Raw genomic sequence first — 124167 nt, 5'->3', positions numbered from 1 at the left:
CAGCTGAGCAGGAAAATAAAAGAACAAAGAGCAGTTACCCGGAAAACAAAATTAAAAAAAGGTGAAAGCCAAGGTGAGGCAGGGAGACGTCAGTCCCATAGCAACGAGAGGTTTCAATTAATCACATGTAAATTGGGATGCAGCGTAATGCCAGAAATGCATTCTGCAGGGTGCTGGTGGCAAGTCCTGAGCTGCGTGCCCGGCTGAGAGGCTCCAGTTGGAGAGAAGTGGTGTGGGAGCTGTGCCCGGCTCTGCTCTCTCTGGCCATCAGCCCTGGGCTGCAGCGGGTCACGGGCCACCTTTTCAGCCCTGAAATATGTGGCTACATCAGGTGCTGCTTCTAGTTAGAGAGCAGAGCTGACCGGACAGGCTGTCCTTGCAGTGAAAGAGGCAACAGGGCACCTAAGCTCAGGAATACAAAAAAATACCTGCGGGATGCCATATCCTCGGGGATGAGGGTTGTTCTGAGGAAGAAGTACGTGGCTGCTGTCTGTGCCAGCACGTCCGCCCCAGCAGCTCCTGGATCCAGCAGCTGCTTTCACCCCTGCCTGGCAGAGCAGTGAGGTCCCAAAGATACCCAGTTCCTCAGTTCGTGCACCCGCTGAAGGAGGGGGAATTCACCTCTTGTCAGATGCTGGAGTCGCCAAGGCACAAGCCCTGGGGAACCCGTCCCTCAGCTGGAGCAGGACACGAGCATTTACCCCACAGCTACAACGGCGAAAGTGCCGAGCCCGAGCCATACCCTGGTGCCCCCAAACAGTGGAGAAACCCCAAAGCCGTGCAGCCGCGCTGGGAGATTTCCCCGCTGACCCCGGGGATGGGGCGCAGGGCCGGCTGGCGGGAGCCCAGCACGCTTTCCACGCAGGAGGAGGGAGCTCCTTTTACTGGTGCTGCATGGAAATCAAAGCAGGCCCCACTACCTCGGGGAAAAACGCCTTTCCCGTTCGTTCAGCATTCCCAGGGGAAGCCAGGGCTGTGCAGCAGGCAACAGAAGCGCTTGGCTCCCTTTTACCAAAGTCCCACGGCGCTTGGTTGTTTCCGAATGTGGCATCTCCACTTGCCGGGAGCCACGGGTCAGGCAGCGCATCTCCCTCCGGGCTATAAACCCCCCTGGCCTGCCTGCCTGCGAAGGTATCATAAAATATTGATTATTCTCAGCACACTCCTGTCCTCCAGACGCTTAGCAGCTCGCTCTTCCTGCAGTCAACAGCAAAACAGAGGCCCCTGCTCCTGAGCAAATCCTTGCTGGGTGAATGGAAGTGCAGGGACAGGTAGCTCGGTGAATGCAAGAACAGGAAGGCCTTTGAAACACATAGGCCTGCATGTTTTAATTTTAATGAGGAAAGAAATACAGCAGCCGAGAAGCTTGTAGGGGCACTGGACAGTTGATGTGTGTGGAGGGGGATGCAGTATCCACAGAGCAGCAAAGTACCTCGTCTGCTTGAAAGCAGGACTAGATGAAGTGCCGCCATCCTGGCTCATTAGTGTCCGCACGGTCTTTGCGGTAACGCTGCTTGCACCGATTGCTGAATCGCTGCTCTGTGTGCAAAGCGAGGGCTGCGCAGGGCCGGGCCACGGGTGCCGCAGGCTCTGACAGCCCCACGTTAGCCCCAGCTGCAAGGGGACTTCTTCAAGTTGCAGCAATGAACAGCGAGGGAAGGGGCCGCGCAGCCCTCGCGCGTCAGAGCCAGCCCTGAAGGAGAGCCCTGGGGTCACTGCTGATGCCCAGCGTACAAGGAGTTTCTTGGAGCTATGCTTCTGCAGCCTCTCTTACCACGTCGGGAGTGACCGTATCCCCTCCTCACAGGTTCCCCGGGCCATTCGACAGCCGCTTGTGTAGACAGGAGCGCTGAAAGGACTCGTCCCGGCCTGCCAGCCGCCAGCACAGAAAGTATCTCCTGGATCACGTCTCCTGCTCTAGCCCTTGGGCATTTCTACCTTCCCAGCTTTCCACAGATCCGCCCTCAGTCAGCATGTAAATCGGCTAGGAAGTCAGCCTAATCCTTTTGGAAGAGCCCAGCTTTGCTGGAAAACTTTGCTGGTGTGTAAAGCAACCACGCCTGAGCCGTTCTTTGCAGCCGGGTGCCTGAATCTCTCTGGCTCATGGGTCCTGATGCAGGCTCTTCTCCTCCACACCCTGCCGTCCCGCTCCTGGTGAACACCAACAGTATTTCCCTGGGGAATTTCAAAGCATCCCAGAGCGGGGAGGTGAAGGGAGAGGAGAACGAAAGTATTGCTGCAAAACAGGCTCAGGAAAAAAGAGGTCAAAGCACCTGCAAACGAGACAACACATGGCTTTGCTTCCTCTCTCAGCCCTGCAAACTGCTGTGTAAGAACTGCCGCCTTTGGAAATGCTACTGTAAAATGGGTCCCAATGGTGTTTTGAAAGCTCATGGCTTGGCTACAAGCAGGAGCATCAAGAGAGATTGCTGGGATTCCCAGATGGACAGAAAATGTGTTTATTTCTGCCAAGGCGTTTTCTACGTGCTCTCTGCATTAATCTTGTAGGAAGCGGCAGCGAGACAAGAGGAGAGCGCGTTCGGTGGGGGCCTGGCAAATCCGCAGCGTGGTGTTTCGTCCTGCTCCAGCCCTGCTCCTCTGCTCTGCAGCTTTTCATCTGCAAATTCTCTGATGCCGCTGCCAAAAGGGAAACCCAAAATTCATGTCCAAGAGGATGAGTTGCAGCGGCAGAGTTGTTCTGTATCTGACTGCAGCAAGCAGCTGTGCCAGGCTCTGGGCTTCTTCCCCCTGCTACATCCGAGGCTCGTACTTCTGTGCTGCCTGGAGGAGCCGGGAGAGTTGTCCCGGCAGAGGTGGAGAGGTGCTCAGCAGCCAGCCCTCTCCGGGCGTGCGCTGACAGCCAGTGCTGAAAGCAGGACCAGGGCATGCAGGCTGGACTAGAAGCACAGTCCAGGATGAGCGGGACGGGGCCGAGCAGGATGGGGGCAGCTCCCGGGAGGGGCACCAGCAGGAGCTTTTTCAAGCCCCTCTAGCAGCCACTTCAGCTGCTTACCAGCACCTCCCAGCTGTGGTTTTAGCAGCTGGTTCCACCTGGCTGGGCAGGACCACCCCCTGCACATCTGCTGCCGCTTGAAGCTCCTCTGGAAACATCCCCCTCAGGCGCTTTGGAGATTTAGCACACCGCTGGAAGGGAGAGAGAGGCTGCAAGCCAGCGATGGGGCAGGGACCAAACAGCAGCCCTTGATACAGGTTTTCAGCTGCCTGCAGCACTGCAGGCATGCTGCAGAAGGAGGATGGAGACGCAGAGCCTGCCCCAAAAGGCTCCCAGTCTAATCCTTAGACGCAATCATGACTAATAAATGATAAAGTGATGAAGAAAAGATGTTAAAAAAATGACGAAAGACCAAAGGAGACAGCAGTAACCCTGCCGGCTTGCTCGGCGCTGATGCAAGCTCCTTTTGACAATTCAATTATAATGCAATGCTAATTACTGAGTTGATGGTGTTGAGCGCCGAGGCAGAAGGGCGCTACAAGAAAGGGATATTGATAGGGTAAGGTGGCAGCAATAGCGCTTTCTCGCCCAGAGAGATGCCAAACTGCATCAAGGGAGCACGGACAAGCAGCCAGGATCTGGGGTGGTGTGTGGTGGGGAACAGTAACGCTGGATGACAGCTCAGAAAGGGAACGATAATGAACGTGGTAGTTGTCTGAAACAGAGGCTGATCTTGCACAGGCAGAAGGCAATTAACCAGGAGAGGGTTTCAGATCCGGGCTGGCGTAGATGCCTCTCTGCTGTCAGCCCTTTAAAAGCCTCCAGCTGGGCATTTGCACGTCTCCTCTCAAATCTGGTGCTCCCAAATGAGCGCAGTCACCACGCAGTGGTCAGGGACCAAACCCAGGCCTCTGACATGCCAGAAAAGAGCAGAGGGGCTCGTCCTTAATCAGATGAAAGCCACTGAAGGGTTAAAGTCACTCCACTGGGCCTCAAGTCCCATTGCTCACTGCAACATGCATAACAGCGTCTTCCCTGAAAACAGGGTCACCAACACGCTCACTCTCAGTAATTCCACATTTAAAACACGGCTTCTCAATCAAAGAGATGCTATTACCCACAAAGCAGCTTAAATTATCCCTTAGATTTAAATACAGCCTGTTGCATAAAACATCTTTTTATCAATTTCACTTAGGGCTGACAAGCGCTCCCCCGCGCACATCCTTTTAATAACATCAGTGCGCTTCGCAGAGCCCTTAAGTGCATTCCTCCGGGAAGCAAATACCCCTAAGGGCACCTTTTGTCATTGTTAGTTTTCTCCAGCTGCTGAAGAGGGGCTGCGCTGAGAAGTGCTGGGCTCCTGTTGCATCACCTTGCATTTCGAGAACGCGTTTCCAGGAGGTGGGCGGAGGCTAGAAGGAACAGCCTCAGCTGTTGTGCAGGGCATGAGAAGGGATATTTTGCTTCTACTCCAGCCCACCGTTGGCCAGGTGAGAAATCCACATTTGGTCTGTGTCTGGTATGAGCAAGCAGGCATTTAGAGCGCTGTCGTGGCGAGGACAAACCTTCCTCCCCAAGGATGCTCTCAGCACCAGCGAGCCTGACACGGGGACTAACCGCCACAGCCCCAGCTGCCCATTCTGGGCAAAGGAGCATCAAATCCCCCTACCCTGCGCTCCAGTCGCTGTGGCTCTGCTCGTGCTGTGTTACTTATCGGACATCAAGTGACATGCTCTTTCACAGAGCAAGAGGCACAAAGTTTTGAGGTAGGCTGGGGAATCATTTGGGTATCTGTTGAGTGTAGCACTCCAGCACTTCAAGAGGAATCCAAGGGAGAAATAAGACCAATTTTATCAAATTTTATAGAGAGAACAGGATGGAAGCAGTGTTACCTCGTGGTTAGCGCGCTGGTCTGGCATTTGGGGAACTTCGGTTTATTCTGGCTTCTGCAGATGGGCTCGATGGATGACAATTGGCCAAAACGTTGGTCCTCTGTGTTTTAGCTTCTCCATCTGCCAAATGAAGAGAACAAGACAAATGAACTGTTGAAGAGTGCTGCATAAGAGAGAGATTATGTGGTTAATTAACAATGGCAAGAGTTCAAGGTAGAGACTTTCATGACATTTTCTCTCAGGCCACAGCGCTCTCCTTGCCGCATGCTGGACGGCTGGGTCAGAGCAAGCCCAAAACCTCCCGCTGCCAGCAGCTCGGTGCTGGAGCTGCCTTCCCATGCAGATCACCCGTCCGTGCGCCGAGCCCAGCCTGGCTTTGCGAGCAGCCTTGATTACAGCATCACAGGCGCTGCCAGCGACCGAGGACCAGACAGAAAAGGCACTGACTACTCAGGCCGTTAAAAACTGCTCACTGCTGGCACTGCAAACTTGTACGGCACCTGGACATTGAGCTGGACTTCTCAGCAGCTGCTGTACATTAAGGTTGGAGACGGAAGGGATAGGAAATACAGGAGCCTTTTTTAAACTCAAATGAAAGGAGGGCTTTTTTAAAAAGACAAAAAACCAAACCAAAACAAACACAAAACCCACAAACCTTATTATTTTAAAAAATCCATCAGAAATGTACTGGAAAATCTGTATTGCCTGCTGTTTAGTTAACTGGCTCCCATCTTGTCATCAGCTGCTAGAACTTGGTTTATCAGAAGAACTGGGCATCTGTAGAACAATTGCTTTCCTATTAATGCCCACAGGCTCCCTGCCAAGGAGCTGTGCTTTCCATCAATTTTTGACCATCTGTGTCCCCTTTGATGCTTTGGGGTTTTTTTTCTCCCTTTCCTGAGCTTCAGGCTGACATTTGCTCTCTAGGATTAGGAGGTCGCCATCTTCATCACTCTAGGAGAAGGGTTTTCACCCCAGAGTCTCCAAGCCCAGCTGCCAAAGCATTAAAATTGCTTGTGAAGGGGTGCTGGGAGCTTTTAAGTCTCACTGCAGTTGATGGGATGTGCCAGGCAGAGACCAGACAACCAAGAACACTGCGAGACTCGGCTGCGGAGCCCACTTACCACGTACTCCAGCCTGTGTGCCAGGGGCTCCTTGAAACCATCCTGCTAACAGGCCAGCCGCTGATGCAAATGAAACGCGTTCGCAGCTCAAGTCCAGCAAGCAGTGTCACAGCCTTCTTTGGCATGGGGGCTGAGGCTTGGCAGGGCCAAACCTTTGAGAAATCAATTTTCTAGTCTTTTTTTCCTTTACGAATTTCAAGGTCTCCGTGCGTCTTCCTCTGCTTTCCGGCATAGCCAATGCCACCTGCCATCCTCCTCTTTAAATCAGCACCCCTGTTATCATTGCAGAGGTGCAGAGTCAACACAGCAGGAGCATAAACCAGACAGATTGGGGTTAGCACCAGCTACGGTGGCTAAGTGGACTGACGGATGCTTTTAATAACCACAAATGCTATTCTTGGTGCTGATGATTTAGCAGTTATCGTAAGATACAGAGGGAATTAAAATGAATCTAAGGAGAGTACTTCCTTTTCATCTATGCCCGCCCGCTGCCCGCTGGCTTGGCTCTGGCTCACGCTATTACTGCGGGGAGATATCACTGCCTTTCAGCAAAGAATCAAAATCCACAATCGCTTGGTTTAACAGCTGGAATATTGCAGTCTTCCTTCCGCACGTGGTCATTCAAGGTCACTGAAAAACATCGCAAGGTTTTTTGTGTTGATTTTTGTTTTGGCCTAGAATAAAACCTCCTCATCTCAGAAGCAAATGACACAAAACTCAGGCTGAGCTCAGCCTAAGTCATTAGTTATTTAGCTAAAATGCATTTTTTTAGTAACTCTATTTGAGTATGTGTGAATTTTTCAAACACACAGTGGGCTGCACTGTGTTTCTGCTTAGTCCAAGAGAGACTTTAAGGCCAATCATGAATGGTGGAGTAGCTCCTCTGCAGGTTTGGGTGACAAACGCAGGGATACAATCCCCTTCGGGCAAGCATGAACTGTCCCAGGGCCAGAGCCCCAGCTCCCCGACCACGATCCTAGCCTTCCTGGATTAAACTTGCTGCCCTCAGTGTTAGCAATTGGGGTCTTCATAAAGATCCTCTAAGGCAGCAGAAATCCTTGCACTGGAAGGTTTCAGAGAGCAGAGACATTGGGTCTTAGGAATCTATGGAATTTTAACTTTTTATTTTTTCCCAGCCGGTTTTGAACAGCATGGGTCCAGTAAATCTATTTCTACTCATGCTCTGAGCACTGCAGAAATATCTGTAAGGCCCTTGTCTAGGTGGCTAACAGTGCAGGTTTTTCAGCATGCATAGTACTACAGCAAAGACAACCCAAAAAAAATGAGGCAGGGGCCACAGAATCAAGAAATTAGGCAATTGCAAGAGAACAAATGTGAACTGCAGGATCAAAACAAGCACAGCTCTGAAGGCAGAAATAGTCCGTGTTACAGGACAAGCGCAGCCAGAATAGGACAAATGTTGCATCTCTGCTATTAAGACCCCCAAGCGTGCAGGATGCTGGCTCGCAGCTGATCACATCTCAGCGGCTCAGTACATCCGCCAGCTGATGCCCAGCAGCGGTGCCACAGTAGCTGCCGGAGCGCACGTGGACCCGTTGGCCAGGTAACGCCCCCGGCTGCGGCCAGCAAAGACCAAGCCATCGCTCAGCGGAACCCGCCTGCCGTCGGTCCGGGCGGCGTGGCTGGCAGACGGCACCACACGACCAGTTAAACACCAGTGCCTTCAGGTGTGTGCTGGTAGCCTGCAGATGGGACTACCTGAGAGCAGGCAAGCCAAGACTTGGCTACAACTGATTATTCCTTCAGATGCACCAGTACTGGCTACATGCACTAAAACTCCAAGTTCCTGGGGCAAGTCAGGCAACAAAAGGTTCATTAAAATAAAGTGGGTTAAAAGGTCACCTTTTTGCTTTGCAGAGATGACTGAAAGGGGCAGGGAGAACCCAGCTTCCAGGCCTTTGCTATTGTATTTTTCATTGCTCTCCAATAATTTGAATTTTTGCATTCATTAAATCAGCATTATCAATTCTCAACATTACTGCTTGCCTCATTTCCTCTCTCATACAGGATCTCAATTTATTCCATTCAAACCCTCAGAGACAGCTTCCTGCGTCCCTATTCTAACCCTCTTTAATGTTTAACCCTTCTCCTGGCATACCCCAAGCCTCCCAAGGAGCAGGGGTCACAAGACTTGCTGCCCTCTGGGTCCCCAGCCCTTATATCCCTGGATGGGGAACGAGCAGCCTACTCCCCGCGTCTCCAGCCTGCGCTTTGCTTTGCCTCCGGGGCTGCCTGCTCCACCTGCAGCCCCCGTCCCCTTCCCCAGGGCTTGGGCATGAAGTCGATCTCTCAGCCGTAATACAGGGGAGTCAAGTGTTGCACAGCCTGCGGACACGGCCCCGTCTCCCCTCCACCGGGATATTTTGCCATTGTCTGTTTTGAAAGAGAAGGGAAATTGTGTTTGGAACATTGAAAGCATCTTAAAAATGAGGTGACATTGTCGCTGCTGGTGCTTCCATGGCAACCTGCATTTGTTTCTCAGAGCTGTTTCATAATAATTAATACACCACTTCCATTCACGTGGCCCGTGTTCAGAGTGCACGGCACAGCCCCCACTGGGACCTTCCTGGGTCGCACGAAGTATTTATACCAAAGCATCAGAAGAACGAACTTTTCTGGTGTGTTCTGGCCGCTGGGACAAAGCAGCGACGCACAGGCAGCCGATCGCCCCTTTGCTGGCCCAGCCGGCGGGAGCACGTTTGCTGACAGGAGCTGGGCAGAGCCCCTAATGACATCCCTCCCACGCGATGACAGGGCAGCCAGAGAAGCCCCGCTTCCATCCACCCCAGGATGGAACAAGGCAGGGCTTGTTACACAGTCACAGCAACGAGTCCAGGACTCTCCTCTTCATGCGCTGGCAAACGCAAGCTGCCCTACCTCGCCACGCTGACGTGTCTAGACGTGGCCAAAAGCGAGAGGATTCGAGGAACTGCACCAGCAAAATCCTTAGGCACAGAGAACTTGCACATCTTGCACTCCCTCCCTGCTGCAGGCTCCTGGGGGAGCGTTCAGCTGAACGCGGGAGGGCGTGGGGGAGAAGTGGATCAAAGATGCGGTCGCCTGCCGTAGCAGTAATAAAGACAAAGCCGCGAGCGGAGCCCCCGTACTGCCTCTGGGCTGTGATCCTGCCAGATCCCATGCGCGAGGGAGCAGGCTCTCAGCTGGCAGAACCTGGACAGGGATTGCCAAAGAAAATCCAGGTGCTGCAAGCTGTGGCTAGGAAAGACTTGGTAGATGCTACTACATAGTCTTAGGTCCAGCAGGAAGCCGAGGGGGGTTCCTGCTCCAGCGACTCCGGCCTTTCAAGGGATACACAAAACCGAGCGGTTGGACGCAATATAGCTATCAAATACCCAATGGCACTCTCACAGCAGGAGGAGGGTGAGCCTCAGGGGCCTGGCTGAACTCCAATTTAGATAATTACGTTCTGCCAGCCTTCATTCTTTCTGCAGCTTCAACTGGATACGGAATTTGGAGGCTTTTCTCAGCCGAGATGTATTTCTGGCCCTTTTTCCTGCTGACTAGACTCTTAAAAATAACAAACCAAACCCCAGCAACCCTTCATGTGCAGCCTGGCCCGTACCCCACCAGCATCGGTCTGGGAAGAAATCGGTCATCTTCATGGGCTCTGAAATGCGCTTCATGAAGGCTGTCACATACGAAGTCTGGGTCCCTCTCTGTCACTTGCTGCCCACATCCTTCCATAAACAAGAGGCTCTGCCACAGACAGCTTACAAACACTGACCTACTCCACGGCTAATACCGACATCCTTCACCAGACACTGTAGAGATCCACAAGTGTCGGGCACCTCCTAAAGAGCGTGGCATCGCAGATGTGCGAGCCAAGAACTCTGCTCTCCCTTGTTGACCTTTCTTCGGCTGAGCGAAATGCTCGAATGGAGGACATTAAGTGATCAACAACAAGTGTAAATTAGGGTAGCAAAAGGGAGAGACCTCTTGCTGGAGCTGTGCCTTGGTATCATTTAAACGGGTCTGAGAGGCTTAATTGCAGGCTCTGGCAGAGCACAGACAGGCTGCTTCACCCCACGCTTGCGTAGTCACAGCTACGAGCAGGAGCTGCCCTGGCTCCCAGAGCCACCCGGTCATTCACTGCCCAGCAGTGCTGCTGTAACTGAAACATTCCCATGTCCCTGTGAATTACAGTGAAAAGAGGGCTGATAAATCTCAATTGGCGGAATACACAAAACCCCTGAAGTCCCAGACAAGTGTGTGTTTGTTTTCTCGCTGCTGTGGCTCCTGTTGTCAGGATCTGTCAGGGGATTTCTCTCTGTATTTCACTATGATGGGAGCACGTGCAGTTTGGATTCTGCTCAGTCCCCTTTTATCGGCTTAATTTGAAGCTGCAAAGCAAGGGGCCAAAATCCCAGGAGGCAGCAGCTGTTCCTTTGAGCCTGCCTATGAACGTCTAAGAGGTTAATGAAGAGATCCCCCAAAGCTGCAACAATTGCAGACAGTCCATGAACTGCAAGAGCTTTCCTACATCATAAGGTCAGAACTATTTCAGTTCTCTCCCACCTGACGATCTCTCACGATTCTTCATCGGTCTGACAGGGCTCCTCCTGGTGCTACGTGTCACCGGGGTCATCTCCGAAGTCCTCATCCTCTTCCTCCCGGGGAACAGTGCTTTCATAGCAGAGACTTCCAAGGCCCTTGTCAGTTCTGAAAGATAAAGCAGCAGCTTTCATTTCTTCATGTCAGCAACCACCCTTCCTGACTCGGCTTTTACGTACCGCCTTGTTTGCTATAAAGAAAGTTCTTAGATTGTGTTGCTTGTTCACTTGAGGTGTAGCTGCACCAAAGAGCATTTACTCTCTTACTACATTTCCTTTTGCAAAACAGACTAGCTTCATCCCTCCGATGAAGCAATGAGCTAGGGAGTGTCTTCAGGGACTCGCAACATTATTAATGCTTAAACCCCAGCAGCTACATGCAATGCTTTACTCAGAGGGTTTTGTTTTGTTTTAAATTGTGAAGTTAAACATCCGTTCTCCTAACAACTACAGACCTTGGCAGCACGGTGGCGACGCCCTTCCTACAAGGCTCTCGATGGTTTTTCTCAAGGTTGCATGTTATCATCTTTATTTTAAATAGGAAAAAAGGTTGAAAGCACAGACAGGTTAAATGCTTTGTCCAAAACCACAGAGAAAGTGAGTGCCAGGGTTGGGAAAAACCGAGGGCTCTTCCCGCCCTTAGTACTACCAACCATCATTTCAGGAAAATCAAAATGTTAAGGCAGATTCTTGATGTCCTTTCCAATTAACTTTCAGTAGAGGAGAACAGTCAAAGCACAGGATTCAGTATTGAAAACACTGTCACAGGCTCTGGCTAGCCTGCAGTTAACTTGCCCCTCCGAGATCGGATCAGAAAGGCTCAGCAGCATGCCTCAGACCTAAAATTTATAGAGAAGATTGTTCTTCAGCTGGAGCAAGGGGATGCCCATCTTTTTTGGTGAAGATACCTGCTGGTGCCATTCAATTCAATGACGCCTGAAGAGCGTGTATGGGCACCTGCACACAGAGGTTTCAGGGTGACACCCTCCCCCCCAGCCACACAGCGGGCCGAGTTTTTGCAGCAGAGATTATGGCTAGGCGCTTCTGATCGCACGTCATTTCAGCACAGATTACGGGCATAAACACATAGCATCCGCTCGTTTCCTTTGCACGTCTGCCACAGGTTAACTGAGCTCTCAGGAAGCTGTGCAGCGCAGCCGTGGGCTGCAAAACCCTACAAACCACCCTCAGCCTGGGGCTCATTTTCGGGTAGGGATACAGCATGAGGTGCCCATGCCTCATTTGAGGAAGCACAGTAACAAATCTAATTGCTCCCACTTAATTACAAAGGGGTGACCTTTTGGGTTGCAGCTGCCCTATGGCACAACAGCTCTTCCTCCAAGCTCACTGTTTCCGAGGATCAGGCAGAGCGCAGCAGAGAGCACCAGGGCATATCATGAAGAGAAGGTAATTGTGCTTTCACCTGTTATTACAGAGACAGGTTTTCTACTCAGGCTTGCAGATGACCTTCTCCAATCAAACATTAACTTTGCAGCAAACAATCATTAGGGAGCATTTGCAGGCTTTAATAATTAACGCCTTTATTAATCCACTGACTCCACTTCAAGCAACAGGTGTCTCCAAAATTAATTCTGTTGCCATTTAGAGGAGAAAGAAATGAATACCATTTCAGGGCAGAGAAGGAAGAAGGTATTTAGATTCCACTGCACTTTCTAAAGGTACTGGATCTGCTCCTAGAACTGTAATTATGCAACTTATTAACTGAACTGCCAAACATAAAGCTAAGTAATTTTCAAAGCCTGGGCTTTGAGAAATGGTATTACTGGCAGCCATGCAATCCAAAATCCAATCAAGAAAGACCACAAACTTTCAACAGGCTGAAACTCCATCAGCTCCTTATTGGCTGCAAAAAGCAAGGGAGATGAAGAAAGAGGTCCAGCTAAGCAAGTTCCCTCCTTTAGAATAAGAGACTCGCTTCCCTAAAGAGCCCAGCAACGGGTGGAGGGAGATGCGCATCTTCAGAGCCGGACTGCGCAGAAAGCCCGGCTGGGAGGGAGTAACTCCTACCTGTCAAGCAAGATAGCTCAGCTCAGCGACTGCTTTGGCTTGCGGGACTTCGCAGTAGTGCTGAGAGCCCCAGGAATTTTAAAGGTCAAAAAAAAAAGCAACAGGGACCCCAAAGCATGCTGTTGCTCAGTTGCCAGTGATGATTTTGAATCCCTGTCCAATAGCTCTTTTAAGTGCTATCACAGAACAAATAAAGTTGCTGTTTCACAAGCTCACTAGAGAGTCAATCAGATCAGATAGGCAAGCTGGGAAGAACTCAATGGTGTTTCTTACCCTTACTTTTTTTGCCTCCGTGGATCACCATCTGTTGAAGAGCAGGGCAGGCACACGGCCGGCGCAACTGAAATACAAAGAAATTGCAAAGCAACCTCAGCTAAGGGCAGAGGGAAATCAGTACGTGTTGGTTAACAGAACTACTATTAAACATGCAATGCTGAAAACAATAAGGAGGAAGTGCTGAGAAAGTTCTCCTGTTCAATCCTTCTCCCTCCTGTTTCTCTCCAGATCAGTTTCTATGGGGCCAGAAGCTGCCTTACCCTTTTTCAGTTAAAACCCCCCTTTTTGCAGCAAGTCGCAGCGACAGGGCCGGGAGCAGAACCGACTCTTGCGCGGGGCTTTGCAGAGCTCTGCTCGAGCCACCAGATAATGCTCCCTTTTGAGTGGTTTGGTACATGTGGGATAATTGAACAGGCTCCCTCTGCAGCGAATAACTCTTGCCTTTGTGTTTGAATACTTGAGGAGCGTTTTGACTTTCTAAGTATTGCTGCCATTTAGAAACACAGCATGAGAATCAGACTGTTAATGCATTACTTCATGCCATAATATGTAGTAAAACTCATGGTTTCAATTCCTCCAGCGTCTCCCCTGTCAATGCCTAAGTGGGGGTCCTGCTGCTCTTCATCGCGTTACTACATTTCCTTCCTTTTTTCCTTTAGCTATGGTAAATCAGAAACAAATTAAAAAGAGAGGGACCAGAAGATACCAGACTCTTTTGTTAGAAATACGCATATATTCAAGTTTTCCTTTTATTGTTACCAAAGTTGTGCAGCTGTGGGCAAGATAAGACATAGGAGGAAGCGAAATATTTTACAAAATATCTGCCAGAGAAATTCCTACCTGTAAACTATTACGTGCAGCCTCTGCGCTGCTGCGTGTCTGAGCCCAGTGAAGTCCCCCTCAGAAATACCAAATGTTTTAATAATGCCCTAAACATTTAAAGCAGCAATAAATATGGAGCGAGCTTTAAAATATTTCCCTGAGAGGCCAAGAAACAAAAATCCCATTTTACAGATGGGTAAGCAAGTAGAGAGAAGTTAAACGATTTCCTCCAGGAGTCTCGTCATGAGGAAGACAGTATTAAGGACGATGGTATTAAAGTCACCATGATCCTGATTTCTTGCCATCATTCAAAATTGGCCGTGACCCTCTAAAGCCCAATATACAAAATAAAGTTTTTGTAGCAAATCGGAGCAGATTAGATGGTTCAAAAGCAAAGCACGAATGCCAAGACTACTGTCTGAGAAGGAGTAAAGTTAATTTGTTGTCAGCCAAGCCTTTTTGTTTTGACAAGTACAACTTGGTTTGTTTTAAATAAGCTTTAACACCAAGCAGCTGCACAAACGCACTAACCTGCAGTCCCTGCCGTCCTGCGGGTACGGGCCTCCTGATTAACCACAAAGCCCGAGCAGACTCGGCCTCCACGCAGAGCTCTTCCCGCAGCAGCTCATGCTCTCCCCCTCCTCTGCTCAACTGCCTGTTTTCTCAGAAGTTGCAGGAGCTTGTATATCCTTAGCATTAATGATTTGCTGCCAATTTAAACTGAAATTAGCAAACTGATTTTAAAACCAAGCTGAAGCAGACAGACACCCAGGCATATGGAAATACTTATATTTCCATTTGAAGACCAGGTAAAAGAGAGTAGGAAAGATACTTCCACGTTTCTATATTAGAACCAGAAAATTAAGAGTATCAGGCTTTATCAATCCACACCTGTAAGGTACGGTTACCGGCACTCAGAAATATATGTTAAAAAGATTACCTATAACGTATAGACTTTTTTTTTTAATGTAGTGACAAAAAATAGGTGAACGATACTCAACCAAATTCAGCAAATTCAAACAGGCACCTGGAAAAATGTGTCCTTGTGAAACATCGAAGGGATCATTTGTACCTGGTAAGCCAGCTGCCCACTGATGGAAAGAGCCTTAAGGTCGCACTTTGCCGCAAGTAGGTTTGGAAAGTTGTGCTAACGATATGTAAAAATGGCATTATGAAAGGGCAGGTCCATTTTTATACTCTGCACTCGCATTGATATACTGACTCCTCGGAGCAGCGGACATGAATCTTTAGATGTAGCAGCAGTTTAAGCCTGAATTGCTTATTCCAGTCGCCAGCTCTGCCAAGGGCTCGAACCTGCCGAATTTCACACAGCAAGGCGAGCTTTGCAAGGCGCTCGGCTTCCATCTGGGCACCAGAACACGCACTGAGCTCCTCCGCAAGCCTGGAGCCCCGGCAGAGCGGTCCTGGAGGCGGCGGAGGAGGAGGGGAAGCAAACCCAGCATACTCGCACCTTGCTAGCCAAGTTGTAAAACGGGAATGCTGCTGTGCTGCTTGTTTGATTGATTTCTCCCTCCTCTTCTGCAAGTCCACTCAGGCTCTGAGCACTTCAGGGCAAAAAGCCCCCTCGATGTCTGTATACTTCTAACACAAGGCACAAATGCTCCCAGTTTGGTCCAGACTTGTCAGCACTACTTATAGATTGCTAATGGAAGTAATAAAAAAGGAGTTAAAAATAACTAAAGGGAAAGCAAATTCATTCTGTAATCCTCCTCATCTTCTTAAAAGAATAACCTCCCACCCACGGGCCCGCTCAGTCCCGTGGTACGGCCACGCGGCAACACGCGCTGTACACACCGGACAAGAGACACGGCACGACGCTTAAAGGAGCCAGCGTGGAGAACTGCATTTAAATTAGGAAGCCAAAGGAATGAGCTAATGAAGGTCAACTCCACAACAACAGGGTGTTAACAGGACATCTTCCAGCACTGGCGTGGTTTCTCCCTGCCCCATGTTAAAATTTGGTATAAAGTGTTAATCTGCCTACGGTTACAAAAGAGTACTTGTAAACACAGAGTATTTTTAATCTAGTGACTTTTGATGCTGGGCATCTTTTACTATAAATTGAACTTTAACGAGAAGAATTATTCTCAACAGAAATCTGAACCAGCTCCTCCATACAAGCCAAGATCCACGCTGTACCCCTTTGCAAATAGGGGAGAGTGTTGGCAATTTGGTTTGAGCCCTAAGAAGGCAGATACTGGATCATAAACTAGACTTTGGTCCAGGACTAAGCAGTTTTCACTTGCATTTCTAAATAATACCTTTCTTTTACGGGAGGTGGCAATTCTACACTTTTGGATAGCAAAGACAAAATGGCTTGTAAGATGTCATGAATAGCCATGGATCTTTGAAAAGGTATTTAAGCTGTAATATTAGTGTTCCTGAGGGAAAAGAGTTACTGGCAAGCTGCGGCTGAAGCAGGCAGGCGCCCAGTAAAGGCCGTTCAGCAGGTAAGCACCACCACCACCGCGGGCAGAAGACGGCTGAAATACTGTAGGTGTGTACGCTGTGGAAAGTTTCCTGTATTTGCATCAAACTCCAACCAAGGATCTATATTGCTTCGGTTTCTGCAACAGAAAGGCTTCTGGATATGGAGAATAAAGCAAAGCCGCCTTTCTTCCCTTTCTGTGAATCTCTATATCGTCTCACATAGAGAGAATGTTTGCATATTGATTATATTTTTATTATCGCAGAAATCCATGTATTTCTGAGCTCTCTGGGCTTCCCGAGATGAATTTGCTATTCTTTCACATAATGGAAAGACTATGAAATAACATTCAGATGCCTGTTTAAAAAGAAATGGAATTTTTTCCCGTGTGTTGGTGACGGAGGGACGTTGACGGTTGCTCCCCAGGCAGGGCCAGGCTCGCTGCGGGCATCCTGGGCCCTCTCCTGGCTGCTCTGGAGGGGACACGGAGCCCTTCTCCTTTCCCTAAGTTCTCACTGTCAGAGCTCCGAGGCGGGTTCTCTTCGGGCCCTCCAGATCCCAAATATTTTCATTGAAAACGGCTATGAGCCACAACATTTACTTTCAGATCCAAATTTACTTGGGATTCAGGGGGTATTTGTTTGTTTGTTTTCTTCAAGCTAATCGCCAATAAAAGACGACGTCACTTCTAATCTTTTTTCCCAACAAAACAGTTCAATATTTTAAAACTTAAGTCTCTAGGGACAGCATATGATTCGGTTCCTTTACAGGTGCGGGGCCCTGCTGCCCTCCAAAGAGCCCCAGGCCGTTGCAGACAAACGCGTTCCCCCGGGGAATGGATGCAGCCTACATAATCGCTTCGGTTTGCTTTTTGATACCTGGGACTAAAAGCAGACGAAGCATACATCTTCTCATGATAAAAAACTGCTTTCAATTATCTTATATGGCAGTTAATTCATAGAGAGGCCTAAGGAAAAAAAAACCTAAGCCTAATAAAAAAATAGAAATTACAGATAAACAGATGGTTTTAAGTGACAATACACCTGAAGAGGTTACAAAAAATGGAGAGACTGCCTAAAAAGATCATCAACAGAGCAAACTGTTTAGCCAAGGTTAATGAAAGTTAGGATATAGTGGCAAACGCACGAGGAAACAGATCGGATTAAGTGAGCAATTACGGAGATAAGGATTGTAAAATGCTGGTTATTTCAATCTTGTAAGAATCCCTTGGTTTTAGCACCGTCTTAAATTGTCTTTAAAATGCTTGTCATGCATTTTGCATACGGAATGTTTCAATCAGGCTTTGAATGGAACGGCTTGAAAGCAAAGGGTAAGAAAATTCACCTGGAGCTGACACTTGGTTTGCGATCAGGGTCCTGCATCACTGCGGCGTTTGTCAGGAAAAGGCAGCGTTAAGCTAACGCTTCGGGTAGAGCGGGGAAAAGCTGCACTGCCCCACAAAAACTGTGCTGCTCCTGGAGCGCTGCCAGAAACGTGAAGAGAGCAGGCCACCTTTCACTAACCGCCACCATTCTTTTATTATAATCAAACCATTATTGTTCATACCAGCTAAATTTTGATGGGAAATAATTTCTTGTTAATGATGTAAGACATATAGTTTAAAGATTTTCATTGTAAGCAGTAAAACCCAGTATTTTCTGAACCTGACAACACGCTCTAGAACAGCATAATCACCACTCGGAGAAATTATAGGTGAATGAGCCACTTTAAACTTGATTGAAATGGATTCTTGCCTTTTTTCTGCCTATTCTCCTTTATTAGGAATGCTTTAGTCAAATGGTTGTGTATTATTTTAGTGCATCATAGAAGCTGATTCAATTAAGATACTGTGGCATCTCAGATTTCATTTTTATAACCTATTATGTATTAACTTGCTGAAGGTCCATTTCTGACCTTGACTTCCAAATGGCAATACAAGAAAAGGAAGCATCCAGTAGTAAAGAAGCACATCCCCCACTGCACACTAACTCCTAAGTGAGTATTTAATAACCATTGAGCTTAGGGCTAGAACTTGTAAGTTTAAAAAAAAAAAACAAACCCAAACCCCAAAAAAAACTCAGCAACTTACTGCTGCAGATGATCCAGCTGCTGCGCTACAGTGGTGCTCATGCCAGTAGTGCACAAACCTGTTAGGCTGAGGTCAAACGCAGGCTTTGGGTTAGGCTCCCTCTCCACTCTCAGATGCTAATCTTGGGAGCAGTCTTATTCTCGACAGCAGGCACTATTGGCAAAGGAAAAGGGTTAAACTTCTCAACAGAGCATTTTCTGTCAAGTGCTATTGGAAGGAGTCTGATTTTTATTGTGAAGTGCAAAAAATGCATCTGTTGCAGACACGTCATCAATAGCAACGTATTCGGAGCAGCCAGCCCCGGACGCAGGAACAGCCGATCGGGAAACGCTGAAAGGCAGGTCGCGTTTGGTCTGAAACTGTCTTGGAGCCAGTTACTCCAGCGTGCAATTCCAGTGTGCTTAAGGCAACGCTGGGGTAAGCAAACAACTTCCAAATCTGATTTAACAATTAAGAAAGAAAAAGGAAAACCAAACTACACACATTTGTTCTGCTTAAACACTCCAGAGGAAACAGCTGCTTTAAGGCAGGTGGAAGTTCACCCGCGTTCCCGCGCCGACGCTGCTATCTCCAGCCGCGTTTCCAGCTGGGCAGAGAGGACAGCCCAGTCACAGCAGCAGCTTTTCACTTTCTGGAAGTTATTTGATGAAGCAAGACCAAGTTCAGTACGTGCATTTAAGCCCTCCCTTCCCCATCACCATGAAATATGCTAAGGGGAGCTAGTTCATCTCAGCACAGTTATAGAATGGATTCTATGAATAAAGGAGCTTTTCGTTAAATATTAAAAATAAAATTACATACTGCTTTCCGCTCTACTTAAAATTTTAGTGAGGATAAACCCCGAGGTGCTCAAAGCCATTACACAGAAGTTCTGTCTTCCCATTACCTTTTCTTCCTAGACTTATGCTGGCTGGAAAAAGTTCTGGATACTTCAGTTTTTCTTTGGCAGATCTCTCTAGAGTATTTATTCCGCAGTAACATTTCAAAATTGACTGTAGAAAAAACAAAATAGCCTAGGTGACCCTTCTGCAGTCTTACGATCTTAAATTCCCCATATATTAATCTTGCAAGTACAATTTATGATGAGTCATTAAGATATTTTCCATTTCAGACATTTAAATATTTAAAGATCCAGAGGTTGGCTGGTATAACATTCGAGTGCTTAAATTATCTCCTTCCACTCGCTCCACTTATCCTGCATAGCAGACTGGTGCCTGCAAATACCTTCGCCTTTCCTGAAGGAACATTTCCATTTGAACTGAGGAGGGTGCTAGAGAATGCAACTTCTGCTGCGCTGCAGCGCGATCTGTTAAAATTGCAAACTTATCTATAATGTATTTTGATTAGGAAATGATCTATGTGTATGTCAGACTGGTGGCGGTTTGAGAAGGAGAAAAAAAAAAAAAAAGAAAAACAAAAAAAAAGGTGTCCTCAAGGAACTGGGAGGTTCTGGCAGTGCTTGCAGCAGAAGCACAGAAGAGCTGAGGCTGGAATTTCTTGGTACCTGAAAAAGTTTACCTGGAGGTCTAATGCAGCCGGAGAAGAACACCCACGTCAGGGGCAGCTACGGCAGCAGCCAAAGCAAAGATGCGAAGGACAGCTCATTTACCCTGAATGCCACTGCAGGATTCCCCATAAAAAAATTTAAAGCAGGAACAGTGGCTGCTAAGAGAATTAAGCAGACATCCTGAAAACCAGGGACAGGTCGGTCTGTCTAGACAGGGACGAGGCTTAAACCTCCAAATCGTCCATCTCGGCTTTGCTTTTGCGGTAAGGAGAATGGCTGGAGAGGAACCTGAGGAACAACGGCTCAGACAGACATACTTTTGCAATTCTCAAGATATTTACCTCGAGATATTTTCTGAGAGCCCACAGACAGGGCAACTTGCTAAGTTTAGACATCGAATACAAAAACCATCTGTTCTTTCTGTTTCACAGAAGCGAAGCTCTGTTGCAAGAGAGACTTACCTGGAGTAAGAGAGTGCTCTTTAAACAAAATGTATTCTTTATACCAGGCTAAATCAGGTCGGTTAAAAAGGCAAAAAATATTTTTTTTTTTATCTGCAAGAAGACGTTTATTCTTTGTAAACCCCACAGAAAAAAAGAATGCAGCCAAGACCAAGTATTGAACGAAAACTGTGCCGAAGTAGGCAGCCAAATGGGGGAACCTCAACACAAAAAGTCAGTGACAATATTTCATGTTTTGCACAAAGATGAAAAACCTATGACATTTCTGAGTAACACTTTTATGGTGACAATTACACAAGATGATTCAAAAATGCAAATGACAGCAACATGCACACCTGGCTAAAGCTAGAAGTTTTATCCCAAAAGAATGTCTGTGATTAAACTGATGAAACTTTAATACTTCTGTTGACTTGCGTGTCCTACTTCATTTTTTTTTAATGAGGCATACATGCCAATTAACATGAAACTTTGTAAAAAAATCCTTTTCTTTTAAGAAGAACTTTGTCCTTCCAGAGTCCACTGCATGTTTGCAAAATCATAATGTTGGGTTTGTAATCCTGCTAGTTTCCAACACAATTTTGCTTCCCACCCCTCCAATCCCCACCCTCAAAAAAATCTGAAACACTTCAGAAGTTGCCAGTGCAAACGCTTTCTATCAATGTATAATATACATTTTAACTTAAACCTTTGTGCAATTTATGAGTTTCCTTTAAAACTCCTTAAAAACTCCTTGGCACAACAGCTGAAAAATATTCAGCTCCTTTAAATTGTCAAACACAAGGTGATATAAAGTGTAAATCACAGTTGAATAAAATAAAAAAAAACAGAACTGCAGCTTTTATTAGCCAGCTTTACAGTCTCTTGTATACAGTACATTGCACAGTTCCGCCTTCACAATAACGCTTCCTCTATTAATATTGTGCCTTCCACGATGCAGTATAATCAAGGCAAGTTACAGAACACTGCTGAGTTTATATCAAAATAAACAGAAGATGTAACCTTGGTTTATAATGAACATCCAAATTACCATGTACAATTTGCAGTAGACTCTGTAATGAGCTTGATATATAAGCTAGATGACAGTGAAGGGGGAAAAAATAGTTTGAACTATCAAGTTTCCTCTTGAAATGTCTTTTCCCAAGGCACTGTGAACAAGACTGTTAGCAATTCTCAATGACTAAAAACACCAATGGGAATATAAATATTTCACACAACAACCACCGTCACATCATCGTCTATTCTCTTACTCTTTCCCTTAAACAACGCCCCTGAATTTTGTTTGGTCCTTTGAGGGGTAATCAAATTATCTTCTGCAACATCACATATTTGTATTTAATACATCTATAAATCAAAGCTTTGTTAGATTATTTAACCCTTTCACTGTAAAAACTAAAGGTTTTTCCTCACTATTTCTGAATGAATCTGCAAATTCAACTTGATTATTAAAAAAAAAAAAAAAGAAAGGGTTCAAAATCAAGCAAAGCCCTGTATTTTTCAAGAGGAAACCATGCAAAAGTACATAAAAAGGCAAAATTGGCTACTTGAAAACCAAGAATTGTTTTTAATGCATTGGCCAAGGAAAATAAATTGCAAAGTTCTGTGAGGTTTTCTAAAAATTTACAAGAAAAACTGATGGGCAGTTCTAGTCAATCCAGATGTTCTTTTATCCTGTTTTAAATGACAACGAATACAGTCTCACACAATACAATTTCATCTTGACTGCAAGAGACACTCCTGTGTGATGCCTTCAGCATGACAAAATTACTGGGCAAAAAGAAAATTGGCATTCATTTCTTCAAGGGCTGATAAACAGAGGCATTGGGATCAAGTCCAGAAGGGCTGGTCTCCACAAATTTGGAAGAGTAATGTGGGGAAACAGGACTCAGAGTGCTGGTGGCTGCAGTGTATGTTATGCTGGGCATTACTGCCATAACTTCTGCAATCTTCTGTTTTAGGTCCTTGATTTCCTGATCTTTTTGAATGATTTGCCCTGAAAACAGCAAATAACATCACTTAGAACCAGCAGCATGTTTCCCCCCTCCACCAACTGTTCAATGATACGAGCTGTTGAAGCGAAACACCCAGCAGCCATTCAGCGCTCTAACACGACATCGGCAAAAGCACAACTCGGGTGACTCCTGGCTTGTGTTGAGGAACTGTGTTTGACTGCCTCTAGTTACCACGCAACACAACTAGACGTAGCACTTCCCTTCGGTTTTGCATGGTTTGGACTCACAGCTGCACCATACCAAAAAATTATTTCTATGGCTCAACTTTTTTCTGCACTTTTCCATTCACATTTTACCTCACGGGAGCACAAGTGTTTGCTTATTAAACGTATTATTTACTTTATTTTCGAAGCTGTCCTCTATTCTCACCATTTTTCTAAACCCGCTTCGTGCACCCTCACAACATCGCTACAGCAATTTATGAAACTACGGAAAGAGAAACACCAATGAGACGAAACAAAAAAAAATTCTCACTCTAATCAAATTTTCCTGCAACCAAGCAAACTTCTGCAAGGCAATTAAACAGGAACTAAATCAAAAGGTTATTTCATTTTGCTCCATGGTTTGCACACCTGAGCAAAGGAGTCTGGGCAGGGTTTTGTACTGGCTTTGTGCTCCCTCTGGTGGCTCCAACACCAGCAGCCACGCTCACCCCACCAGCACGAAGTTTAAAACAGGGTGGGTTATTCCCACCCCCCCATTTTGGTTGTATTTACTTCAGGAGTATCAAAATATTATTAGGATTCAAGGACAGGGGCTTAGTAGATGGCAACTATTATTTTATCTTCTAGCTCTTTAAGAGAAGTTCTCCAGCTTTAAGGCAATGGTTTATAAAAATGTAGAAAATCATCATAAACAAACGCCCATCTTGATGTTTATTGTCGTCAGTGTAATAGCTTGGGGAAATCAGGGCAGCCGATCAGCTGGATGGCGTAGGCTCACATTCACAAAGCTGTAAACGACAGCCGACGTGCTGCGTGGGGACTGCAGCCCGCCCCTGAACAAACAGGTAGGATATTCCTCCTGTCTTTCGCCGTTTCAGTCGGGACTACGTGTTGAATGAAACTACCCCATATTACCTTGGGCAATCTCGAGCTGCCGTTTTGCATCTCCTAATGCAGAGAACAGATCCAGCTTGATCCTTGTCTCTGCACTCAGGCTGTTCTCTAAGTGCTGTGTTTTATCCTGCATGGCTGAAAGCGCTGACATTAACACCTCCGTATCCTTCTCGTTTTCCTTGTACTTCCGCAGTTCCTGTAGGAGTAATTAGGACAAATGTTACGCTCACCGCCTTTACACGTGAGATACACTGAGAAGTCTTTCTCTTCCCCACAGCACACTGCTGGGCCTGGTATTAATACTGTAAAATTAAAATGATGGTTAATTAAGGACACTGTAATATTACCTCCAGTAATTATACATGACCATCATACAAGTGATTAAAGCCATATTGTACAATGCATAATTAGAGTGCGGTGAGCAAATACCATTTACTCTGCTTCTCAGCCCTCTATCATCCGTATCGAGACCCTCCACCCAGGAATCCTCCTCAGCACTGCCATGCGCCAGCTAAGCAGCCGCTCGGTGCTCCTAGCCACGCTGTGGAATAGGAAAACGCTTCCCACAAGCAAAATGGCTAGAATGGGGACTGAGCTCTTGCAAGACAGTTTGAAGAGATACTAAATAAGCATTTTAAGCTATTTCAATTGGCTGATGAGAGGGGTTTCTTCACCTCAGAATACTTCCCACATTGAACCTAACTGTGCTGCAAACCCAGAAATTTAGAAAAGAGAACAGGAGGGAGCAAGTATTCTGCACGTAAGAGACGGGCGCCTTGTGGCGGGGAAGGATGCATTAACGTTCCGACCAAGAAAAACTATACACAAAAAAAATTCTATACTTTTAAATGAAGAAACAATAATACAATGGGGAAACATTAATGCCTGTAATAAAAAGCTTCTCTAAACAGTTTGACGATGGTAATAAAATTAAAAAGCTTGATTAGAGCTGGTTTTAATTATTTGAAAGCCATGCTCGTATTCTCCATGGATAAACCACACTTGTTTTCAAGGGTTTGGTGAAACCAGGAACAACAGGCTGCATATGTTACTTGAGAACAAGTTCACAATAACACCAGGTGGATTTTGAAGAGCGTCTGAAAAACCACAAGGCATTAAATATACATATTCATGCAAATTGTCAGTTGACAGTCCGAGTACATCTTTAGGAACAGACATTTGCAAGGAATAAGATCCACTTCAACTCACACATTTGAGCTCTTAAGCTCTAACATGCCAGACAACGTGTCTGCTACAAGTCTACCACAATGTACTTTCAATATTCAAGCACTTTCACAAAAAAAAAAAAAAAAAAAAGTTATGTCTGGCCAGTGATTAAGACTGCATTGAGTAAGCAATCTTACTCGCTAGCAGTGAAATTTATAACGATACAAACTGGCAACAAGCTCCGCACATTAGACAAAAAAATGTTGTTGAGGGGATTATGTTCTCAGTCTACCCAGACCACTGGCTTGGGGAAAAAAATTCTAATAATTTCAACAATCGAGTGGTGCGGAGCTGAGACTATTAACCTTCCTCACACCCACGTTCTTACAAACCCTGATGCAAGACAGACATCTGAAGAGCATAATTCTTGAAGGTGCTGATTGCCTCTTATGTAGATCCACCCATTTCAGAGGACTGAAAGCACTCGTCGTGATGCTGATCTAAGCCCCTGGTGCTTTCTCATTACCTGAACTTTCATTTCTAGTTCTCGTATCTGATCTTCTTTCAGCTTTATGTCAATTGTTAGCTTCTTGCACTCTGTCTCCAGCTCTCGGATACGATTTCGTAAAGTTTCCGTACATTCTCCTCTGCAGAAAACACATTAAAACAGACGGTGGTAAAATGAGAATGAGGCTGTCAATCCTGAACTGTTTATAACATGAAAATTAATATAAGTATTGAAGGATAAAAAAGAGGAAGCTAACTTTGTTCTTTTCAGCAAGAGAATTTCCCTTATGGCAACAATGCAAAAAGCTGCAAAAAATTACCCAATGTTATGCCTCAAGCATTACGAAATTTGGAATATTTATGAAATATGGAGAACAGGAAAGCAGAAATAATTCTTTTTAGACATTTGGAGCACTGCAGATTAAAGTCATCCACACTGGTGCCATACTTTCATCTTGAAAAACTTCCCATCTATACACCTGTGTTACTACTGAAACACCACCGTGTTGAGCACTGGTAGCCATCGGCTAGAGCAGCGTACTTTCAAGATGTGAGATCAAGACAGTATTTTGGCCAACGTCGTTGCACGAATCCTTGATTCGCAGTCCCCACATGAAAGGGGACGTCCCTTTTTCTAAAGCAGGCTGACCCGTGCAGGGTACAACTCTCCGTTAGCACAATCAGGATACAGCAGATAATTTGGAGCATGTTCACCCCCGAGAGCCTGTAAATGTAATGTGTATGAGTACCGAGACTCAGCTTCATGGAAGGAGATCTCGCAGTCCTCCCACTGCCTAAACACAAATAAACCTCTTAACACAAACACAGCTTTTTTTTAAAAATCAAATACGGGCTACACCCTTACAGAAGGGTGAAAAATGCCTCCCCAGATCCCCCCAAAACCCATTTCAGTAATTTTCTGGAGCCAAGCTTGCTTCTGGGGTAGAACAAAGTACCTTGTAGCAGCAGCAAATGCGACAGCACGTGCAGCAGTTGCTTCTTCCAACTTCTTTCTTTTCTTTTCTTCCATTAATTGTTTTTCTACAAAGGCTCGTGCCTCCTGCTCTGCCTTTAGTTTCTTCTCCAACTGGCTGATCATTTGTTTGTCTTTTTGCTTCATTTGTACAGCATTATGTAATCTGGAAGGTAACAGGTATGGGATTTAATGGAGGATTTTACTTATTAAAAATAAATTGCTGTCAACGGTCCCACATGAGACTTGCTGGACTTGCAGACAAGTGCCTCAAATTTTGCAGTCTTAACATCGTACTTCCCCTTCAGCAGACTATAGCCACCAGCAACTAATTTACACAGCTGGGTAGAAACACATACTTGTTCTGAAGCAGTTCATTTTCCTGCCGGAGCTGTCCGATTTCAGATCGAATTCCCCGCTCTGTGTTAGTCAGAGAACTGATCTGACTGCGTAGCTCCTGCTCGATCTGCCTGCTTGCTTGCAGGTCAGCCTTTAACTTTTTAATATCTTGTTCCAACCTAAGAAAGACAATTTTAAAAGACAATTTCAACTTTATTTCCCAGATACCCAAAGGTTCAAGCACATTATATAAAAATAAGCAGAGTAAACATCATACCATCTGCCAACCCCCCAAAGCCTTGATCCTCAAAATAAACTCTCAGAATTATGTCTATCCTTGCTAAATAATAATAATGTTTTATGTAACTGTACATATATAGCTCTATGTATAGCTATACACACACTTCATAACCTCCCACAGGAATCTTGTTTTCCTCCATGCACTGCAGAGTTGTAAAACAAATCCTTTGGAATTGTATTTTCCCTCTTCAGGCAGCAGTGAAATGGATAAGTCTGAGAAGCCAGAAACAAGGACAGGTGCGCGTATGAACAAATTTTACTTTTCTCAACAAATTATGAGTTTCATTTGTTTGTTAGAGCTGAGCTATGGAGTATACTGCGGAATTCTCACCTAAACATTTTCTGTTGCTTTGTTTTTTTTTTTTTTTCCTTGAAGTACATCCTGTGCGTGTTGAATAAAGAGTACGTGGTAAGGCATCCACAGTTCAGGAGTCAGTAAATGTAGTTTTAATTGCTCCTGAACACAGACCATCTGCTATACACTTAATTGTAGCTTTAGACAGTTCTTGAAGACTCATGCAAGCTTATTAATTAAAATATTTTCAACCAAAATTGGTTAAATAAACCACAAATTTCTAGAGAGGCCCCCAGCTCACCTTAATTTTTTCCCTCATTTTCAAAATAAGATTATTGATTCTTAGCATAAAAGCACAGCACAGGTGAATAATCAACCTTTTTTTATGAGCACTGTTACATACTTATTTAAAGCAAATATGCCTCTCAGTCATTCACACATAACCCTCATTTGCTCCATCAGCTATCGATTTAAGTTTTTTAATGTTCATAAAGAAGATAAAGATATTTTTATTTCCTAAAGTTTCATACAGAATTAGTGGTAGTCAAACATTAAGACTTGGGGAAAATAGTCACAAAAGCCCAAAGGAACTGCCCTTACTGCCAGCCACTAGCCCAGATGAACGGTTACAGCCTTGTGTCCTCGTAATGAAAACACTTCCCTCTTTTGGGCTTCAGTGCAGGAAAATCTCAACCTAAAATGCCAGTGAGAGATGTAACCATGTGAGGGATAGGCACATCCTCTGGGAATGAATCAAGAGGTTGAATGTGGAATCATCAAACTTATGGAAATTCATAAAAGTACGAGTGTAATAGGCTAAAACTGCACCGAAGAGGTCTACTGGGTAAACGAACAGCCAGAAACAGCCTATAAAGGAGCATGGTCTGTAACACGCTCATAACACTCAAACGCTCAGATCCCACTTCCTACAGCTGTACTAAGCTGCCTTTCTAGTTATACTTGAACTGCCCTACTGCTAAGATGACTTCCTTTTAATATAGTATAAATTGTGGTCAAACTTACCTTTAAAAAGAAAAAAAAAAACCCACAACTTATACTTAGTAGGCAAATAGTAATAGTACAAAGCAAATACACGTTTCATATTGAAGACCACAAATCATTTCAACACCTTTTACTCCGTTGTAGGAGGGAAAGAATTTGCAAGCCTAACCAAATATTCATTCAACCATAGCACACAAACCAAAAATGGAAAACCCATCAGCAGATGTCATTAGGTATGTATTTTCACCGTGTTCAGTATGTTCAGTGATAGGGCTGGACAGTCGTTGGGCAATGATGTAACGGTTCAATTTAATCTTCCAATAAGCAGCAACTAAGTGTTTTAGAAAGAGCAAACTTATTAATTGAAGAGAGTCGGATGCTGTAGGAAGCATTAACAGACTGTTGTCTGCCAACAGCTGAGAGGTTCTACTATAGGTTTTCATAAATATGTGAAAAAACGGTTGGTAGGACAATGTAAAGGAATGCACATAAATCACACACACTTTACATTGACAAGTATCCATAAATAATTTCAACATACATCTCTACAATAACTGAAAATAAGACCTGTAAATAGCCTTTTCCCCATAATAAAACTATGTCAAACTTGCTCAAATAAGATACACCAGGATTTATTTTGGGTATTTAGTATTCCAGGAAAAGAAGCACTGATCAGGTAAAGCCCGATAAATCAGAGGTGCTAGCACAGGACAAGCTGAATTTGTATTTTTGGCAACAGAGTATTGACATTAGTTCAAACTTCTCAGGCCATCTGGTTCATGGCATTCCTGCCGGTTTCCGTGAGGGCTCTGTACCTGCCGCGCTCGTGGGGCTGGCCCAGCCTGCGCTGTAAGGAAAGACGAAAGCCGCGTGATCTGCAGAGTGCACGCAAACGTGACCAGAAAGGACGCCTGCTTTCCAAACCGGGAGGAAATATAGGAAGCCACAAGCCACAGCCTTCCTTGTTACTCAGCATAGGTAAAAGCATCCAACCAGAACTGCATACATCAGATTTGTGAGAACTGGGATCAGGAAGCGTTCCACACTCACGATACATCACTGAAACCCTGCCTGAACGCAGAGCCAAAGCCTCATGGATGTCCTTTCTGCCTTAACTTTTCAAGCATGCTCCAAGCGTCAAATATTCATCCTTTTACTCTGAAGGACCACGGGGGGCTTCGGGTAACTTTTACAGGGCAATGAGTTCATTGTGACTTTCACTGTAAATCACAAAGAAGCCAGGATTAAACTCAACAAGAATTGCTCAGACTCTGGGTGCTTTGGCTGTTTATGAAAAACGAGCAGCCGCACCACGACAACACGTCCAGACAGACCAGGCACCGACAGCGGCACCAACAGCAGCTGGCGCTGCTCGCCTGCAACCCTCGTTCACTAAATGCTGCAGAGGAGTTTCTTTTTCTCAGAAAATGCCCGCAGGTGTAAAGCGGGAGCTATATACCTTGTGCGTCCGTTAAAACACACAGACTCCCCAATTTACTAGCCACCACAAATGAGCTCACGATAGGCTCAGGAACGAAAGAGTGACAACGTCACCGGTTGGACTTACTCCAATCAAAGGATCCCAGTACTCCTGTACATCTGAATTTTTCAAGCCACCATGCAGTTACGAGTTTTTATTCTGTTGTGAGACAGTCGCTCCTACCAGTACAGATGACCTAACTTAAAGAGTTGAAAGACAGAATAACATACGTTCAACATGCTCAGTCTACACACAGTGAGCAACCAGCTATTGTAGTGCAATTCCAAAGGGGCAGAAGAGAATTAACACAGAGAAAACTCATCTCTTTCAAGTCAATGGACCATTGGAAATTTATCTGTCGATGGACTTGCTTAGAAATAAGTTTTAAAGTAAGGTTTTACTGGATTTTAATTACTCCTTTTCATTATGCTGTAGTTTTTGCTAGAGCTTTAAATACCAGAGCAGACATTTTCCGCAATTTATAGAGGAAATAAATGCTCCTTACTATCTAAAATTAGTTAGGAAGCTAATAATCCATCGTAATGCAAGGACCAAATGTTTCCCATACGGTTTCTCTCCCAGACCTGTCACAATTAGCTAGAGATACAACTTAATTAAAAAAAAAAAAAAAAAAAAGACATGAAGTTAGTTTTCCCTCAAAACCACACGTATTCTCTGGTGCGTAACTGTGTTCTTACCCATCCTATGAAGTCCAGTCAAACATTTTCCGCCTAAAAGTTTCCTCCTGCGGAACAGCAAGGCAAAGTTCTACTCTGTATACAGACAGAGAGGTCGTCCGTCATTTCCACAGAAATACAGGGAGATTAAACACACCCCTTCTGTTGCCTTTTCTAAAATGAAAGCACCTCATCAAGGTAAACCAACACAACGTCATGAAAGCAAGCCTCACCGCTATCAGCACAGACTAGCGCGTGGTTTTCCCTTCTCCCCTCCCTAGCAGTCTGTGCTACTGTTACAATGATAAATGACCCAATAAGACAGCACTTTATTATTATTATTATTATTATTCTTTCTACCATTTCATTTTCTGCTTAAGTCTCATTTCCAGGCTTACTGGAAAAGTTATTTACAAGGGCGGGGGGGGGGGGACACGGGACACGACAGGGACGGGGACCTGAGTTCTAGAAGATACTTTTCTCTATTGCTGCACAAACTGCAAGTCATTTTGACACGCAACTATTTTTAAATTGTGCTGTTTATACAACTAAAGCCAATTTCTTTTGCTTTATCATTACTATAAATGCAGAATGTACCCATTTTCTTTTCTCAGCACTACCTCATACAAGTCCTGATCCCACTGATGAAGAGTAAGAGCAGTAATCACCTCCAAGACTGAGTGTTTTTCCAAATGCTTCAGGGAAGATTGATGGATCAACTCAAAGACAATTCAATTCAGCTTAATCCTTCTAAGTATTAATAACCGGTGAATAACATATCCTTGTCGCTTAATTTACTCAGTTAACACAATTCCATACTCACCTGGCAATTGCACACAAACACAATTTATGTAAAAATTAAAGTTTTAAAAGACCCAGAAGGCACTCAGATGCTTCTCTAAGAGACCCATTTTTCCCTTTGCTCTGTTCCGGCCCGATCTGTTGGCATCAGCATCCCCCGCAGTGAAAACTACTTCTTTGACGCAGCCAATGCGATCCCGCGGCACCGCAGTTCTCCTGCTGTAACTAATATGCTGTTACTAGCAGTTCCTCAGAGCATTTTTCATTACCAAAAAGACAGTAATCCACAGAGAGAAAGCGGAGTGAGTTAGTTTTCTCCTACACAGAATTGATCTGAGTAACTGGCATTTCAAAAGGTTATTCTCTTTCTGAACAGTCCAAGCACTATGTTGACAGTGGCTTGACAATGCTCTGCCAGAAGGATCATCTCCCAGATTTCTAATTTACATTCCCAATTCTTTTGCTTTTCCATTCTATGCCTTCCTTCACTCCCATCGTATTGCACGAAACACTGACTATCTCCCCACTGCAGCTAACAGCAGAAAGCCTTCTGGTGCGCTAACGCCGTTTCGGGCAGGGGGGTAAGGAAGAAGCAGCAATCGCTCTCAGGACACCAATGGTGCCGCAGAAGAGGTACAATAATCACCATCCAACGGGCAGAAATTCACATTAAAGCCTTCAAGTCTGTCTCTGCAGGTAACATCACATTTTAGGAAAGCAAAATAAGATGTGGTAGGCCAGCCCTTGCTTCACAAATATTTTTCTTACTCCAATTACCAGAAGATGTCATCGTTATCTCTGAGAATAATTAGTACATAAGACAGCTTGTTTCAACACCTCATGTGCCAAAGGCAAGACCTCTATGGATACAAACAGTTTTGCCAAGTTGCACTGCCAGGTTTTTGTGTGTGTATTTTTCTTTTTTTAAGGGGGCAAACAGCTAGAGGCAGGACATGATTATTACTATGTAATATACAATTAAAAAAAAAAAATCTGCAGCAATTACAGCTTGGACTTGTTCCATACATCAAGCCCCTAAAACATGAACAAAGCCTGCTGCACCTCAGAAGTGACAGTGAAACAATAACAAGAAGCCAGCTTCTCGTACCTCCTGAGACACAATATTAAGTGTAAAGGGCTGCCAAGTTTATCCCTCCACTGGCCACCGAACGTCCCCCTCCACTGGCCCAGTTACCATAGCGTTGGGAAATAAGCAGCTCAGATCAGAGACTCAATTAAGCGCTTGACAAACAAACAGCAGATTTCAGCATGCACCAGAAGCAGACATTCATTTCAATTGTAGGAACAAAAAAAACCTATGGCAGAGATTACTTTCAAGGCTGACCAGCAGGGACAGAGCCTCTCGAATCCCCCTGCTCTAGCTGTCGAGATGACAACAACATTACATTCACTGAAATACCTACAGATGGGGATCAGTAACCTCCTCTCCAAAAAACTAAACGCATATGCACTAACCATTTACCAGACAGAACAAAAATAAAAACCTACTGTTTCAAAGAAGAGCAATGTTGTATATACAAAATATAAACTTAATTACCAGTAGCCTTTGAGACACAAATGCCATATCAAGTATTTAAAAGAAAAAATTAACAAGCACGCAAGACTGTCTTGTTCTCAAACCCCCCAATCTTTACTGTCTCAAATAACCCCTGTTAATCCCGAGTCCCTAGCAGTCATAAGGCATACTTTACATTTAATACCGGTTAGTCAGCTCAGGGAAATAATTTGTGAACACAAAAGGAAAGCAGCTTGGTTTCGACATCCTGCTGTGAGTCTGCTGGACAAGAAGTTATAAAAAGCATCTTTATTTGGAAGCTGAGCAGATCTGATCTGAAAGTCAGACGCAAACGGAGGACTTCACACAGCCCTTTTCAGGGTACAGCACTGATGCAGACTAAAAAGCTTAATAACGGCAACGAGTAACACTACTGTAAGTGGAAAAGATGAACAAATGCCTTACGCTCCAGGGACAGGATAACTGACAAGTTAAAAAAAATAAACATGATTTTTTAAATTTAAGTGCATTCCATCCCATCCAGGATTGTCAGGTAAGTTTATGCTTCTATCGGTGTAGGAGTTACATACTCAATCTGAACTGGAACAAGATTTCATGAATGACTTCAGTCATCTACATTTGTAAGAAACTGCGAGCAGCGACACACGGGAAGCTGGTGTTTTAAGCGCCCTTCGTTTGCCTGCGCGGGGAAATCAGCGCACAATGAGCAGCTACGTGAATTTGTAGCACAACAGCCACGCCACATCGCATCCACGCACCACACAGAAACACTCAACAAACAAAAGGCTGAAGTAGCTTAATTCACTTTCAGGGCAGAGTAAGGCTACGTTACACAAAGGCACTTTCAGAGTACACTAATTGCGTACTCCGTCCCTGCCCAGTGAATTAGAGGAGCTGGAGTTGTGCAAGGGCACGGCCTAGTTAATTGCATACTCACTTCTGCATTAGAAAACCCGCTTTGGACACTTACAATGACCCCCTAGTCTAAGCTCACATCACGGCATATAAAAATTTCAATGTGTAATTTAAAACTTAAAACATACGAGGTTTAAATCTCGTTCCTTGTCATAGCTACATGGGACAAAAATGGGTCTGGCAGGTCATTCTACAGAGCGCTTCCCTTCTCTTTTCTCAGGACTTATAAACCACATTTTGAACGGCAGCAAAGCTGAGCTGACCTGCTCTCTTCTTCAGTGAGCAAAGCAGCCATGTAAAGAGGACAGAGATGCCCGTCTGACACTGGTAACATACAAACACAGCAGTCGCATACGTGTTCATTTAGATGCAGCTTTGCTGAAGACAGAGCCATCTGCATCCCATTAATCTTGGCTGAATTTGATTCAGATTAGATTGATTAGCTGGTTTCTTATTCGCTTCATACAAGTTCTCTACAGACATTAGGTATCAATTAGTCTGGATATGTAATTGGCAGAGGTACGCCAATCAGTGGCAGAGTGATTATCAGAGGAGAAAACAATATTTTCATTGAAGTAATTGTATTCACGTAGCACAAACCCTCAGAGACAGACCAGAATCAAAAGTCCAATTATCAAAAGGTACCTGCAGGGAAAGCGAACCCGACCTGCCAATGAAGTTAGCTAACGAGGATTTGTTGGCCAAAGAGCGTTCAGCACATGAGCAAAGGAAAAAGAGAGACAAAAGCCAGGAATGGTAGGAAAGTGCAAACTCTGCAACGCTGTTGTTCCAGCCATATCTCTATCCCCATTTTGAACAGTTACACATTACCTTTCTTGCAAGTACTGGGTTTGGTAACGTATGACAACACCCTGTGTCTCAGGACTTACATGCTGTAAGCGCTTAGCTGCCTTTCATAAATACATCTTTATTTAAACTTCAGATAAGCATGTGTGAAGATGTGACTTTTTCAATCTCCATAGTTTACAAGGCAGCTAAATTAAATCCCTGTGACCTGTACTTAAACCAAGGCGGCGGCAGCAGGTATCTGAACTGATCACTTTATCAGCTGCTGCATAACTCCTTACTTTGGATCCATACTTGTCAATTGAAGATTAAAACAAAAGCCAAACATTTCAAGGGGAAAAAAAAACAAACCAAAACAAAAAATTAAGACAAAACGCCTGTTCAAGCACCATCGAACCCCACTGAACTCCCTGGAGATGTAAAGGTCCCCCCACGGAAGATCTGTCACGAACACATCCACTGAGCTCTGCAATGATGCTCATGTGGACATTTCTCCCATGCCTCTATCACATGATTGTCAAAGCTATTTATTAAGCCTCACAACACCCCTGTGAGGTAGGTAAGTAAGTATCGCATACTGAGGTAGAAAGGAAGAAATTCGCTCAAGGTTGCATAGCAAACCAGAGGCAAAAATCAGGAACAGAACGCAAAAGGCTCCTAGTTATCTTACTGCATTACTAGACAATTCTGTCGGCTTTATGGGATCATAAATTACATTTTCCTAAGGAAAAAAAAAAAAAAAAAAGAGGTCTGCTGTACTGGAACGAAGGGAGGATAAGAGAGGCTGTTACACAATGCTCAGATCAAACTTACCTTACCAGTGCATCTGGTTTGCTTAGCTGGTTATTAGGAATACAATTTTCCATTAAGTCCTTATGTGTGCTGGGGCTCTTGCTAGCACACTTCTGTTTTTTCTCATTTTTAGCAGATGAGGAAGGGATGCTCCCGTTGGTTGCACTGTGACTGCGAGGCGAGGAGTTCACAACTCCGCTGACATTTTTGTAATTTTTGGACGAGGCAGTGCATGAGTCCTCTTTTAAGAGGTTTTCTGTACTTCCTACAAGATCATTATTTAATCTTTTACTATTGATATGGTTTTCCATATATTCAATTTCTTGTATTTTAGAGTCTACAGGTTGCAAAATATTGTTATTTATTCCAAGGTTGTGTTTCTTAGCATCCTTGTCCTTTTCTTTCCCTTTTTCTCTATATTCTAGCTCTGGCAACGTTGCAGATAATTTTTTATTGGCTGGAATGCCTCCATTGTGCTGCAAAAGTATTGAGGAATCCATATCAGATAATCCTTTGGCTGCTGCAATACCAAAAAAAACCAAACAACAACCTTAGTTCATTAAATCAATCAATACTGTGACATATGAAGAAAAACCATTAAGTACACATCAATCATTTCTGCAGAAAATCATCATTATGAGAGTCTATTTAGAAAAGACAATCAGAAGTCACATGGTATTTTAAGACTTTTTCCACATTACAGGCAGGAAACAGTAACCAAGGGATTTAGCAATAAATACTGGTGCTCCACAGAGCACCGACTGACGAGGTTGATGCAGTTGCTAATAAAGAACTAAACAGAGAGTACATAATTCATTTCTACTCTCATACTAATCACTGCCAGAATAATTTTATTTCTGGCTCCTCTGTTTCTAAGTTCACTATACTTTCATCAAAACAACATGAAGAATATGGACTAAAGAAGCTCTTCCTTAGCGGGCTTTTTTTTTTTTTTTTTTAAATAGCAGATAATAGCAAACACAGTAAACAATAAGTATAACTTGCCTTCCTCTGCCTCCCTCTCTTGCCTTTGTAGCATCTGCTGCTCTGGGGGCAGAGCTTGCTGGAGAAGCTGCATGTAGAACTCATTCTCTTTCTGCACTTCTTTTTGTTTTCTTAAACGCATTTTGTAGCTGACGTAACTTTTAAAGCCAAAGCCCAAAGTCACAACAGGGTAGCCAATACTAAGAAAAAAAAAGCAATGGTATTATTCAAAATGTAACCATAATAGCAAATTAATAAATTGTAATAAATTATATAGCTGTCAATACATCTGGATTACAACTTTTCATAGAAAATTATATATAAAACGTTTTTTGCTGCATTACAATAGAGCCACAGTTCAAAAACGTAGGCACTTCTTTATCAAGATAAAATTACAGTTCATTACAGACATCAATTAACTGTAGCCTAGATTAAAGGATTACGACAATGCAATTGCACTACGCATAGCAAAGACAGCCTTTAGACAAGCACCAGACCAGGAATTATGCATCTTTAAGGAGATAACAGCCAAATACAGCAGAAGTTCCCAAGTTCTGTTCCTAAAGGGCCACGCAATATATAAGATGTTAAACTGGGAGACGTGTTAACAACATTCATCCAGAACAGCGAAAGGAGAAACTGATCCTCAGCCCTATCCTTTCGCACTCAGAAATTAAGAGCAGACCCCTTTTCCACCACTCTTTAAAGCTGAGACAAAACAACGGTTCTCCAAAATACCGCCTCTGCAACAGGCCCTGCGATACCTTCTCACTGCAGCGCAGGCTGAGAAACAAGAGCTGGAGAAGCCGCTGGAACACAGAGCTTTGGGGCTACTGCATTCCTGGGGGCCACCAAGGCTGGGAGCCAAAGTGCCGTCACCCACAGCCGGTACAGCCAGAGGTGACCCTGGAGGTAAAGCCTCCGTAACCATCTGCCTCTGCTGAGCATGGCCGCAATTAAGGCATCTTTTGTGGGCAACAAACGGCCTTTGGAAATTCCTCCTTTAGAAGGCTGACCTTGAAGCTGTAAGCCAAAAACATCTAATCTCCAAACTTAGTTCTTCCACTTATCTTACTGACAGATAAGATATGAAGAATTTCAATTCCAGCCAAACTCTGCTGTTCCATTTGTCGAGAGGGATGACAGAGGCGTAACAGAACTTCGGAATTATTTTTCAGCATATCAGCTTCATCACGGAGAATTTAAGTATTCTTACTAGCTTGTGACAACTGCACCAATACAGAATGCTAGCAAACCATGCTAGTGTATTTATTAACAAGGATACTCCATCAATGAGCAACCATTCCTGTGTAAAAATAAATATATCTTTGACAAGTATTTTAACAAAGCACAGTGAAGTTGCATTTTAAACACTGAAGGTGTCCTAGATCAGGGGAAAACTCAGATGCAGATGACTATTAACCCTTAAAATCTTCTCATTCTTTGCTCAGTAATAGCACTGTGAAAATTGCATTTCTAAGTAAGCTGGCAGAATGCAAGAATCATTTGCATATGCATCTGACATTATCTCTGCCAATGCTTCTTTTGTAACACTGTGTAAAGCCAGCTGCAGCTTACAGTTCTAAAACTCTGATGACAAGCTGAAATGTTTGCATGCAATTCAGCAGCAGAAAGACCTTTCTTCACAGCTCCTAAAGTGCTTTTGTAACCTATTACAGAATTTAATTAGTGTTTAAGGGATTTATTGCATGATGTAGACAATATAAATTAAAATGAGAGATGTCTAACTTATTGGAGACTGTATCACAGGGAACTGGACCAAATGACTCCAGGAAAAACAGGACACATTTTAAATGTAGCGTGATCAATGCATACTACACCAAAAACTCGCAGAATAAAAGTGCATTTCTTCCAGATATGGATACTCAGCAGTTAAGTCTTTTGCCTGAAGTTACTCTTATCGCTTCCCAAGAAGTAGTGTAGTAAGTAGTGTTTGGTTTTTATTTTCTGTCACAATTTTCAACCCGAAGTTTATTTGCTTCCTCTGGTGACTTATGAAATCAGACGCTCATGAGAACCCTTCGCATTGGAGGGGAAAGAGAGGAGTGCTTTGTTACAGGAGAAAAAAGAAAATTTTCATAACAGGATACATAAGTTCTCAGGGAAAATACCTTTTTTTCCTACTTTTACCATCTATTCATTATGTAAATACAAAATTTGTAAATTGATGACAAGAACTTCCAAGATCCGTCAGGAATATCCATGCTACAAGTTCCCGACAGCTCACAAGCAGCGTTATCTTCAGAAAGGTGGCACTTGGCTGATGTTTAGCATACATTTCTCGTGGAATATTTAAGGACAGATGTGTGAGGGGAGAACTGAACAGACAAACCCTGAACCAAAATAAAATATTAATTAACCCTGAATATTAATTTCCCTGGTGAAATAAAGGTTAATAAGAAAAGCAGAAAAAACCACTTACCAGTGTGCTGCAAATGGACGACAAAGGTCTACATGGAAGTTTTTTAAATCTTTAAATCTAATGGCTGCTTCAATATAAACGAAAAGTATCCACAGTGATACTGTTGGTAAGCACACACCCCTCTCTATTGAGGGAAGAGAAAAAGAGAGAAACACCATAGTAATGTATTACAAGCAGCAAATATTTCAATATTCTTTTTAAAACATTCCAAAAGTCAAGGGAAATTTTCAGACATGTAGGGAATTGTAAGAGGGTTTTTTCAGAATCAAGTATCTAGGATGTCTTTATTTTAAACCAACTCTAAACTTTTGCCTCCTTATCTTGCTTTTTTACTTTTACAAGGCATCAGTGAAAAATAACAGATGCACAGCTAATGAAATAGCTTGGCACAAAACCCTACACAGAAAAGGAACACAAATGGAAGAAACTGCAGAAGATGAGGTAATGTTACAGCTTATGATCTTTGAGTCAGAAGTGGTAAGCTTGGACTACTTTTTCACTCCAAGTTAGGTATATCTTAGTAGCAGCAGCGAGCAAATCAGCTGAGAAAACAGGAGTGAGTAAGCACAGCACTGGTTACTCCATATACAGTAATGCAGACAACAGTCTGCGGCTCACACCCCTACATCGGGGGAACGTTTAGGATGCTGTATCGATTTCTCTCTCCAGCACTACTGGTGAGAATGTAAAATAGTAGCCAAGCAAAACTAAGGTCTTAATCCTCTTGGTCAATGGAAAACGCCGCTGCTGCATGCAATATAGCCACTGTAAATTTCCATGAATCAATTCCAGTTAGGTGCCACAAGCTTCATAGAAAGAAACAAAGTTCTTGATTACATACTGACATCAACATACTGGGTGCTGATTTGGAAACAGGTCTTAAATTCAAAACTAAAAAGAGCATTACTCTGAGCCCTGATGTTATTTAGTGTGGTCTCTGCTTCGGTCTCTCTTGAATAGCTGCACTCTGCATAAATGAGAAACCTACAGCAGAAACTGTCAGCTTAAAGGGACTCAACATTTCAGCTAGGTACACATACCACCTAAAAAGATCAGAACTTCCTTAAAGAAAAAAAGAAAAAAGCAAATTCCCATCAACTTAGATGAGCATTTAAAAAGAAGAATCCCTAACGTTGCAGTAAATTAAAATATTAAACAAGCTCAATCGCTACACTGAAAACTGGCCCATCAGGTTCTTCCTTTAGGGTTTCTAAACATCAACTCCAAGAACAACTTCAGATAACACTTCAACATCTTAATACAATCCTAAAAATAACTCCAGACTTTTTACGTATGTTAAATTGGGCAGCAACTGGTTCACAGTATCTTCCATTAGCTCCCACATCATCATTATTATAAATGACTAACTCATCAGAAAGGTGACTGCTTTCACCAGTAAGCTGAGAAACGATCCATGCTATCCTGCAAATTCTTGTGATCTGATGGCAAGTCTAACATGAAATATTACCAAAGCCCCAAATCCCAAGGACTTGGGTAGGGAAAAGTTACCTCAAAAAAACCAACCAACCAACCAAACAAAAAACCAAACAAAACAAACCACACAAATCAAGTTTTATTCCTAGATTTTTTCATTGAGGGAAAGACAGACATGTAAACCATATCAAGTATTAGTGCTCATGCAAACCAAACCACCTGCCCCCAATTCAACTGCTGCCCCAAAACCCCAGAACCCAAGGATTCATTAAAAAACCCCCAAACAATTAAGGATAAAAAAAAGGCGGGGGGGAGAAGATTTCTGCATACATGTTTCAAACTGTCAGGGCAGCCACTGACATTACCAGCCTTTTTGCTCAGAAACGGAACGCAGCTGACACAAAGATCCGACTAATATGAATTTGAACTATGATAATATCCAAAATTAACAGCGCGCTAATTGAGTAGTAGGAAGAATGTAACACTGTTTCACAAACTTTTCCTATGTGCTCTGTATTTGTTGAACTGCTGCAGAAGCATTTTGAAGTCAGGAAAATATTTTTTTTACTGCTCTGGAGTTCCTGTTTAAACACCTTCAGTTCCACCGGGCAAGCTTCAATGATTGCTACAAGACCCACCCAGACACGGATCAAGTGCAAATCAGCATACTGAGGAAAGCAAAAGAACATTTTTCAACCATAACAAAAATGTATTAAAACAAATGTGCTAACAAATAGAAGAGGGCTTCTGCATGCTCCTAAAAGCTGTAAGAGATATATTCGAATCAGGAAGTTGTAGATAAGAAGTAATGACCTACCTGTGTGCCAGACATACTGTACCCAAACATACGTGCTGGCGGCAAAAAACAGCCATTGTATTGGTATGAAGAGCAGACATATTATATTTGATGTAAATGCTACGCAAACAAAAAATACTGAAAAGGCCTAAAAGAAAGGAGGGGTGGGGGAAAGAAGAGTGTTTTGGTTTATTCCAGCAAATATTACCAGTTTCTTTATTAATAGTGACACCACAATGATTTCAACATAGAAACACTAGTGTCGTTTATAATCAGGGCAAAGAAATGGAGCAGTCTAGCCAATGGAAGTAGAAACTTCGCCAATTAAGAGAGAACAGGTACAACTTGAGAATTTGTGCCCATCCACTCTTCCAGTAAGTCTCAGCTATATTTATTGCTTATTATTTTGTTTGAAGGCTTTCATTTACACTGTTGATATAGTATTATCATTACTATATTCTCCTTCTAGGGAAAACAAACAAACAACCAACCAGCAGCATCATTTATTCTCTGAAAGAGTAGTAAATATCTAAACAGGCACAGGCTTTATTTTAAGGAAAACCCTGTTATATAGGGATCTAAACTAATGCACCGATCTCAGGAATTCAAACAATACTTTCCTATGGTGAAAATTTGATAGCTATATATTTCACTTCCACTTGCCACAGATAAAGCAGGCAGTCGGAGAAGAGAGACACGAGTCCAGGTCCCCTAGTCACTTGAAAATTCCTCCTCTCGTGAAAACGATCAACAGCACCATTAAGTTAGTTGCAGAACATGGAACGTGCCCTGAAACACTGCAGGATTTCCCTACAAAGGGACGGTAATTTTGTGTTATACTTACCAAACCCTGGTATCTGAAGGAATCGTAAACACTCCTGATGAAGAGCCAGAATGGCCACAGATACTCAAATCTGAACTCCAGGACAAAATCTGCCAACAGTACTAGGGCCCACACTACCAGGAACTTCAGGTACAGAAAAGTACTGTAAAAAAAAAAAAAAAAAAAAAGAAAGGTAATTTCAGGTCAGTATTTCCAACAGAGAGACTTTTTTTTTTTTTTTTTAAATTAAAAGTTTAGGAATAAAAACTGTAGACAACTATAATACTTCATCCAAAATAATTCTATGAAATAGGTAGTTTTATTATTACATTAAAATCAGGCCTGGTCTAATGAAGTTAATTGTATTCAACTGCATTTCTTTTTAAAGTAGCAAAGAAACAGAAGGCTCGCTGCTCTTACAAGACATTCAGCGACAATCTCCCTTCAGCTTTGCAGCGCACTTTTACCAAGTGAGGTCTTGCCACCAGGTACCCTGCCACAGCTGCAATGCTTCTCTTCTAGTCTGCACTCTTGTACTTTTGTACTTGGAGCTCAGATTTCTGTGTTCCCTCTCCTCAACAGACTGCAGATGTTCACTCATTTTCCACATTTAACACAGACAAACTGCAACACCAATAAACTGAGATGTATTTTAAGCCTATAACTATAGCAATTAGGAAGAGCGTTTTGATACCAAGTTGTCAGTTATATTTGAAAACATCCACATTAAAGTAAATGTATCCATTTAAAAAAAAAAAAACCAAAACACAACAGAAAAATGGAGGCATATGAGACTTGAGACCAGCCAGTCTAACTTCTATTTTTTTTTTTTAATTATTTCAAAGCCACATTCTCTTATTCTTCGTCCTGCACTTTGAACCATTGATGATCCTTCTTGGCTACAGAGCTCAAAATATTTTGAGATCATACTTAGCTAACACAGGAGCCCTTGAGGCATCAGCCCAATCCGTTCTGCTAGAAAGGAGGAAGCCAAAACCCCTTTCCCCCCAGCCCAGCACCCGGAGATCGAGTATGGTACTCCAGTACCCCAAAACGCAACTACCTTGGGGCACTGTATTGGGTTATGACAAAGGTGGGGTTTTTTAAATGTGTTTTTATTTTTTAAATCAAGGGCAGTTTTTCCTTTTAGTAACTTATTTTTCCTCCTCTGCCGTACTGCCAACACAACCAGCAGAACTTTGCCCTGCAACATTTACTGATAAGTGGCCAAGAGTTTGCCTGCGCGGTGCCAGGTAGGGTCAAGTTTCTGCAGTGTCCGAGGACACGTGGCTGTTTTAGGAAGTTCTTCAGAGAAGACACAAAATAGAAAACTTCCGTGAAAAGCGTTACCTACCAGCAGAGGTTCAGAAGCAACTGAACCACTCATGCAATTATCACGCCTGTTCCTTGGCATGCAAGGTCAGCTTCCAAACCGCACGACTGGGAAAACACTTTGATTTCTTGTGAATCAAAGATTAATTGCATGAGCCTGCAAGCGACCCGTATCGACTGTCCCGGCCCTACAGCTTCCCCCAACGGAAGCGTTTTGCTTAGCTTTCTCACTTACCGTACGTTACCAGGCTCTCCCCCCAAAGCCCAATGCCACGGTTTTCACTGTGACTAGCCCCCTGAAAGGAATTGCTTCAGTGGAACTCCTTGCATAAATGCTCTCCAATGTACTAACACGAGCACATGCTTTAAATCAGCACAAACTAGACAAAGACTTCATAGAAAATACATTTTTGAAGTCTGAGACAAATAAGCAACTATTCCTACATTTAACCCACCTCGGCCTCCCCCCGCACACCTTTTTGAATATTCTGTATCTGGAGTTTAACCTAACGGGACTAAAAAAATGCAAATAAAGAGGCTACAGGAAGCACTTTAATTTAACTGAAACAAAATTAATGACGCACACAGTTGGAAAAGTTAAGGTACTGCTTTCTTCAATTTTTACAGAACCACCCCCAGCCACTTAGTCAAAAATTACTCTTGGAAAAGAATGAAACTACAGCATAAGTATGTAAAGAAAAAACAAAACAAAACCCACAACAAAACCCAACCAAACAAAACCCACCAAAAAAACCTTAAATGGACACATTTGCCCTGGCAGATTCTGTTTGCATATGCTGCTCTTCTCTGTTTATTTAAAGTTTAAATCTTCAACAGAAATCTGTAAAAAGCAGCTGTATTCAGAGCATACTCAGACATAACAGGTGACAGACGTTTGGGTATGCAGTCACCACTGTGTTCGTTTTGACCGTGCTGTTGAATTGTATATGTGCAGCTCTTAAGATTTGAGAAAATACATAAAGGCATCCCACCTAGGCGGTCATTGTTCTGTCTGTTCAGCCGGCAAAGCAGTTGTGTTGCGTAGGCACTTCTTTCCTGGGTTAAAGTTATGGCTATTGTTTATTTTTCTGCCACTGAAATCCATAAAGAGACTACATTTTTCCTAGCAAATTAGGGTTATCAGAACTAATGCTTTTCAACTGTTAAGTGCCACGCTAAGTTAAAGCATTTGCTGAATAAGAGTTCTGTAATACAGCCACCGAAGCGATTTCTAATATTAAATTCGTATCAATCCAAAAGCCATGGTGACATTTACCACCTTTTAAAGTGGAATTGTAACAATACAACATTTGTAGTAAGGTTTTCCCAACAATATTAAAGAGCCTACTACTCAGTCATCTGAAGGACTCAAAAGCAATTAAGAATTTAATGAGTACAAGACTAAGACACAAGAAAGTTATTTTATAAAAGACTTCATCCACTTATGTTGGCCTCAGCAACAAAGTTCACTGTTGTGTAATATATGGTGCATATGTATTCAACTGCATGAGTCCACATGCATCCGTGCACCTAAAGAAAACATTTAAAGGTATTATACTACTTTTTTTTTTTTTTTAATCAGGACTCCCTGCCCCCCCAGTTAAAGCATGCAGGACTGCAGAGCCAGGGACTGCAGTCCATAACTCAACACTCCACCCCAGCTTTAAAAAAATCAATGTTGGTAGCAGCCTGAAGACATCAGCTCCCTCCTGGAAATGGGCCGGTGTTACAAACCACGCTGAGCGTCCACGCTGCCACAGTCGCACACACAGCTGGGTTACAACCAGCTCGGGTGTCTTTGCAGCACGCTGCAGTCTGCAGATGGCAATGAGCCTTTGTAGGCAGAAGAAAGGAACACACATCTCGGCTTCCCTTCTTCCACAGAGGTATGCTGCACACCAAGATTTGCTGTTCCGGGCAAGCACACAGTTCATCGGTTAATTTACAGTGCTTAGTGAAGAGACACCTCTTCAGTGAACACTTCAATTAGCGATAGCTGAAAAACGTCCATCAAGAATTAAACCCCAAAGAAAAAAGGGCTAACGGACCTCTCGTTTGGCCAGGCTAATCACTCTTCTGCTGCTTTGTTTCATACGACAGACCTTTCAAATAAGATCACATGAACGAAATGACTAACAAAATTCAGCAACAGCCCTCCTCCCTTTCCCTGCTTTGTACTAGCCACCTTTACTTCATCTTTGCTCTTCAATCCCTTGATTCCTTCCAGACACCGCTCTTCCCTTCGGCGGGTTTCTATTGTTACCTAGTCTCTGTCCCCTCCAACACGCGCATCCCGCAGCCGAGACAGCCGGCGCTCCTTCGGAATCCAGCACCAGCCATTTGGTGCCTGTGAACCTCTGACAGTCATTGATCTTTCTGGGCACATCCACACATTTCTCCGATTTTGATAGCTGCTGCGTCAGTATCCTCACTTACAGATAATATTCACTAGGCAGAAGTGCTTTCTAACCTCTGTAACCCTTATATTAGAAAGGCTCCAAATATATTCCATGATGCCAATTATAATTCCGAGTTTGTTCTCAATACAGGGGAAGATTGTTGCGGGTAAATACCTAAAACCTGGGTTATCCAATTTTCTGACACACATCAAAAAATCTGACTTCAGTGATCTGACAGAGGTTAAGGAGGCCAGGGCTTTCCCTATAAAACTAGCATATGGTATCTGATCTTGTAGGGTAGTAAGGGGGGGGGATGGAGGGGATGGACACACTCATAAGAAGAGCAGGGTACCGAACGGGAGGGAACAGTGATTACAGTGCTGCAAATTCTGTGAAAGGTCAATTGATTGCTAATGGGTTATGAATAAATCTTTATATTCAGTATACAACAGTGGCTGTGCTCCCCCTTTGAATTTTCAAACAAATAATTTTCCTCCTTATTCTTCCTCCCCCATGCCTCAAATGCCAGATGCCATTTCCTTTTTTTTCTCCCCTCCTTTCCTCCCCCCGCCTCGTTCTTTGTTCTCTTTTTACTGCCCCACAGAAACAGATATTGTGCTTGCTGTAAGGTAAAAATATATATACAAAAAAATCACTAGAAAAAAACCAATTATGCACCCCAAATGCAAACTGGTAGCAAATCAAGCCACTATTCTATCCACTATTATCAGCAAGTCCCAAAGGCAGGCAAGTGAATCTCAGCAGAATTGATGGCACGTTTCATCTCGCAGCCTGACTCACACAAGACAACGGAGTGGAAGGCATCTTGAGGCTGGCAGGGCACCAACTGCAGGGGGAGGCTTTAGAAAGGTGAAGTTCAGCACGCGGGTGAAATGACCAATGGTCAACCACCATCATCTCAAGGTCACCCATCCGATACCAGACAGAACCTCGGGGATGCCGACTGAATATCGCTGGAGACTTTCCAATAAAAAAGCTTTATACATGTAAACGCAGAAATATACATATACTTGTAAGATTATTACTAGTGGACAAAAAAAAGTAGTACAGAATGAGCACAGCAAGTATGCAAGAGAGAACACACGACTGCTGGGACGTGGTACGCATATTGGAAACTAATACGTGAAATACTTGCCAACTAAACTTTTGAAAAGGAGGAGAAATGTAAAGAATCCCCGGAAACCTCCCTGACTACTTATTCAGTGTCTCGATATGGCACAGAATATATCAATCACTGAATTATGGAAATGTAAGTAAAGGAAGACAAAACAGAAAACTCTCACGGTAATTCTGGAAGCAAGTGTAATAGGCTGCTGAACCGCAGGCATATAATCAGCAATCAGTATCGTAGTACTGAAACCAGAGAAACTGTTAGCCCACTGTGGTAACTCGGCTGAAAACACCCAAGTCCAGAACACATAAAATGAAGCTAGAGGAACTGTGGTGCGCAGGGAATGAAAGTCCCTGGCAGAGGGAAGCAATATTACACGTACCATTGGGGCTGGCACAGTAGAACACATTTAAATGTAAGCTAAATTAGATTTGAGACCTGAATTTAACTTAAACTCGTAAAAGGTAGCACTGCTGGTTTGTTACAGACCTCCAGGGCAGGCTGAGAAGAAAATGTTTTTCTCCATATAGGAAGCTTATACAAAAAGTGCCAGAATAAATCAGTAGGAAGAATCATTATGGATCTTAAAAAAAAAAAAAAAAAAAAGCAAAAGCCTAAAAAAAGGGCACATTCCTGGAGTTAGTAATGAACTGTTTTTCCTTACAGTTTATTTGGCTGTCAGCAGAGTCAAAAATCAAGTCCTTGGAAATAAGCCGCGTCAGAAGTTAGGTGGCATACAGAACCACGAGTGCCCTAGCAAAGGGATGGTGGCAGCAAGAAATGCTGCCCAGTGCGAGATGCCCGGGGCACAGACTGCCTTACGCCACCGGGGTAGCTCAGCAACCACGCGGAGATGACGGACACATACGCATCCTCCCAGGCATTCGCTTGGCTGCCAGCCCAGGTAATGCCTGTGATAAAGGGCAATATATATATAGGGCTAAAAAAATCCTGATTCTAAAGGAACGCAGTGTTTAAGGACTATTGTCAGAAAATCCATGATACATAGCATAAATCACCTGATGCGACAGCGTGAGTTCAGCCAATAACACACAGAATTCATCTTGAAACTTAACCAGCTACAAAATTGGTACCAAGTGCCAATATGATTCAGTAGAGCCAAAACAAGCAGTATCAGCAATAAAGCTGAAGGATTTTAAATAGATCAAGGATGAGGACTGGGGAGCCTTAAAAACAAGCAGTAACAAGTAAACTTTAATTGCTTAACTGATGACAAGCTGCAATGAATACTTTAATTAACAATTAAGGTTTTAATGCATGCACAGTGTCAAAGGTATACGATGTTAATCACTTAAGCATTGTAGAACAATGGCAACGGATAGCTTAAAAAGTGAAAAGGCAAAGTTTTGAACACACGCTGTTGCTGTGGTTTAACCCGGCAGGCAGCTAAACACCACGCAGCCATTCGCTCACTCCTCCCCAGTGGGATGGGGGACAGAATTGGAAAAAAAAACAAGGTAAAACTCGTGGGTTGAGATAGAGACAATATAATAGGACAGAAAAAGAAAATAATAATAATAATAATAATAATGATAAAAGAATATACAAAACAAGCGATGCACAATGCAACTGCTCACTGCCCGCTGACCGACGCCCAGCCAGTTCCCGAGCAGCAGACCCCCGGCCAGCTTTTCCCCTAGTTTATACGCCGAGCACGATGTCCTATGGTACGGAATATAGCATCCCTTGGGTCAGCTGTCCCGGCCGCGTCCCCTCCCCGCTCCTTGTGCGCCCCCAGCCCGCTCGCTGGCAGGGTGAGAGGCACAAAAGGCCTTGGCTCTGTGCAAGCACTGCTCAGCAGTAGCTAAAACATCCCTGTGTTATCAACGTTATTCTCATCCTAAATCCAGAACACAGCACTATACCAGCTACTAGAGAGAAAATTAACTCTATCCCAGCCAAAACCAGGACAACTGTGGAAATAACAAGAGATCTCACGGTTCTTACCATTAGTTTGTTGGGTTTGGAGACCTATTGAAAGTACAGTTATGTTTGAATTATAGTAATGCTCTTTCCACAGAAACTGTAATACTTCCAAACAGCACAAGTCTTTATGGTGCTCGCACGTAACAGTAGATTGGTTTTTCAGAGTACAGGCAGCAATATTCACTTGAAGATGTGACGCTGCACCACTGGCACCCAAGGCTTTAGTCGCAGTGCACAGGAGCAAAGCTGCTAGCGGCAGCGCTGGCATGCCATGCTGCGCAGCCTGAAGTACCTTAGAGCTATGGATGGGGAGTAAAACTAAACTGAAAGGGAAAGAGGGGGTAAAAGAGGCAGAAAGCAGGCAGAGGGGAAACCAGCAGAATGGGAAAAGCAGTGTAAAGAATAGGGAGGGCAGCTGTTGAAAATTTGGTGGGGAAGGGGCGGGGGGGGGAGATTGGTCAGGAATAACTTTGAAAGTGTTTATGAAGGGCTGAGGCCAAACAGTCCATTTAATTTATGTAGTGAATGTTGGAGAAAGTACTTTAAAGAACTACAGCTGTAAAATTTCAAATAAGAAAGGTTGTGAACCCTTAAATAAACTTATTAAAAAGGATACTGCAGAAGTTGGCAAAAAAAATAACATTCAGGGAGACAGGATATTCACATTTTTCAATGCAACCCAGGATTTTACATTTCTGACTCTGTTCTGTGACTAGGAATTATTTTTCTGTCGCTTCTTATAATTGGCTTCAGATTTACACATGTAGAGAACGCTGCCACCAGAGATTACTGCAGGACAATTCCTTCATTGCTTCACCTGCTTCAAAACTCTCCAGCTTTGCAGCTCTCAACCACGCTCACGTGTGTCTGTTAGCAACAGCTGTGCCTAGCTCTGCACTGAAAGACTGGAGAGGGAACAAGGATGGGAAGATTGGTCTTAATTTAAAAAGCAAACAAAAATCCTACAAGAGTTAAGTATCTCAATCATGGTGTTTGTTCAGCCTAGCTGCTTTGCTTACAACACCTACTGATACCTGTATTTACTGGGTTTGTGTAATCTGATGGTGACAATTAAGATAAGTTGAGTAAATAACTATAGTAATTACAAGAATTTAGAAATCTATAGTTATATGAGAAGCTACCTGTACGTAATCTCTCTGAAATATGGGGAGAAAGAAATGGGGGGGGCGGGGGGAGGAGAAGGAGGAGATCAAAAGAAACAAGAGCCACAGCCCATGCAGAAGTACCTCTCTCTGGTTAGCTTTCCAAAGAGGCAAGCCTTCACACTAGTTTCTCTTTTCTTTCTGTGGGACTTTGAAGTCACTGACTTCTGTTTATCAAAATGCCACGTGAAACAAGGGCTAAAAATCCTACTTCTGAACTAAAGCATTCCAGGAGAAGTTAGTGCACGAAGCCAGATGTCTCTATTAGCTGTTCAGGCCACTACAACAGCTCTACATGCTGCACACACTCATTATCTGGTGCTCCTCTCATCTTTGTCTCGTTTTCCTTCCTCCTCTCGCCCCATCTTTCCAGCCAGTCACCTCAAAGGTGACATGAGAGCATGTGATGTTGAATGACTTTTGAAAACTAACTAATTATATAATGAATTGCTTACATTTGAATTATTTTCCTAAGACCAGTCATCTTAAATATTAACTTCTAAGCAATGGATGTGTTTTTCTTTAACATTCCAAGCACCGTTGTCTCAAAACCCGGAAGTCTAAACCAACAAGATGCCCTCTCCTCTCAATTAGAGATTCACTACAGCTAGGATAAGCAGTATGCTGTGACCATTTTGTTACAGTTCAGAGCTCGCTATCCACTGTTTACCTTATGCAAAGCCAACATCTGCATTGGAGGAGTTTGCTCAAGTTTCCAGCCACTACACATATAAACCTCAACTGAGCTAGAAACAGAAACGGGACATTATGCTTACTGTAACTTTCAAAAGGCAGCTTTCCAGCCTGTACTAAAACTCCTCTTTATTCAGAAATACGTAATTATTGTATTTCAAATAAAATTTGGCATACTTAGTCAGTCAGGAAGGCAGAGCTCTAAAATACTCTTTAAAACACGCTCACAACAAGCAAATGCTTAGGAAGCTGTGTTTTGGTGCGTTCTGCGTGCAAAGACCTGGAAAGCACGCTTGTACTCCCAGACGCCGATGAGGTACACCCCGTGCCTAAGAACGTGGATCTCATTTCGCTACCGTTTCCCTTCCCGTTTCGCAGGTCGGAGGCGAGCCAGACACCCGCTGCGTTCTCACCACCACCAGGCCATCCATCCCCGCTCCGGGCGTTACCCACGCAAGCTCTTGCTCGCATCCCTCGCTGCTACGCCTCTCGCTCTCGCGTGCTCCCGCTGCAGAGGCCACAGCACGGGAACCTTCACCACCACGTGAAAACCAAGTTTCTAAACCTTAGCGGGAGAGGCTGCCGCCCGCCGAAAGCCAGCGGCCCAGAGCCAGCCTGCCCTACCACGCTGCCGCTGTGGAACCACCGCAGCGTGCGGTTCGCGGGTTCGGCACCTCAGGGAAAGCCCAGCCGTGAGAACCCGGTGGGGAAACCTCCCCCGGGAGACAGGGCGGCGAAGGCCCCCCCGCCCCGCCGCACGGGGGGAGCCTCCCACCGGCTCCTCGCGGCTTCCTCCAGGCAGCGCCGACAGGACCTTGGCCAGCAGCTCCCCCCCCGGTCCCGACAGCCTCGCCGGAGCCGGGGGCGGGCGAGGGGGCGGCGGAGGGGCCGGCGCGGCCTAGCGGCGGCGCGACCAGGCCGCGGGGCGGGGCAGCGCCTGAGGGGAGACGGGGCGCCATGGCGCGCGCGGCCCCCGCTGACAGGGGCGGGGGGGGCGGGGCGGCGGGGAGCCGCCGAGGGGAGCGGGACGGGGGTGCGAGGGGAGCGGGACGGCGCGTCCCACCACCCCGGCGGCCGCTCGGTACCTGCCGTAGATGCCCTCGGTGATGCGGTTCCGCTTGAGCGGCCGCCGCAGCTTGCTGCAGTCCGCGCTCCGCCGCTTCATCCTCCCGGCCGCCTCCGGCCCGGCCCGGCCCGGCGGGCCCCGCCGCGCGTCCCGGCCCCGCGCTGCCCCGGCCCGCCCCGGTCACGGCAGCACCATCCGCCCCCGCGGGGGGTTCTCTCGCGCGGGGCTTTTTTTTTTTTTTTTTTTTTTCCCCGGGAAACAAAGAAATAAAAATAATTCCTGGTCCGTCCCTCCCCGCCGCGTCCCCCCGCGCAGCCGCCGCGCAGCGCCCCGCCTCCCCCAGCGCTGCCCAATCAAGCGGCTGACCCAGCCGGAATGACGGCGTGCTCGACCAATCGGCAGCGGGGGAAGGCAGACGGACGGCCGAGGCGGCCCATCGCGGCATCAGAAAGTTAGTCCCGCCCCACGACAGCGGGTGGCCCGCCCACGCCCTTGATTGACGGCCACAAGAGCCCGTCAAAGAGAAGGATTCGTGAATTGATGGCTTGTGGGCCAATCCCTGAGTAGGTTTTGCTGTTCTCCCGCCTACTGTCCTTCTGGGCTGGTTCCCGCCCCGTGTTGCGATCGACAGCAAGGCTGCCCAATGGAAGAGACAAATAAAAATAAAAGGACAGCTCAGCTATCCATTCGGAAACGGAAGAAGGTGGGCTCAATTTCCTCTGTCACCGTAGGGCTGAAGTACCACCCCTCACACTTGATTGACAACCTCGCTGGCAAATAGGCTGCAGGGAAAGGGAAAGCTAAGTCTCGGGGTGCAACGGTAAGAGGAGGCAGCTCGCTGCGCCCTGTGCTTCCCCCACAGCGCGGCCCTGTCCTGACGGCTTACCGGAGGAAAAAATACCCTCAGAGTGACTGACGGACTCCTCCAGCCAATAAAGGACGCATAGAGCAGAGTGACAAGCGATTGGTCCAATCGCGAGGCAGGAAGCCGGGGCGGGGCGGAGCGACGCGGCCTCTCTTCCCCCGATCCGCCCGAAGACGGAGGGTGGCTGGAGATGGGCCAATCAGAGGCCAGGAGGGAGGCTAGCCTTCGGCCAATGGGAGGCTAGTCCCTAAGGGAGGCCTGTTGGGAGGGGCGGGTGTTCAGCCAATGGGAGGCGAGGGGCGGGGCGGTCCCGCGGCCACCGCCCGGGGCTGCCTAGTCACGGCCGGGCACCGCCCCCTCCCCGCGCCGCCGCCGCCGGTTCGGGGCCCAGGGCCCGGCCTTTGGGCCTCCAGGGCCCGGCCTTGGGCCTCCCCGCCCCGGGGGCCGCTCGGCAGAGCCCCCGCCCCAAGGCCTGTGGCCCCCTTTGGACTGTGGAAACCGTGAGGAAACCAATGGCGGCCCCCGAGCCTGAGGGAAGCCGCCAACGCGGCCTGGCCCCTCCCGGCCCCTCCGCCCGCCCTTTGGCTGACTGGAGGGTGGTGGTGCCCTGGTCGCCCCGCGCCTCTCCCTGCTGCCTTGTGGTCTCCGGCCTCGCCCGGAGCTGGGCTGGGTGCCACGGGCGTGCCGGGCCTCTGCGGGGATAACAGGCCTCCCTGAGCACGGGGCACGTGGTGCCGGGCCGAGCCTGAGGCGTGCGGGTCCCGATAACGGCGTTAAAACTGCACGGAGGAACGTGCGTGAGGCCTCTGGTCCCCTTGGCTGAGCCGATGGGGACGTTTTGCTGGTCGCAGAGCTCAGATTTGAAAGTTACTTTGTGTTTCGCCCTGTCTGAGATCACTGCGCTTAGGTCTTTCTGTTTGGGAGGGAGTTTAAGCTGGAAGTCCGAGCATCAGCATTTGCAGTGTGGCTTGTCATCCTGAGGGAAAAACACATGTGAATTCCTAGCCCTTGGTGTATTTTCCCCGAGTGTTAATGCTGACGGGATTTGGTAACAAATGTCAAAGGAACTGATTGTGTTCATTTGACTGGGGCAAAATGGTGGAAGGAGTTCTGGGTCGTTCTTATCCCGCGTGTGAGTCCTAAGGGTTTGTCTTGCAGGAAACAGATGAAAGCTAATCAGATATATTGCGTTTATAAACCACACAAAGACACTGCATCAGTTAGCTAAATCAATTTCTAAGCTGCAGTTTCAGGTGTTTCCTTTTTCTCATCTAGAGAAAGTTTACCAGGCGTTCTGACCCACGGAATTCCCGTGAAAAGGCGCTGAATGTAGGTCTGTCTGCATCGGGATTTTTCTCAGGTCAGGGCAGCGCTCTGCACATCTGGGAAGGTCCTTTGTTGTTTAGGAGTTTCTGAAATGGGGGTAAGGATACTTAACTTACGGTTTTATTAGGCCTAGGTAAAAGCTGGTAAAGCAATTTGGTGCTGTATGTGAGGAGGGTGCAAGTTATCCCCGCAAGTGCCAACCTTTCACAGATGGCTTGGAAACCACTATTGTGCCATATAGCCTGGGTTTGCAGGAGGAATGTCCTAAAACGTAAGCGAACTGGAATTTTTCTGCATATGTGTTTGTCTGATAGATACTTCTGTCACCAGTAGGTGGCTTTCTATCCATGTGTATGCATTGTTACTATCTCAAACCCAGCATGCAAGCACAGCGCTGGATTTGAAATGGCCTCAAAGTAGCAAGTCTGAGGCATAATTACAGTACGTTAATCTCCTGGACAACCTCAAAATAGAAGTGTTTGCCAAAAGCACAGTGAATACTGAGAAGATAGTAATGTTCATATTATGGATTCGTAAATTGTCCTCAACAACCAGATAATCTTATCTAACAAATTATGATGTCTGTGCATGGGGATATACTGGACATAGCTTCCACTGTAGAGCCCTGCTCGTGTGCCCAAAATGCTCACTCTAGTGGCTCCTGGTTTAAAAAACCACCACCAATACCAAATAAAAAAAGCCTGTGCCTTACCAAAAGGCTCAGAACCCATAAGGCAATGGGTACCTTGTAGCCACAATGCGGTAACGGAATTTGATACGCTTCTGGATGAAGGCTAGGTCTGAATTAAAGATGAGGAGGGTGTAGGTCTGTGGTTTGGTTCTCAATTAAAAGCCTGCAGCACTCTGAGTGGTGCTGCCTGCCTGCAGCTTCCCGGCCTGGGGATTACCAAAGCCTTGCAGAGTGTTCACTGTAGCTGTTTCCATAGCCATGCTATAAACAATAGACCAATCTTACAAGTAGCGTAGGACATGCTACATCTCCTTTACGTGTCCAGAGATTCTTGATTCTCTGGCGTTGGGTGGGATTCATCATGTATGAGAAGGTTTGCCGTGGGACATGGGTGTAGAGCTATCGCCTAACCAAGCCGAGAATCCCATTGAGAATCTCGGCGGGACGTTCCCCGACCTTTATATGAAGGGACTTGGCTCTAGGAGGGATATGAGCAATGTAAATCAATAATGGTTTTGCATAAACCTCACCATCCTGCTCTTGTGAGTCCCTGTTCCTCTTTACTTGCCATTTAGCTGATATGTAAGGCTCAACAGGAGCTGGAGTACTGTATGGTGGTATCCTGGAGCGTTACAGTATTGACAGCCTGGTATGTCTGTGTTCATGAGTACTTTTTGAGTTCAGTTCATGTCGGTTGTGGTAAGTTTGGGCTCCTGACATGCCACAGATAAGGAACTGTTCCTTGCTGACGCCTCTTGGGTTTTTTATCTCTCTGAGTTTTTATTCCTGCCCCCCCACACCTCCTTTTCTGTTGGTTTGAGGTTACTGGAACATTTTTATAGAAAAAAATATTAATGTGTTTGTGCTGAATGTAGTCTAGCGCACAATGTCTTCTAATTACCGCAACTTCCGAAACAGTGTGCCGTGGCTAATCCTTTTTCTGGAAGCTGTTTTCATCGTTCCCTTTTACTTTTTGCACTCAGATGATCTTGCATTCATATCAGACTTCAACCCAGGTAAGATTGGCGGCCTCGCTGTGAAAGGAAGGGTTAATGCCTGCTTTTATTTTGCAGTGCAATAGAGATGGGATTCAGCAGGTTTGTGTATTTGTTAGTGAGAAGTAGAATGCTTTTACTGCCCTTTAAGTACCCTACCTTGCCACATGTGGTGTGTATTTATTTATATCACAGCAATGACAGTGAACGAAGACGTAAGTGATGCTAAATTGAACTGCTGGTCTGTTTTCTGCTGCCTCTTTGTGGTAATCTTGACTCCTATGAACGTAACAAACTTCGGAGAGCAGGCACTGCTCTGTGTTAAGTGCCTGCCTCTGTGAGGTCTTGGCACGCGAAGGCGTTGTTATGCTACAAAGTAAGAATTCAGGATGGTGGTATTTTCCATTTGAATGCTTGATATAAATAAATGATGTTAATACAGCGGAATTAAGGGTTTAAATATATTCTGGAGATGTGTTTTGTGCATTGATCAAAGGAATGTATTAGCAGATTATGCTACGGCCATAGTGTGTAACGTATGTAGAGTGTTGTGCAAATATGAGCTGATTAATCCTCGTGACATCCTTGTGTTACCCTCCCTGTTTTAGAGCTCAAAAATGAGATCTACTTACTAGCAGTTTGATATTCTGCTGTAGGTACAGGCCGGCACAACCATAGGAGAATTATATGTTAGCATGTCCCGGGGGACGCTGCCAAGCCTACAGATCCAAGAGCTTATGTCTTGGACAGCCTCTACCTTTTACGCAATGGTGCTGGTTTCCATATTAAGCTTTCTGCTGCTATTTCTGTTCCTACTGCCCAGATGAGGACATCATACAGGTTTCTCTTTGTAACTCATTTCTTCCCTAGTGCCCTCAAGGAATGAGTCAGCGCTAATTCGCAGTAACTCTCCCTGAAAAGTCCCAACTTAATCTCTTTAAATTCACCTCGGGGAAAAAATGAACGTCCAAATGTCATGGCTAAACGTACTTCATTTCTGTGCTTTTTGACCCCTCAACCCCCATCCTATGGCATGCCTTCTGATCACTTTGTAAAATTAAGTTCAGGGTTAAGGGTATTGTTTTTCTGATTACTTATGGATTGGAAAGAAAGCTGTGGAATTCTTTACAAGTACTAAATAATAATGGCACCTGAATTTTTATCTGAAGTCTTCTTAGTTAATTGTGATCTTTTATTTATTTTTTAACCAGAAATCCAGTCTACATTAATAACTTCACTGCTCTCTTGGTCTTTTCTGCCATGCAGCTTTTCAAGATGTCAGCCACATGGTGGTTTTTGGATTCGGCTTTTTCCTGACGTTTCTGAGAAGATATGGGTTTAGCAGCACTGGATTCAACCTCCTGATCGTTGTACTTGGTGTCCAATGCTCTGTGCTGATAGAAGATTTATTAATTTTACTTCTTCAAAAGGAAGATGAAGGTGTTCCGGAAAGGTAATTAGTTCGTGTTGGAGTTGGAATAATCTAGAACTGCTGATTGCTCTTTGTGGAGGATAATGCCTTGTTACATGGACTGTTTGTGAATTAGCACAGTCATATTTGCAGACATTTTACACGGCTTTGGGTTTTTAAGTACATTTTACTGTCTGTCATTCTTTCTTTATTGGCCCTGGTGTGGTCCTGGTACAGAATTATTTTTTGCTTTCTTTTGTTGCAGAATAACAAGGGCTGCTGTGAGTGTGACTGCTGTGGTCATCTCTACTGGAGCTGTTCTTGGGAAGGCTAATCCTGTGCAATTAATTCTGATGACAGTTGTGGAGATAATAGTTTTCCATGTGAGCAAATGGATCAACAACACATTCCTGCAGGTCTGTAGTATGATTTCCAGGCACATGGGGGAAAATTTCACTGGGACTTTGGAACGTTGCCTTTTGGTGGTTTGTTAGTGCCCTGCTGCCAGTGCGTGTTATCTCATCCCAGTTAGTTTGTGGCTATGTTTTCATCAAGAGATGAAGTCTGACTTTGGGACTATACTTAGGGATGTCAAACTCCAGCCCCGCACGCTCTATATCTATGTAATTGGCTATATCTTTATGCTTGGCCTTGAAGGGTGAGCTGATCTGATGGACTGGGATGTAGTGCCTTGCCCATGCCCTGACCGTCCCCAACACGTGAATGAAAGCCTTGACCTGTGCTAAGGCACTAATAGCCCTTAAACTTCACCCGCTCCCTGTGTCAGTTCAGCCTGGAAGATCTCCAGTGTCAATGGTATACCAGCCCAGTCTGGACAGCAGAGTCAGATCTGCATTTGACGTACAATGTAAATATACCCCAAACTCTCTGTATATGAATTGTGTGTTTATGAGCTGCATTGAACTCGGATAAGTTAATCTCGTGTAAATAACTCATGCATAAACTGAGGGACTGTGAAAATAAATTGCTTATAGGGAGGTTACATGAGCAACTATATCAGGAACTGCATCAAAGGCTTCCTGTGGCCTGAAATAAACCACAAATTTGATTATTCTATTGATGTAGGTTTCAGACAGTATCAGCATGATGCACGTTCACCTGTTTGGAGCCTACTTTGGTCTGGCAGTCTCCTCACGTTTCTCTGAGCCATCACCAAGGTCCGAGAAGAACGCGAGTACCCCGAAGTCAGATTTATTGTCAGTGTTGGGTAAGGCATTTGCTTTAACGTCTCGGTTGGAAGAAGGGATTGCAGTGAGGACATAAGGAATGTTTCTGGGAGCTGGCCACAGCACACTGAAGCTTTTGCATCCAAAGGGATGCAGCCAAGCATAGAAAACCGCTGCTGCTGTGGTTCCTGGTTTCCGACAAAGAGTTGGCGAGGCTCAGCATGTTTCCTACCAGGCATATAAGCCACTCCTGTGACGGCTGTGGTTTCGTTTGCTTTTGTCAGTCTCAGCATAAAGGCTATGCCTGGTTAACTGTTCCCTCGCCCCGCTAAGTTGTCCCCTTTGGGCTTGTATAGGCGTACCGGTAAGGGACCTGTGCACCAAAGTTCAGGTGTTTACTTGTATTTCAGTAGTGCTTACAGTTCCCAGCTGGGGCCAAGGCTCAGTTTTGTTTTGCAGGGTGCTGTACAGAGATATTAAAAGCCAGTCCCCACCTAGTAATGTAAATGAAAAGATAAAAGCCTGATGAAGGGTGGGGAGTATGATACAGACAGGCACGCCAGAAAGGCTCCGAGTGATGACAGGCTGAATGTATGGGAGTTCCATTCTTTTTCTGAAAGAAGCAATTTGGTTTCTTTATTATCGTGACTTATGTTGTGCAACTGCCACCAGCCGAACTAAGATCTTTCTGTGAAGGCCTACAGAGTCTAATTCTTGGTCGGCCTTAGCCCAGTTTAGGGAACGAGAAATTTAAATGCTGCTCTTTTGAGTCCCTGGAGTTCTTGCTTTGCTGGAGAATTCGAGAAGATGAGTATTTTTATCTAACTCATCAAGACACTGATACACCTTCATTACAATTTTAGTGCAGCTTGCTACAACCAAGTGCTTGCTATCTGAAGTAATTATATTGCCATGTCTTGAATATTTCCTGAGGTAATGTGGGTAGAAAGGAGCAACTAAGCAGGCAAATTCCTCATAGTTCCTTTTTGTATCCTGCTTCTGAGGGCTGTGACTCTCCAAAAATACTGTGTTTGAGTTTGGGATAAAATCACAAATGCTTTTTACTTAGCACATTAGTTGCTGTAGTGAATATGCTGTAGTGAGCCTCACAAATGTTTTTTAGGAGTGAACTCAGAGCGCTGACTGAAAACAATCTGCATCCAGTGTCTGGCAGGGAGGTTTGCAATGCCAAGATTAGGGCTGTAGAGTTACCTACAAATTGAAATTACTGCTAAAAACAAAAAAAACAGAAGAAATGCGTCCAGACTGACTGGATAGACTGCAAGCACTGAACTTGCGAAGAAGCCCGTTTCTCAAAGGATATCCTTGATAGAAATAGCACTCCACACGCAGAAAACGTTAGCTAGGAACGTGACCTGGCCAGATAATACCACTTTGCTGGGAAGCCTGTCAGTTTTTCAGATCAAATCAAGGTTAATGGGCCAAATATCCTGTCTGAGAGGCATGGTTATCACCTCCCTGGTGCACTGAAAGGGTGAAAATTAGCAATGGAAACTGGATTTCAAGGAGCCAAGATAAGCTTGTACAAAAGCAGTAGCTGCCAGGGTTGCTAGAAGCTGGATTTAGCCATTATGCTTTATAGTGACAATGCTTGTGTCACTTCTCGATTGACTTGAACGAGAGCACTTCACATTTTACTGTCGGGTAAGTTGCACAAGGGTCTGGTAGCTCTGTGGCGTGGAGAGCAGAACGTTAGCTATGGGAGTTGACTGGACGGCAAAAAATAGTGACTGGGCAAAGCAAAATCAACTGTTGCCTGGTTGTGTTGTCATCTGTGCACTTAGGCACAGCTTGCAATGCGTGGTGCAGCTTGACTTGGCGTGAGGCCACCTGCTTCCCTCTGCTGGTTGGAACTCCATCTATGCATGTGTATCGCATGCACGTAGGAAAAGATGTGTCCTGCCAAGCAGTGAAGTTGTTTTATAGAGGCTGGGATTCCTAAATGCTGACAATTAGGGCCCGGGCCATAGAAGCAGAAGAACCTGTTTTCATTCCTATTGTTAGCGAAGCCTATGTGGTCATGAAAGTGTGACGCTGTACAGTGATCTTACAGGAGGAAAGTGAATTGTTCTTTTGGACCCACATACAAGGGAGTAGCCGTTCGGTAGGTAGCGCTCTCACAAATAACAAGGAAGTTAAGCTGTGTGTAGGTGAGCTGGTGAAGCATGATCACCTCAGCTCAAGCTATGGGTCTTAGCCATCCTCTGGAGCAGTCCTAGTAGAGGTAGAGAGGATTCTGTTCTTATGATCCAGTTTATTCTCTTTTTCTCTTCAAACCCTGCCAGGAGGCAAGAGAACCAGTACCAGTCATACATACTTCCAAAGTGCACTTTGTTTTTCTTTATAGCAATTTGTACCATGTGAGCTGGTTTCTCTTCTTCCTTGGCTTGCTTTCGTTCTCTCTTGCAGCTGGTTTTGAACAGTTATTCCACAGCTCCATGAAAAGGAGCAGAAATTTTGGCCAAGGAGCAAGCCCCTGGTGCCTGTGCAGAACAGGCAGGACGCTGATTGTTTGGAAATCAAGAGTGGCATTGTTCCCACTTGTATCTGAACCTGCGTTTAAGGGGACGATAGCTAGGACAAAGCTGATGTTAAAGCTGTTCTTGAAAAGGGCATCCTACCTTCAACGCTGCGAAGGACCGGCCAGGTGCCGGCGGGGCTGTGCTGTGGCTGCGTTTGCCGTGGCGGCGGTACGTTTCTGGGAAGGTGTTGGTGTAGCAGGTGACTCGGGGCTGTCTGCACTGTGAAGCGTTATCCTTTGTGTACGGTGTGGGAATTACAGGGAATGCAAAACGTGGGCTGGAGCTCTCCAGAGACAGCTGGTGATGGATTCACTGTGTTTTAGAGCAGGTAATGATAGTTGCTTGTCTTTGTCTCCAAGGTACTCTCTTTCTCTGGGTATTCTGGCCAAGCTTCAATTCCATACTAGCTATGAACAAGAACAAAGCAATCTACAACACCTACTTTGCCCTTGCAGTGAGTGCTGTAACTGCCTTCATGTTGTCTGTTCTGACCACAAAGGATGGAAGATTCAGAATGGTAAGACACGAGAGAAAATCACTGCATGGAGAAGGTATTTTTCTGGTACTCTCAGTAATACACTGAAAGTCTAACAGCTATTAAGTAAAAACAAGTCCAGGTTTTCAGCCTGCCAGTCATCATTAGCCTCCCAAGCAGAACACTGAAGCTGTAACTTAGAAATTGTGTTCTCAGATTGTAATTTACGGTATACAGAGGCCCAAATTCACCCTATAGAGATCGCACTTGCATGAGAATAGCAATCTATAATATTGGGCTGCTATCAGTGGTGACTGAATTCTCACTCCATGTTTTTGTTTTATTTTACAGACTCATATCCGCAGTGCAGTGCTAGCTGCTGGGGTCACGGTTGGTAGTGCAGCACACTGTATCGAGTACCCTTGGATTGCCATGATTTTGGGTCTGCTTGCCAGTGTGACAACCATATTAGGATCTTACTGTCTACAGGTAGTACTCAAAACCTGAAATTGGTTTTTGTGTAAGCTGTATAAACTTCTTTTCCAATGTAGGATAGCTCAAGGGAAACCTCTCTTTCAAAGGGATTAAAGCTAGGAAACCTGAAGTCTTGAGCAGAGCGCAGGATTGCAGCTCGCAAGGCCAAAGCTCATTTTCTAGGTCTGCGACAGACAATGTGCTGTTGTCAGCTTGTGTTTCGGTGTATCACTTAAACCTTTTCTTCCTCCCAGAGGTGCTTCAATCCTGTTCTCAAGATTCATGATACCTCTGGAGTTCATTTCACTTTTGGCTTGCCTGCTGTGCTCGGAGCTCTTGCCCAGGTCGTTCTCTTAGTAATAAGAAACTGGACTGATTTACCAAGGTACATAAATTCTTGCTATTAAGTAATAAGCTTAGCTAATCATTATTGTAGTATGCCTTGAGAAGAGTTCTCATACATACAGAAAGCCTGAATGTCATCTCAGATAAATCGTTTTATACCAGATAACCTAAGATAATCTCTGAAGTCGGTAAAAAAGACTTTCAGAGTTGGGCAGACTTTGGATCAAAACTTCAGTATTACCTTTTGGTCCTGCTTTCTGTCTCCCTTTTTATTTGATATGAAATAGAGCAGACACAGGCGATGAGGGCTGGGGATGTGCATCCTTCCAAGACTCATTTTGGCTTTTGTGATGTGTTTTGGGGAGCTCTGTATGCTAATACGGGAGGGCAGAAATCAGCATTTCTCTTCGAATGAGGCTTTAGCTCTGAGTCAGGGGCAAGAATGCCCGTCTGGACTAAAGCCAGTCTGGGCACTGAACTGGAAACTGTACTTGGGGAGATACCCTGCAAAAGCTGAAGGGCTGGGTTAAGGATATTCTCCATCGGGTGTTTTCATCTGGCACTGGCATCTCGTGTTTGCAAATCAAGCTCATGTCGTGTCATACAAGAAGTTCTCTGATTTTCTCAACTTAGGCGGGAATGAATCACAGTGCAGCGTAAGGGCCTTACCCTTCCCGTCATATTCTTATTGAAACAAACAAATTTAAGATGTTTTAGTACCACAACGATGGCTTCTAAGGGCAAAATATGTCCTCTGAAGTCTGTATTAGGCTTCTGATAAGACCTCTTAAAGCATCTAACTGCAACTGCAGAGAGATTCAAGAATAACAGATTTTTTACGAGAGGTTTTGATGTAAAATGCCAGGTAGACACAGATTCATTCGGTCTTAATGCTAAATTCAGCAACTCTAAGAGGTGAAACACTTGTTTTGCTTTTCAGGGTGGATTATTTGGTCTTGCTTCACGTTGGTGCCTACTGCCAGACCATCAGTGTTGCCTTGGTAACAGGTTTTATCACAGGTCAGTATTGAAAAACACGTTCCAGTAATACCTTCCTCAGTTGCCCTGTGTTTCTGCGGGTAAATTCTTTGCAGAAGCAGCCGTGGGAAACACGAACGCCAGGGGCTCTTCAAAGCCCGTCTTTTGAAGAAGAGATGTATTCAACATCAGTAACCTAGTAGCACCATTCTTGCGTTGGTGAAGTTTATTTGAACAGATGCTGAACAGCTGCCTTCACATTTCAGACAGGAGATGTGTGAGGATGAAAATACTTTTACATTTGGGTATTGTCTCAGTGACAGAAAAATGCTCTCTGGAGCTTCTCACTTTTTAGGCCAGTCGGTGTAACTCTGCGACGTTTCAGTAACGTCAGTAGCTGGCTTGCGTCAGCCGAGCGCTGGGCCTTTGATCGCTGCCCTGGGACCGTCAGGGCTCGTGCTCCTCATGTGACGTTCTGTCTGGTTTATGGCAGCCGCAGTTCTTCTATGGCTGTTAGTTCTGTCTTGAGTAAAAGAGAAACGGCAGATGAAATTGCTGTGAAATGTACTCTAGCGGGATTTTTTTGTGCTTTAATTGATCCGAAACCTTCGCGTTACCTGAAGTGTAATTAAGAAGTTGAGCTAATCAAGCAGATTTTTAAAAAACATTCAACTAAAATAATCAAACATTCAGTGTTTAACCAATTGTTTAAAAATCTAGATGTTTCCATCTGAAATCCCAGTGCTGATCAGCTCGATTGCTTTAAATACACGGGCATTTTTCATGCCAGAAGTTAATAATTTTTGATGTGTTTTTAGAATCTGGCAGGCTGTTTAATGGGGCTTTACCTAGAGTAATTAATTTTTAATAACACGAGCCTCGATCCTGGCAAGCTTCTCTCTTTGCACATAAGGTCAACGTGAGTCAGGGGCTCTGCTGAAGCGTTTAGCTCTGCATTTGCATTTGGAGCTGTGTTACATTTGGATGCGCGTTAGTAAGAACCCTTCAGTGACACACCATCTCCCCCTTGCCCTGCTCTATGTGTTTATGTTGGATTTATGTGTTTTTGCAAATAGGTCTAATCTTAAACTTCAGACTGTTTAAGACCACCCCTGTATCGAAGTACTTTGATGACCAGTTTTACTGGGAGGTAAGTTTCAAGGCAAAATTCACTGTGTGGGAGTACATATAGCACCTTGTTGACGAATTCCAGGTATTTGAATTAAAAAAAAAAGGGGGGGGACAGTTCCATCGCACAGTACGTTTTGGATGCCCTGATGGAAACGGTTTCCCACAGTCGATCAGAGCCTGGACGTTATAAATGCTTGTAGCCTTCAGCTGGGGTTGTCAGAGCCGCGGGCGGGCACAGGGCCGAAGCCGAAGTGATCGTGGCGGCTGTAACGCGTAACCATCGGTGCTCGGAGATCCTCTGGGATCGGCAGCCCTGGCCTCCGGGCTGCACACGCGGTCCTGAGGAGACCCGAGCAGCACCTAAGAGCGGGGTTTTTAGAAGCCGGTGAGCGGAACGTGAGGTGCTTTTTGTGAAAACAGACCAAGGCTCCTGGCCTCCGCGGCTGCGGAGCGGCTGTTCGGCCTGCGCACAAACGCAGGCCTTGCGCACCGGTAGGTGCTGAATGCGGCGCCGTATCTGAATTACAGAAAAAAGAAACGGATGAAAATAAGTTTCTAATAAGGTTTTGCGTCGCCTTTTTCGTATGATGATCTGATGCCTAAAACGTTCTGATACAAGAACGTTTGTCTTCACAGGCTCCCCGTTTGGCTGTCGGATTTTGAGTGGAGGAACCCAGCTGACACTTGACCACGATCAGCTTTTCCTGTTTGCCACTAGAGAAAATGAGCAGCCACGATGGGTTGGAAGAGCACTTAAGTGTCGATTCTCAGGCTCAAAAAAGCCATCCCAACGGACACACAAAACATTACTAATAAACTGTTCCAGTTATTCTTGAAAGATACAAGTGTAAATCTACAGATGCAAAATTAGAATGCGTTCTGCTTCTCTGCTTTGTTGGTCTTACCCGAAATGTTCTTTTGTAGGACACGTACAAAGAAGTCGGCTGCATTCATTGCAGTAACGGCTTATCAATCAAAATGCTCGGAAACTTTAAACTATTTTTAGCTCCCAAGTTTAAAAGCCAAAATGTCTATTTTAAAGTATAATTTCTCAAGGAGTACATACTCATTCTTATCTAGCGAAGCGCCGAAGTGCTTGTTTTTAAGCTAAATTAATTCTGTTGAAGGTCTTGTTAAGCAAGGATTTGATGAGTGAGCTGGATCGAACTCTGCCTCTTGCCAGACTGAGCTCTGAGTTATCTGACTGCTTGAAGAAAAATCTATAATCGCTTGGCTCAGGCTAGCTCTTTGGAAGTTCAGATGGCAAGAAGTTAAATTGTTCTGCTTGTGGATGCTGCCCCCGAGATCCACGGGATTTACTCCTGTTGAAGTTGGCAGCAAACCTCAGGTCAGCCTGTCTGCGCGCCCAAAAGGCTCGGACGACCGGAGAGACGGGGGGATAGTCCCTGGTGCTGCCTGGTACCAGTGCTAAGGCCCCATTTCTGAAGCGTCTTACGTTGAGCTGTTTTACTCCGAGACGAGCAGGGGGCTTTGGGGCGCGAGCTTGGGCTGACGGGCAGAGGATTCTGTGCAAGCGAACCCTTGTTTTTAAATGGATTGTGATCCTCAGTGTTTCTCCTTTGTTTCAAACTAGGTGGCATAGAAAAACTCCTTCAAAAATGCTTACCTAATAAAAAAGTCAAAATGTGATTGTTCTTATTTATTGAGCACACTTGCTTAAAAATGAAGTAATGAGGAAAACTGTGACATTGAAGACAAAGCGCGAGTTCTTCGATGCTCGCTGACCTCAGTTCCTTCATCGGGGATTAAGCAAAGAGGATCACTACCCTTCAAGAAGCGCGAGACGGGTTTCAAGCCATGGGAAATGACTCGCAGAGGAAGGGCCGGTTTTTCTTATTTCCAGTCATCTGCCGAGTTCACCAGCGCATGGTGACGCAGCCCGGAACGACGCTGACACGCTGCAGGATCAAAATTCTCCCTGGCAGCGACGGGCGCTGGCCTGGAGGGTACCTCCGCTCCGAGGAGTGCTCTTCCTTTCTTTTACAGCGGTTAGGAGAGAGCTGACAGCCAGCTTCGGGGATGAGCCACCACGCAATCTGTACTCGCGCCTCTCCAGCGTCACCCGCAGCAACGGTAAGTTGTTACTCACCAGAGACCTCCTCGTTATCGTCACGGGATAAATTAAATACTCAGGGAAGGGGAAGAAAAAGTCCCAAAGCAGCATAGCTCTGTATTATGCAAGAAAAGCCAAACACCAGTAAGTTTTGAAATTGAAGAAATGGTTATATTGTCCAGATATAGGAAATATTTAATAAATATATGTTAAAAAGTTGTTTTAAAGCATTTTTAGTAAGTCTTGGATTGTAAAGAACATCATAGAAACAGCTGGTTAAATACATCCGTTTTCCACTACGCCATTTACTTGTAGCAAACATCCTATCATCAAAGCGACTTCCGTTGTTACTTGTGGCAAGGTTACGTTTGTCAAAACATCACAACATTTAAATCAACATACAAGAGTAAAAAAATGAAACAGAACAGAACGAGAATTTTTAGTGCTATGATTTAAGTCTTCCTTGTTTTCTCTTCAGACACAATCGAAGGTCACCCGTTACAAAATGGTTTTACAAAATTTTGGGAGCGTGCAGTTAAAAAGCCGGCATGGCCAACGTACTTCCACAGGCGCCTTCATTGCCACAAATCTTCCGTGCGACCAAATTTGAAGACCAGGCCTCTGTTTAAAACAGAACGAAGGGACGTGAGTACGTAACAGAGCGAATCAAATACCCAGCATTTTAAATACTTGATTTCAGGGAGCAAGCTGTAGTATTTGTAAACCCAGTTGCTGGTCCTGCAACGAAACCTATGCAGACAGATCCCAGAGGTCTGCTGCCTTTGCCAGCAGCTTGTTCACCCGTGTCTAGTTACGAAACGGGGCTCAAGAAAAAACAGATTACAGCAAGTTTCAGTTTTAATCATTATAAACAAATCAGCTAAGAAATGAACAAAGGAAGACAGGCTTACCCGAAAAAGATGAACGCGTTCTGGAAAAACACAGCTATTCCCGGGTATACTACTGGTTTTTCTAACGAGAGAAAAAAAAACTCCATAAATTCTTTGGAAGTCGTTTTCAAGAATATCCCACCGCTGACATGTCAGAAACACTAAGTTCCGCTGCGATAGCGAAGATAAGCCGTTTCCTTTAAGCACGAACATCTGGAGTCTACGCGCCGTGACGCAGCGGTCGGGCTGAGCTGGCCGGAGGGGTCCGGCGCAGCGCGGGGTTCCCGAGCAGCTGTGGGGGTAAATGACAACCAACTCTTCGGGCTGTTGCGACTCCATAACAAACCTGCCGAAGCCAGGTTCTCGCGGGGCATTAAGGCAGCGCCGCGCAGCGCACAGACACCTTTCCTTCTCTAACAAGGTGGTCCCCTCCAACCTCTGTTGCTCAGCTGTGCGGCACGGGAGACAAGGATAAGCCTCGCCCCCCTGGAAAGTTGATTCGATGGCTTTTGACCCCCTAAAATCACTTGGCTTTCCAAATAAAGGAAGCCTCTCCTGTCCTCTAACCAAAAACGTGCCCCTCAAATGCAATGCTCGTGAAGACTGCAATTACCATGTGGGACTGCACAGCCTCTTTGGGATGCGTGTGGGTGTAGGTATATAGACATATATATTCAAATCTAACGTCCACATACACGCGGGAGCGCACGTTAGTAACGCTACTATGCAACTCGGGCACCTGGGTTTCCCTGAAAATCCCCTGTGAACTGAGTAAGGGCAGAGCTGGTGAGAATGTAAATGAAACAAACCCACCACTGTGCCCTGGCCCGTCTGAAACTCGCTTCAGCTCCGGGTACACGTAGTTCTTCACATTTACCTCAGTGACCTAACTTCCTTTGGAAAAACACAGACTAGTGCACTGCAGTTTTCATGTCTCTCTCAAGACTTGCCTTCACAAAAAGTTACCGTGGTACACGTTAAGGTATGAAATTTAAATAGGCAATTTGAATTATTTTTTTCCCTTTTGCTAATTTAGCATACAGGCTTTGGGAGCAATCTGCACAAAATCAGTGATTTTTATTCTGGGAATAAGTGTTCATCCAGGGAATTATTCCCATATAACTGCAGCAGTTTAATTATATCAGTATAGTTCCCAGTTGACCGAGACCTGTGTTTCCAGTGAGGCTAGTTAGAAGTTTGTGACATAGAAGTAGATAAAATCCATCCCAATAACAGCAGATAGTAGAGAATGGTGCGTAGGGAACCAAAATATTAAAACTGGTCCTGCCTAGAAACTGTCTAAAAATAAGTTCTAAAATTTAGTAGTCATTTAAAATACTTTAAGCTTTCAAAAATGGATCAGGTCACATGCCATACTGTATCTTACCTTTAACAACGTAGCCTCCAAAAAGGATCCACATGGAAGCAATCAGAGATCCAAAAGCCATCATAAAACCGATGAAGAGCCAGATCCGAGCACCTTGAAAAAGGCGTAGGGACGTTTAGGGCCCGTGTCTGAGGACAGACCCTTGTTGACTTTCAGCATGCTCTGGTTTCAGAGCACCTTCTGTCACAAGCCAGAGCTGTGCACAGATACACAACGTGCACGCTGCTACAGCTCTTACAACTCCTCCAAGACGTAAAGGCTTCACAGATCTGTCGCCGTACAACAGCCTGCGCCACCGTACCTGTTTGTCCTAGGCAGCCTTCGCTGTAACTGTCACCCCGCACTTGTCCGTTAGACACCGCATTGATCCTGTACCAGCAAAACAGGAGAAAACTGGGTAAACGTAGGGAAAGCAAGAAGTAAAAGTTTACAAAACAATAGGAGAAACTTCTCAGAAACCTATATAAAAAGGATGACGTTGCATTTCTTGCATTTTTTGGTATTTTTTTTAAAAAGGGGGACAAGGCTAAAGCTTAAAAAGCATTTCTCCAAAGACTAATAATGCTTGGACCTGTACTACACAATTTTTTTAAGTGGTTCCTTACTATAAATATCAACAAATATAAGAAAGATATTAGAGATACTCAGCTAGCAACGTGATTTGTTGTTCTTAGTTACCTCTCCATTTAAAGACTAGGCGTTCTTTTTTATTAATTGCACAAAATAACTTCTAGGAGTCTGTAGCTCTGATTAAGAAATTAGACTTACATTAGGAATGCAATAGTGGCTATAACCCCACACGCGTGGTATGAATGGTTGAAATCTTCCACTTTAGGGTATTTTACAGCCGCATCTATGATTATCCACCAACCTGTAAAAAACTATTAAAAAAGCAGAAAGAGCACAATAGCTTAAAATACAGACAGAAGCCTTTTAACAATGTGTAAGATTGCTCTAGAAAAAGTAACGTTCATATATAAATCGTTCTTGCAGTCTCCAACCCAGAGTCAGCTGATAGCATAACTAGTTTTGCTGTCAACTTAGGAACAAGACTAAATGCAAAGCCAGAGATTTACCTACTCCCAATAGTTACTACATGGGTAGAAGCTGCGAAACGTAAGTAACACGTGGGTGCAAGCACCCAGAACAGATTTTGTGGTTAGCTCTGCTGCTGCACACAAGAACAATGTATCCCTGTTCTTTTTTCCCTCTTTTACTCCCCAGCAGATAATACTTTTTAGCTCATCAACAGCTGACTGCATCTGGAAAGCCGAAAGCCGCCTAAGAGAAGCCGTACATACCAGCACGCCCGCAGCAACAGAAGCGATGGTGTTTCGCTTCTCTCCCCAGTCAACGCACTCCGAGCACCTCAAGCTCTCAAGAAAACCTGACATTTTTCAGCGCTCTGAGGAACTGCAGAAGAAAAAGGGACGTTTCTTTCCAAGAGGAAACCCACCAGACGGCAAGGGCCGCCATGCAGCAACGCGGATCGTGCCGGGCAGGTTAAAACTGCTACCTGGAAACCCCACGGCCAGGGCCCCTTCCCGAGGGACGGCCCAGCAGAGCTGACAGAGCCTGGCCACCAACACCCACCCGGGAAACCGCCGGGGAGAGGCGCCGGCCCCGGAGCTGAGGCGAAGTCAACGGCCGGGCAGCACCCCCGGCCCTCGGAGGGGGCCCCGCCGCCCTCCCACGCCCGAGGCCGGCGGCAGCCGGCGGGGCTGGAGGGGCTGGAGGGGGAGAAGGCTGCGGCCAAGCGTCCCGCCCTGCCCGGGGAGCGCGGAGGGCCCGGAGCGGCGCCTGTGGCGGCGGCTGCGCGTACCTGAGAGCGGGAAACGACCCTGCCCCGGCGGCTCCACCGCCGCAGCCCTCGCCGCCGCCGCCGCGCGCCCTGCGCATGCGCGGGGGCTCAGCCGACGGGGCGGCCGCGCGCAGGCGCGCTGGGTCCTAAACACCACCCGCGGCGCGTGGGCGGTGGCGGCGGTGGCGGCGGGAGGCGCGCGCCCTCTGCGCGTGCGCCCTGGCTGCCCGTTGCGTAACGGGGCGGGGCGGGGCGGCTCTGGAAGGTTCTGGGCTCCGTCCCTCAGTCGCCGGCGGGAGGCGGGAGCGGTGGCTGCGTCCTGCGCGGAAGGAGCCTGGCCGGTCGCTATGGGGGTGACTCACGAAGCGGGCTTGTCTCCTCAGGCGTCGCCGCTGGAGCAGGATCCCTGCGGGGGAAGCCCGGCGGGCTGGAGCCGGTGAGCGGTGGGGCGGGTGGTGGGGCGCCGCGGGGGAAGCCCGGCGGGCCGGAGCCGGTGAGCGGTGGGGCGCCGCGGGGGAAGCCCGGCGGGCCGGAGCCGGTGAGCGGTGGGGCGCCGCGGGGGAAGCCCGGCGGGCCGGAGCCGGTGAGCGGTGGGGCGCCGCGGGGGAAGCCCGGCGGGCCGGAGCCGGTGAGCGGTGGGGCGCCGCGGGGGAAGCCCGGCGGGCCGGAGCCGGTGAGCGGTGGGGCGCCGCGGGGGAAGCCCGGCGGGCCGGAGCCGGTGAGCGGTGGGGCGCCGCGGGGGAAGCCCGGCGGGCCGGAGCCGGTGAGCGGTGGGGCGCCGCGGGGGCAGCCCGGCGGGCCGGAGCTGGTGAGCGGTGGGGCGCCGCGGGGGCTGGGGTCAGCTCGGCAAGGGCGGTTGTTCGGCGGGGCGGCAGGGCAGAGGCCGTTCCTCGTCTCCCGTTGAACGCAGGACGCGCGTTATTCCCGTTTCTCTGTTACAGGAGCGCCCTGGTGTCTCACGGGAACCAGCCCCGGGGGTGTCCGGCGGCTCCCAGCGGTGAGTGCCCGTGAGTGGGCGGGGGGCCCGGGGCTTCCTGCGCCGTTCGCCGGGGAAGGCCGGCCGCGCCGGAGTGGGTGCGGAGCGCCCGCTGCCTGCGGGTGTCTCGGTAGCGTAGCGGTGGGAGGCGGGGGCTGAGATGGGAGTTAATCCCTTGTTCCGTCTCAGCCGTGCCCTGTATCGCGCTTGTGACCTTGGCCCTTGTTTAGAGGTGAAGCGGTGAAACTTCAGCTTTAGTAGCAGCAAGGGGAACGCTTCTTACAAACTGGTGTAGCACTTAGTACCCTCGATCAGTTTCCGTAAGGCTTTAAGGTTTGGTTGGTAACTTTTTGGTTTGCCATGAGCACTGAATAGAAATTTTGTGATAAAGCAAGCTTCCTTAAACTGTAAAGTGGTGGTGTAACTCAGGGTTTAAGTACTGCTGATAAGATAGTTACACCCTGGAATACAGTAACCTTTGTAGATATAAAATGGCTGCCACTAAAGAGGGACAGCCATTTTAATTAATATATAACCGTAACAAGCGTTACATTCTTTACAAGTCGTATCCAGTGAATCATTAGCTGTATTTTTCACTAGTTACGTAGAATGTTTTTAATAGCAGCTTGCTGCGTGCGCTGCTGGGACGTGTGTAGCTCTGTGCAGATAGTTTGGTCATGTGATACAGTCAAGATCTTGAAGTGGCTGCTTTGTGCCTTGAAGGTATTTTCCCCACACACACGCTGTTGGAGGAAAGCAGTAAAACTTAACCTCCATAGAACTGCAGAAGAAAACTATTCAATTTGTACTGATCTAGAAGGCAAATGGTTATTTTGCATCGTAGGTGCAATAGGCTGCATTTAAAATAGATTGAAGATAAAATACCTTGAAAATTCTGTTTGGAGGAAAAAAAAAGTATTAACTCGCGTCCTTTTCACACGAGGTGTGTGTTTAGCTAGCAAGCGAAGGGTATGGAACTTAAAACCCACACAAACAAACCTCCCTTCAGAATCCCACACAGAGCTGCTCATGGTTGAAACTGAAGCCTTTTTTATTTCGTATAAAAGACTGACTACAGGAGAGGAAATGAAACTTCAAATTGTCATGTGCAAAACATGCTGATAAACTGGATGAGAATTGCTGGTGTGTTTAATTATCCTTGAACTTTTAGTGTCACAATGTTTGTTGTTGCTGTATAAACGACTCGATGTGTATAAATGATTAGTTTCCCCTTCCCCACCCACCACAGGAACAGAGACTGGGTATTGCAGAACAACAATAAAAACGGAACCAGCTTCTGAAAGTACCTGCATGGAGAAAATGGTGGTTAGGAAAACTGATGATATGACAGGCTTCATGGATGACTTAACCCTCAGCTCACCCAAGAAAAGAGAGTCGTCTTTGCGATCCCAGAGAAGTTGTGATAGGTCATCAACAAGGTCATCTAGCAGATCCTCTAGCAGTTCACGGTCCAGTTCAAGTAGTTCCTCCTCAGCTTCTTCCAGGAGTTGCAGCCGATCCAGGTCCAGATCCAGGTCATGGGCTAGAAGAAACGGGTCCCGACGGTACAGAAGATACTCTCGTTCGTATTCCAGAAGCCGGTCGAGATCGCGTGGCTACGTGAGGTACCGAGGACGGTACCACGCCAGGCACTACAGGAGGTACCACCGCTCTCCTCCGAGGTACAGGTCCCGCAGTAGGTCGTGGTCTCGTGGAAGATCGTATTACAGAAGGTCCTATTCGAGAAGCAGATCGCGTTCAAGAGGCCGAAGATATTACGGATTTGGGCGAACAATATATCCTGAGGCTTACAGGAGCTGGAGAAGCAGGTCACGAACAAGGTCTCGGAGTAGGTCACCTCTCCATTTGAGTGAAAAAGGTACTTTTAATGAGACACTCATTGTGTGAGAACCTCAAAACATATCTTTTATATTTATTTTAACCACTCAAATTCTCATCTGTTTACTTGCTTTATAGAGCATAACCGATAATGGCAATGTGGAAGAAAAATCTCTTGTTACAAAAATGTTTAAAAAAAAAAAAAAGTGTAGTAGTTCAGTACGTATTCTTATACGCCCTTCAGCTGAAGCTAACTCTTCCAAGTTCTGAGGAAAACTCATCGCAGCTGATGCTTGCGTACATGGGGTGATAGCAAACCTGCAGGTTTTAGGCTTGCGTGAGTAGGTACGTGTTGACTGAAACATGAGAGTGACGCTTCTTTTCCTGTTACAGACAAGAGGGAGCTACTGGAAATCGCTAAAGCTAATGCTGCAAAAGCTTTGGGAACAGATAACATAGTCTTGCCAGCAAGCTTGAAGGTCCTCACTCCTTCCAAAGAGATAAAAAATGAAAAACAAGAGCATGAAGACCCTGGAGAGTCAGCTGAGGTAAGTATGGACTGGAGTGTTCTCAGTGAAAAGGTAAACGCTCTTAAAACTTGTCGTCTGCATGGATGTGTTCTAGATTTTAACTGTGGAGTTTGCGATTATGAATTCAAACCCTTGAACAAAAACTTCAGATTTACCAGAATGCTAAAATCTGCTCTAGAAACGGCTGTAGCTTCGTGCGAAGCTGAAAGCGCGGTGGACGCTGACGAGGCGTTGATCCCCTGCGTGCACGCAGGTGTCCCCTAGCAATCGGCCGGGAAGCAGAGGTGGATGTAGTCTGTTCTTGCCCGTTTCTTAGACAAGTTTATGTGTTTCTGACCTAAACCAAGGAGTCTCCTAGTGAATAGTGTGGTTTTTTAAAAGGTTAAATCTTTCTACCCTTTTTAACTGTTGAAAGCTTTTCATGTGCGACAAACTTGTTTCCCAGAAATTACATACCCAAGCACACAATGCATTTTACATACTTTATTTCTGTCTTATAGAAATCATGACTATGGTTCCAGACATGATGAAGAAAATCTGTTGGTAATTAAGGGACTTGTGGGCTGTAGCTGCTGTGCATTTAAGGGAGGGAGAGACTCGAGCAGCTTAAACTGAATTTGAATTTTAGTTTGGCTCTGTTGTTACGGTGCGTTAACCTGATGCGTGGTAAATTATAAACTGCGATGACTCTTACATCGCTCCATACTGCTATTTCAAAGGGAAGTAAATTTACTGAGGGTTTTAGACAAATGGTACAGGCATCCCTTTCATAATGTATGCAATATATTCCAGATGTTGAGAGAGTACAGAAGAAGAGGCCTGCATCACTTGCAGATAAGTTAACTGTTGTTATCCAAAGCTCTGCAGGACAGAGACGCAGAGCTTAATGCGACTTACTCTACCGCTACACTTTGTTGTATGGCAGCCCATGCTCCAAATCCTTAAAACTGTAACTGGGGCGTGGCTGTCAGGTCACACGTGAATTGGCATCGATAAAAACATGGAATGTTCTTCAAATTGAGTTCAACATTGATCTGTTGGCGTATTTAGTAGCTTACAGCTACTTTTGATGTAAATATCTGAAAGAACTCTACCGAAAGTTTATGCTCTGTAGTGACTGCCTTGACGTGCGCGGAATAACGCCTCCGCCCGCTGACGCTGTGCGTGCTCTTCTCTAGCAACCCAGAAGCCTCGGGGAGGACAGGCCCAAGAGCGCAATGGAGAGAGCGACCGCGCAGAGGAGCATTTCTTTCAGCCCTAACGTAAGTGCCGCTTCCCCAGGTGGACGTCCAGTCCTTCCTCCCTGCTGCGCTGGGCCCTCCCCAGCCCCGGCTGCCAGGTGGAAGGTCTTGCTCACAGTAACGAGTTGAATTTCATGGTTTGATGATTGCTTCCCCGGAGGAGTCAGCTCAGCAGCAGAGCCCTGTCAGCCCTACAGCAGCGTGTTTGCCTTTCGGTGCTCGGTAACGTTGAATGCCTGCCCTGCAGCGCAGGCTCAGAAGGGGGTGCCAGGACTGGTTTATGCCAGCACTGGTTTACACCAGAACTCATTTCAAGTTACGTGTTTGGATGTGGTTTAATAACGCAGAACTAAGGAAAAAGGAACTTCCCTGAATCCTGTGGCAGGGAAGGGTACGTGCGTAGTTGATGCTGAGTAGGCATCGGGTCTGCTGGGAGCTGGGAAGAAAGCACTTGTCTTACCGGCACAGATGAACCCCTGGACCTTGACGCGTCTTAGCGCATTCCTTCTCGTTCTAGCGTTTTAAAAGGAAATTTCTTTTTCCAGAATACAATGGCAAAGCCAGTTCTACAGAAGCCAGCGAGCCATGTTGTTAAAGAACCGGCAATTTCTCCGGGCCGAGAAGAGGACAGGAAGGGAAGTCCCTATGGGCAGTGGGTTCCCGTCAAGAAGGAGGAGAAGAAAACATTTTTAAACTTCTCACCCCGAAGTGCGCTGTTCCGGGCACGCTAGCACGTTCTTCTCGCTGCCTCTGACTGCAGCATTGCGCATACGTCAGTAGCGAGATGTGAAATTTTCTGATCAGGTTGAAGGCTTGTTAATACTCAGTATTTATTCGGAGATGTTAATTTTGGAATCTTAGGTTTCTCTTTCAGATCTAGAGCACAGTGATCCAGAAGCCACAGGTGGGAATCTTGTGTATATTTGTAAATATTTTTGTATTGCTTTAATGGACTAGAACTTACAGGTGGGTAACTTTTTTCTAACAACAGTTCGGTGGTTGTTATTTTGAACATTGATTTACATTGTGTAACTGTTTACTTCAAGTAAATAAACTTTAGTTTTGCACTGGCTTCTCCGTGCGTCAGGCGTTGGCAGCTTGAGGTGACTGGCTGGGGTCACCCCGGCGGGGGCACCGTCTGTCACGGAAGGGCCGCGCGCGTTCCTCGCGCCTTCTGCCGTCTCCCCGCTCGCCGAGCGCGCTCGGGGACGTTGCCAAAGACGAGCTTTACTCCAAATTGAGTGGAAAGAGTTGGTGTTTATTCAGAACACGAAATGGCACGAGCTGGTTATTCCGCAAGTAAAGCGATGTACAGCTGAGGCCGTTAGGCAGATTACTTGTGTTACACTCACTATACTATGGGCTTTACGGACTGCTTAACGAGGGCTACGGGGCGTCTGTCTGATACAACCTTAAATTGCCCACAGCACCCCGCTTCCAGACGCAGGCTGTCGCGCTGCCGTGGGGGCGAGGGTCAGACGGCCGTTCCCCTCTCCAGGTTCTGTTTGATCTCGGCCGTGTACTTCCCGTAGAACCTCTCCGCCTTCTTGTTGAACTTGGCGTTTCGCTCGTTAATGTAGTCGATGTCCGCGTCGTCGTTGTACGGCCGCCTCCGGCTGTACTTCTCGCGCTTCTCAATTCTGTCGGACAAAGAGAGCGGTGGCAGACCGGGGCCGAGGCCCGTGGGCGCGATCGCGCAGAGCTGCTGTCGCGGGCCCTGCCGCGTCGCGGGCTGTACTCACTGTTTCTCGAGATCGGCAACCATTCGGTCCACCCCTTCCCTGGACGGCACGTGCGTCCCGTGGAGCAGGCTGTCGGAGGTGGGGTAGAGCGCCTCGCCGCTGGAGGGGAGCAACAGAGGGCGGGTCAGGCGAGAACACGGCGGTGCCGCACCAAGCCGTTAATTAATTTCAGGCGTGCGCGCACGCCTACGAAGAATGGGGGAACCCCGCGCTGGAATTCACATCTGTCTGAAGGCGAATGCAGCAGGTCCTCAGCTGCGGGGCAGCCCGTCCCTGACCCGCGCCGCCTCGGAGGAACCGGAGTCGTATGCATGCAAGTAAACATAAGCGAATGGACAAAATATTTCCCAATATTAAATATAAGCTCATTGACAAAATATTTCTTCAAAGCCGGCAAGGGCAAGTTTGAAGAACTGACCCCGACCAGTGCCACCAGTGCCGCTCCCAGCGAAGTGGGTCACCAGGCCCCGTGTTTTAAGATTGCGTCAAAAGGCCCGTTGATATCGCAGCGCACGCGGGGATGTGCGCGCGCTGACGGGCTGAGTTTAAGTCTTCAGCGCTCGCCGATAACGGAGAAACGCCCCAGACTGAAATCGCGACTTACTACTGCTCCTTCAGCTTCTCGTACTGCTCCAGGTCCGGTTTGATCTGCCGCGTTAAGCGCTGGTACTGGCGCAGCTGAGCGGCCGCGTAATCTTGGGGAGAAAAGGAACCGGTGTCAAGGGGAAGGACTTGACTTCGCGGTGCAGTCTGCAGCTGAAATACTAACAAAGGCGCTCGTTACCTGAAAATCCGAGATCTGGGTTTTTCCGCTTCTTTTTCCTTTCCCATCTCTCGGCGTCCTCCGCGCTGATCTCCAGCAGCTTAACTCGCTCGTAGTCTTCTCCTCTGGCTGCGCATTCCTAACGCAGCCCAAAGAACACTTTGTTTCAACAACAACCGTCAAACTCGGAACGACCCGGGTCAGTCCAGCCAGCCCCCAGCGCAGGCGATAATTCAGATCACCGGGAGTTGCTGGGGGCGACGCCTGTCCGAGCTGCCCAGGCGCCGGGGGGGCTCGGCAGGGCCACGGGCAGCTCCACTTGTGTCCTTACCTTCTTTTTCTCCTCCACCTTCAGCTCCCACTCCAGCCGCGCTTTCTTGGCTTCCCAGTTCGCTGGCAGTTTAAGTCTTTTATCTTCTTCCACCACTTCTTGATGATTCAGCTTGCGAGCCTCGTTCTGGGAAGGAAAGGGTTCGTGACCGAGCTGCGGGGCAGGGCGCCGGGTGAAACGCTGCGTTTGGCGAAGGGCTGAAGGAACCCTCGCCCGGGCGGGGAGCGGGCGGCCCAGCCTCCCCGCGGCCCCTCCGCTTTGCTTCCCCGCGCATCAGCGGCAGCGCGGGCAGGAACCGGCCCCGGCCCCGCTCCGGCTCGGCCGCCGCCGCGTACCCGCTTCATGTGGAGCTCGCGGAACTTGCGCAGCCGCTCCTCCCGCTTCTGCGCCGCCGCCGCCGCCGTGCCAGGCCTCGCCTCGTCCTCCGAGCCCGAGGAGCCCTGAAACGACCCACGCTCAGCCACCGGCGCTGGGAAGGAGTCGGGGGCCCCCCTCCTCCTCTCCTCCCCTCCCGCCGCCGCCTCACCCCGCCATCGGGACCGGGATCCCCCAAACCGCCCAGCGCCGACACCGCCGCCGCCATCGCCATCGCCCACGGTAAACACTTCCGCTCCCGCTTTCGTCACTTCCTGCCGGGGGAGCTGCGGCGGCGCTCGGGCGCCCCCCGGCGGGCGGGAGGTGCCGCTGCCCCGCTCCGCTGCCGCCCCCGAGGCGCCCGAGGCGGCCGCGGCGGGGCCCGGGGCTCCCCCGCAGCCACGAAACCGCCCCTCGGTGCTCTTCGCCTCGGCGCCTGCGGGGTTTCCCCCCCCCCGGAGCTGCAGCGGGTTCAAGCTCCGCTCCCCGCCGCCCTCTGGTCTCTGGGTCTGTCGCGACGGCCTCCAGTCGCGGCCTCCCCTTTCCCCTGCCTGATTTAAAACGAGCCGGGGTGGCAGGGGGCTGTTGCGAGGCGGCCGCGGCCTCGCCGGGAGCCCCGGTCCCTGCTGCCCTGCGCCAGCCTGGGGTCGGCACCCGGCACCAGTGCGGTTTGGGCTTAATTCCCGTCTGCCGAGGAGAAGCGGACGAAAAGCGGTGGCTCTCCTTTTTTGTCTTTGGAGGCAGATTTAAAGCCTTGTCGCTGCATCTCGGAGCCGTCTGGAAAGCAATCTTTAAATGACCCCTGTATGCCAGACAGTAACGCCCGGGCAGGCGACCTGCTGCGGGCTCCAAGTGCCTCCGCGCTTCGGTGAGCGCTGTTAATCAACCCTTTTCTCTTCTTCAAGGAATCGATGGGGTGACGCAGGCTTCGTGGTCAGGGTAAGGGAGCAGCACGTGGACCAGCTGAACTCTGCTGTGCCTCAGCTCACCTGGAGGCACCGGCGAGATCCGGGGTAGAGCCTGGTGCAGGATGAGAAACCAAGAAACAGCGTCCGTCTGTCTGCGCCGTCCGTCCACTCGGCCCCTCCGGGAATCGCTCGGGTTACCCACAACAGGTTTGTTCAGGGAGAAAGTTGTAGCTCTCATAGAAAACAAAGCGATAAAGGTTTTGCTGCAACTTCTGAGCAAAGAAAGTCAAAATTTCCGTAATACTGCTGCAGTGGCCAGGATCTGCCAGCCTTACAAAGCCAAATGTAGATCTGCGATAAGGATTTATCAGTGATATCGACATGCATCTGTGTGGATGTATGTGTAACGTCCTTATATTTGTACAGTAAAGGTAGAAGGATTCAGGACTTTTGTTTTTCTTTGAAGAAACAATCCAAACCCCAGAAGGTTCATAACTGCCAGCCGACGATATGTTTTTTAAATTGACCCTGTCAGCTGCGGCTCGTGACTTTCCAGCAGAGGGAAATGGAGCACAAGCGAAGCGGGGTTGTGGCGATGGCAGGCAGCCCTGGCAAACGCGAGCGATCTCTGTTCTCTTTTAACTTCACTTTCTTCCGCTGCCAAACTCTGATGCATGCTGAGTGATTAAAAATATCAAATACACTGTTACCCAGCAAGGAGTCAAGTCAGAGGGAAAAAAAAGAAACCCAACCCAGTGAAGCCAGTGCTGTAAAACCGAGCAGACTGGGGCAAAGAATGGGAGGCAGAAGGCTTTTATACAGCCCTGTCGAGAACGTCTTAAGAAAAAGGAGAGGATTGTCCTGACGTGGTTTGGGTTTTGGGTGTCCCCCCTCACCTGCCTTGTCCAAACCCTCACGGCTTGGCTGGGAGGCGTCACATTTCCACGCACGTGGAGCGAGCTGCCACCGCGCTGGGGACAGGGACCACTGGTGCTGGAAGCAGGGAGATTTCTGGAAGCAGGGAGATTTCTGGAAGAAGCAGCCAGTGAAGTGGTTGATGTCGTTGCGCAGTAAACTGGGCAGCGCGCTGTCAAAACCCGAGTTACGTGCTCGGGCCGTGGCTTTACCAATGCCTCCCTGCTCCTTCTGGAGCTGCCGGCCCCTCTGCCCTGAGGTTGTCCCTTAGGTCCTGTCCTCGCTGGCTGCGAGCCCTTTGCGGCGAGGGGCGTCCCGCCGCTTTTAGCGCAGGTGATCAAAGGAGCAAAGGGAGGCTGAGAGAAACGCCTTGCTGCCGCTGCAGCAGCAGCCCTGGCCGTGTCCCGCCTTTTATTTCCTGGCGCATCCAGAGGATCTCCCGTGACACCTGGGCGCTCGGTCGCTCCCGGTCTCCCCCAAACGCACGCTGGGCGCAGGCGGAGGGGGAGCGGCAGGGGAGGAGGGCGGGCTGCGGGCAGAGGCCGCCCCGGGTGTCTGCTCTGCTCCGTGACACGGGGGTGGCCAGGGCTCAGCTGCAGAATGAGGCCATCGGCCGCTTGCGCACTCGCTACCCTTTGATTTAATCACGGGAAGCTGGATGGTTTTTCTGGGTTTGTGCAGTTTCTTGGCCCAGCCAAGCCCTGAGCTCGGTGGAGCCTCTTTTCCCTTCTCGTTGCCGTAATGCAGTTATGAAATAAACCCGAGAGGTCTCCCTGGCTTCTGTGGATTTGCTTCTGGGTCCGATGCCAGCTCTGGGAGCCTGGTTCCTGGTGCAGGTGCCGAGTGCCTCCCCGGCTTGGTGGCACTGCTGCGAATCCCAACCCGGCCTGAAAGAGCGGGGAATTCACCCAAAGCCGCCCTGCGCCAGGAGCAGGGACTGGTCCTGCGCGGGCTGACAGTGAGTACATGCAGATCTGCTCTTGCTGTCACTTACAGTTAATTTATTTTTAGATTAAAAAATGTTTTTATTTCTCATGCACACAGAATTGGCACTGCTTTTTTGGGTCGTAGCTGACTCCATTGTCTTCTCCAGTTATGCCTCCCCTGCAGTGCCGAAATGAAAAATTCCAGTTACATATTGTACAGGGGATGGGAGCTCGGAGGAACTGACTCATCTCGGTTATATTTGTCCTTTCAAAGGGGAAGATCCCGGTCGAGGGGTGGCGGGGGAGCAGCATTGCTTACCTCCCATCCGCCGCAGCAAGCATGACGCGGTTATCGGGGTCCGCAGGGCGCGCGGCCCAGTGCCCCTGCGAAGGCGGCCGGGCGTCCTCGCGGCATGAGGCTCCTCGGGCTGCCCAGATGGCCGGGGCAGCGCGGAAGGGAGGGGTTCATGTCATTTCTCAGAAAAATAATTGTGGCTCCAGCACGACAGAGGCGGCAGCGCGCTCCCCAGGGCGCGAGCCAAGCCCCCGCGCGCCAGCGCCGCAGGTAGCGAGCCCCAGCGCTGCGAGGGAGGGTGGGGAGGGAGGGTGACCCCAAGCTGGGGCCGAAGCGAGCTCTGCAGCGCGCCCGGCTCGCGCTTGAACACGCTAGCCAGGACTGCGGGCCGGCCGGCCCCGAGCCAGGCATCCATCAGCGCCTCCTCCCTAAACGTCCGCCCTCGCTGCCTCTGCCCCGCGGCGCAGCCTCCGTCTCCCACCCTCGCAGGGCAGCTCCGGGGCTGATCCACGGCAGCGCCCGGCTCGCGGGCAGCGGCGGCTTGAGCTGGGCATGCGGCGCCGTGGCCGGACCTGCGACACCAAAGCATGGGTGTGCAATGCTGTGGCTTGGGCGTGCAATGCCATGGTTTGGATGTACAATGCCATGGCTTGGGTGTGTAGTGCCGTGGTTTGGACATGCAATGCCGTGGCTTGAGAGTGCAATGCCGTGGTTTGGGTGTGCAATGCCGTGGCTTGAGAGTGCAATGCCGTGGTTTGGGTGTGCAGTGCTGTGGTTTGGGTGTGCAATGTCATGGCTTGAGAGTGCAATGCCGTGGTTTGGGTGTGCAATGTCATGGCTTGAGAGTGTAATGCCGTGGCTTGAGAGTGCAACGCCGTGGTTTGGGTGTGTAGTGCCATGGCTTGGGTGTGCAATGCTGTGGTTTGGGTGTGCAATGCCGTGGCTTGAGCGTGCAGTGCCGTGGCTTGAGTGTGCAATGTCACGATCCAAAGCTGCAATGCCACAACCGGGACCTGCAGCACCGCGGGTCCTGGCGCCGGGTGCAGGTGCTGCCGGAGAGGGCGGGAAGGCGCGATGCTCTGCTGCGGCCGAGGGCGGCTCTGCTCCCCGTGGTCCCGCAGGGGAGCTCGCCCCTCCCCAGCCGCCGCGTGTCAGACCGGTGCCGTCACGTGCAACCTGCCACATGGGCGTCTTGCGTGTCAGAAGGGAGCCGTGAGCGTGCCGGGGGATGCGATAAGGCCCCGGCATGCGGTGGCGTGAGTACAGCTCTCCTGCGCGGTCCCAGCAGCTGCAGGAGCCGCTTCCACTTCCTGCCCGTCCCTGCCTGTGCGGCGCAGCTCCATGCTGTTCAACAGCTGCCGCGCTCCATCCTGTTTCGTGATGAAAGGTGCTTTAGAAGCGGAAGAACGTTACGATGATCAGGAGGAATAATGTGCAGGCAGGGCTGGAGACAAGGCAAGGCTGCGCTCAGCCCGGCCCCAGCCCGGGATGGGTGGTGGCGGCGGGGGGATGGACGTCCTCAGCCGGGCAGTGGGGCCGCTTCCCCACCGCTGATTTTGGGGGAAAGCGCAGGGGGGAGCAGGGGTGGCACACACGGGGTTGGTTTGCCGTGCTCCCGCTGGGCCGGCTCGCTGCCGTGCCATCCCAGAGCCGTGCTGACATCTGGGAATCTCAGACCCACGGCCAAATCTTCTTTGTCACCGGGATGAAAACTGGGGGCAGGAAAAGAGGCCGTGGCCGGGAGCCCCACGTGGCCGGGAGCCCCGGGGCTGGGACCAGCGCGGGGCTGGGATCAACACGCTGGGAAGCCCTTTGCAGGCAGAAGCGCTGGTTTGGGTAAAGAAGAAAATCAGACCTCAAACTTGCGTAGGACCAAGTAAGACTTGCAGCAACTGCATTAATCCAGCGAGCTGGGTGACGTGGTAGTGTATTGGAAGATGAGATTAATCAGAGCGTATTTGCTTATTGGAACAGATCTCATAAACTGCTTTATTGCCTGTGGTCGTTAACCATGAAGAAATTTGGAGAGCAGGGAAACGTGAAGATTGTTTGGGTTTTAGGTAGAAGAGAAGCTGGTTTTCTTTCAGTCCGGTTCCTTTCAATCACAGACTACTGTTTGTGTCCTGTTGGGTTGCAATTATAATCTTTCAGATCAGACACATAATCATTGGGCTGGAGAGCAAAAAGTACCTGGGTAATGTGCTTAACAGAAATTAACCTGGTTACGTTCGTACTCTATTGAAAATGAGAAAGTGCTGATGGTCAAAATCAATTCCTCCCCAGCCAAATTACTGCAGGGCTGGCTTAGGGTTTCAGCTAAATGCTCAGCCCTCCAACGCTGAGCCTGAGTGTATTGAATTAGGCTCCCGATCGTATAGTTCAACCGATGGCGACGGTTTGCCTTTAGTGCCAGCAGCCGGCGGGTGGGCAGAGCGGAAAATCCACCCCGTTCTGCCCTGGGCCGGCGCGGAGGGTGCTGCCGGGCATCCCCGCCGCCGGCCAAACGAGGGGCTGCGGGCCAGCTTTGCCCACGCGTTCCCTGTCCGTGTTACAGCCCGTCGTTCCGGGATCGTAGCTCGGATCGGGACGATGGGCTGGGGGACATGGGGTGAGACGGTTTGGGATTCCAGCCCTGAGGGCCGATAAATCTCAGCCTTCCTGGGGGGGCTGATGTTTCTTTTGGAGACTTAAGTGCCTGGAGAGCGGGGCAGCTCTCTGCGGTGCTTGTCAACTCCTGCCCGGCTACATCTTTTCCCTTAAAAGCCGGAACCTCGCGGAGTTTCCTGGATGAGAGCACCTCAGTCATTAACCATGAATTTCAGATGAAGCAGATTTACAGTATATATCACACAAATATGCCGGCGTGAGACAGCAGGAGAGCGGCCCGGGGTGCTCGCCTCTGCGCTTCTCCCCTCGCCGGGCTCTGGCCTGGCCGCAGCCTGGCCGATGGGCTGCCCTGGAGCATCGCCCGCTGGCCCAGCCGATGGGCTGCCCTCGAGCATCGCCCGCCGGCCCGGCCACCCCGGTGCCGCGGCGCAGGGCCGCACTGTGCACGGCCGCTGCGGGAGGTGCCGGGCTGGTTCTCCTCCGGCCCCTGTGGGATGGGGATGCCGTCGAGGCTCCCAAAACCCAGCAGCAGCAGGGATCGATCGCTGGGGTGGACGCTTCCCTGGGGGAATGTGACAAGAGGCAATTAATTAGCTGTCAATAACGGGGAAGGATGGGACCTGTGGTCCCACCGTTGCAATTAGGAGGGAGAAGGAGGCCGGAGGGAGGGATGCTGCGAGCTGGGCAGCGCGGCGGGGGACACTCCTGCTGCCAGTCCCGGCACGAGTAATATTGAATCCACAGCACCACAGGGTTCCCGAGAGGCTGCCCTGGACACTGGGGATTTGCTTCCCTCCCGCTGTGGGCTGTGGGGCTGTGCCCCAGGGCTGTGCCAGGATGGGTCCCTCCCCAGCAGGCAGCGGGGCAGGGGGTGGCTGCGGGGGAGCGGCCTCTCCGGGCGCGGGGGGAGGATAACGTAACGTTTCCCCCGATCAATGAAGATTTTGGTTTGTGAGTTATTAGCCCGGTGCCATAAACTATCTCAAACCCACAAAAGTAAAATAATAAATCTCCCTGTTTACCTCCTGTGCGTTGTTTTTAAGTACCAAAGTCCCTCTGGGCATCTGTTCAATATTGCATCGGCCAAACGTGAACACAAATCACCAAGACAAAGCCGGATTTTGGGGAATATTAGTCAGTCTTCGCCGTTTTCCAGCACTCGGCGGTGTGCAGGGAAGCTCCCCTGGGCTCGCCGGGCACCGCGAGCAAGCGCCAACCTCATGGCGAGCGCAGGAGGGCCGGGGCTGAGCGGGGCCGGGGAAGCGCCGGGCGAGGGTGATGCTGCTGCGGCTCCAGGGGCCGTGACCCTGTCCCATGTGGGCCCCATCGGGTATTTGGGACGCCTGTCGCCCCTGCCTTGCTGTCCCCCCCGTGCATTTCTGCCGCTGCAGAGACCGAGCTCTCCCAGTCCCATCATCGCTTTCTTGTAACCCCGCGGCGAGCCCCCTGCCTGGGAAGCACGCTTCAGCCATCATTAAATATTGAAGGGCAGCCGGTGCTGGTAAGCAGCAGGCACCTCACCCCCAAGCTGTGGTTTGTCGGCAATGCCGGGGGACAGGGGCCAGCTCCCCCCAGGGCTCCCAGTGCTCCCAGTACATCGCCCCTGGGTGCAAACCCAGAGGTGCTGGGGGTCCACGGGGCGCCCATGCCAGTGGAAGGGCTGCGGCCCCCTCGCCCCCATCCTCTGCCCAGTGCCCTGGGGAGCCCGGAGGTATCGGGGTGCCTCCTGCCCCCCAGCCCCGCCGCCCCTCCCGCCAGCCACAGGTTTTCTTTTTAAAGATGCTTCTGGTGGCTCTTCCCAGTATTTTTGTCTCCTGGCTGCGGCCACTGCATCCTCCCTCATCATTAACTGCCTGGGTTGGGTTGCTCCGTGGTTTTCCCCTATCCCAGCGGTCTCCCCCCTCGTTACCCACCAGAATAAACCTTTCAAAGAAGAAAAAAAAAGAACGGTAAAGGCTATTTCAGGCAGGGCCAGGGCCAGCAGGTTCCCCTCTGCAGCGCTGGGAGCCGGATCCGGGGAAAACTTCCAGCTGCAAAGAGAAACCCTGTGCCTGGCTGCAGCCGAGACCTGGGAGGAAAAAGCGGATTGCGAAGGCGGGGGGGAACGGCCGGGGATGCAGGAGCTCGCCCCAGAGTGCTGCACAGCTTGGGGAGGGCTGCTGGAAACCCAGCCTGCGCTGCAGGTGTGAAGCGATTAGGACTGGGGTTTGATGGCTTTAATGAGGGGAGTTCAAAGGAGAGAGACGGGGCTGCAATGTCTCTTTTCCAGGGAGATGCAATTTTCTGCTCCCTGCGGAGCAGGGACAGCCGGTGGCGCGGTGCATTGGGGCACAACACTGCGCGGTGCATTGGGGCACAACACTGCGCCGGCAGCGCTGTGCGTCGTGCCTGCTGACGAGCACCGGGAGGGAGCCGGGGCGCAGGCGGCTCCTGGGGGACACCCCGAGCCCTGCAGCCCCCCAGCCCCGCACGCAGCCTCCCTCTTTGCAGAGCAGTGCTGGGAAACACGTCGTTTCCCGGCTCAACACCTGGATTTCAGGAACCCCCACGCTGTTCAAAGCCGGAGAGGGGAGGAAGCTGCCCTTCCCCGACCACGGGGAGCCGGAGCAGTGTCCCGTTCCCTCCTGTGCACTGCAAAGCCGCCCCACGGCTGGCGCAGGACTCGGGTTCACAGGGCTGGAAACCCAAAAGGAGCCGAGTGGGAGCATTTTGGGGGCGCGAAGCTGAGCCCCGCAGCCCTGCGCTGCGCCCCGTGCTCTCTCCAGCCGCTGGCAGCAGGATGCTCCCCGGCCAGGCTGGTGTCTGACGCTCCACAACAAAGCCCTGCTACAGCACGAGGGGGCTTTTTGTGGCTGCGGAGTTGGATTCTGCTGGGATGTAAACAGGTGCAGCTTGTTGGGTTTCTTCTGGGGCCTGATTTTGGCCCCTAAAGTGTTAAGTGAGTGCTAAGCCCTATAAAATTACCCTTTCAGCTACTATTTCTGCACAAAAGGCTTTCGGCGACAAGATATGCCAAGGCATCTGATGAAGTAATATGTCTATTCTCATTTGTGACATTTATTATTAACAGGGAAAAGAAAAAAAAACAGCCAGAAAGAACTCTTAATTGAAGGACTATTGTGCCGTGGTAACTGCTATTAAATTAATCTGCTGCATTCCTTTCCACCCACACACTTTAAAACTTCCTGGTTATAATTAGAACCATTTAAAACCAATTTGACACTCCTTGGATGATGCAGTTCAGCTGCTTAATATGGTGAAACTTTGGTGAAAGGAGCAGAGCAGAGCAGGGCTGCGAGCAAGCTGGGTTTGCTCGGCTCTCGTGCAGGATCAAACCCGGGAGCCGACGCTCGTGCACGGGGCCGTTGGGAAACGCGAGCTCAGGTCGGCTCCTTCCCGGTGCCGTCGTCTGTCTCGGTCCCATGGGAGATGCTCCCGTGAGAGCTGCCCGGGGCGTCCTTCGCCTGGGGACACCTGTGGGTGCTGGGAGGGCTCGGTGATGCTGGTCTTTGCTGGGGGGTGCAGATGCCTTCCCCCTGTTTTGGGAGGCACCGTGAGCCCTTGCCTCCTCCTTTGTGCAAGGTGATAAATGCACCAAAGCAAAAAATGCACTGAGGCAAAGGCATTTGGGCATTCAAGAGTGGTAAAAAGGCGTCTAAGTGCTGGACCGAAAGGTGGTGTTTTGGCAATGGGAGACCTTGGAGGCACGCTGATGCCACGCACCTCTGCACCAACGTTCTGCCTGCCTCGAAACCTCGGTCGAGGTTAGGGAGCCCTCGGAAGGTGCTGGTTCAGGCCTGGATTTGGGAAGCTTCTCTGGCTGCGTGGGAGCTGGGGTGTAGCTGTTCGCTGGGAGAATAAACAGAGAAACCACCAGGCCCGGCCAAAAACTGGTGCTGAGCCCCGGAGGGTGTCACTTCTGCAAATCTGTTCCTGCTTGGCCGCCTTTATCTGTCATTCTCGTAACCACCTGGGTGGCATTTCGATGGTATCAGCGGGGCCGCCCGTAGCTCTCGAGCACATCCCCAACCACCTCAAGGCAAAGGCAGTTCCTCTAACCGGCCCTGGAAGATCCCGTTAGTCACGGTATCTTTACTGTCACCTTCTGTTTCCTTCTCCATTTGGCTTTCAGTTTTGCGACATGTGTTAACCAGGGCTGCGCGCCGGATCCAGCCCCGGCCCCGCAGCTTCCTCACCCGCCGCTGGGACGATTTCCTCCCGGCGCCCACCTTGCGCCCGTCCACTCAGCAGCCAGGGGTGTGATGGCTTCGACTCTTACGTTTCGGGGGGAAACATGGTGTTTTGTGCTCTGTACCCTCCGTTCCACATGTTTTTCCCTTCAGGGAAGGGCTGCGATGAAAACCTCGAGCGCTCGAGCGCTGCCCCTGTTCCCCCCGCTGCAGCTCAGTGTCAGGTTCCCGCTCAGCCCCCGGGGCCGTGGCTTTTCGGCCGTGCTCTGCGCAGAAGTTTGGGCTGCTGCGGCCCGGCGGCTCCGCAGAGCCCACCCTCATGGCGGCGGCTGGTCACGGCTCCTGGTCCCGCTTGCTGCTGCCGCCAGCTCACCCCCTGCACCGCGTCCAGCTCCAAGCACGTATTTGGCCATTCGGCCAGCGATATTTGCCCTCCTCTCAGGGCCAGGCCCTCTCCTTCCCAGGCCAGCACCTTCCCTTTTCTTTGGCCTCACTGCTCTCCCTCTTGCTGGTGTTTTACATCTCTCCCAGGTGCCCGTAATCACCCACAGCTCATCCTCATCTTCCTCCCTTGTGCTGCCCCGTCCAGGGTTCAGCGCGGTGGCAGGAGGTGGGGACGAGCTCTCATGCCCCGTCCAAGCGAGTGCTGGGACGGATCTGCCCGGAACGGCACGGAGAAGGACATGGGGATTTTTCCCCCAAGCAGGCTCCCGCCGTGGGGCAGGGACCCCCGCTTGGGGCTGGGGAGCCGCAGCCGACGGGTCGTCTCGCGGGGATGGAGCACGACGGGCTGGCCGGGGCTGGCGTCGCCCTGTGTGCAGGTTTGGTTTTGTTTTTTTTTTTAATGAACAAACTCCAATTTTTTAGAGTTTTAATTTCTTCCCTCCTTCTGTCCTCCCCCTTCTTCTGCTCTGGGGTGTGATCAGCCCCCAAAGAACAGAGGTTATTTATGCATTTGTCTAATCTGTGTTGGTTGGGTTTGGTTTTTTTTTTCCCTTCTTGCTACTTCGTAATTTTTTCCCAACTTTGGAAGCGCGACAGAGTGGCCAAAGGAAAAACAAAACAAGGATATTTCTGCTACCCTGTAACTTTGCAAAAATGCTGCGTGCCTGCGCTGGTGCGCGGCGGGGGGCGTAACGAGAACCAGGGGCTGCGAGCTCCGGCCAGACGGAGTAAAATTAGCCCGGGAGGCGGGAGAGGGGGAAACGTCTTCATCCCGGGAAGCCTCCGGAGCCCAGATGGGTTTGTACGGAGCGAGCGGGATGCCGACAGCGCTCACCCCTTGCAGCGGGGCCGAGCCGAGCCCGAGCGTGATCTACGAGTCCCCTCTGAGCGTTTAGCTCCGCTCGTTAAAGCCTCCCCATCCGTCTCCCTTTGCCAGCTCTCCTCCCTTCAAAACCCAAGCCGGGGCTGCTTGTCTTTTGCTTCCCTCCGAGCTGCAGCGTTTTCCCGGCGGCTCCCCCAAACCAGGCGGCTCGATCCCATCCTTGCCGGGTTCCCATCGCGGAGCTCCGGGAAGGAGCCGTGCAGCCGTGGTTGCCACCGCCCGCCCGGGGCCGAGGGGAGCCCGTGGAGGGGAGCAGGAACGCCGAGTGCTCCCCGGCCGCCCGGGGCGGTTGTTTCACTTGTTGTTGACAAGCAGCGCCTTGGCAGGAGGCGTCAGCTCGGCGCAGAGGCTCTGCCAGCGTTTGTCGCCGCGCTCGCGCCCACTGCTCTGCGGTGCCGTTGGCGGTGGCTGTCCCTCTGCGTCCCCGCAGGCGGCTGCCCGTCCTCAGGCGACAGGCGAGCGGGGCTTTGTCTGTGTGCCTGTGTAACATGCTGACACACCTTGGATTGGGGTCTTCATGAGAAAAATGAGCTTAAACAATAATCCAGGCTGTATATTTTTAGGCGCAGAAATCCCTCCAGGTCCCCGACGCGGGGCTGTGCTGGTCCCTGATGCCCGTGTGCGGCACTTGCTGGGGGCTCTCTGAGTATTTCTGAGAACCATCATGGGCTGCGCTGTTATTCATATATATAAATGGCCATTAAAGTAAACGTAGGGATTAGGACGTGGACAAACACGATTAGGGACTCAATGCTGCCAGATCAGAGGTCTGGGCAGAGGACTCTTCTGGAACTGCCTTAGGCATCACAGAAGGTAATTGAATAGGATAAAAAGCCCGTGCTTGTTAGCAGGGGGGTGGTAATTAAGACACAGGGGTGCCTGGGCCGGTCCACGGGTGGCACTGCGGTGCTGAGGGTGCACGGGTGGCGGTGGGAGCGGCGCGGGAGTAGCACAGCGCTCGCTTCCTTCCTGGGAATGGAAAAGAGGGATCAGTTGAAATCAAGGGGGACAAGGAACAAAACAAGCCTGTTCAGAAGCTGATTCAATCTGACATGGTCCTCTGAGCTCTCCGAGTGGCATTTACTGCTAAAGATATGGCAAAGAAAATAAATCTCCAGCTTGCTTTAATTAATAACATAACCAACCGCTCGGCCGAGCGGGATGGGAGGGTTTCAGCTCCAGAGGTACCCAAGCGGGGCTGGGTGATGGGGTAGCAGAGGGTTCGCCAGCCCTGCTGCTGGGCCCCAGGGTGGGAAAAAACAGCTAAAGCAAAAAGAAAAAAGGAAAAAAAATAAAAAAGCAACAAGTGGACACTGGTGATGAGAGGCGCAGAGGGGTGGGATCCAGGCTGCGCTGTGCAAGGAGCGGGGCAGAGCCTGATCGCTCGCCTTCCCGCGGCCGGACACGCTTAGCGATCGGCAGCGCTTGTGGCCCAGCCCAGGGCAGGCAGAGCTGCCTCCCCCGACGGGGCGGCTTCGCTGAGCTCCCTGGGAGCGGGGGATAATTCATATCTGAAGCGAGGAGCTGCTGAAAAGGAAGGGGCCGTTGCCGGGAGCGTCCAGCTGCTGGGACACACAGGGATCCTGCCGCACTGAAATTCCCAGCTGCTCCATCCTGCCAAAAACCTGGGAAAAGTCCACATCTGAGCATTTAAATAAATGTAAAGACCCAATATTCTTGTTTTCTCTCTCGGTTCCAGGCCCACCACGGTGCCGGGACCCTGCAGCCCTTGCAGAGCCGCCTGGCACGGGTGGATGCTCCTGTGCTCCGGGAGCCAGCCCATCCCTGGGCTTGCACCAGGCAGCTTCAGCCCCTCGCTCCCTTTGGGGCAGATTTTCCTTTTCTGTGCATCGCGGCAGGGTAGGAAGGGTGCAAAGTCAGCGCTGTGCTGCAGGCTGGCCCCTTCTTAAGCCCCTTTGGGGTCCTGTGGATTCAGAAATGAAGCCCCGACCCGCAGTTTGGAGCTGGCACAGGCCAGGGCGTGACGAGAGGCAGGGTCAAACGCCCGGCACCTGGGCACCGATGGACGGGTGGAGGTGATTAGGGATTAAGGGATTAATCAGCCGCAGTCGGTGGGAGGGAGGGGAGGTGGTGGCTGCTTGGGACCATGGCTGTGCTGTGGGCCAGCGCCTCGCTGGAGAGCCGGCGGAGGGGCTCCTGGCTGCTCCCGTGCCGCGAACCGCAGGGGCTGCTTTGGCAAACGTGAGTCTTGAAAAGTGGTTGCTGCTCCTCGGGGCTGTCGTGATGCTGGGAGATCTCACAACAGGCTCGGGGCCCCTGTGTGTTGGAGTCCTGGGAAAAGCAAGGGCTGGCAGGCAGCAAAAGGGTAAAATCCGGGCTGCCCTGGCCCGGGGCTGGGGAGGAATCGGGTCGGCCCCTGTGGTCTCTGGCCCAGCAGCTTTTGGGGGTCTCTGCGTGGTGCTGGGGGCGGGGGGGCAGCGGCTGCTTTTGTGTTTGGCTCCCTGGAAATACCTGCAACGCTTTCAGCTAACGGAAAGAAAAAAAAAAATCACGGTGTTTCTTTTGGAGTGGCTGGAAAAGGCTTCTGGGCCGCTTTACAAGGCTGCTAAGGAAGCGTTTCTGTGCAAAAAAGAAAAAAAAAAAAACCTTTGCCATCAAAAAGTGGGAGCGCTTTATTTTGAAACGCTGACGTAACGTGTGTGACAGTGTTGATTTTTAAGCCGATGGCTCAGGGAACGGAGAGAAGCTGGCAGAGCATTTGGGTGTCACGAAGGGCGCGGGCTCAGCCCAGCCGGAGCATCACCCGCCGCCGGCGTGCGGGGCCGCGCCGAGCTGCTCCCCTGGCTCTGCCGAGCCTCCGGATGGGGAGGGGGAATGGCAGCGTTCAAACGTGTCGGTCTGAATGAGGCTCCCTCCTGGGAGCGGCTCCCTGCCGTCCTTGGGCTGCAGAAACTTTGCCCCTCGCCTCCGAAGCTTGGCCGGTCCCAAAGGCCGTCACCCAGCGCGGTGACACTCGAGCACTTAGTGGCCTGCTGTCAGTCCCCAGATGAATCATTTCTCTTTACCTTTCTTGAGTCGGATTCTCTCCATTTGGTCTATTGATTTGAATTTTAAGTGAGGGGGATAATGCTGCTGTTATTGTGCTGAGCGGGGAGCTGAGGACGCTGGTGGGGGGCGCGGGCACTGCAGGAAGAAATGGAGTTATTGTTGCGTTACGGTGAAGGTGAAGCTGCCGTGGCGGGGGCGAAGGGCGTCCGGGTGGCTCAGCCGTGCAGCGCGCAGGGGCGGTGGGGTCAGCTTTTCCCCGCTGGGAGCCCGCTCCATGCTGGATGTCCATAAATCCCTTTTCATCCTGTGAGGACCACAGGAGCAAAACCAAAGCAACGGTGCCCTGCGCACCTTGGGTGGCTTTGGCATTAAATATATATGGGGAGAAAATTAGCTTAATCAAGTCGAAACAGCATTGATTAATATTTTAGTAAAAATGTCAAACTCATGTTTAACATACTGGTTAAATCTCAGCTGGAAAAAACCACTGTGGTTCTCCACCGTCTTTTTTTTTTCTTAAACCCAGGCTGGTTTCCACGGCCCCGTCTCTGCCTACGGGGGCTATTGGGGCTGCCGACCTCCAGTGGGGTTGCTGGAGAGCATTAGGTGCACGCAGCTCGCCGAGCTGTTTGCCCTTTAGCTGAGCAAATAATTAGTAGCGGTTTAAAAAGGCCTTTTCTCCCCCTCCCCGCTCCCTTTTATAGGTACAATAATCAGATAAAATATTTCTGGAAGACTATTTACAAACTTCCCCATACCCATCAATCTTGCCGTTAAGAAGGAACGGAGGAAGATATCTAACCTCAAGAAGCTGCTAATGCAACCGAGCTATTTAATGGTGGGGCGGATTTTTTTTTTTTTCCTGCTGCCATTACTATGGAATACATAATAACATCAATAATTAAATATAAATTGGATTTAATATTTTATGCTGGCGACATGTAATTTACACTCTACCCGAGAAATCAAAAGGTCATGTCTGAAGTAAAGGCAAGAAGTAGGGGGAGATGGGCTTGTCCGTGAAATGAGTCCTGCCGTCGCTCTGACGGGCTGTAACCCTGCGGAAAGGGAGGCTCAGCCATGTCTCCGGGGAGGGAAAGAGGAGCTTTCTTTGGGGTAGAAAAGGCGAGGTAGCGGTCAGACTGCAGGTTGCGTGATTTTTCCTGCCGTGTTCGGTCCTGGATCTGGTGGCTCTTGGTGCAGTAACGCTCTTGGCTTGATTTTAAGCAGCAGCCGGGGGCCGGGCTGGGAGGCGAGCGTGCGCTTGCGGTGCAGCCCCCGGCGCTGCTCTGGCTCGGCATCCCCGAAGCAAGGCTGCTCGGGAGCCCGAGGAGGTGCCGCCGCGATGGCAGGCTGGCAGCGCCAGCGCCCCATCGATTTCTGTGGGATTACGGCAGATTTCGGTGGCTTGCCAGCGGAGCAGTCTCCGTTAACACGGTGGTAATTCAGGAGCTGCCTGTGTTATTTCTGGAATGTTTGAAATATTTTCATTTTTTTTTTATCCCCCCGCCTCGGCTCATCGAACACCTTGTCTAATTTTCACATTTGTACGTGGGATTTTGTACCAGCTCTGGGGCTCTGCAGCCCCAATGCTCTTTGCCATTCGCTTTACATCTGTAATTAATTAAAAATAGGAAAAATCAAACATCCCTTAGGCAGACGTGGGATCTTCCAGCTTTCCAAGCCCCGTTCTGCATCTCCTCCTTCGTTCCCCTGGGTTAGGAGCGAGCCGGCAGCGCCGTGCCCTGTTTGCAGGCTGAAGACCCCCTCAACAAGACCTTCTAGCAGCTGGGTGCGCGAGCAAACCTCGAGCCTTCCCGGCGCCCGGGCTGCGCTCGGCTCTCTGCGACGTGGGGGGAGAAGATCCCCATCGTGGCTGGGATAAATTATTGCTCAAGCTTGTGGGCAGGGAGGTTTGGGGCTCGTCTGGGCTGCCCAAAGCAGGTTTCTTAGCAAGTGAGGCTTCTGCTTTTTTAAAGGTTGTGCAATGCATCTGGGCAAAGCCATTCTTGATTCTTCTTCTTCTTCTCCCCGGAGCAGGTTGAGCGCTCGGGTGAGACGGGGAAGTCGGGGAAACCGGCCCGGACGGGGGCTGCTTTCGGTGTCTCACCTGGCACGAAGGCGGGGGAGGCAGGTAGCACCGGGACGGGGCTGCGCCGCGAGAGGCAGCGCCAGCCGCCGAGCGATGCAGCCGCTTGCTTTGTGGATGTGAAAGGTTTTGAGCCTGAAAAATAAAAGTTGAAGGCTGAGGGGAAAAGAAATGCCTTTTGTGCGTGGGGGGCGGCTGCCCGGAGCTGCTGGCTGGGATTTGGCTATCACCTTGTGCGGGATGGAGTTCAGCTGCCCGTTACAAGGAAGGCACGGCCAAAACTGTGCGTGCGGATGCGCTTCGCGGGAAGTGCTTTAGGGAGACCACGGACAGGCGAGGAAAACCCATCGACGCGCGGGCACCGTCGGGTGGCCCTCGCAGGACGTCCGAGGGTGGCCGAGGCGGGCACGTCACCCCCCACCCGCTCGCTTTTCCTCCTTGGGGAGCCTGGGGTGCGATGCCAGAAATGCCTGGATCTTATTTTGGGTATGTTTTGTCCAGATTTAGTCGCTACCATCAAACTGACAAGTGGAGCCCGGCCAGGAGGGTGTGCTGCCTGTGACCGAGGTGGAAAAATCCTCACTGATGCTTGTGTTAATTTTGGTGTTTTTGCCTCCGTGGCCAAGTTAAATAAAAGCCTGCGATAGCTGACTTTCCACACCCTCCAGGAGTTATAAACCTGCGTTCTGGTCGCTCGGAAGTGGGCAGAAAATGCCCTGTTTAATTTGGCAAGCCGCAGATGTGGCCAAAATGTCTCCGTTTGGCTTCTCACCGAGCCAGACCCCCACCGGCCGAAAGGACCTCGGGGGAGCCCAGCCCCGACGGCGGCACTTGGGAAACCGTGCTGGCTGGGAGGGCCGGATCCTGCCTCCGGACCTGGATCCCCCGCTGGGCTTAAGCCTGACTTGGCTTTTTGCATCATCCGAAGGGCCGCCACCTCTGGCTTTTAGGGGCGAAGCCATTTCGGGTACCTCGTCGGATGGCGCAGACCAAGCTGAACGGCCCCTAAAGGCACTTGGGGATGAGGTTTATAAGGTCATTCCGCTTTTGGTGCCTTTTTATGAGGCTTTGGAGTCCACTTGGAAAAAGAACTACTTGCTTTTTGTTGGGGCTAAATGGTTTTGATCAACAATGCGGCATTTTTTTATACCTCCTTCCCTCGCCCGACCCGCGGGTGAGATCAGCACCTGCCTGCGGAGGAGGAAGGATCTAATGAATTGCAAAAGGATGCGACCGTACCTGCCGTCTTGGGGCTACGCTTTAGTGGGCTCCTTCCATGTTTTTTTCCCAAGTTGGCTATGGAAAATCTATATAAATCCCCTATTCTGCAGCTTATGGTGCCCCTGAAAGTGAAAACACCTGGTTTCAAAGGGCAATCCTGACTCTTAATTGCTCTTAATAGCATATTTTGATTTTATGGACAGGATAATGCGACGTGGGGGCTTGCTGGCTTGGCAAAGGAAACACTGGGCTTTTCTGATGCTTTGAAGTTTGAGTTCAGGAGGGTTTTTGGTGGAGGAGTCGGGGCCCTTCCCCGCGTGTCCCTGTCCCCTGTACAGGCTTCAGCAGCTTTGCAGGGACACAACCGCAACAAACTCGGTGGGGACAGGTCAGAACAAGTCTCGGACTATATGTTTTTCCACTTCTAATGCCCCAAAATCCAGAGGTATCTCATGCCATTCCTGTTTTGAAGGGCCGAGCAACTTTAATTCTTAAAAGATTAATACAGCAAAGTTGCAATACCATTGATATACTATTATTTTCCATCTTTATTCATCCCCAGATGCAGCAAGAATGGCTCCCTTCAGGCCATTCATAATTGGCAAATGCTTTTAAGACCTTTAACAGTCGCACGCTCTGTTTTGCAAGGTGCCTGGTTTATTGTCTGAAAGAGTCGCTCTGAGAAATTACTTCACTAATGTTTTGCAAGGGACCAAACTGAGTGATTGATGGACAGGATTCAAGTCACTGATAGCCGGTCACTTAATCGGCAATCAGGACTGTCCTGATCAATTTGAGAGGCAGCGAGGAGGAGATGCGGAGATTTACCTTTGCTATCAAGGGATTATTGCCCAGAGCAGCCAAAGCCAGGGCTGGGTTGTCTGTGGGAGTTGGTGAGGTGAATCCCAGCTGAGGTTCTGGATTTTTGCCTTTTATATTTGGGGTTAAGGATGCCAATATCAAGGGTGCTCTGCTATGTCTTTAGCTGTTCCAGCGGCACTGCTCTGCTTGCCTGTTGCTCGTGCTCTTCCTGATGCCCATGAACTCTCCTCGCCCCAGGTAAAGGCTTTTCCATCACCTCTGCAAACTCCCCTTTGCTTTGCAATGAGTCTTTGCAGTAGAAATTATTAGCATTTTGACTGCCCTGTTGCTGTGAAAAACGCCTGGGCTGAGACGGGCGGGCCGGGGCGCAGGTGCAGACCTGGCGGCTGGGCTTGTGCCCGGGCTGCTGGATTCTCACGTTGATTTTTCAAAAAACGGCTTCAGAGGGGCTGGGGGACAAATTCCCGAACGCAGCACCAACGTCTCACCCTTTTTAACTGAGCCTCAAAACCGGTTCAATTTGCCCGCAACCCTTTAGTTGAAAAGCCAGCGTCGGGCGCGGGTAGCTGGGGATGCTGCGGCCGGTGTAGCCAGAGCTCTGGCAGCGCCGGGGAGGCCCGCGAGGTGCGAGTCCATCCCAAAAGCTGCTGCGGGAGGGACTGGACGCCGTACCCCTATCGCCACGTGGGCACAAACCCTGCCAGAGGCTTTTCTGTTTAACTCCTTCCCCCTTGCAAAGGGAGACAGTCCCTGGCTGGGATTACTCCCCGACAAGAAAAGTTCAGCAGCTCTTTGTTTTGCCGCTGCAATCTTTTGCAACAGAAAGCAATTACAGCTAACGGCTCTAAGGCTTTACCTCCCCAACTTGATTTGCCTTGTCACGTCCCATTAACTTTGAATTCAGCACTAATCCCTGCCCTGAAATATATAATGAAAGACATTCAAAATATATCAAAATGGCATTGGTATTGATTTATTAATGCTAGGGAATGCTGCCCTAATTGAATTTAGGTCCAGGAAGTAAGTTAATGCAGCTGACAGTGATACAGGAATCCAATCTCCCCAGCGCACGGAGTTAGGACTTTTTTTTCTCTCTTTGTTGTCAGTTGGATAAATAACAAATCAATTTAAATTTCAACGAGGTTGCTAAAAACAAGGCAGCACCTGCCTGGACGATCGCTCGGCCGGGGTTTCGGCTGCCGGCGAAGGTCAGGGAGGTTCAGCAGGGGTTGGAGGACATCCTCGGGTCTTGCTGGGGGTTTCTTGGTGCTGACCCCTCCCTGGAGGCTGGGGACCCTGTTTCTCGCTGGGGTCCGGATTGGCGACGTTGTTGATAAATGCTGTTGTAGGTAACAGTTGTTTTCCCATTGCTCCTAACCCAGAGGACTCGGAAGCTTCTCCTCCTCCAAACCCCGCCTGGACCTGGACCCGCAGGTGCTGCCCGTGGGGCAGCAGCGGTGGGGCTGTGCTGGGGCACCGCGGGCCCCTTCCCTGCGCCCGGGCTCGTCTCTCTGCCGCGCCTGCCCAGAAGCTCTTCCCTTTTTTTTGGGGTGCAGTCGGAGGTCTCTGCCAAGCAGCAGGAGCTGCCGTGCAGTGCCGCCTCTGGGAGACGCCGCAAGCGTCCCCGTGGTCGTGCCTCGATTTTTAGCCCTTGAACGCGTTCAGTAATGCTCGGTTCAAGCGTAGGCTAAACAAAGTCACACACGCTTGTTGCTAATCAGTTTTGGGACTAAGCGACCAATATCCTACCCTGGAATTGCAGAGCCCAGTTGGTCAGAGTTGTCTTTTTTTTTAATTTCTGAGGGCTTTTTTTTTTAAGCCCTGAGAAACACCCATGGCTTGTGTTTGAAATCCAGCCCTGCTGGGGTTGGTATGGTCAAGAAGGCAGAGAAGCCCGAGTTAATTAAATCAACAGCTAACAGTGGAGGTTACCCACAAAAGTGAACCTTGGTGCCCCTAAAACCACTGACCAGAGAATGGCTGGAAAAAAACAAAACCACAGTTGGAGTGAAATGGAAAAAGAAATCTTCAGCTCTATATCACTTCAGCTAGCCACAGGTATCAGAATATTAATTGCTCTTTGACTTGATTTTGTTGTGGGATTAAGGGCACATTGTGGCTTATGAAGATATTCTAGGAGCCACAAGGATGGATGCAAAATCCATCCGTTAAGCATTTCTTTGCCTGCTGAAATCCAGGATGCTACTGCAGTAGCTCCAGCGAGAGCCTCCCGCTGCAGCCGCTCTCCCGGCACAGCCTGGGGCACCGAGCAGCCGCATCGGCTCTCCCAAACCCCGCGTTCCCCTCCTCCGTCTCCAGCTCTTTGTCCCTCTGTGGGGAGATCTGGTACCAACTGTAATTCTCCCGCAGGTTTCGGTTGCAGTATTGATTTGCTGGCTTTGCCCACAGTGAAAACTCATCGGCGGAGGCTGCTGCTGGGTCCTGCCTCCTCCCTCTGTTCCCAAATGCACAAATTGCTGCTGGACGGACCAGCAGGGAAATTTGCAGGGAGGTACCCGTGGCCAGGAGGGTACCAGAGGTTATAAAACACATGGGCCCATTTGAGACTGGGATGAGCTGCACAATGGGTTTTCTGTCCTTGCCTCCAGTGCTGGCTGGTGTTGGAGGACCCGTCCCTTCTCCCCGGGCGTCCCCGTCCCTTCTCCCCGGGCGTCCCCGTGATGCTCTGCTCCACGCCGGCTGCCCTGCGCAGCAGCACTGATGGATGAAGAAGCCATCCCAGCCCGCGCATGGCTCAGGCCAGCACACAGCCGGCCGCGGGGAGGTTTCCTGAGGACAGAGGCAGCACAGAGCTGCAAACTAAGCTGCCTCCTGCTCTGGGTTTGCTGAGCCAGGAGCCGGCAGAGGGAAATGGGCACCTCGGGGCCGTGCGTCGCTCCCTGCCCAGCGGCTGGGTGCTGGGGGCCGTCGCTTGGTGCCTTTTTCAAACTCATAAATCCAAGAGATCAGAGCAGGGAGATCCAGTCCAGCCCATAAGTCACGGGATGTCAAATAAAACCACGGACGTTAAAACTTTACTGCAGTGAATAGTTTTAATTTCCTGGGTATAACAGCTGGGCTGACGCTAATGGCAGATGAAAGCGGAGATTTCCCGGTCGGTCCAGCCCCAGCCTGGATGGACGCAGCCAGGAGCGCGGGCTGTTAACAATGCGGCTCTTTATCCTCTGAAACTCGGATCCATTAACCCCAGAGATGTTAATTACAACAGAAATTACCTATGAAAGACCTTGCTCAGGAGCCTGAATGTTTGCAGCCAGTAATAACTTTATTTTTTCCATAATGCTGGTGCCATTTGTTTGGTGGGGGCTTGGGGTTGTTTTCATTTTTGGTTGAGGGTTTTTTTTTTTGTTTAGTTTTGGTTTTTTGTTGGTTTTGTTTTTAATGTGTTTCACTAATGTAATAATTGACATCTTCTGCCTGGCCCTGACTGTGGCCCAGAGGCTTTGCGCCCGCCATGGGAGTTCGCTACGGCAGCCTTCGTGCCCTGCAGCGGCCTCGGAGGAGGATGCTAAATGGGTATTTGGAGGACAGAGTAAAGAAAAGGCGTTGGGTGTTTTGGGATTTGCGGCTGCTGGGAGCTGCCATCGAAGCGCCGAGGGGGTTTGGGCTGCTGGCCACGCCGTGGGTGGCCCGTGGGGATGCTCCGCGCAGCTCTGTGTGCAGCCGGGGCAGAGCAGGTTTGGGCTGGGCTGGGGTCGGTGTGCGGCACCTGGGAGAGCTCGGTGTCCCCGGGAAGCCTTTAGGGCCACGTGCCTGCCCTGAGACCTGTCCCGGATCCATACTGGGCCCTCAGCCGCTCTCGGCTCCACCGCCAGCACAGTATCGCCAGAGCTGGTGACCAATGTCAGTCGCATGGGGACGCCTGATCCGGTGCCCTTTGGAAGAGGCGGAAAATCTCCAGCTGATGTCAGGGCTTGGGTCAAGCCCTTGCTTCCAGCCCATTCCCTGCTTTCATTTTTCCTCCTGGGTGGGGGGCTCCTCCCGGACACAGGGGATGCTCGGAGGTGACCTGCTCTCCTGGAAGATGGAGCAGCCGGTGGGCCGAGGCGCTTGCCGAGCCCCTTCCCCCCACAAGCAGAGAGGATGCTGCTTATGGAAGTGGGAGAAGAGCTGAGACGCTGAAGAAGAAGTAGGATGTCGGCAAACCACCTTGTCTGGCTTCGTCTCAAAGCACAACCCCGAGAGGCAGCTGTGTGGTGACGGTGACCCTGTATGCTGCGTGCTCAGCCGGCGGAGCCGAGGGAAGTTGCACTGGTGGTCAAGGACGGGGTCTGGGTTCGCGCTGGCCCCATTGTGCCCTTGCCCTGCCGAGCAGCCCCAGGTGATGCTTGGAGCTGGTTCCCCTGGGCAAGGGAGATGAGAAGCCCTTTGCAGAGGGTGCCCTGCCAGCTGCGCTCACCTTCGCTTGTGCAAAAGGAGCTGCTGGGAGCGGGGAAGCCATTGGGTTGCAGGGCCTGCAGGGCTGGGGACCGGCGTTGTCTCGGGCCAGGAGCAAAGGGAGAAGCGGGAAAAGGCCACCCCAGGGGGTGACCACTACCGGGAACGGGAAAACAGAAGTGAGGGGCTGTCACACAGCTGCGAGAGCTGCCGGGACCCGGTCCCTGCGCCGGTGCTTTCCCCACTCCAGCAAACGGGGTGCAGGGTTTGGGGCAGCCTGGTGGCCAAAGCTGCAGCCGGCCCAGCCTGGGAGCAGCGCGGTGGCGAGGGCTGGGTCGGCGCCGGGTGGGCACTGACTCGGTTTTCTGGGGCTGAGGGCAGCCTTTGGCCCCACTCAATGATCCTGGCGACTTCTCTTGGCCCTGGGGAAGGGACCTCCCTGTCCCAGCACCGCTGGGAACAGGCAATGGGAGGTGGCACAGGGCAGAGATAGCCCTTGTCTAATTCTTTTCTTTGCTCTCCCGTTGCCACTGGCTTTTCTTGGGTGACGTTTCCCCTGCGAGTCCCTGCGACTCAAAACCTGGTGCCAAGCGGAGGTGACAGTGTGCACCCAGCCCTGCCCTCCACAGACGGGCATCGGCGCGGTGGCAGGCAATGCCGTTTCACATCCAGCCCCTAATTAACAGAAAAGGTCTCTAGCTCCCGGGAAAAGGGCACGATGTGGACCCTGGAGAGACGTGTGGTCCTGGAAGGTGAGGCAGAAAGCGGTGGCCCAGGCTGCGCACGTCTTGCAGAACAGGGCGGGCTCTGCCCGCTCTCCTTGCTGGTGATTAAAGGCGGTTCTCAGCCAGTACAAGCAGGCTGATGGACAGCCCCTGTCGCGGTCCATACGACATTACCCTGGTTTTAGAGTGATATTGCAGCTGGTTCTTCATTAGGCGCTCCTCTGTCTTCCCGCGAGGCCACAGGCCGCTTCCCCAGGTGCCGAAGGCACCTTCCCCCGTCGCCACTGCGACTTCGCCCCCGGTCGCTAACGGCTTCAAGGCTGCAGGACAGAGGCGCCGGTGCCGGTCTGCGCCTGGCAAAGCCGCGACGTCTCCCCCATCAGAGATCCCGGTGTAAGATACTGGCCCCAGTAAAACCAGGGAGGGTTCTAGCATGGTGCAGTGCTCAGCACCCAATGCAGAGTCGCACTAGCTAAATCATCAGTTGTCATTAATTTTTACCTTGTGAATTTTGGCTTTTTTTTTTGTAAGTAAAGTTTTGCCCCTCTGACCAGGATCCCTTGCAAGGTTATCTGTGTGCCTGCGCTAAAATGCAATTATGCATCTGTAAGTTGACAAACAGAGCCACAGCACCACCATGGCCTCCCAGTCCTGGATGGATGGGTCCACAGCAGGATCGGACCTTTCCGCTCCCTCATCCTCTGGACGCGCTGGATACGGCCCCCACCCCCGATGAGTGATTCCTGGTGATCTGGGGAGGCTGAAGGGATCGCGGTGCTCCCCGGCACCGTTTGGGTCCTCCTGGCTGCTGGAGCAGGGCAGCAGAGCCCGGCTTGTCGCTTGTATTTAGGCATTCACATCTACGATCGCAGAGCCCCCGGGGAGCTCGGAATGGAAAATATTGTGTTCCTCATCCCAGCCCACTCCTTGCTTAATGAGCACATTAACAACAAGCCCCCGTTTATTTATATCAATTTCAAAATCTCTGAAGACGCTCCTATATATAAGCAGGGCATCAGATCCCATCCCTGTAATGGGTCATTAATGTATTTTAAGCGAGAGACAAGTTTGTGTTGGCAGAGAGGAGGATCAAAAATGCTTTTATAGCAGAATGACCAAGAGTGCCTTTCTGATTGCCTCTAAATTCCCAGTGAATAAATGAATAATAGAAAAATAAATGAATAATAGATATATCAGTGGATTAGGTATTGCAATGCAAGGATAATAAGTCACCCTGTACCCCTGCCAGAATATTTGTTTAACAGGACAAACTGGGAAAGACAATATAGAAGGTGCGTGGGGACACGATAAAACTCTCCTGGTCGCGTCACCATAGGAGGCAAACTCCGGGTGCTGCTCCAGGCGGGCGGTTTCTTGGGGTCCCGCGTCCAGCCTGTGTCCTAAGAGGACGGCAGCCTCTGCTCGGATGCGTTCCCTGCGTCAGGACCAGCCGGACACGCCGTGAGTGCTGCCGTTACGCTGCTGCAAGCTTTGCTCCGGGGGAGCGGTGCTGTGGGGTGCAGGCAGCGCGGGCGCAGCGGCTGGCCGGCGTGCTAGCCACCGGCCTTGGGGCTCTGGCCGTGTCCAGGGGTGCCCAGCCGGTGTGTCCCATCGCCGAGCTGCTCCGGAGCCATGTGCACTAGAGGGAGACAAAGCCCCACGCTCCGCCGGTGGGACCTGGGTGCAGGGTGGAACTGGGTGCCATGACGGGGGCCCCAGTCCTGCCGCTGCGGGCGCACGGCGAGCGCTGCCGGGGCTCTCCCAGCGCAGGGTCCAGCTGGACGCACTGAGGATGCTCCTGCACGGGGCCGGGAGCTCCTCAAGGGCTCGGGTCTGGATTTGTGGGTGAGCTGAGTCCAGCCCCTTCACACCCTTGGGGACGGCAGATGGGGTGACACCCGCTGCCGCGGTCCCTTGGCAGGACGTGTGATGGCACGCAGCTTTCCCGCGTGGTGCTGGTGCCCGGGCTGCGGTGTCGGTGCCCGGGCTGCGCTCCCCGTGCCACCCCACACGACCTTGGCTGCTGCTCCGCTGCAACGGCGATCGATGTCCCCAACCGCGGCGGCACCCCGCGGGGCCCCCGGTCGATAGGCATTAGGGGCCGGGAGACGGGGCCGTTTGTGGCTTCGCCGTCGGAGCCGCCGGCCACGGCCGGCAGCAGCTCAAGGCTCTGAAGCCACATGGGAAGCGCGGTCGGGGCTCCCGCAGCCGCCAGCACCATCCTGTCCCCGCAGGGCACAGATCCCTGCCTGCCCATCCTGCCTGCCCTGCCCGCACACCAGTGAGGTTTTCCTGGGGTCTGAAGGGCTGAAAACCCACAGGATTAGGTTTCTGCCTGGCCCACAAGAGAGGCAGTCCCTTGGCAGAAGGTTGTCCCCGAGTGATAGTTTATGACTGGTCTGCCAAGGGGATGCTCTTTTTCCGGGGTGTTTTATTCCAAGTAAATATAATAGGTATGGGTGAGAACAAAAATATTTGCTTTTTTGGTGTAGTCTATCTCCACCCATCACCTCCCTCTGGCACAGCGAGGCCGCCCACCTACCCAGTGCTTGGTTTGCTTGCGTGTAGATTGTGTGATTAAATGCAATTTTATTTATTTATTCTTTATGTCTCTCCCCCCAAAAAAAACCCTAATCTAGAAGTTACTCGAGGAGGCGGCGTTTCCCACTGCCGTGCTCCCGGCCCCCCAAACTCGGGTATAAATTCAGAGCTTCAGCGAGTGACACGGGACATCGCTTTCTTTGACTGCAAGGGGGATGACGCTGATTCCTCCCAGCGGAGGCCTTGGCCGCTGGCTGGATCCTTTAACGAGATCCCTTACATCTCTCTGCTGACGAGTTCACCGGGGTGGGATTTGTCAGCAGCCGTTTTATGGCATCTCCGAGGCGTGAATCATGGCTGCGGGGACGTCCACTGCAAGAAACCACGGGCAGGGGCTGGGCTGTGCTGTGCTCGTGTTTTGGGCCAGAAAGGAGCAGAGCCGGCTCCGAGGAGCCGCTTTCTCTGATCCGCGGGGGGTTTTGCTATCGGGAAAAGGCTCCCGGAGGGACAAGGGCCGCCTGTGCAGGGAGGGCTGGAGCTGCACCCCACGGCTCTGCTCCGAGCTCTCCATGTGAATCTCTTGGGAGTGGAGGGCTGTTTTCCTGCTGGCAGTGCTGGATTCGGTCTGAGCCTGTCCCGTGCCCGAGTCCTCTGTTTCAGTGGGGTTTGTTTGTTTGTTTTCTTGCCTTTTGCTCTATTTCTGCTCCATAGAAAACCCACTTTCTCTTCCTGAGGCCGCAGTGTTGCCACCCTGCATGCTCAGCCACCCAGGGTGGCCTCATAAAAAAAAAAAAAATCACCCAGAAAAATAAGTGAAATAAGCAGAGGCTGTTCTCCTTAGCACGGCCGAGGCTTTTCTCTTCCCTTTTTCCACTCCTTGCCCATGACCACAAGGCCAGAAACTGGCTCTCACTTCTGAACCGCTGTGAAGGTGCTCAGGTGATGCTCTGCCGCGGGGCCACGGCAGCTCTCGCATCACCGCCCCGGAGCATCTCGGCAAAATCCCGCTCCACCGACCGCAGCACCGGGCAGCAGCGGCTCCGCTTGGCACGACGCGAACCGAACGCTGCCGGCGGTGCTTCGCTCCTGCAAATAGTAATTAGAGCAGCAAACGCGTCCTCCGTGCCGCGGCATCCAGGTGGGAGAGGTGGAAATGGCCCTCGGCCAGTTTTCTGGGGAGGGTTTTGAAGCGGCGGCTGACAGCAGGGCTCGGTCCAGGTGTTAGACGCTGTCGCTGCATTTCAGCCGAGAATATCCTCTGCGGTTTGTTTGAGGGCTGAGGGATGCAAACGAGCTCTTGCTTTAGTTTGTTTATTTGTTTAGAGCCACGGTCTGTCTTTTTCTGGCTTCTAATTTGGACTCCTCCGAGCAGCCTCATTTGTTTAGACGGCCCATCTGTACCAGGGCTTGAAAAAAACCCTTTTCTGGGATGTTTTTCCTAGGCACTGAGATCACCCAGTGAAGCCATATGCTCCTGTGGGCTCGGTGCCAGGCAAGCGCTGGCCAGGGAGGCCACAGGCTGTGGCGGCTCCTCCGGCACCGGTTCCCTGGGACCTGGTGTCAGCTGTGAGTTTTTAGGTTTTTAGGATACTTAGAAAAGCCAGACGAAAGCCCAGGGTCCCTGCGGCACAGGCAGGCGGTTCCCCAGCACCTCCCTGGGGCAGTGGGGACAGGAACATCGTTAAGACACCTCGTTAGTCACAGCCAGGGTCCCCAAAGCAGCCTCTCTTGGCCACCTCGTGTCCCTCTAGCCTTGTCCTACGGGACGCCAAGCCGTGACGTCTGCAGGTGCCATCCCGAAGCCTTTCCCATTGCTGACGTGCTGGTGGCAACATCAGGGAGGGGTTTTCTAGCCAGCTCGAGGAAGTCACGGTGATGGACTGAGTCAGTCAAGTCAGGCTCTCTGGAGGAGAGAGCGCCTTCGCTGCAGGACCTCAGAAGCATCGCCTCACATTTCAAGGGAAAAATCCCTGTCTTGAGTTAGGGGAGGGGGAGAAGGCTCCGGTTTTCTGTTTTCTTAATAGTTTGTTTGTACACTTGATGAAAATGGCTGTGTCATTAGAAACCACAGGTTCCCCACTGTTGACATCTCCATTAATGAAGAAATCATTTCTATTTGCAGGTCAAGAGCTGTGGTTTGCAACCAGTTACGCTAATGAAGACTGTGGCATGCCCAGCCTCATCTGGCTCCACGCCAGCACCCGTGGAGAATTTGACCCACGCCACTGAGTGCTTTCCCCAATTAAACGGTGCGGCAGCGGGACCAGCGCTTCCCTGTTACCTCCCAGCAGGAAGGCAGGAGGTCGCAGACGGGTTTCTTGCGGCACCTGAGACCCCCGATGCATCCCGAGCCGTGCGGGCTGGTTTTGTGGCTGGCGGCTGGCAAGGAGCAGCCGTCCCCATCCTGGCCTCGGTCCTCGGCGCGCTGTCAAAGGAAGGAGCTCCCAGGTCGGGTGAACCAAGGAAACAGTGAAGCGATGCTGCAAAATCAGCTTCTGAAGGGCTTTCCTGGGGTTTGGTGGCTGGGAGGTGGATGGAGAGGAGCGCGGCTGGTGCTGTGCAGCTCCCAGCCCTGCGGCAGCTCCACTCATCCCCCGGTGCCAGGGCTCTGCCGCGGCCCTGGCGCTGCTTTGCTACCACCGGCGTGGCAGAGTGCTCTGCCTGCAGGGATGCCCGTGCTGGCCGTGGCCCTGGGCACTTCTCTACGGCTGGGCTTGGTGAGAGGTTTCCTTTAAACCATCTCATCCACCCTGTGTGCACTGGTGGCACAGAGAGACCCCCATCCATCCATCCATCCATCCATCCATCCATCCATCCATCCTCCAGGTAGCAATGGAGGTCAGACTCATCCCAGAGATTTTAAAACTGTATTTCAGTCCGCTGAGGACCTCTGCACTTCTCATCTCATTTGCTGTTCCAGGCATGCTCGGAGGTGAAGTGGAACAAGCTGGGACGGGTCTGCCTCCACGGGGTCCGGCAGGTCCTGCCCTCGCAGGCAGCCACGGCGTGATGTTTCCCCAAGCTGCTGGGTACCCACATGGGATGCAAACCAAGCCCTGGGGTTTGGAATCTTAATATTTCAGATTAAGCCCCAGTTGCCCATTAAACACCAGCCACGGGGTGTCCCGTGGGGAGGGGTACAGCCGGGGAAGCAGCAGCTCCTTACGTCCTCTGTGAGTGATGTCCCTCTGAGCCAACGGTCCCCAGGCAGTGCCCCGATGCTGGGACCTGGCAGAGCCCGACTCCTCCCGGCCCCCTCGGCCGCCCAAGCGCTGCGTTTCCTCGGGCAGAAGCGGAGCGAAGCCTCGACCATGTCGATGCGTTTCTTCTCCCGGTGAGTGATTTGGGGCAGATCACCGGCCCCTGATGGGAAAGTTTCTTCTCATGGTGGGTCGGTGCTGGGGGGGGCGGCCGGGAGGAATCTGGGGGGAGGCAATGGCTTTCCGTCTTATATCAGAGAATATAATTATGCACTTTCCACCCCTGTTTCTTAACACAAAGGAGGAATGTGCAGTTATGTGATCACAGTTTGCTGCAGTGAATTATTTAGTCAATCTGTCCCGGAGCATGTTGTTGAGGCTAATGTTGCTTGTACTAATGTAGGAAATCATTAAAGATCAATAAAGAAATCATTAGCAGTGTGACGCCCTTACCGAACCGCCTGAGCTACAGATATACCACTTAATCCGGCCATAAAAACGGCACCATGAGCTCATTTTAATGGGTGTCAGCAAGATTGATTGGCCAGGGGCAAAGGTTATAACAGCAATTTGGGAGCAGGACCGCTAATGCACTTCTAACTCTTTGGTACACTTTAATGCAAGTTAAACAGAAAATGCCCTAGAAACCGCATAGAGTCCTCTTGTGCAGACGGTTTAAAAGACTTTCAATGTAATGCAAGATTTAGGAATAGAAATAGCACAATAGAGCAGATGGATTTTACTTAGTTAAAGCAAAACAAGCCATAACGCCGCTCAATAGAGACGACTCCAAGCAGCCTCTAGCGGGGCTGAAGCCACGGGGGACGCGGGGCAGGGGTTGGCGTTCGGTCCCCAATTTGCTCATCCCTTTCCCGGCTGCGATGGGGCTTTGCTTGCTTTACCTGCTGCTTGGGAGGGACGTCGTGGGGCGTTCAGCTCCGCTCACCTTAAAGGCGTTTGCTTTTCTGAAAGTGCTGTGAGCACCCAGGAGATGTCCCAATTTTTGATGTGCTTTCATGGCTTTTGCCTTTTCCCAGAGGCCCGTCGGGTGTGGGGTGACCTTGGGCAATTCTCTGCCAGCACCTCAGTTTCCCCATCTGTGAAATGGGCTCAGTGACACTTTGCGATGGGTTATGCTGTTGAGCGGTGTCACCAGCAGGTCACTTCACAGCACTGGGGAGCAGAGCTGGAGGTCCTCCAGGCACTGCCGCTCCCCCGGCACCGAGAGGTTTCCCGTGCAGGGCTCTCTCCCTCTTCTCAGTGCTGAAGAAATACCGAAGACTTGGGAAAAGCCGTATTTACATAACGAGGCCACGTCTCCCTACAATCCTGACGAAGGGCATTGGACTAAGTAGACAAATCCCAATACCAAGGAGGGGAAATTGTGGTGGTACCAGAAGTACGCTAAAGCAATTAGTGGGCAGTGTTGCCGGGCTCCACCGTTAAATTCTGTGGTCACTCACATTTAATGAAACCCCATCCCAACGAAGACACATCAGCTGTGACCTCCTCATACTTCACGTCGGCCACAGGCACACCACAGCGGTATCAAGAGTGATTCGAGGCATTAAGGAAAATTACTTATTGCAAGAGAGCGCCTAATGAAAAAGCACAACCCAACTGACCAAACTTAGCGAGGCTGAAATAATGGGAGTGTGGTTTTTCTTTCCTCGCTCATCAGGTTTAAATTACTGGCGTAGGGATAAAGTCTTCTGTTAATTAGTCTTTTCATTAGAGGTTTCTTCCTTCGGGGTGAGCGGCTGCTTTGGGAGGTTTTGCCCCTGTCCGGGATGCACTGGGACAGGTCTGGGTTTGGTTTGGGTTGGCTTCCACGCCGTGGCGAGCGCTCACGTGCCGCGGCTCGGTTTCCATCAGGGAAGCATTCGTTCCCTTCCCTGCCTTAAAAAGTGTCATGAAACCCCCTCTGTTCTCATATATCCTCTTTCTTGACAAGACCGAAATATCGGAGCCGCGTAACAAGTTGAGCATCAATTTGCACTTAATTCACTCAGCTAAAATTTATGGGATTATTCCCAGGCAAGAGAAAAGCTCAGCCTGTTGCCCATCCAAATTTCCTTCCTAATTGTTTCTTCTCAAGCTGCTGCTGCTGTTGAACACGCTGGGACTGTCCGTGTGGCCGTTGCTGCTCTGCCTGCTGCTCGGGAAGGGTCTTGGGTTTGCAAATGCTGGTCCAAAGGCAACTTTCGGCCCAAAATCTGAAGCTGGCTGGGTCCTTCCCAGGACCCACGTCAAGGGAAACGTTGTATTTTCAGTAGGGCCATCTTCACCCTTGGCAGCATCCCTGGGACGGGCACAAGCAGCGAGTTACTTTGAAGTCAAACTAACAGCATAGGGCGCTTGGCAAAATCTGGAGTGGGATGACCCATTGGCTCATCCATAAAGTTCCTCTTTTTGTGGTGGGGCAGAGAAGGCTGGTCTTTCCCTGGAAAAAGTGTTTCTAATTCCATCAGAAATGAGACATTTCTTTTGGGTTAAAATCAAGCGAATCCATCAGGCTGCTCTGGACTGTGGTGCTGCTGTAAAACGGACCCGTTATGGAAATGGTGCTGCTGGAGAGCAGCTGCTCCGTGGGCTTTGTCCGTGAAGACCGCGGGCACGGCAGGCGAGGAAGGCTGGGGTTTTGCTCTGTGCCCTCTCACTGCTCGCTGCTGCAGCACCCAGCGGGGATTTTGCCACCGAATTCATGGCCGTGGTCCTTGGAGAAGCCGGTGAGCGTTGCGTCTGCCCTGCCTGGAGACCCCCTGGCCACTGGAGAAGAGCTGGAAAAACTGGAGAAGTGGTCAAATCACCTGGTAGCCAAAACCATGGGAAGGTGTTTTTTGGCTGCACGGCACACGCCGTTTACAGGAGCCTTCCCCGATCCCTGCCACCTGATTGCCACTGTTTGCCGCGCCGTATTTTAAAGCATTGAACGTTTAATTATAAATGGCATAATAATCCATGGCTAATGAAGTACAGAGCCCTGTGGATGCAGCGGATGCAGCTTGCATTAGCTGCTGCTCACTCCTGACGACTTAATAAAATACTTGTTATCCACTGCCAGCCGGGAGAAAGGTTAGATCCCTGTTTAATAAGTAATATCTAATGAAAAGTTTCAGGCTGGTAATGAAGGAAATGCATTGGCCGCGGTTGCAAGTGTTTATGAGATTCTTGGTGAATTATTCCTGCAGTGTTTGTGTGCTGCTGCGGCTGCAGCCGTCGCGCGGGGTCAGCTCAGGCTGGCTGCTTGCGCCGAGGGGAAAAACCTCCTTGCCCCCCGATCCGCGCAGCCCTGGTGGGGATCTGTCCCGAGAGAGGAGACGGGGACTGGGGATGGCCACGGAGGTGGCCTGGTGCTTTGTGCCAGGGATCTGCCACGCTGCGGGCTAAGAGCGCTGTGGTTTTGTCCTTGCCGGCACGGCACAGCCGGCCCGAGCGAGGCCGGGGGGCTGGCAGCAGGGGCAGCCCTGGTGCCCAGCCTGAGCGCCTCATCCCCGTCCCGGCGAGCTCCAGGGACGGGGATGCAGCACCGGGATGCTCCTGGGGAGCACGGGAGGAGCGGAGAGCCCAGGCTTGGCGTGCCTCTTGGGTTTGGAAACCATCAAAACCTGTTATTTTGCTTGGTTGTTTTTTTTTTTGGGGGGGGGGGGGGTGGGGGTGGTGGTGGGTGGTGTTTTGTTGGTTTGGGGTGGTTTTTTTTATTTTGTGATGATGTTTTTCCCGTTGCTTTTTCCTGCAAAGCCAGTGCTGACTTGGGGTTTGTTCCTCTCTCTCTGGATCTAGGCCAGTCCAACACCCTGGACCTGTGGTCTTGGGGCTCTGCGATGGTCGGCAAGGGCCAGCCCGAGTGCCATGGGGGTCCGGCACCACGTCCACCTGGCTGGCGAGGGCACAGCAGTGGGCCGGCATCCCCTTCCCTGCAGCCACTGGCCCCCACCATGCGCTGGGGAAGAGAGAAACAAAGTGCTCAGAGACGGTAATTCAGCATAAATCCTCGCTAGAAAGAAAAATCCCCACTGGGGTTTGCAACACTGGCCCCAGAGAGCGGCAGGTGGGGTCACTGGAAGCCACGTCTCCTTCCCTCCCGCCAGCCCCCCCAGCAGCATCCTCTCCCACGCGGCCGCCCCAGCGATGTGGGGGCTGCAAACCGCCCCAGGGCCATCGGCCACCGGTGACTTCCCCAGCGAGGCGCAGACTTCTGCTTGGGGAGCACGGCGGGTGGCCGGGGGTGCGTGAGCCGCTGCGCCGCGGCCCCCCCGGCACCGGAAGCTGCTGCGTGTTGTGTCTGCTACATCGCTGAGAAAAAAGGCGATTTCATGATTTCATGCAGCGGCTCTGTCTGCTGGAGCGGGGGGAAAAACGCCCTCCTCCGCTTCCTCCCGGCCGCGGGGACGGCAGCTGACAGAGCGGGGGGCACCCGGGGGGGATGCTCGGACCTGAGGTCCTGGTGCAGCCTGGCCCCATCCTGAGGGTGCTCCCCCATCCCCTTCACTCCCTCCACCCCCTCTCCGTGGTCCCCAGAACAAAATCCCCAGCGGTTTTGGGGCAGAAATGGTGCAAAGCCATCTCCACACTGGTCTGGTTCGCTGGCACCAGTGTCACCCCGAAGGGACACCCCAAGCGAGGGCTGGGGCTTCCTGCAGCCCTTTTCTGCTGCAGGGACGGTGTCTGCAGCTGGATCGCTGCTGGGGGGCAGCTGGGTCCCGGCCAGCCCTGCACCGGGCTGGTTTCACATCAGTTATCTGGGTCACAGATAAGGTGACTCTTGGCCCATGTCTTTGTGTCACCGCAGGGTTCCTGTGAAGTTCAGCAGCGTCTGCGGCCGCTGGGTTTCGAATCCTTCCAAGCGGCACAGAACCGGAGTCGCTGTCCCCATCCCCGCGTGGCACCCGCTCCTCGCGCCTCGGTCTGCCGCTGTCCCCAGCGTCCCCCCACGGCACCCCGGGTGGCTCGGCTGCCCGCGCCAAGGAGGATGTGCAGGTCAAGCCCTGACGGCTTGCAGCGAGGGCGTTGGGTTTCCCTTTAGCCTGGCGGGATGGCCTGGGGGAAGGAGCTTCAATACTAAAAGTTGTCACTTTCTAAATTAAAACCTTAGAAAAATTGGTGCCTGAAATGAAGCGTTTCTTCCCAAGCCAAATGCAAACCTTGCTGTATATTTTTTCCCCCCTTTCTGATCTGCTTTGTTGGGTTTGGACCCTCAATATTTTCTCTTGCAGTTCTCAAAACTGCTCAGGAATCAGGAAAAAACTGTCCTTTGGGCGGATTCCTGCACCCGAAGCAGCTGGGGAAAAGCCAGCGCCCGTTTGCTGCCACGGCCCCAGCTCGGTGCTGGAGTCGCCCGTCACCGCCGTCAGCAGCGCGATGCCGCGCGTGCCCTGACCTTTCCCCTCTGGTGCCTCCTAAACATGAATGAAATGTGGCTTTGCGATTTAGTTTTAGCTTTTTCCCCCCAGGTTGAGTCACCTGCAGAGGCCGTTCCAAAATGATTCAGAGCAAATTACAAGAATTCAAAACTTCAATCTCAGAGCGGTTTCGTTTCAGAAGGAGACCTGGCGATGCCTGCCGGGAGGTGTGAGCGGCCCCGGGCACTGCCCGTGTCCCCTGTGTGTGTCAGCAGCGCTCGCCGAGTCCCCGTCACCCCGTGGGTGTCTCTGCACCGACGTTGGCCCCAGGGAAAGCCGCCTCCTGGCTCCCGCTGCGGCTCCTCGCTGGCCGAAGCCACCTGCCTGATCCCACTCCTGGGCTCCGGAGCTCAAGGGATCTCATATCACCCCCGTGATGGTATTGAGAGAGCCAGAAAGGTGGATTTTTCACCCAGAAAAATGCCACTTCAACAGCCTGAGTTGCTCCAGCTTAGAGCCACCCCAGGTTTATCACGATGCTGCTAACTCACAATGAACTGGGAACGCGTGTTGGGTTGTGCCTCAGTTTCCCCTAAGACAGCAGCTGAAACCCTCTGCAGGGAAGTGTATGGCTTGTAAGGGAAAGAGAAAAAGGCCCTTAGAAATACTGGATGTGCATCCTTCTCCCCCCCCCAGCCCTGCTCATTCCCCCGCGGGGTCGGGGCAGAGCTGGGCTTCTCCGGGGACACCTGGGGCCCTCCTGGCTCGGGAGGTGACCCAGCCCCGTGCTGGTGGCCGGCACCTCCAGGAGCCCTCCCTGGGGACAGGGCTGGGGATGCTCGACCTCTGCAGCTGCCCGAGGTCCCGGAGCTGCCCAGGGTCCCCTCGAGGGTCCCCTCCAGGTCAGAGGAGCCCTTAGCATCAACCCTGCCCCCCCATGTGATACAATTTCAGGTAAGAGGTTTGGGGTTTCTTTCTTTGGTTTTTTTGAGGCAGGGGACAGTTTTCCTGTCTGAAGAGGGAAAAAAACCCCCTCTTTGGAGCTTCCTTGTCTTAAAAGATCTGACCTCGACCTGCTGCGCGGGAGCTAAGTGTGCTGCGGGTCCTCTGAGGCAGCGGCACTAATAGCCACTGCTGGGGGCTGGGGTTGGTCTTTTTTTTTTTTTTTTGGTTTCTTCTTTCCCCCCCCTTCTCTCTTGCTCTGACTGTGACTCACCCGGCGGCAGCGAAGACACAAGTCCCTCCGTTTAGAGAAACCGCACGTCTGAAGAAGTTTCCCACGGTCTGCTCTTTAAATAGCTGCCGCGAGCCGTGGCTGGACCACGCCGGTGCTCAAGCATCGCTTCCCCCATCCTCTTCCTCTCCTGCACGCCTTCCCCTTTCCCCCCATCACCCCCAAAACACCCCACGGAGGGATTTTTCCTAGTGCAAACCCGCCACCGCTTCACCCCAACACCCTCCGGGGTGCCCTGAAGCCTGCCGGGGACCCCGCGGTGCTGCCCAGACGTTTCCCGCCCAGGCTGGTAGCTGAGCCCCAGCGCTTTTCAGCCATCCCCTGCCAAATCCTGCCTGCAGCCCTGCCTCCGTCCCTGTCACCTGCCACCGCCTTCGTGACAAGCGCCCCGCGGTGCTGCTTCCGCCGGGGCTCACTCATGATGCCGCTGAGCTCTTGCCCGAAAAAAGTTTCAAAAAAAAAAAAAAAGCAAGCAAGAAAAAAAAGCGGTGAGAAAGGAAAGAGCGTGCCAGGGGCCCTCTCCGCACCTCTTTCCAGTAAGCGAGAGCGGTGAGCGCCGGGGGGGACGCCGGGCCCTTCTGAGAAGCCCGTGGTGCCGGGGGAGGCGGAGGGGCACCGGGGCTGGAGGGTTTCTGTGAAAGTGGCTGGCGGTGGGGAAATCGAGCGATGGGAGCTGGCGGGGACGCGCCCCCTCCTGCACACCAGCCTCCCCCCGTCGCTCGCTCTTCTTGTGAAGCGCTTTGGGCATGAAAGGTAAAATTTGGACGTGCCCCCAGCGCCGTCCCCCAGTGGGTGCTGGGGACCCCCAGACCTTCCCGAGGATTCCCAGCCCTTCTCGGAGACCCCAGACCTTCAGAGGGACCCCCAGCCCACCCCGGGCACCCCGGCCCCTGGCAGGGCCCTTTGCCCCGCGTGCCATGGTGCGGATGCGAAACCCCGCGTCTCGCGGGGCCGGCGCAGGGAAGGGCTGGGGAGTCTCGGGGCGTCACCTCCTGTGCTCACATCTGGGGATGCTGCAGCTTAAGTGCTAAACCTTCCCCACGCTGGCTGCCGTGAGATGCTGACAATAATAATAATAATCACCATTTAGGCCACAAATTACTTTATGTATATTTACAGAGGATGAAATTTTGCAGAATTTGGCGGGCAGTGGCAAAGTGCCCCTGTCCTGCTGCGAACGGGTCTCCGCTCCGGCATTGCCGCATCCTGGCTGCTCCTGGCTCCGGGCAGATCCCTGGGGGCTGGCAGGAGCCAGCCAAAATCCCAACTGCCCCAGCACCCACTGGGGCTGCACCCGCTGAAGCTCCTCACCCCGGCAGGGCACGGCATTGGCATCCCCCCAGCAGCCACGCTTGGGCCTCAATTATTTTTTCTGCAGTTGAACAACACTTCTCAGGTTTGAGTCACCTCTTGGCTGTCCTGGTGGGGCTCCATCGCCGTCGGCAGGATTAGTGCTGCTTTGTGCCAGGGCCAGGGAAAGGCAGGTTTGGCCGTTGTTTCCCGGTGCCAAGCGAACGAGTCTCTGCAGAAGCCGCCCATGAAACAGCAGCCAGGAACCCTGCCCTCCGCTCCCCGCTCGCCCCCGACCGCTGCCAGGTCACCGACCCGAAGCACCACCTTCGAACCAAAACCTGCCCGAGGTGACGCAGCAATGACCTCGAAGCGCTGGGATGCGGGGGCACCCCGGCTTCCCCTCCCGGGAGGGCATGGGCCACCCCAGGGGTGCTTTGGCCAGCACTGGTAGCTCTCCATCCTCTCCAAAACTTCAGCTCCCACCTTGCTCGGGGCGAAGCGATGCAGGGGAACCTGTTGCCGACCTGCTTTTGGCATGGCCCTGCCCTGCAGCAAAGTGCCTGAGGGCTCAGACCATCAAAGGTGGAATAAAAGAAAATAAAATTAAAGCAATGAGTCAACACCTCGGGCTGCATCTCTCTGTGCTTGCAACCGGGGCCGCGGGGCTCCCCGAGGCAGGTGGAGCTGGACCCCGGGGACGGAATGGGGGGAGACGGGTCCGGAGAGGGGATCGCTCCCGGGAACCCGCCCCGGCCAGAGCCTCCTGCTCCCATCACAGCCCTTCCCTCCCTCCCTGCCGCATCCCGGGCGCTGGGATCAGCCCTTCCATTTTTCCACCCTCTTCTGCACTGTCAATGGGGGATTAAGTCCAGATTTGCTACAGATGTGATCAAGAGAAACAGCTGTCTATGAGAGGGAAAAAAGGGACAAGAAAAGGAAAAAAAGTAAGAAACAGAGGCAGTGTTATTTTGTTTAGCAAAAGGGGTGTTGCATGAATGGGAACAGAACACCACGGGTTGAATCCTTTTAAATTCATCCCCGGTCTTTAAGCCATTAGCTCTTCTGGTTTGAATCTCTTCTCTCTGGAGAAAAGCAAGTAACTCAGTAGTAATCCTAATAAAGATTTTTGTCTCTGAAATAAGACATAGTACTTGCACTATGGATGGCAGGAGAGAATCGGTGACCAGCTGGTAATAAATTATGTGAATTATTGGCATTACAGTAGCTTTTACCCCCACTCAGGAGGGATCAGGGTCCTTTCCTACCCCCGGCAGGGCCAGTTGCTGTGTCAGAGGCTCGCATTGGGATTTCGGAGCTGGTCATGGTCAAACCCTCCCGGGACTCAGGGCTTTGACCCCAGCCCAGTCCCCACCCAACGCTGCTGTCACGGATGCCTTCTTCAGGGTGGATTTGAAGAGGATCTTGTTTCTCAGAGCAGATGCCCGAGGTCACGGCCGGACTGGGTGTCGGACCCCAGTTTCTTGAATCCCAGCGCACCACCCTAAGAAAAGTTCACCCCGGTTTGCTGTACCGCCGGTGCTTTCGCAGCCAGCCAGGGGAAAACCTCCAAACCCCCCGGTTTTTAACCTTGAAGCAGGGACCGTCTCACTCCACTGGCGCAGGGCAGCTGCAAGGACTGTCCTTGCCCACGGCTCTGCACCGGCCACGGCTGCGCCTTTCTCCCTTCGTATCACTGGGCCGAGCATTATTTTGGAAGGCAAAATAACAGCAATAGCTGGCTAACGGCACCTTTGGTGAGCCAAAAGCGTGATGGGCAAGTAAGACCCGAAATGATCATCATGGCTTAGCCCAGGCAGCTCCCCCAGCACACCTGTGTCCTGTACTGGTTTTACTGGCCTTAGAAGAGAAACCCTGAGACAAGTTAAACGAAGGTGATGCCAAATCCATCATGTTGGGTGTCTCGAGGGCTACAAGCCCCCTTTCAGGTGGATATTCTCCCCGCGGCGATGTACCAGTACTTGTGGTGTGCCTGGATTTGGGGTGGAAACCAGCCCGAATGTGGTGCTTGTTGAAGTGAGGAGCAGGAGTCCGGTTTTTCCAACGCCTCCTGCCCCTTCCCGCCCGGGGAGGCATCTTCCAACAGACAACTTCTTCTCCTGGCTCTGCCTCTTCCGTGCACTCAGATGTTTCTGCTCCCAGGTTGATCCCATCACGAAAAATGCTCGGGAGCAATTTTTTGTCTGAAAAGCGGGGGGCTCCGGCAGGCGCCTGTAGGCAGGAGCGCTTTCCCCCAGCGCTGCCCTCCCCGCCGGTGCACCGTGCTGGTGGGAAGGGTTATCTGCTGGGTTTGCTCAAATAACCAGCTTTCTGTCTGCCCCCCCCGGGCCTGAGGTTGCAAACGGAGGCGGCAGCGGCCCCCGGGCCAGGGGATGGCGTCCGCAGCCGGCGGGGGGGCTCCTCCTCCAGGGGGGACTTTATTTTTTTAATGACTTGAGCAATAGCTAATCGGCTTTCTTAAACAGACCAACAAAAATAGCTTCAGTTTTCAGTTTAAAAGCAAAGGTGAAACTTTCTACTTAAAAGCGAAAGAAATGGGGGGGAAAAATGAGGTTTTTGTGGAAAAAACCAAATCTCAGCCAAACTACAACCTGGGCTTTTTTTTTAAAAATGAGACATTTTCAGCTAAAAGTTTTTAGTGAAAAAAAATGTGAATCTCCTTTATGGAGACACCTTCATTTGAAACACTCTATAAAGGCCAGGCAATAATTCCAGTGGAATCACTTACAAATTCTGTGGAAATTCAAATATATATATATACGTGTATCTATATATGCACGCACGCATGTGTGTATGTGCTCTGTAAGAAGGGGCTGGGTGCCTCCTCAAAGTCCCTCTTCCACAATTCCACGACTACGTTAATACACCGGTATTTTCTACTATTTGGTGACCGTACATCAAAAAACTTCCCAGCGCACCTTTGCCTTTCGATTTGGTCGTGGATTGTAAAGTTGGAAAGAACGACGAGCCCCATAGATCAGGTCCTTGAAGCAGGGGCGTGGGGGGCACTGAGGTGAACAGGGACATGGATATGGAGAAGGATATGGATATGGATATGGATATGGATATGGATGCTTGGGACCCGCCGAGGCCGGGTCAGCCCAACGGCTCTGCTGAGCTCCCCCGTGGGTGGCGACGTCTCTGCATCTTGGTTTGCTTTTTCTTTTCTTTTTTTTTTATTTCTTCAAGGTGGAATGTCTCCAAATCTACCTCTGCCCACAGGCTGTGGGGATAATATACTCATTTTTCTAACCACTTCAAAAGCTCCCTGATAACGAGCTGCAGCCCACGCGTGCTCTCGCACGCTGCCTGCTCGCCAGCGGAGAGAGAAGCAGTGGCCGGCTGCGAAAGGCAAACCCAGCGCGTCCTGCCGAGGGCAGCGGGTCCTTCATGGGGGCAAAGCCAGGATCCTGACCCTCCTGGGAGCCCCCTTCTTCATCGCTGCCCCGAAACGTGCTCGGGCTGAGCCCCAGCCTCCCTACCTGCTCACAGCCCAGTCGCTCCTGCTTCGCAGGTGCCCCTTGAAATGTGAATTATTGCTTCTGTTCAACAAAGTAAATCCAGCCCTGTCTCCTGGGGAGGGAAACAAGGAAGCTGGAGGGTGACGGCAGTTTCCCCCAAGCTCTCCAGATGATGGTTTTTCCTTATTAATGCCCAATCTTGCAAAATATACTCTTAAAAAAGAAGTGCCTGGAACCTCCCTCCATGGCCTCTGCTGCTGGACCCCCCTGCTCTTGGTGCAAGTCATGGTGGGACCATAGCACTGAGCACGGTGGGGAACGGACCTCAGGCTGCTCCCGGTCTCCTCTGTGCTGGTAAACATGGATTAACTTCTGGCGTGGCCATCCCTGATGGGAGACGTGTTGAGTGAGAACCCACCAGCGACCGTCTCGGCCTCCTTGGCTTCTGCAAGGGAACACTTCTTGGAGAACGTACGCTCCAAGACCACAGACCAGACACAAAAATTCACGTTCTTCGCCATAAAATGTTGTTTGTTTTTGCCTTGTTGTTTGCGAGAGCAGCAGTTAAAATGGGTGGGCGATTGCTGTATGATCCCCTGAGTATTTCAGAACGGGCAGCTGTATTTCAACCCAAAAAGCAAAGCGAATTTCCTCATGCTCTGTGGATGAATTGAGGTTTGGGGGATTTTTAGACTTTCTCTCCCTCTGTGGGGCGGGATGTGAAGTGGCTTTGGCCCCGCAGCTGCACCCGTGGGGACATGCTGGCCCCACTACTTTTTTGCTCATCCCGCTTGGAAATGCAACAAATCCCCTAATGCCGGTGATGGACACGGCCCGGCGCTCGCCAGGACGGGGCGCACGGCAGGACAGGGCTGTCACCCCCCAGGACACCGCCAGCCCTCCCTGGCGCCTGCCAGTGATCCCCAGGGTCAGCCGAAGGGCGCTGGTGTGACCGCGCTCTGCCGGCGTGTGACTGCGGCGTGACCCGGCGGTGGCGCAACCCCGCCCGTGTGGAGTCCTCCCTTCGGGTTCGCCTGCGCTCTCAGCTGAAACGTCTCCGCTTGGCTGTTATCTCCGGGGGGCTGCATGTCCCTCATCCCATCAAACACCCCGGGACCCGCTGGGCACCCACGGTGCGGTGGCAGAGGGTTGCCCTCGGGTACATGGTGGTGCATGGATGGGTGTTACAAACTGCTCCAAGGAGCTGCTCGTTGTCCCGCGGGTCTGCTGGCATTGCACCCCCTCCCCGGCAGTCTCGGGGTCCCATGGGAGCGGGAGGGAGCACAGCCAGCCTGTCCCATCCCTCTTGCCCTGCCAACACCTCTGTCCCCAGAGCCCCTCCGGGCTCCGGAGACATCCAGGCAGGCACCGGCTCTGTGCCCAAAGGCACCACCAAGTTGCCTCAGACATTTTGTCCCCTCCTAAATTTGCTTTTTTCATTTCTCTCTTTGTTTTGCCCCTCATCCCAGAGCTGTGGTCGCTTCTGTGGCCAATCCCCTGGATCCGCTGCAGAGTCCCTCTGCCTGTACCTCCCCGCCTGCTCCTGCAGGCACGGGACTGCAGCTCCGCCAGACCGTCGGCTCCACTGCACTGCCTTTGACCGCTCCCCGGCTCCGGCACCAGCAGCAGCTCAGCACCAGGGCCCTGGATCACCGCAGCGGCACCCACGGCTCCCATGCTCAGGTGCTTTCCCTTGCACCCCTGGGATGCACAGGGAAAACAAGGCAGCCGTGACGGGAGAGATCCCGTGGCCAGTCCCTGCTCTGGGGTCAGGAGGCATCGCTCCGCCGGTGTCAGGGTTACAATGCCGGCATTGTGCTGCTTGCCGCACACAATGCCGCCGCGGCTCCGCACAGCCAGGCGCTGTGCACCAGCCACGGGCATTCCCGGAGTGCCCTGGCGCCAGTGAGGAAGGGCTGGGGTGAAGCTCGGACACAACGGTGGGGTGTTCCCGGGTCGCGATGGTTTTTATGGAGCTGATCACACACCTCCTTTTCCATGGCTTTGGGCAGAGCCAGCACGGGGCTGGGTGCCGGGACTGGTGGTGGAGCAGGGATGTGCCATCGCGGCCTCATGGCTCAGGCAAGGGAGTCCTGCCCTGGCCAGGCTCGGCTGGGCACCGCCAGCAGCCCGGGGCGCTGGAGAGGGACACGAGCGGCCCCTCAGTTTTGGGAGAGCTGGGTGAGAAGCTGGCGGCTGGGTTGGCTAAAATGCTGCCTGCTGAAATGATGCAGTGTGTCGCAGACACGCCGGGCTGTGCGCTGTGCAGGGCACGACTCCTCTGCTTTCAGTCACCTCCCCAAACGAGTGGACATTTTAGTCCCCATCGCCCTGTGCCTCAGTTTCCCATGTAGAAAGTGGAAGCCCCATCCCACCTTCCTGCCTTGCACACAGTGACGCTGCCTGGGAAGCACCAAGCACTGCAGCAGCTTTCCCTACGGAGCTGACCTGCGGGTGCTGAATTCTTGCATTTCCCTGGTGTCTGGGTGCCGGCGCTTGGGCTGCATGGGGAGGTGTGCATGTGTGCATGTGTGTGTGCGCGTACGGCACCGCCAGACCCGCTGCCTGCACCTCTGGGAGGTGAATTTGGCCACCCCATTCCTGGAGGTGAAAGCTGGCAGCACGGGGCGAGGTGAGAGGCTGCACCCAGCCGCGGTTTTGGCTGAGAGGTGGAGGAAGCGGCTGAGCTGCGGAGCCCCTCTGCCACGCCAGCACCCGGCGCCAGCTGCGCATACAGCGACCTGCTTGCTGCAGGGACCGTCACGTCTTTCTTAGAAGCAGCACTTTGCTGGGGGTAAAACCAGTGGGTTTGCTAAACCAGAAATGCCTGAGTGGTTCTGCGGCTCGCAGGCAGCGAGGGTGCAGGCAACAGGGTGCAGGCAGCTGGGGTGCAGGCAGCGAGGGCACAAGTGCTGTTGCTGTACCTGTGCTTTGGTTGGGAGCGTGCAGCTGCAGCCGGGCTGGCTCGAGGCCGGGGCTGTGTTTGCAGGGGAGCATCAAGGCTCGGTGGGTTTTTGGGTTTGCCCTTCACTCGCAGCAATGCCCACAAAGTGAATCCCGAGCTTCAGGGTGGTGAGAGCAAGGGGAAAGGTTTGGGGCTGGGGTCTCTGATATTATTTTTCTATCAATATTATTATTAGCAGGAAATATTCATCCTCTGCAACCTGCCCGCTTGCCTCTAGCCAGCACGGAGCTCTCCCCGGCCACGCAGGGGAAAAACCCAGCTGAAAGCTGACCCCAGGCCACGGCGGCAGGGGAGAGCTGTGCACCAGGCTCCGAACGGGGGGACCATCCCAGAGGTGGATTAATTGCACAAGAGCTGTTAATCAGTTATTTTTAAAACCTGCCCATTCTCGAGCCATGCTTTGCAAGCACAAATAGAACAGCGTCTTTAATCCCAGCAGCTCCCCCGATCAGGTTATATTCCCCTGTGCTTTCTATGGGGTAGGTGTTTCACCTCCTCCTGGCTCCATTTTGCAGCTCCCATGGTAACACCGCTAACGAAAAAGGACCCGTTTTTGCAAATGGATATAAAAGCACAAGAATTTAACATGGGTTTGGTCCTCAAATCGCTCTGGAGCCTTGTGGGGCTTTGGGGAGGAATTTTGGATCTCCACGAGTCTCGGTGAACACAAAATCGTTGGGGATGTCCGTGACTCTCACCCAGATGCAAATAAATGTGCGTAATGAAGTGCGGTGCCTGGGCTGTGCGTGAGCTCCCTGGGTACCGTGCCTAGGCACCGTACGGAATACCCAGCAGGATGCGGCCCCGTAACGCCCCTGACACCTGACTGCAGGAGCAATTGGGAGCATTTCATTTAAAGCCCCACAGGAGGCAAAAAACACAATTTGAAGGGGCAGGAGGAGAAATTTTATGATAAAGGTTGATTTTGTGGATCACATGGGGATGATGACCAGGACCAGAAGTCCTGGCTGTGCCGAAGGGGCTCAGGACCATGTCTGTGGGGTGGTACAGCCATGATTTAGGGAAAAGGGGGTGGTGGGAGGGCGATGGAGAAGAAAAGCCCCATCCAGAACCTCCCTCAATTAGTGCTGCTGAAGGATGTTTGGTCGGTGTGTAAATCAGCACAGCTGAATCAGAGCTCCCATCTGGCACCTAACGACATGGGGGAGTGGGAAGATACTTTAAAAGCACCTTCCCCTTTCCTTCCTCCTCCTCTTCATCCTGACTTTTCCCCCCACCAACGCCCCTGGGACCCAAGCCAGGTAAGGGCTGAGACTCCCACCCCTTTTCTGCAGGGAAGGAGCCATGAAACCTAAAATTAGCCTAAAAAACCTGATTGTTGTCCAAGAGGTTCGCAAGGCTGAAGCAGGCAGGGGTGGCAAGCGGGACACTGCTGGGCTGAGCCACCCTGCTCTCCTCTGGACCACGGCGGGGCCAGGGGGCCACGTCCCCCCGCTGCTGGGGAGCCGGAGGGGAGCGGTGCCACCGCTCCGATAGAAATGCCTTCGCTGCCCACAGCCTCGTATCCCAGGGCTGGAGCTGTGGTTGCGGTGGGTGTCTGGCAAGCAAGACAAGGCGATGCTGTTCAGTGCCACAGACCCCACTCTGTGCAGTGGCGGGTGTTTTCCAGACTGCGTTGCTTTTCCCTTTCCTTTTGTGCCAGCATTTGCACAACCTCTGCCCCCTTCACCGCTCTGAAACCATTTTTTTTCCCCCCACTCTTTGCTTAAAAGCGGCAAACAAGCAGTTTTCAGCCACAGTAAATACAAGCAGCTCCTTTTTTTTCCCAGCCTCTTATAGCGCTGCAGGAATCTGTAACGCCTCGCCTGATAACATCTCGGTACATCTGACCGCCAACATCCATCGGATGAAAAACTCAAAGGAGAATGACAGCGGTGAGCAGCGAGCTGTGACGAACACCAAACTCTCCAAGTACCTTGCAGCCGTGCTTGTGTGCCCCGACGGCCAGCGTCTCCTGCCCTGGGTCCTATTTGCCTGCGGATTTTGGTCACTCAGGCTTAGTTTGCATTTGTTTTACTCCATCAGAGAGCTCCCTTTGCTCGTTCTTATGAGGAGAAAAAAGAAAAGGACAAATATCTCATGTTTCAATTCAACATTTCTTCCCATTTAGGGAAAATTCATCTCCGAGGGCGATAATGGCGATTTTCTATGAGAAACCCGCCAGGCCCTGGCCAGGCAGCGTCCGACAGCGGCTCCTGTTCCAGGTGTGAGCTGCAATTCCAGGCGCTGGCGTTTCTGCGGTCCAGCAGAAACAGCATCTTCAGGCGCTTCTGGAAATTTGCTGTGCCTGTGTTAAAGGATCGGCTTTATTACTTAAAAAAATACACAAAAATTTTCTGCTGGTATTTCGGCAAAGCAGGAGGCCAGCCGTACCCACTGCCTTCTTCCTCTTCCTCGCCAGCCCTCTTCACCTTCCCCGGTCGCCCCTCCGCAGCCAGTGCTGTTTATTCTGCCGCATGTGCTTCATATTTTTGCTTAATACTAATTCACATAAAATCCCTGTGAAGAAGAACCACCCATCTACACATATGGAAACGGTCTCGGCACGCAGTCCCCATCCCCAGCTGGGAGTCGGGAAGCCGTGTACAGCTCAACATTAGGATACAGACAAGTGGTGAATGTGGGAGAAAAGGCAGTTAAAAGGAGAAAACCACGGCATGTAAATGGGTTATTACTTCAGTCACCCAATTAGGAATCTACGGGCTCTCTTCTTCGTTTCTTCTAAGGCAGCAATATAATTAATTAAAGAGAAATGTCTTCTCCGCTCCCGTCTGTCACTCAGCCGCGAGTCCGAGCGAGCCTCCCATGAACCGCCAGCTACAAACCATAAAGTTGTTAGTGTAAAAAAAAAAAAAAAAAAAAAAAAAAAGTACGGGGGGGGAAAAAAACCCCAAGCCCAGCACCCCGAAGCCGCAGCGATATCGCCGGCCCGTTGACGCCACGGATCAGGTGACGCCGCTCTCCCACCCAGCGGATGCTGAGCCGGCGGCTCTGCCGTGCCGACCACAGAACCACCAGCCAGCCGGAGGCTACCTGCACCGCCGGCAGGGTTTTCCTTTTCCTCTCCCTCGCTGCCACCTCTCCCATCCCTCCTCTTCCTCCTTCCGCCGTCCAGCGGTTCCTCCAGGCGAGCTGGGATACGGGACGAGGGGGATGGCTTCCAACAGCATCTTCGACTCCTTCGCCACCTACTCCTCCGCTTTCTTGCGCGGTGAGTACAGACCGGGTTCTTTCGTTCCTCGGTGGC

At 50.2% G+C, this 124167-nt stretch overlaps 5 protein-coding genes across 12 annotated transcripts; 2 read left to right on the top strand and 3 right to left on the bottom strand.

Annotated features, from left to right (window-relative positions):
* Nucleotides 1–21002: 21002 nt before the first annotated feature.
* On the bottom strand, nt 21003–51372 carry MACO1 (macoilin 1). 3 transcript variants are annotated; one of them, XM_087761016.1, is made up of 11 exons: nt 51084–51366; nt 41354–41495; nt 40531–40657; nt 38280–38403; nt 35858–36036; nt 34874–35369; nt 26267–26425; nt 25891–26073; nt 24954–25074; nt 23282–23456; nt 21003–22183 (listed from the first exon to the last, which is right to left on the bottom strand). In XM_087761016.1, the coding sequence occupies exons 1-11, from the start codon at nt 51161–51163 to the stop codon at nt 21981–21983; spliced, it is 1989 nt and encodes a 662-aa protein (XP_087617142.1). In that variant the 5' UTR covers nt 51164–51366; the 3' UTR covers nt 21003–21980. The 3 variants fall into 3 exon arrangements, with proteins under 3 accessions (XP_087617142.1, XP_087617141.1, XP_087617143.1); XM_087761015.1 differs by having other exon boundaries at nt 34874–35372; nt 51084–51365; XM_087761017.1 differs by lacking the exons at nt 21003–22183; nt 23282–23456; nt 24954–25074 and adding an exon at nt 25187–25658 and having other exon boundaries at nt 34874–35372; nt 51084–51372.
* Nucleotides 51373–53385: 2013 nt separating this feature from the next.
* On the top strand, nt 53386–65135 carry RHCE (Rh blood group CcEe antigens). 2 transcript variants are annotated; one of them, XM_087761261.1, is made up of 11 exons: nt 53386–53526; nt 54865–54962; nt 56208–56394; nt 56618–56768; nt 57439–57580; nt 60442–60599; nt 60909–61046; nt 61286–61416; nt 62317–62396; nt 63431–63504; nt 64122–65135. In XM_087761261.1, exons 3-11 carry the CDS (start codon nt 56228–56230, stop codon nt 64146–64148), a joined length of 1068 nt encoding a protein of 355 aa, XP_087617387.1. In that variant the 5' UTR covers nt 53386–53526; nt 54865–54962; nt 56208–56227; the 3' UTR covers nt 64149–65135. The 2 variants fall into 2 exon arrangements, with proteins under 2 accessions (XP_087617387.1, XP_009469060.1); XM_009470785.2 differs by lacking the exon at nt 53386–53526 and having other exon boundaries at nt 54589–54962.
* On the bottom strand, nt 65133–69786 carry TMEM50A (transmembrane protein 50A). Of its 5 annotated transcripts, XM_087761269.1 has the most exons (8): nt 69659–69786; nt 69138–69249; nt 68605–68717; nt 68138–68205; nt 67837–67929; nt 66471–66531; nt 66121–66180; nt 65133–65674 (listed from the first exon to the last, which is right to left on the bottom strand). In XM_087761269.1, exons 2-7 carry the CDS (start codon nt 69228–69230, stop codon nt 66135–66137), a joined length of 474 nt encoding a protein of 157 aa, XP_087617395.1. In that variant the 5' UTR covers nt 69231–69249; nt 69659–69786; the 3' UTR covers nt 65133–65674; nt 66121–66134. The 5 variants fall into 5 exon arrangements, with proteins under 5 accessions (XP_087617395.1, XP_087617394.1, XP_087617392.1 ...); XM_087761268.1 differs by lacking the exon at nt 65133–65674 and having other exon boundaries at nt 65709–66180; XM_087761266.1 differs by lacking the exons at nt 65133–65674; nt 66121–66180; nt 66471–66531; nt 69659–69786 and adding exons at nt 66546–66741; nt 69353–69647.
* Nucleotides 69787–69860: 74 nt separating this feature from the next.
* Nucleotides 69861–75295, top strand: RSRP1 (arginine and serine rich protein 1). The gene is made up of 6 exons (XM_087761262.1): nt 69861–70073; nt 70579–70634; nt 71863–72492; nt 72846–73000; nt 74161–74244; nt 74769–75295. Exons 1-6 carry the CDS (start codon nt 69985–69987, stop codon nt 74952–74954), a joined length of 1200 nt encoding a protein of 399 aa, XP_087617388.1. The 5' UTR covers nt 69861–69984; the 3' UTR covers nt 74955–75295.
* Nucleotides 75296–75460: 165 nt separating this feature from the next.
* SYF2 (SYF2 pre-mRNA splicing factor) lies at nt 75461–77700 on the bottom strand. Its single transcript, XM_087761264.1, has 7 exons — nt 77586–77700; nt 77395–77499; nt 77060–77185; nt 76750–76867; nt 76570–76660; nt 75966–76064; nt 75461–75863 (listed from the first exon to the last, which is right to left on the bottom strand). The coding sequence occupies exons 1-7, from the start codon at nt 77646–77648 to the stop codon at nt 75698–75700; spliced, it is 768 nt and encodes a 255-aa protein (XP_087617390.1). The 5' UTR covers nt 77649–77700; the 3' UTR covers nt 75461–75697.
* Between the last annotated feature and the right edge of the window lie 46467 nt (nt 77701–124167).

The sequence above is a fragment of the Nipponia nippon genome, unplaced genomic scaffold (genome assembly GCF_047370975.1).
Source record: "Nipponia nippon isolate SJK-2023a ecotype South Korea unplaced genomic scaffold, ASM4737097v1 scaffold_23, whole genome shotgun sequence".
In the NCBI taxonomy this organism is placed as follows: domain Eukaryota; kingdom Metazoa; phylum Chordata; class Aves; order Pelecaniformes; family Threskiornithidae; genus Nipponia; species Nipponia nippon.
The sequence above is the reverse complement of the archived record's forward strand: the minus strand, read 5'-3'. Positions and strand labels throughout refer to the sequence as shown.

Bases quoted from the DNA above. Each gene is read 5' to 3' on its own strand.
- RSRP1 (XM_087761262.1), top strand. From the start codon at position 69,985: ATGGGGGTGACTCACGAAGCGGGCTTGTCTCCTCAGGCGTCGCCGCTG. The intron at 73,001-74,160 runs GTAAGTATGGAC...GCTCTTCTCTAG, and splicing joins ACCCTGGAGAGTCAGCTGAG to CAACCCAGAAGCCTCGGGGA. The intron at 74,245-74,768 runs GTAAGTGCCGCT...TTCTTTTTCCAG, and splicing joins GCATTTCTTTCAGCCCTAAC to AATACAATGGCAAAGCCAGT.
- TMEM50A (XM_087761265.1), bottom strand. From the start codon at position 69,230: ATGTCAGGTTTTCTTGAGAGCTTGAGGTGCTCGGAGTGCGTTGACTGG. The intron at 68,718-69,137 runs GTATGTACGGCT...CTTTTTTAATAG, and splicing joins CTGTTGCTGCGGGCGTGCTG to TTTTTTACAGGTTGGTGGAT. The intron at 66,742-67,836 runs GTAAGATACAGT...TTACCCCCACAG, and splicing joins TGGAGGCTACGTTGTTAAAG to CTGCTCGGGAACCCCGCGCT.
- MACO1 (XM_087761015.1), bottom strand. From the start codon at position 51,163: ATGAAGCGGCGGAGCGCGGACTGCAGCAAGCTGCGGCGGCCGCTCAAG. The intron at 41,496-51,083 runs GTACCGAGCGGC...TTTTTTTTACAG, and splicing joins ACCGAGGGCATCTACGGCAG to TACTTTTCTGTACCTGAAGT. The intron at 36,037-38,279 runs GTAAGTGGTTTT...TTTTTTTCTTAG, and splicing joins CGTCCATTTGCAGCACACTG to TATTGGCTACCCTGTTGTGA.
- SYF2 (XM_087761264.1), bottom strand. From the start codon at position 77,648: ATGGCGATGGCGGCGGCGGTGTCGGCGCTGGGCGGTTTGGGGGATCCC. The intron at 77,500-77,585 runs GTGAGGCGGCGG...GGGTCGTTTCAG, and splicing joins ATCCCGGTCCCGATGGCGGG to GGCTCCTCGGGCTCGGAGGA. The intron at 75,864-75,965 runs GTGAGTACAGCC...TTTGTCCGACAG, and splicing joins GTTGCCGATCTCGAGAAACA to AATTGAGAAGCGCGAGAAGT.
- RHCE (XM_009470785.2), top strand. From the start codon at position 54,833: ATGTCTTCTAATTACCGCAACTTCCGAAACAGTGTGCCGTGGCTAATC. The intron at 56,395-56,617 runs GTAATTAGTTCG...CTTTTGTTGCAG, and splicing joins GATGAAGGTGTTCCGGAAAG to AATAACAAGGGCTGCTGTGA. The intron at 61,417-62,316 runs GTACATAAATTC...TTTGCTTTTCAG, and splicing joins AACTGGACTGATTTACCAAG to GGTGGATTATTTGGTCTTGC.